The 136,770-nt window shown below is 39.0% G+C and overlaps 1 long non-coding RNA gene across 1 annotated transcript; it reads right to left on the minus strand.

The window, feature by feature from the left end:
• Nucleotides 1-49,927: 49,927 nt before the first annotated feature.
• On the minus strand, nt 49,928-105,850 carry LOC122813652. Its single transcript, XR_006366718.1, has 3 exons — nt 105,675-105,850; nt 94,492-94,565; nt 49,928-51,165 (listed from the first exon to the last, which is right to left on the minus strand). It is a non-coding gene; the product is annotated as an uncharacterized LOC122813652 (long non-coding RNA).
• Between the last annotated feature and the right edge of the window lie 30,920 nt (nt 105,851-136,770).

Genomic DNA, 136,770 nt, shown 5'->3' on the forward strand with positions numbered 1-136,770 from the left:
AGTTAAATAAAAGATGAAGTAGGACAGTGTCCAATATTGTCTGGGCTATCACATTTATTACATTTTTGTAGTTTCCAGACTATGATATGCAGTTGAGGTTTTTGGGGAAAAAACAAGCGTCAATGAGCGGAAAGGAAGGCAATGACTAATGAAGTATTCTTTGAGTCCGTAACAAAGAAGCACACCTGCTCTTTTCTTAGTGTGAGGAACAGCTTGAATAGAATTATTATGGACAGAGAAACTAATGTTGTCCAAAACTAAATTTGCGACCATTATTAATTATAACACTGTATACAAGTAATACTGAACAGTCAATGATGATCCTATCAGATAAAATATAAGGAAAGATATAAAATCATAGATATATTTTCAGTTATTTCCTGACAATCTTTTTGGTGAATTGTGATATAATGCTAATGAGAGTGATCGTACAAACTGCTTTTGCTCTCCAGAGTAAATAAAAAAATACTTACTGTTGACAAACCTTTTTCGGAGGCCTGTCTCTGTAGCCTATAACAGTATTAGATAACATTGAGCGAACTGATAAAATGCCACCAAAGATGATGTCCCCAGCCATAGTGTATGCTTGCATTGGTGAGGCTGAAAATGTACACTGAGGTCTGGGACTCCCACCAGCAGCAAATGTACAGACCAAGAATATCAAATAAATAATCTGCAGCAAATCCATGCCTGGATTCCTTTCTGCAAGCTTTTCTGCAGCTCACTCCTCATATATAGCTTAACAATAATTAAGTGATATGAGAACATATGCATTGTCCTGTTTTGCTTAATTATATGTTTTTGCATGATGTTTAAAGGTTTATTCTCAAAGGTTTGAGATGTATTTTTGACTCCTTGATTCACAGATACATTACCTCTACACCTGTCTTTTAAACAGTATATAATTTTCAGCAACACATTTTTGTTTAGATGGACTCCTGAATTGATTTCTGCTCCTGTAAATACATCTAGATTCCAGATTATGCAGTTTATTTCTGACAAAACTGTTTTATATCTGGTGTTTATCTGTCTCTAGGGAACTGGTTGATGCAACCCAAAATGCTATGATTCCAAGAAGAAGCTTAGCATTTCATAAGATACAGAAGAGTGTGTTGGACATTTGGTCAGTCTCCTTTGATCATTTTATATACCTTCAGCAAACTTTAATTAGTCCAGTTTATTTACAAGATTTCTCCTTCTTCTTTGCATTGCTTTTAATTTATCTGGTTGATTGAAATAACATCAGTTGTTCAGAATCAAGTGCATGAAATGTTATACTTCACAAAGGTATTTCAGATCGGAAATAGTGACAACGACATATTGTTTAATGGTTTCACATGTGTTTCTGCATGGCGTTTTAACATATTTTCTTAAAGGTCTGAGTGGTAATTATGTAATGGCAAAAATTCAGTATCTCAGAAGTTTCCATGCAGTAAAAAACAGTTGTGTTGTCAATGAATATACATTTATTGTGAAAGTGAATGGTAACATTTTCTTGTTACTGAACATTTTTTGACTTTGAATTACACAACTGCGTAAGTCCAGCTTCATGATGTATTAAAATGATACTGGTTACTGAAAACAAATTGCAAAGTAGAAGCAAAATGAGACTGTATGATCTAACATGCTGTGTGGTAGATGATTAACTGTACTGTTATATATGATATTTATATTTTCACAGGTTCGTAGAGTTCCTTCAGTGTATTTATTATATTTGCATGTGGTATGGTATTTAATGCCTTGGCAAGGTCAAGGTATGCTGTAGAAATAGCTTGCTCACAGTCTACACCTGAGTAAACCTTTCAAAGACATTCACAAGATTCATTAGACAGGATATTACTTTGAAAAAGACAAACTGCTGGGCAGCCAGCCTGATAAGACTTTTGATATCATAATTAATTAGATCAGCTGTGATACAGTCCATGGCTCCGCATACGAGAGTAGTTAGACTAATAAGTCTATAATTCACAGGGTCGGTAGTGGTGGCACCCTTGTGGACTGGCATTACAGCAGTCATGCACAGCACCGGAGAGATAAAGCCAGGTGCCAGGCTCATGTTAAAGATGTTGAGAAAATGATCTGTGAGAGCTTGTTTACTGCTTTTAATTAGACAACCAGGTATGTTGTCAGGCTCTGTCGACGAGGTGAACTTTGTTTTGGAGAGTACCTTAGGTATATGATTTTTCATGAGGGTTCATGTGTAGATTCCATCAGGGTAAGTGGACTTGGAATAGATGTCTCTGAGGTGAAATTGACATTAGCTTTATTTGTCAGCATGTTGCTTATAGCCACTGAATCATAGAATCTAGTACTGTTATAAATTAGCTCTAAGCACTAAGTGCTATTTCTTAATTTCTTAACATGACTGTAGAAGGAATTGAAGTTATCTTTGCTTTTTGCATCTACATTGAATTCATGAATTCACGAGATGTCTTCATTTTTCTTACGTTCTTTTTTAGATTCTTGCTTAGTCATTTGCCTCACCTCCTACTCCACCCAAACCCACATCACACATACCTACATATGTGGAGGTCCTCACCAGAAACATACCTAAACATCAGAGACCTCCAAAATCCAAACAGAAGCATAGTACACATAATACATCCTCTGCAGAACACAATACACATAATAGCTCATCCACCATTGTCTCACCTGTCAAGTCCTTAAGGCAAACCACAAAATCAAACATATTAGTCATCGGTGATTCCATCGTGAGCCACACAGATGGCCCTCTCACCAGGCTGGATAAGGAAAAGGTCACAGTCAGCTGTCTGTCAGGTTTCAGGATATGCCATATCAAACACTCACTCAAGTCTCTCAACAACAGGTATTGTTATGACTCTGTCATAGTCCATGTTGGTGTAAACAACTTGAGATGTACTTCTCTGGACTATATGAAGAGAGACTTGACTGAGCTCTCAGACTATGTGTCTCAGGCAGGTATGTCCCTAGCCTTAAGCAACATTTTACCTTCACCTTAGGATGATGCCTCAATACAAACAGAAAATGATTGACTTCAATAATTGGCTTAGCTTTTGGTGTCATTCTAAGTGGATCCAGTATCTGTCAGTCTGGGATGACATGATCGACAGACCTCGATGCGTTACCAGAGATGGTCTTCATCTGTCACCCCTGGAATTTTGGCTACTGGCTAAGGCTTTTGCCACCCCCATAGTGCATTTTTTTCTAGGTAGTGTCTCAAGGACAAAATTACAGATGTAAAAAATCCATTTAAAAACAACAACCTCATGGTTATGCTGCTAAATGCTAGGAGTCTTAACACGAAACGTGGATGTTGCAGACATTTGTGCAGTCATGGAGACCTGGCTCAAGGCTATGGAGAGCACCCCAACCATACTAGGTTATCCCTCCTTCCACACATTTAGACCACAAACTGAAGACATGAAAACTAAAGGAGGCAGTGTATCAGTATTCATTAAAAATAAATACACCTCCAGACTGGTTAAACAGCACCATTCCCTGGAGATACTTCAGGTGCAATTAACTGTTGATGGGACACCTATTCAAGTCATTGCCAGCTACAGCATCCCTCCATGAATCAGGACACCCACTCTGCCTATTTGATCTACTTGAGACTATCAAGATACATCCAAACACCATGGTTTTGGATGTATTTAACTACCCTTCCATTGACTGGGGGACTTACTCATGCTCAAAGTTACTTGCCCAAAGGTTCCTCGACTTTGTTAACTCCAGTGCCCTGGACCAGCTGGTTGACAACTCCACAAGGGGTGCCAATATTCTAGATCTTGTGCATACTAATATGGGGGACCACTGTAGCACCCCCACTGTGAGGTCTTCCCTGGTGAGATCTGACCACAAATCCGTTTCATTTGTAGTAACTATCACACCTGACCCCACAGCAGCAACTAAACTAAAAAACTTCTCCAAAGCAGATTAAAACCTCTTATGGGATGGTATAAATAGCTTCACTGGACCTCCCCCCTCAGATGGAACTGGCAATTATGGCGACTTCTACATGAATGTTTTATACAAATACCTGTATAACTGCACAAACTCGGTCATACGTGATAGGACCAAAACAAGCTCCTCAAGGAAGAACAAACCTGCCTGGTCGACAACTGCCTTTAACAGGCTTTACAATGAGAGGAAGAAATTACTATCAAAGACTAAGAGGGAGCAAGACCTAAACTGGAAACACTACCTCCTCAGCTTAAACAAGTGAATAAGACTTCTTGTGAAGTCCTCCAAAGCAAACTATGAATCCAAATTAGCTAAGGCATTCTTTAGTTACATCTCTAACCTAAAAGGAAAGGCCCAGATTTGTTCCAAACTGGTAGTTAATGATACCACATATACTGAGCCTGTGGACAAAGCTAACCTGTTGGCTGACAGGTTATATGAAAACTTCACTCTCCTGTTCCTGCCTTTACATAACCCATGACATCCCTGCCACCTGTACCCTACATCCCAGGTTGCATCCTACATGGGCTCCAATGAGAATTAGCAAACCTATTGGGTACTCTTTTCAATAATAGTCTATGCACCAGATTCAGTCCAGCTGAATGAAAAATGGCCACCATTATTCCCTTGCACAAATGCGGTGCTTCCACTGACCCTGGGAACTATAGACCTATTAGCTTGACTAGCCTTATCTGCAATGCCATGGAATGAAACACCATGGACCTTATCAACACAGATATAGGTAATCACCAAATCTCACTTGACCCTACACAGTCTGGATTTGTCAGAGGGAGAGCATGCCTGTTAAACCTGATGGACCTCTTCATTACAGTCATCGAGGCCCTGGATTAGGGAAATCTGTACATACAGCCTTCCTAGACTTAGACAAGGTGTTTGACACTATTCCCCACTCAGGCATCATCGACAAACTCACCCAGCTAGGTATTAACCCTTATATCATTAAATGGGTTGCTAATTGGCTCACTGATAAAGCCCATATAGTCAAAATAGAGGAATCCACCTCCAAAAGCAGACCTGTACTCTATGGTATCCCACATGGATCAGTTCTGGGACCTCTGCTGTTTGGAATCTATTTCTCCAAAGTAAAAGCAAAAACTAAAGGTCTGTGGCTGACAAAATGTACTGATGACTGCAAATTGGGAGCAGTCATAGAATCTCCAAATGATGTCAACATCCTACAAGAGAGTCATACACAAATAAATGACTAGTGCCAAAGTCATGACCTTAAACACAATACAAAAAAATGTATTATCATCCCTTATGGTAAGGGCAATGTTCCTGCTAACTACCACATCAATAGCAACACCTTAAGTATGCACTTAATGGTGAGAGACCTGGGCACACAGGTTGACAGCAGCTTTACCTTTGACCACCATGTCTCCACAGTAGTAAGAAGGGTAAGGGCATTGCCTCCAGAAAAAAAGAAGTTATAACCACCCTGTACTCTTTCCTCATCAGACCAATAATTGAGTACCACACCCCTTTTGGTATGTACCTTTCCAAGCACCTTCAGCAATTGGAGAACCTGCAAAGGTCCTCACATGGAAAATGTAAGGTCTTCAGCATCTGTCCTATGAAATCACTGTCACTTTATTCTGTTTTATATAGACTACTCAGAGATGATTTCTGCCTTGCATACAAGGCAATTTCCAGGGGTGGCTTGTGCTATTGGGCTGCATGACTGCAGGACTGCAGCCCCCCCAGCTGTATGAAAGAAAAGAAATGAATAAAAAACAACAAAAAAAAAACAAAAACAAAAGAAAAAATAAATAAAAACAAACATGAGTCCCCAAAACTCGTGCATGTATGGCATTTCCCGAGTCCATCCAGAGCATGCGCACTGATCCAGACTGCTCTCTCGTGGGGCTTTTGTGCATTTCCTGAGTCTGTCCGGAGCATGCACACAGATCTGGACTGTACATGGTAACACAAAGCCTTTTATTCTAGCAATTTTCTGTTTATAAGATCAATATTTGAAATTTGTCCCTATTTTTGGGGGTGTATTCCCCATTATTGGATTTGTCCAGGTTTTTAGTGCTAACAGGTTGAGAGCTATGGTGAGAAATAAATTCACTGAATATGTTTGGGGGCTGTATTCCCCATTATTGGCTTTGTCTAGGTGTTTTGTGCTAAGAAGTTGAGAGCTATGGTGAGAACTGAATTCACTAAATGATATCTATTTAAGATTCAGTCAACCTGTCTTTCAAGAAACTGCTAATTTGGCATAGTGGTATGTTGTTCTGATTGTAGTGCACAGAGTCCTGAATTCAAGACTTGGCAGTGAAATGCATGTTGGTAACACAGCATGTTATTCCAACAACTTTCCAAGATTATGCAAGAAATGTTTAAAATTTGTACCTAGTTTTTGGTCTTTTGTCCCCCCCTCCCAATAAATGTTGACTTTTTCCAGATTTCTTGTGCTTCAAAGTTGAGAAATACAGTTAAGTGTTGAGTGCATTTTACAAGGAGCTGAGAGCTTGAAGAGAAGTTTAGTGCTGCTTATGCTATGGCTGCATGCGTTGCTAATAACACAACAGATAGTGTACTTGCTTTTGATGCAGAAGACTGTGGGTTCTACTCCCACAGTATATAGATGCATTACTGATACTATACTGTGTTGCACTTTTAAAGGGGGTGGATGCTGCAGTTCTGAGAATGTCCTCTTTGGCGGAGATACCTAGTAACGATGAACCTGTTATCAGTTTGCCATCCATTCCCTATTGCAATATTACTAGCTTATCATTTTTTTAATGTAGCACAGGCAATTTATTCCTCAAGAGCAACAGGCACTTTATTTATAGATGAAACAATGAAATATAAAGTTGTGTGCTAGCAGCAACCTCTTTATTAGTTACAGATCTCTTTAATGTGGAATTATTTAGATGACGTTTACTTCTGCAGAGATAGTGCATATTTACTGATACTGGTGGACTGTAGAAGTTTGAGTAGACTTTTATGATGGAAATATTCTGAATTGGGCAGTTTTGTCATTATTGGTGCATGCATTTTGTTTCATTGTTTACTGGAAAAATGTTGAAACAATAAATGTAAAATGCCCTCTAACAACTGTACTGTATTATGCAAGGAATATAATTTAATACAATCAGGAAGGTGTATCAAAGAACACATGTATGTTTCCTGTGCAAGGGGCCTATGATTTGAAAACAGTCCAAGTTAATCTTTATCTGCCACTGGCCAGATGTATTTTCTTTGAATGTGGGTTTTGATGCTGTTTCAATGAATGTGAGTTTCAAGGGCAGAAAAGTTTTAACGCTAAGTCTATTTTCATTATGAAACTGCATTGCTTTGTTTACCAGATGACTATTAGTGTTTTTGCTGTAAAATGTAAAATAAAACTTTTAAATGAAATCTAAATCATCATAGAAGCAAAGCAGTATGCACATTACAATGTTTATGGTAAATGAGGTAAAACAGCCAAGTAATGGGACAGTGGAATAGCTGTGGGGGGGGGAGCCCCATTCGACCATGATTTTGTGAGGGGGGATGGGCGGCAAACTCAGCCCTGGCTGAACTATACCGCTCAACTGTCCAGATTTTTATAGAATGAATAGATTTTTGCTTCTTATGTTTGGTTTGTTCCTTATAACATTCGTGACATTCTGGCAAATCATTTAGGAATGAAGTCACTAAATAATGACAGACATTGATTTTCAGACTTCATACCCTTCAGAAAAATGCATAATAAAGCAAGACCTGTTATTCTATTAACTGTCTAAGTTTATACAAGAGCAATTTTTAGTACTGTTTGTGTGTTCCCCTAATATAGTTGGCCTTGTCCAGATTTTCTGCATTAAGAGGTTGAGAGGTATGAGAAAATACATTGCTTTATAGAATTAGGTATATCCAGACCTCTCAATTGTCCCCGATTTTGGCTCAAAATGTTACCCTCTCTCTAATAATCCCTCCCCAAAAATGACAAATTTGGAAGAAAATGTGGAGGGTTTACAATTGATAAATAATTGTAATGATCAGAGTTATAGATTACTTTTAATTTCAGAAATGCATGTAGATTCTCTTATTTTGTCAGATGCTCAAGTTAACAGTACTAATATTTAAAAATTGTCCCTTCATTGACAGGTTCCCAGCTGTATTGTGTGGCTATTTTATATTTTTGCATCACATTTTTGGTCTGTTTTTCATAAAATTGTGGTTTTCTGGCAAATTAGTGGCAAATCATTAAAGATTGAAGTTAGAAAATAATGACAGCCATTTGAGTTTCAGATTTCATACCCTTTAGAAAATGCATACTAATGCAAGACCTACTATTCTATTATCTTTCTAAGTTTATGAGAGCAATATTTAAAAATTGTCCTTATTTTGGGGCCTTTGTCCCAGTTCTATTTATGGCTTTGTCCAGATTTCTTGGTCTGAGGTTGAGAGGTTTGACAAATGTGCTAGGGCCATCACCATCAGCCAGAGACATTTCAAATTGTGACATACTTGTTGCACCCTACTCCCGCACGTAGTGACTCTGGATGTGTCCAAACAAGGTAAGGAGCAGTTGTGCAGTATGCAGAGTATCCTCCCATCCAAGGTAGACACGGTCTACACTAGCTTTTCATCTGTTCTTGATTTTGCAGAATGTTCTGGTTTTCTATCATATTTTTATATGGTTGATTTATGCTTCTTCTTATTCAGAAAATGCATGTTGTTGCACAGCCTATTACTTTGGTCAATATTAGATCACCGAACGCTTAAAAAAGCAAACGGTGATTAATCAACCCTATGTAAACAAAAACTTACAATTTTGAACTTTCAAAATAGTGATTTCTTTCCTAGGCAAAAAAATCCCTGTTCCAAAAAAAAAAAAAACACTTTAAACATTACATTAACTGGGGGGCTTCACACCCCACACCTCCCAATGTGAGGGACTGTGCCCCCACACAACCCTACTTAAATATACCAACTCCTAGACTGCACTACACTGTCAAAAATGGCAAAGTAATGAAGCGGCCAAGCAAATTCTTTCCCAGGGAAAGAATTCGCTTAAAAGCCACTTCGATCTTTTGCCATTTCCGTCTATTGAGTATTCAGTCTTCTAATAGGGACCCTATTAGTCTGTGTTTAAGGAGCAATGATTTAATGACCATCAGGTAAGCTTGTCTGAGATTGTAAGATGCAAGTAAGCTTTAATAAGCATACTGTTAAAGAATTACCAACATTGAAAGCCTTTTTGCCATGCAGAGAATATTTACATAACTAGATTGCGTATAAGCCTTAGGTATTGAAATGCATATGACAGCATTTGTAATAAAGAGAAGGATTACAGTATTTTCAGAAGCTCATTACATTTCTTAGAGACTTGCAGTCATCTTTGCAGTCTTTACCCGTAAACTAAACAGAATGCCAATCTATCATGTGTGGTCTATAACCTGTGCAGTAATCCTTTAAGCAATTTATCCTGAGCTTGTTTCTTGTTTGCTGTTCATTTTTTACTTTGATCATGTTTACCCCATGAAACAAGTAGATAGTTGTTGTCAGGTAGCAGGTCTTTTTTGGCTAAGAAACATTTTTACAAGTGGGGGTATCACAGAGATTGCTACTTTCAGCATGTTACTTGGTACTTTTATAAAGCTGAATATAAATTATAATTAGAACGGCAGTGCAAGGAGAAGTGATTTGAGTTGAGTGCTGCTTGTTTTTTTATACTTGATTTTGACTGGCATTCCAGTAATGTATTTAAAAAGTAATTTCTTTTTTCATGCTTCACAACCTTTTTGTTTCCATGTAGATATTAAGTAAGCTGTCATGTAACCAATGCATTGAAATATTTTTTCTTTTACACTTCATTTTGTCTTGATTGGACTCTTATAATGACGGTTTGGCACCCAGGGCAGTGTATTTAATTAAAGTCCCAGTTTTGTGGTTTTTAGCATAGCCCCACCCCTTTCTAGTTGGCCAAACCCCTTCCCATTGGCCCCACCCATCCAGCTGTCTCCTGCAGCCCCCCTTTGATTTGAAGCCACCATCCACCACTGGCAATTCCTGACCCTGTTTTATTGGAAATACTGCATCTCTGTAAGTCAAATGGTACACAGGTTACTCACTCTAAAGACTTTAACCTGGTATGTGACATTAATAGAACCTGCTAGAGGGACAGATTTGTTTCCAAGAGGTTACCACACCTTTGAAACAAACTCCCACTTCATGTCAAACAGAGCATCTCACTGGCCCTCTTCAAATGCAGTCTGGATGATTGACTGTTTAACTGTAAATTCACCCCAGTGGTTTCACCTGTGTCTCTCTTGGACAGGGGCAATAGCTGCTGATTGTGGAAATAATGGTAGAACTTGGCTAGGCTTGTAAGGGCTCGAGGGCCATTAGCCTAGTCACTTCCTATGATCTTATGATTCAAAGATCTTCTTAATTTGGGTGTCTTTTGTTGTGCTATAAAGGTTAAAGAGTTTCTTCCTTTTGTTATGTCATTAGCAATGCTTGTGGATCAACACACTGATTTGCTATTAAATTCTTCATTTGCTTTTATACAGTTGAGTCTGAAAAGGGCCTCATAGAAACAGACAACTGGTGCCAGAGCCGTGGCCTCAAGCTAAACGCCAAGAAGTGTATAGTCATCCCCTTTGGCAAAAACAAAGTGCCCACAAATTACCACATAGGTGGTAATCCATTAAGTACGGAAGAAGTAATTAGGGACCTGGGGACCCAAGTTGATAGCAATCTCTCATTTGACAACCACGTGGCCAAAGTGGTTAGAAAAACATTTTATATAGCCCACCTAATCATGAAGGGATTCATATCTAGATCAGGGGAGGTCATTGTGCCTCTTTGCTCATCCCTCATCAGGCCCATAATTGAGTACAATGCCCCTTTTGGGATGTACCTTACTAGACACCTGCAGCAACTGGAAAGACCCCAAAAGTACCTCACCAGGAGGATCAAAGGGCTCAAACAAATGCCATATGCTGCCCGGTTAAAGAAACTCCAGCTCTACTCAGTGGCATACCACCTGCTCAGAGGCGATCTGTGCCTGACGTATAAAGCCATGTCCAACCCGGAATTAATGGACATGCTGCACCTCAGAAAATCCAAATCCCATCGAGCTACATGCTCGAGAGACTTGAACCTCAGCACTGAAATAAATAGGACATGCTAGAGGGACAAATTCATAACCCAGAGGCTCCCTTCACTCTGGAATAAAATCCCAGTCCAGGTTAGGCAGAGTCCCTCATTGACCCTCTTCAAAAGGAATCTTGATGAATGGATGGGAGATAGTAGGTTTACCCCGGGTATCACTTCTGTGTCACTGTTAGACAGAGGCACAGTATACTAACCTCGAAAAAGGGCATAGCAAAATTAATTTAAAATGGGTGGCAAAAGCCAAACACACTCTGGCTAGGCTTATAAATGCCCTAGGGCAGATAGCCTAGTATGAACCTATGAACCTATGAACCTATGAATACATCTGTCCTGGAGAGTAAAGCGTGTCTGCATAACTCTTTGCAGTATCAGCATTATGGGCAAAATTGTTATAATTAAATTTAGATATTTCATCATAGAGTTGCTGGAGATTTGTGCATTTATAGTCCATGAATTTTCTGATACAGCTTCTGATAGCTTGGAAATGTTTGCAGGGAAGCTTACCGGTAAGTGATCTGACTTAACCATTGAGGGGGATACCTTGGGGATAGTACATATGCCCATTGTATTTCTTATGATCTGACCTTATGAATTCTGTCCTCTGGTGGGTTTCTTAGCAATCTGGTCCAGGGAGTTTTTGTTTACAAAACCTAAGACTTTTTGTGGCTATCCTTTGTTGGTGGTATAGGTCCTCATGTTTGTCATCGGATAGATACAATCACATAGAATAACAGTGTTCCTGCTTGCGTGCAGTTCATCAAGAATATTTAGGAATGTTATATGATTTTCTAGAGAAATAGAGTGGGTACAATAGTATACCGTGCTAATCCTGTATTGTGTAATTTGAATTTCTATAAGCCCTGCATGTAGGGCTGTATTATCTGTATCAAAGTAACCCAGTATTTAAAAATATGGATACACCATCATGGCTTCCATCAGGTCAAAATGATGGTAAGCACAAAATCTATATACTGATAGGGTCTTTTAAACCAGGTTTCTGCAACAACATATTCATTAATGTGCTGCAAATGCAAAAGGACCTCAAGGTCCAGCAGTTTGCTTCTAAGACTTCTAGCATTAAATAGAACCACCTTGATGTGGTCTTGTGGTTGGTTTGTTCTGGAAGTAAGCTTGAGAGATCCATCAGCTGGACCCTAACTAAAAAAGCACAATCAATGAGACAGCAAAAGATTTCACCAGTGTGTGAAATCCATGGAATGGGAAGTAAAAATTATCTTTGGCGAAATAAGTGCAGTTATCAAGCATCTCACTCCATGGTGACACGAACTGCATCCTCCTAGAATTACATAAAGTGTTCAACCAATAGTTAAAGCCAGTTATACTTTCTTTATACTGTTGCATTATTTTTGATAAATATTTTTTTTATTCTTCTATATTTTTTACATAGAATTTATAATATAACTCTCTGTTATAATTATAGCTGTTTAAACTGTTTTTGATGTCTTTATTATTGCTGCATATGACTGTCTCAATGCTTTTTCTTACATTGTATGTTATTTCCTGGAGCTTTTCTTCCCGGGCCTCTACTGAAAATGGACATATATCCAGTTAGACTAGCCCGGTCAACAAATGTAAAATAAAATAAATAAACAATGGAAAGATTTCACTCAATAACAGAATCTTGCTACATTTATGAAATGCATTGAGAGCTCTATCACGTTTCTCTCCACATCCCTCAGGGTTTTGCATACCAGGCTGTTTAGCTCACCGTGGACCACTACTATATCGTACTTATATTTTTATAGGTTCATGATTATAAGGGCCCTTGTAACACAAAGCTCATTGTCACCCTGCTTTTGTCCTGCCTCATGAGTGTGGAATCAGTGTGCATAACTAGGTAGTCACCAGTAACTAATGCATGTTTGTTTGTGTTTGAAGATTGCTTTGGTGTGATGGGCCTAGGATGTGCTGTTTCCTGGTACACTCTCATTGTGTTATCATTAATCAGTGTCGCAGTACTTAGTTTGTGCTCTGCTTTGCACCTACATGACCATTGCAGCTTGTGCATGGATTTTCTAGCTGCCTCACCATGTGATAATTTAGTATCAGTATGCATTGAGTGTGGTATGTGTAAGTGATGCTTATGGGCTTTGATTGTTTGTGAGAGTGTGGCCTTGAATGTGGCTAAGTACATTCATCTCTCACAAAGAGAAATAACATGTTAAGTAGGATATCAATTTCAGTGAGCATCAGGAAATTCATACATTGCCTGAATAAACTAATTTCTATGAGGTTGTTGACGGAGCATTGACTAGCTAGCTGACCTTCCAGTTTGGACTAAGGGTGCCAGGTGTGTTAATGAAGATAGATTCATGCTGAAAGTAGTTCCAGTGGATGTAAAAACTTAAAAAAATATTCATCAAAACCACTTTCACAAACATATGAGGAAAGTATTTTTCTTTTTCTTTTTGCAGGGGCCAAGCCAAGCTGCAGCACTTCCACCCAGAACTTACAAATACCCACTCTAAAGTCACACAACAGTAGAAAACAAGGCGGACTTCACAGCTGATGAATGCAGTTTCAGAGAAGGTGCCTTGATCGTTACACATACAACAGAACTGTCTTCTTAAACCTGACGTGTTAACAAACAATAAGAAGGTGGGATGCACAGTGTACCTGTGCCACAAACTGATAGTCAGAACACTGCAGTAGTGACAGTGAAGGCAAACTTGCGAAGAGAAAATAAAAAACAAATATTAAAAAGTTAAGCACTTTTATCCACCTCCTGATCATGGACTTTATTAGAACTAATTAAACGGTTTAAAATGCATTTATTAAATAGTCTCAGTCACTGTCAAATGACATGATGCAAGAAATAAAGCAACACTAATTAGGAAATTGTTAAACAAGGCCAAAACGTTATGATGTAAAAAACTGAAATGATTACACCTGTGTTTAAATAGCAATCACTGTGTATATTTTAAAAAAGATTGAGAAAAACTGTCCTAAATAATGGAATGAGATATGGAAGGTTAATACAGTGTCCTTAAAAATTATAACTTTGCAGATCGCAATCTCAGAACACTACTAATAGAAGCTGTATTATTCATACGCAGATAATTGCTAAAATTAAACTTGATTTGCCATAATAGTTCTCTGTATTCTAATTTAATTCCCAAAGGCCACTCCTTGGGTTAACAGGGAGTTTTTCCAACACACAATTTTTTTTTTTGTTTTCATGGCATATCAGCTTGTGCTTACATAATGCATCATTGATATTCTGGTTATTCAAATCATAATTGTGCTCACAAATTCTCTTTTTAAGAGCATGGTCAATTTTTCCAAGTAATATGCATGGCAGAGATCACAAAAAGCTAAATATACCACACCAGAAGTATTACAGCCATAATGTCCTTTAATTTTGAATTCATCATTGATGGTTTTAAGCTTAGCTTTCTGTCCTATGAAGATATATGCAGATTGTGTGCATGCCCTACATTTCTTCCTCCAAGTCTTGTTTATAATGACTTGGGTACTCTTATTGGCTAATTCTAACCTTTCTTTTAAATACAAATGTCTCTTGTAAATGTGGTTGGTCATCCAAAACTTCTTTGCATACTTCATCACTTGTTAAATACTTCCAATTATTAGAAAGTATATTTTTAATTTCACTAATAATAGAATTGTATTTAACAGCCATTGTTAACTCAAAATGTTCTGCATCGTGCTTGATGCTGTTATTAACACTTGGCTTACTGCCTTCAGGGTCACTTGATAAACCTGTGTCTAATAGCAAATAGAAAATCTTGTCCCTTATTTTCTGCACAACTTCAAATCTGATGTTAAGCATATCAGTGGGGTAACCCCTATCAATGAACATCTTAAGTAACTTCTCCACTTCAGTGTCAAAGTCTGCATCTCCAGAGGTTAGCCTAGAGGCACAAACTTATTAAAGCTTAACCAAACCCTTATTTTGAAACATGGGGTAGTTGCCACTGTAGTGTAAGAAACTATTGGAATGGGTATGTTTTCTATATACTGTGGAACAAAATCTGTTCAGGGATAAAGCCTTGGAAGTAGTTACATCTAAGTAGTTAATAGCTACATGAGAATGTGATGATGTAAATTTTAGAAATTTAGTAGTGTTGTTCAAATATTGTACTAATTCATTAAACTGCTGGACATTACCTTTCCATGTGGCAAATGTGCCATACAACAACCTTAAATATAATGTTAAGTACTGTTGGAAGTCTGATTAAAGTAGGTTGTTTTTCCTCCAACTACCATAACACTAGGTATGCATAAAGCGGAGCCCAGGCAGCATCCCTAGCTTCTCCTTTCACTTGTCTAAAGTATTTGCCATCGAAACAGATGTAGTTATTCTGCAGGATGACATCTATAAAGTCATTTGATGCATTAATATCATTGTTAGACAAGAATTTAACTGTGCTACAAGCCTCTCTAAACCAGATAGTCCCTATTTCATGGAGAATGCAAGAAAATAAATATACATTGATAGTACCCAATAAAACATTCTCATCAAAGAACTCATGTTTCATGCTTCTGAAAAAATCCCATGAGTTTCTTAAGATATGTGGGTAATCACCACAAAATTTTTTTAACATGCCATAAACATACAGTGCAAGAGGATGCATTTTAGAACCTGCAGGACTATAGGGCACATGGGAGGGATCCCAAAAGTCCTTGTGAGTTTTCAGGATGCCAAAAATTGTGGGAGGTCACCAGAAACTCAACTTTCAAAAACTTATATAACTTGTAAATGGTGCCTTGATCTAGCAGGTCCTGCAAAAGAACATCTATTTTGTATTAAGCTCTGTTGATTTCATTGAGGGACTCTCTAATGTATTGTTTGACATCATTTAAGATGTTGAACATTTTGAATGAGTAATCTATAGCATTCATGAGAACAATCCCACCTCCTTTATCAGACTTCATTATTCTAACATTTCTACCACTACTTAAATCATTTAATAATTTAAACTCATCCTTGGTAAAATTGTGAGCCATTTGAAATGTTTTATATTCAAATTTTTAATGTCTCTTTCACAAAGTCTCCCAAAAATCTTTAATGTTGGATATAAAGGTGGGTTGTATGTGCTTTTCCTGTAAAAGTCTGCTCTAGAACCAGTTCTTATTAAAGGTTCATGACACAACAATTTGAGGTTGAGTTTCCTCACATATAGTTTCAAATCAATTTTTTTACCTATATTGGTCCTGGTCTCAGGCACAAAAGTAAAGCCTTTTGAGAACAAATCATGATACGTAGTGTCGGAGTTCACATCACTGTACTCACAAACAATAAATACCTTATGTTTGCTTATAATGCAGTGACAATTATCTGGTGTGGTAGATCCATGGATCTGGCTGATAACCTCAACCATATCAATTTAATGTGGAAAGATAATAGGACCAGTATAGCCAAGTACAGACATGAACTGGGTGTCATCATCATCAGCATCAGCATTTAATAACAGTGCCGACCCTTTTTCCTGTTCCAAGGTTTCCTGACACAGCTTTGGCAAGTTAAAGGATGTCTGATGGGTTTGCAGCCATTGAACTTTTGGTCTGGTTCCTCTATGCTAACCTTTCAGAATATCATAATGGTGGAAAATGTTCCATTTCTAAAAAGATCCTCACCATCAAGTGAACCTGATATGTTTCCAAAGAAGACTAAGAAGATACAATAATGTTTTGGCTCCTGATTAGCATATCAGTTCAAAGAAAAGTAATAAATGGAAATTTAGTTAGGTTTGAGCACTGAGTTGATAGCACACAGTAAATATTCTACTGTAAAAGTTTATAAAGGACAAATAAAAGACGATAGTATTTTATTTATTTATTTATTTTACATTTGTTTACCGGATAGTCCGACTGAACTAGGTCCATTTACAGAGGAGGCCCGGGAAGAAAAGTTCCACATTTATTAACAGAAATACTAAAAATTAATACATAGTAGTAAAACAGAATAAAACACATTGAACAAAAAAAAATACCTAGCTGATAAGACAGATATGTAAAACACACAAGGTACATCTCAGCAGTAAAAAAAATATATAAAGACAGACAAGATACATTTCAGCACTGACAGAGGTTACATACATCATGTTAAAAAGAAGTAGTTATATATAAGAGATTTAACTGTTGGAAGTAAAAAACAGTACCATTTTACAGTAGCAGGTAGTAAGCCCTCCAGGGCAGGAAGATCAGAAAAGTAGAAAAGCAGTGATTTTATGTTATGCATGGGCATAGCCAGGTGTTTGTGAGATGTGATTTAAGAGAGTTTTTGAAGTGTGAGGTAGTGGGGATGCAGGTCAGTGGGGGGAGGGGGTGCTATTCCAGTTTCTAGCAACAGTGTGTGAGAATAGTGCTTTGCCAGCAGTATTGTTATCCTTAGAGATGCATAGGAGTGAGTTGTCACTAGAGCAGAGTGTGCGATTTGTTGCATAACAGGTGAGTAGTTGATTTAGTAATAGGATTTTGTCAGGATATTTCAGAATGTTATAGGCGATGATCAGTTGGTGGTAATTTAGTAGTTGTGGAAATTCTAGACAGTTTAGGTCCCTTAGAGCTAGACAGTGTTGGGATCTGAAGGTGTCATCGTTAGCAAATTTGGCAATATTATAGCATGACTCAAGTTTGTCAATAGCATTGAAGCTCCTTGTTTAAAGAACTGATTTGACAAAAAACAATAAACATAGATAAATTAGAGTCAAGCACCAAAAACAAAGTATGCAGTAAGTAAGTAATTTGTTCTGGACTGTCTATAAAATCAGCTTAGAGGTGCAGTGGTGTAACATTGCTTTACTTCCATGATTTGTACCATACCTCTCAACTGTCCAGATTTTCATCTCATGTTTTTGGGCTGTTTATCCAAAAACTGTGTTTTTTTTTGGCAAATCATTGAGTCAGAAAATAATGATAGTAATTTGAGTTTTAGACTTCATAACCTTTCAAAAAGTCATGCTAATGCAAAACTTTCGATTCTATTAACTGTCTAAGTTTGTAAGAGCAATATTTAAAAATCAACCCTATTTTTGGGCTTTTATGACTTTGTCCAGATTTCTTGCTCTAAGAGGGTGAGAGGTATGATTTGTACCACTCAGACAAGAAGCTGGAGGTTAACTATGGTTTGTAAGAGGGAATCAGTGACTGAATGTGCATTTTTCTTGTTGAATACAGCATTGCATAGCAGAAACCTGTAACACACGTAGACACTTACAACCTCTCATACAGATTAAAGCAAAAATTACAAAAATAAAATCTGAGGATAAGTCCAACCAAAGAATTAAGTGGTTTTGTCTATTAACATTTCAGACTTCATCACAATCTGAATCATAAAGAAACACTTCTGCTTAAAAAAAGAAAATAAAAAACAGTAAAGTACTCTTGTAATCTAACAGTATGGCAGCTGATCATACTGTGATTTACTTTTCAGATTGCTTTTTTATTAATTTATTTCTTTATTTTAAAGGATAAAAGTGTTTAATTTAATATATTATTTTCTGGCTGGACCTATGCTCAGATTTGTGTTTTCTTAATTAAAGAAATGTGTTTCCATTGCTATGATACCATTCCCTACATTCCAGGGTACCATGCCTAACATACATTGATATCCTAACAAATGAATCAAATGAAAAACAGACTAAGAACTGATAAGAAGAAGTAAAAAACCACAATGAGTCACGGAGAAATAAAGTAAGTGCTTTCGTTTACTTATAATCAGCAAACTTCATCAGACAAGTAATAAGCATAATGCAAAGCTTATATAAAAATACATTCAATGACATCACCACTCATTAATAAAGGCCGAGCCCCCATTTAAAGTACTATGACCTCTACACAACAGATACAACATCAAAATAAGAATTTAAATCAATTAAGATGAAACAAGAAATAAAAACACAATAAAAATCAAATATGCATGTGTGTATGAGAATAATAATAATAAACAAACATGTATGAACTTATTCAAAGCCCTCATTTTAAGAATACTTCTGATGGAAACAGAATCATTCAAGCCTGGGGCAACCAAGACATTCAATTTTAGTTGCCATACCAATTCCTTTTCATCCAATTTCAAATCCATTGGTCCACCCCTAACATTGTCAACAATTTTATCAATAACATCAACTCTAAAATAAATGCAAAACGTTGCTGTAGAAAACAAAGACAAGGACCCAACAATGGAAAAGCACTATCCTCAGCCTTAACAGGCAAATAAGACAACTTGTCAAATCCTCCAAGAGCTCTTTTGAGAGAAACCTTGCAAGTACTGCCAAGGATAACCATAAGCCCTTTTACAGCTACGTACATAACCTTAAGAGTAGGACCCAAGCATGTGCAGAACTGGTGGCCAATGGTATCACACACACTGACCCCACAGAGATAATGAACCTGCTAGCAGATAGGTTTGGCGAAAATTTCACTTCTTTTTTTCCCCATCTAACTTACAACAAATCCTCCTTCAGACATCCCCCCATACCTTACATATCTGTAGAGCAGGTCCTCAAAGCCTTGTCCAAGACAAAGAACATGGCCTCTATGGGACCAGATGACATCCCAGGCTGTCTACTAAACAGGCTAAAACATAAACTAAGTACCCTTTTCAATCATAGCCTAACTACAGTTTTTGTTCCAGCGGAATGGAAAACAATTACATTTGTTCCCCTCCACAAAGGTGGCCAAGAAACAAACAGACCAAGGAATTACAGACCTATAAATCTGATCAGCCTCATCTGTAAGGCCATGAAATGTATAATTATGGACCTCATAAAAAAAGACATAGGTGACCTCCAAATACTGGTTCCTACCCAATTCGGCTTCGTGAAGGGCAGATCCTGCCTGTTAAATCTGGTGGATTTCTTTGAAAGTGTGACCAAGGCCATTAATGAGGGCAGATTTGTGCACACAACATATCTCAACTTAGCAAAGGCTTTCCACACAATCCCATATTCAGGCTTTACCGATTGACTTAGCAAACCAAAGGTAAACCCCTCCATTGTAAGATGGGTTGGCAACTGGCTCACAAACCAGACACACACAATATCAAAATGGGTGACTCCACATCAACCAGCAGACCTGTTGCTAGCGGGGTGCCACAGGGGTCAGTGCTGGGCTCCCTACTGTTTGGTACATACTTTTCAGAAGTTCAGGTCAAAACTAAAGGGTTGAGGCTTGCCAAGTTTGCAGATGACTGCAAACTAGGTGCAATCACCAAATCCCCAAATGATGACAGTATACTCCAGGATGGTTGCACACAGACCAGCAATTGGTGTATTAGTCATGGTCTCAAACTGAATGCAAAAAAATGTATCATCATTCCCTTTGGCACAAACCATGTCCTTTCACACTATCCAATCAATAACAATACCCTAAGTATGCATGAAGTGGTAAGGGACCTGTGATCACAGGTTGACTGCTACCTTAACTTCGACCAGTACGTGTCTACCATTGGAAGGAAAGCTTTCCATATAATTCACTTGATTAGTAAAGGCATCGCCTTGAGAGCAAAAGAAGATATAACCCCTCTATTCTTGGCACTTATTCAGCACATAATTGAGTGTAACACCCCATTCAGTATGTATTGTACTAAGCACCTACAGCAATTAGAGAGAACTCAGAGGTTTCTAACAAGGAAGATTAAGGGCCTCCAGCATGTGCCTTACATGGACTGACTAAACTTCCTGTCACTATACTCCATATCATATAGACTTCTTAGGGGAAACTTATGCCTGGCCTACAGAGCAACCCAAGACCCAAACCTAATGAACTTACTGCATATCTGTAAATCAAATGGGTCTAGGGCAATCCATTCCAGGGACTTAAATATAGCCTGCAACTTAAATAGGACATGCTAGTGGGACAGACTTATCTCCCAGTGTCTGGCACATCTTTGGAACAGGCTACCAATTCATGTGAAAAAAGAGCACCTCTATGAGACTGTTCAAGAGGAACCTGGATGAGTGGATGGGGCACCATACATTTTTACCACTTACTAGGGATAGCACCCATGACGCTCCTGGACTTGGGCAGTCATCACTAAATGCAGTCTTAGGTATTGACTAGTACCTCTATGGTATTCCATTGAGTTGAAATGGCTAGGCTTAAAATTACCACTGGGTTGATAGCCTAGTAATCTCCTATGATCCTATGATTCTATAGCTCCCCAGCAAGCCATGTAGCTGAGACTGCTATCTGCTGTTCTGACTTTTATTCTCTGTCTCTCTCTCTCTGTCTTGAATAGATGCACAGAGGCATCAATACCAATAGGCATAAGTATAACAGTGAGTTTATTTTCGTGGAGCTGCCACAGAAATAAAACCTGTAATAAACTGGAAAAGCTCTAGGCCATCACTAAAAGATGTACACTTCATCATTATAATATAGATTTAAAGCTGGTGAGCAAATCTCTCAAAGTTACCATTAAGAAATATCAGGCCACCTATGAACTTCGTATTGCAACTGATTTGAGAGACAACCATAAAGCCTTCCTAAGCTGTATTAGGAAGCTTAAAAATAGCCTTCAGTTCTGTACTGAACTTCCCTCCAATGATACCTCTTTCTCGATCTCCAAGGATGTTCTCTAATATTCTTGCAGACAAATTGTGTTATAACTTTGTATATACAAACACCTTTGACCAAATAGTGAAAACACCCACTAGGGACTCCAACATACTGGACCTTGTGCTTACAAATATGGAAGAATGCTGCACCCTCCCAATGTCTCATCCTCCCTGGTAAGGTCCAACCATAATGTTGTTTCCTACGAAATCAAAACTAACCATTATTAAGTGATGGATTGTCAAAATTCAATGCCCCTCCAAACCCAGATAACACAGCTACCTATGCTGAATTGTTCTCAGAAACTCCGTACAACTATTCCATTGGTTGCATAGAGGCTGCTGTACCTATGAGAAGTAAGCCCAGGACTAGCCCTAGAAACAAACCGCCCTGGTGGCATCCTAAATTAAACAGGATATACAAAAACAGGAAAAAAATATAACAAAACTCAGGAAAGGCAATTCCCAAAAAAGGAGAGATTCTCTCATCAAAGTAATTAGGCAACTAAGAGGGCTAATTAGGTCAAGCAAAGCCAACTTTGAGGTTAAGATAGCCACCCAAGTTAAAGATAACCATATGACTTTCTACAGCTATGCCAGAAACCTCTAGGGCAGCACATAGCAATGTGCTGAACTGGTGGTTAATGGTGCCACATACATTGAGCCTGGAAATGTAGCAAATCTGTTAGTGCACAAACTCATTTCCAACTTTACCCCCAATCACCCCAACCATCCCCTCAAAAATACCTTCAAACATAACCCCTCCAGCTATAACTAAGGAGCATGTACAGGCTGCACTCACTAAAGCCAAGAACATGGCTTGAGTGTACCACAATAACATCCCATAATACCTCCTGTATAGTCTTTCTTAAATCAGACTTTGTGCCACATGAATGGAGGACTGCAATGGCCATCCCTCATCATAAGGGAGGACCTTCAACAGACCTGGAAAGAACACACCCATTAATATGACTAGCCTTATTTGCAAAGCCATGGAAAGAATTATCATGGAAATTAACAACAAGGACATGGGAACCCTCCAGATACTGGATCCATTCCAGTCTGGCTTTGTCAAAGGAAGCTCATGCTTACTGAATCTGGTGGACTTCTTTGAAAAGGTAACTAAGGCACTGGATGAGGGGAAATGGTGCATACTGCCTACCTAGATCTGGCTAAAACATTTGATACAATACCCCACTCAGGTTTTGTTAACAAATTTATGGAACTTGGTATAAACCCCTTCACAACACACTGGATATCTAACTAGCTCACTGATAGGATCCAGGGCATTAGAATTCATGAGCCCACCTCCAAAAGGAGGTTGATGACCAGTGGAGTCCCCAGGGATCTCTGCGGCTCTCACTCTCCTCTGGCATCTACTTCCTGGATGTCAAAGTTCTCTGGCTGACCAAGTTCACAAATGATTGCAAACTGGGATCAGTCATTGAATCCCCCCAAAAAAGATAACCCCCTTCAGAAGGTCTAATACAGGCAAAAGCTTGGTGCCAAAGCCATGGCGTAAAACTCAATACCAATAAATGCATTATAGTACCTTTGGGGAAGTAACTACATCATCATAAAAGCACACTTAAAAATTGATTTAATAGTCAGAGATCTGATTCCTCGTGTAGACAGTGACCTATCCTTTGACTAGCATGTGTCCAAGGAAGTATGACAATCCTTTTGTGTTGCTCAACAGATAAGCAAGGGCATGGCATCTAGGTCCAGAGAGACCAACGTACCACTGTACTCAGCCATCATCAGACCCATTATAGAGTATAATACCCCCTTAAGTATGTACCTGACCAGACAAATGCAGCAAATGGAATATTCACAAAGGTTCCTTACAAAAAAAAAATAGTGGGAGTAAACACAGTATCTTATGCTGATTCTTTCAAAGCCCATTTTATTTACTCAGTATCATACCAACTTCTGAGAAGTGATATTTGCCTAGCATGCAGGGAATCCCTGGACATTGCTTTGATGAACGTTTTGCACACTTTCAAAACAAACAACATCAGAACTACCAGAGTAATTAAGGCCTACATTTTGCTTGCAACATAACTAGGATATGTTGGAGGGATAGATATGTTTCTCAGAGAATTCCTATTCTCTGGAACAGGCTCCCATCCAAGTGGAGAATAGTGCCTCCTTATCCTTTTTTAAGTGCAACTTGGACCAATGGATGGGTAATTGGAAATTCACCCCTTGGTCTGGTTTCTCTGTCACTGCTGGACAGAGGCAGTCAGTAAAATACCACCTATATAAATCAAATTTGTGGGACATATTTGGGTTGCACAGCTAGGCTTATAAGGGCCCTAGTGGTCGTTAGTCTAGTGTACACCTGTGAACCTAAGAAAGTATGAACCTATGAACTTAATTCTACCAATTCACTCCTCTGTCCTGCCCATTCCTGCTCACAGTCCCATGCCTGAGATATATCGGAAACAATTCCTTCTTCACCCTTTCCAAAATTAAAAACACTGCTACTATCGATCCTACCAATATCATTGTATGTCTGCTGAGAAATGTAAAGTTCCACCAAGCAAACTCCTCCACAACCTCTTCAACTTGAGTTTCCACTGGTTACATCCCTGAGGTGTGAAGAATGACAGTTGCGGTGGCCTTACATAAGGGCAGTCCTTCTACTGACCCTGGGAACTACAGGCTTGTTAGTATCTCTATTATTATTTGTAAGGCCATGGAATGTATTATAGCTGAAATAATAAACAATGATATAGGTGATCTTAAGCTTTTACCGCCATGTCCCTGGTGGGGGTTAAAAAAAGTCTTCTACCTTTTACAGCTTATCCTGCATGGTATCTCATCAAGGTACAAAGAAGTTTTAGTTTCAATTTCTTTGTTTTATAGTAGGTCCCCCATTGATTATAATGCACCCTTTGGCACATATTTTGCTAAGCAGATAAATTACTTCAATAGAACTCAACATTTCATCACACGAAAGATTGGAGGTCTCAGTACTCTTAGCTACTCTAAAAGACTAACAGCAGCATATCTCTACTCTGTAATATACAGACTCCTGAGGGTTTCGCTCGGAAGAACCAGTATTGTTTTAACTTATTCACCTAAACAGATCCGGTGGTAAAGCAAACACTCATTCCAGAAAGCTAAACTTGTAATACCACATCAACAAAACTAAATGTCATGACATATACCACCCCAATGTATATCACATTTCTGCAATAGGCTGATATTATCTATCAAGCAGTGGTTTCCTCACAATCCCATAAATCCAGTCTGGATGACTCTTTGTGTGATCCCAAATTCTGACTAGTGATATGTAGAGGAAGTTTGCTTCATAGAGGAAATTGAACCTCCTGCATTCAATATGCAGATGACTCTACCTTAATCTGCACTGCTAAAAACATATCCTCCCTCCAGTCCCTCACCCAAACTGCTTTCCAAAATGTTGAAAACTGGTTCATGCAACACCACCTTCTCCTCAATCCTAAAAAAAACAAAACTACTGCTTTTTACCCCAACTCATAAGTCACCCACTCCAGTCTTAACTATAATCTCTAACAATGCTACTAACATTGCACCAGAAACTACCACCTGCCTACTAGGTGTCACAATTGATAATCATCTTAACTATGACAACCATATTAACTCCACCATAAAGTCGGTCAACAAAAAACTTGGTACTCTCTATAGAATTAAACCCTTCCTTACCCCCTCAGCCAGAAAAACTATTGCCCAAACCCACCTGATTTTCACCCTTTTCTATGCCTCTGCTATATTTACTAACCTATCTAAAATAACATCTCCAAACTTTCTACCTGCTACAATAGCATAGCTAGATTCGTCACATCCTCTCCCTTTAAAACTCACCACTGCCATAACCTTAAACAACTAGGATGGCTAGAAATACAGAACCATTTACTCTATCAACAGTTACTGATCTCCCAAAAGATCCTATACCACCCCAATGACACCCCCATCCTCACTAATCTTATTTCTCCATATAAAAATCTGGCTACACTACGTTCAGCAAATAAACTCCTTGTTGCCTCAATTAAATCTAACAACAAAGCTGGTGATTCACTTTTCTCAAACACTATAGGAAAAAACTGGAATCAGCTCCCTCCGGAACTATCTTCCCTAGCATCCACCTCTCAATTCAAAAAACACATTAAAGAACATCTGAAAACTCAGTGGCTCTGTCCTTGTGCTAACCCTGACTGAAACTTTTATTTCCCTCCAGCTTATACCCTTCCCCCCTCCCCCATCTTGTCCCTCCAATTCTAGTTACTTCTCTTTTGCTTTCCTCTTAGTAATACAATTTAAATTAAGGACTTTACTCTTTCTACCCCATACCCTTTTTGTTTCTTATATACCTGCTTATTTATATTTAGTTTAAATTTTAGCATAATGAGTATAGTCTTCATTTTTATAACTATATTTCCTTTTTTTGTTTATTTGACTTAGTTATACATTTTTTAAATATTAAAACAAATAATGGAGTCGCTTGGAGTAAATGCTCTGGTGCAACAAGCCAAATCCAAATAATGAAATAAAAAGTAATAGCACAAGAGCAAAACAATGAAGAGGTAAATCACGGCAACATAAAATCCCATAAACCAAGTGTCTCCGAAAACTCTCGGAATTCAAAGTAAACGACGTCAAAACTGATAAAAATATATGAGTTTATTGCAATAGCAGGTTAGCGCTTTCGCTGAATAGCTTCCTCAGACCTTAAAACAATAGATTATTACAAGAATTTAAATACTCTACTTGGCGGGAATAACATAAACTCTTCTTAAAGTAACATACATACATATAGCATTTACTTCAAAGAATGAACCAAGTAGTCATTTGATAGTTCATAAAAACAATAAAGTACAATATAAAAATGTATATATATATACTTATAATAAATCAATATTAATATCTATAAGATCTGTACACTATAAGATCTAATGTATAAACACAAAATAAAAACAATTCATATAAAGAGCTGAGGGTTAGATATGTATGTAACATATACATGTGTAAATATTCATATATACAAATAAAAAGCCCTCCAACACTATGAATATATCTGACTATACAATCTAAAGATAAACTAATGTCTTAACTTTCTCATCCTCAGTAATGGTTGTATCGGAACCTTCCCATTGAGTCCAGGTGGCATATCGGATCTAAACTTCATGATCCAATTTGTTTCCCTGGCTTCAGTATAGGTTTTGATATCTCCACCTCTACTGGTTCTATATATCCTCTCAACTATTTTAAACCTAAAGGAATGTCCATCACCTCTATCAAGGACATGCTTCGCTAGGGCATTATGGACGCTACCTATTCTAATATGATAAATGTGTTCACGCATCCTATCTCTAAGACTTCTATTGGTTTTACCAATATAGAATGCGGAACAACCTATACAAGAAGCCATATAAACAACATCAGTGGTCATACAGTTCCCATGAGCTCGGAAAGTAAAATTACCTAGGCCTGTTGGATGTATAAACATGGGGTCCATATCAATATAAAGGCAAAAATTGCAGTTATTACATGGTGTGGTACACAATGGACCTGTGTAACCATCCAGATACGTGTGCTTAGGATAGCACAATAGCCTCTTAAGGTTCATCTTGTTCTTATATATGAACCTTGGTCTTTCACCAATTACTTCTCTAACCATGGGGTCAACTAACAAAATATGCCAATGTGTAGTTATAACATCCTTTATAGACCCAATATCTTTTGTATAATATAGAGGAAAAACAGGCATATCACTAATTCTATTGGTCCCATCATTAGGACTAACTACATTGGTGGAATCAATATCACCAGTAGAAAAGTTGACGGAACCAACTGAAGAGAAATAGGGTGCAGCTATATTGGTCCTCGAACCAATAATGTCAGTCATTCCTATACTAAGATCAGATAAGCTATAACAACGTGTTCTCAACCTATCTTCAAGTTCCCCTAGTCCTATATTGCACTCAAGGTCAGATGGAGTATACCTCGAAACACGCAAGGCTTGTCCCCGAACTATATTCCGATATACATAGCCAGGGTGCATGCTATGGTGATGTAACAAGGTATTTTTATGACAGGGTTTCCGATACACCCCTGTACTGATCATCCCATTAGCCAATCTTTCCACAAAAATATCTAAAAATGGAATTTTGACTTCAGAGTAATCAACTGTAAAGCGAAGAAAATCAGTGGCAGTATTAATCTCATTCATGAAGATATTCAATTCAGCTGATGTACCTGTCCATAAAAGGAACAGGTCATCCACAAAACGTCTATAGAACGGGACATATCTGATGTAAAGATCATTATTGAACAAATAATTAACTTCCCATTCGGCCATAACTAGGTTGGCGTAGCTATTGGCACAAGATGTGCCCATAGCTACGCCATACCGGAGATTAATTAATTAGCGAATGCTGTTTTATGCGATTGGCTTTTGAAATTTGATTGTAATATATAAGTTTTTTACAAGGTGATCTCGCTGTTTTGTCTGATGAAGGCGGGTTAATTTAACTTGCCGAAAGCGCTTACTTTTATCTGGAATTTTATCTGGAATATTAAACCTGTGTTTTGAACAGTTTTCTCTTATAGTGTGCAGTCCGCTTTTTAGTAGTCTTTCGTTTATAGTTTCTCACTGTTGGTAGGGTATATAGAACCATTAGAGGTGGAGATATCAAAACCTATACTGAAGCCAGGGAAACAAATTGGATCATGAAGTTTAGATCCGATATGCCACCTGGACTCAATGGGAAGGTTTCGATACAACCATTCCTGAGGATGAGAAAGTTAAGACATTAGTTTATCTTTAGATTGTATAGTCAGATATATTCATAGTGTTGGAGGGCTTTTTATTTGTATATATGAATATTTACACATGTATATGTTACATACATATCTAACCCTCAGCTCTTTATATGAATTGTTTTTATTTTGTGTTTATACATTAGATCTTATAGTGTACAGAGCTTATAGATATTAATATTGATTTATTATAAGTATATATATATATATATATATATATGGTTCTACCTGACATAGCCGAAACCACACAACACCGACAACCACATCACCGACACCACATATTCGACAGTCCATAAACACGAAACCACACATAACCGACAGCGAAATAACCGACGGTACACAAACACGAAACCCCATACACTGCACACACCACAATAACAATTATTAAAAACAAAACACATCCCCATTCCACAAACCACACACACAACACAAGCACACCAAAATCCTTACAAGCCCACACTAAACCTTACCCTAACCCTAAGGTCCGTCACTATCGCACACTTACCTACCCGCTCCCTCACCTTACTCCACTTAACCCGCCCTATCGCTCCCTAACCCTAACTCACTTAACCCACCCCTATCGCTCCCTAACCCTAACTCACTTAACCCACCCCTATCGCTCCCTAACCCTAACTCACTTAACCCACCCTATCGCTCCCTAACCCTAACTCACTTAACCCACCCCTATCCCCACAGACCGTCAATCTCCACACTTACCTGCCTCGCACCCTAACGTCCGTCACTACCGCATACTCACACAGCCTTTCCCCATGTCGGCATCCTCGGCGTTGGTGTTGTCATCCGTCGTGTCGGTCTTCTGCATTGTCGATGTTCTGCCACTCGCGATTCGCGTCGGTCTTCTTCACTTTCGATCTTCTGGAGCTCCGGATTCCGATGTCGGTCTTCTGCGCTGTCGACGAAGTCAGGTAGAACCATATATATATATATATATATATATATATATATATATATAGATAGATATACATTTTTATATTGTACTTTATTGTTTTTATGAACTATCAAATGACTACTTGGTTCATTCTTTGAAGTAAATGCTATATGTATGTATGTTACTTTAAGAAGAGTTTATGTTATTCCTGCCAAGTAGAGTATTTAAATTCTTGTAATAATCTATTGTTTTAACGTCTGAGGAAGCTATTCAGCGAAAGTGCTAACCTGCTATTGCAATAAACTCATATATTTTTATCAGTTTTGACGTCGTTTACTTTGAATTCCGAGAGTTTTCGGAGACACTTGGTTTATGGGATTTTATGTTGCCGTGATTTACCTCTTCATTGTTTTGCTCTTGTGCTATTACTTTTTATTTCATACATTTTTTAAATGATGATTTTGTTTTTGCTTGGAGCTTTTCTCCCCGGGCCTCTACTGAAAATGGACATATATCCAGCTAGACTAGCCCGGTCAACAAATGTAAAATAAATAAAATAAATAAATTGTTAGTTTCTCACAGTATTGAGGTATCTGACAGAGCTACTCAATGGTCTATTTTGGCCATAGGCTTATTAAAAGCCTGTGATTACATGAGCCATGTTCACTCCCCCCCCAAATAACAACACTTTCAAAAGAAGTTCTAAATTCACTTATAAGCTACAAGTAATTAATATGTACATTTGGGTTACCCTGAACTTTCCTGTCACTTAACTTCCGTATAGTTACCATTTATCCCATCTTAAAAATTTAAATGTAATTATTGCACATTCCTTTTTACCTGCAGTGATATAAGTCACTTAGCTTTTATAATAGATGCACAAATGGTGACTTTTACATCTATTAACCCCCACTTTTTATTAGTGTTGTAAAATAAATTTTCTACATATGGAAATCTGTTTCATGTTACAAGAATTGACCAGTTTTCATCTTGTCACCCTCTAGCACATACAAACACACATCTTCAAGAATAGCCGGAGTCACTAACAGCAAGTGGTCCGTCTGTATCTCACAATCTATAAACCTCAAAAAGCAATTGGAAATAGCCTTTACTGCTTCTCTTTTGACAAAAAAATCTATTCCACAGTTTATTAGAACTGAAACTTATTATCTTTCCTTTAAGCATCTTCTGAAAGACCACCTATCAGACTCATGGCTCTACTCATATCAAACCCCCAGATGACCATTCTACTTTTCTCCACTCCTATCTGTACAGATTCTCTACCCATCTCCACTTCCTCATCTTCACCTGGCTATCCTACCCTCTCTACCACGTTACTCTTCCTACTACATCCTCCCCACTTATAATAATGTATCCTAATCTCTCTCCCCCTTTATAGCTACAATTAAACTAAATACATTATTTTACCTATTGCTACTAAGAATTATGAATTTTATAGAGTGTTTTATTTTGCTTTTTCTCATTGTTCTCTTTCTAAAATCTTTTTGGTATATCTTATGCCTAATAATAGTGTTGATTATTTTTGAATTGTATAGTTTTCAACTGCTTTTATGTAGTTTCTTTGAAAACAAAATGTTATTTTCTCTGTTAAATAGAGATTTTCTCCCTGTGCCTCAGCTGAAAATGGGCTTTTGTAGCCCAGTCAGAGTTTCCCAGTAAAGAGATGTCAATAAATAAATAAATAAATAATATCTTTAGTGGTGACTGGGTTGTTTGTCTGTTCGTATGTATATATGTATGTATGTATGTATGTCTGTCTATACGTGTCTCAGTATATATATTTGTTGTGTCAGTGGCACAACAAGTAGCACACTCACATTTGGTGCAGAAGGTTGTGGGTTGTATTCCCACATCAGACAGATGGATTGCTGCTGGTACAGTACGATGAGATATCAAATCATAAACTCATTTGTTTGAGTTGGGGGTAGCACCGGTGGATTTAAAAGATCACAAGGCAACTCCCCAGAAGAGTAAGGGATACTTGTGTGAGGCCAATTTTTCTTTAATAGAATAAATGCCACCTTGAGTCTCCCCTGAAAAGAGGCCAACTAGACCAGTTAACAAAGGATATTAAATATATGTATATATCTGTGTGTGTTTAATCATGGTTTATTTGATTTAAAAAGTGGCTCTTTTGATCGAAAGCTCATTTGATCTAAACCACAAATGATTGAATCATACCTGATTGCAAACTATGTTAGCTAGTAGAAAATGACTGCTTTTTTGGTTTTTGAAGATAAGTATTAACAGTGTAAATTAATGTTAGCTGTTACTAGTTCCTTGCTAATTCTCACTGTTAAGTTATACCTCTACATTTAGAAGTTTGTATATGTGTGCCGGTAAAGACTCAGTGGGTATTCAATTTTCTTCATGAGTGTGTAGCTTACGGTTAGTATATACATGATAGAGGGTGTTGTGGGTATAGGAGGCATACCCCCTGCAAAAAAAAAAAAAAAAAAAAAAAACTTTTAGTAACATATTAATGCAGGTGTCATTTTCAGTGAAATAAGTTTCTTTGTTTTTTGGGGGGGTTTAATGAAATGAGTTTTTGATCAAATGCACCACTGTTTTGTGTTTTAGATAATATCAGCTTTAGAGCAAATGAATCATAACTATATATATATATATATATATATATATATATATATATATATATATATATACATGTGTTATTATATAATAAATGGTCAAAATACTTAATAAGTGACACCAAAACTTCAGCCAAAACAAATCAACTATTCTTTAAAGCAACAACGCAGCAGAACAACATACAGTACCTCTAAATAGAAAATACATTTCTATTTCCAATGTACTAACCATAACTGTACCACACATACAGCTCAAGTTGTGTGAATAATAATAGTGTTATAGAAAAAGCTTTTTGTAAGTTAAGCTGCACATTAAGGTTAGGGAGAGGATTAGGGTTAGCACTCGCTAATAAGTTAAGTGAGGGGAAGCATGCTAACCCTAACCCTAACATTACACTTTGATGGAACCAGACAGTAGCAGTAGTTTGCTCAGTTTATACCAGGATAATTTTGAAAAGCATTAATTCTATGGCTGCCTGTAATGGCCAGCTTGGTACATGCAATTGCTGATATGGCAATGCTATGGAGGAAAGAAGCAATTATTGTACATATTTTCAAAGGTTCATAGGCGGTTACTAGGCTAATTGCCTAAGAGCCTTTACAAGCCTAGCCATATTTATCTCAGGTTACCCTAATTATCAATACTTAGTTGAGGGAAGTTCATAGGGTATGCATCTAATATTGACTACCTTTGTCCGTAGAGGACATGGGCAGCACCTAAGGAGTGAATCTATGATTACTCATCCATTGATTTAGGTTGTGCTTGAAAGGGTTTCATGTAAATGGAAAGCCTGTTCCAGAGAAAAGGCAGTCTCTGGGAGGCCAATATGTGTCTCCAGCATAACTTGCTCATATCTGAGTCTAGGTTAAGATCCCTGGAATGAGTGACCTTCCTGCGGTTTGATTTGCAAATGTGTAACACTTCCATCAGGGCAAGGTCAGAGACTGCACCATAATACAACTGTAGATCATCCATTAGTATCTTGTAGTTGACAGAAAACAGTGTTAGAGTCTTCAGTCTTTCTGTGTATGACATGTTTTGTGAACCCTGTATTTTCTTGGTGAGAAATATCTGTGACCTCTTCAGCTATTGCAGGTGCCTGGTGAGCTGCATGCAAAAGGGTGCATTGTACTCAATAACTAGTCTGATGACAGTTGGGTATAATGGAATTATAAAATCCTTTGATCTAGCTGCTATGCCTTTACTTATGAGATGTGCCACATAAAAGTACTTCCTCACCACTGTAAATAAGTGGTTACCAAAGTTTAAATTGCTATCAACCTGAGTATCCAGGTTTCATACCACTGGTTTTACTATTAGGAGCGGTGCTGTCTATTTTGTAATTTGCAGGGTGTTACCTTTCCCAAAGGGAATATTTATGCATTTTTTACCATTTAGCTTGAGTCCATGACTCTGGCACCAATCATTAGTCTGCGGTAATCCTTTCTGCAATACATTGGTATTGTTGGTGACTCAATGATTGCTATCAGTGAACTTTGTCAGCCACAAGACATCTTGTGACTGGCCTTTTGCTAAATGTGGATTCGCCCACTTTGACAGAATGTGTCTGTTGGTAAGTCATTTAACTAACCACCTGGTGACATAGAGATTACTTCCAAATTGAGTGAGTTTGTCTATAATACCAGAGTGGGTAATTGTGTCAAATACCTTGGCCAGATCAAGGTAGGTGGTATACATAGTCTTGCTCTCATCCATAGTCTTGGTGACCTTTTCAAAGAGGTCAACCAGGTTTAACATACATGATCTACTCTTAAAAAATCCAAATTGGGTTGGGTCCAGAGTCTGGAGAATACCACTTCCCTCTTGTTTTTGGACATTAGTTTCTTTCTTTTGTTGTATAACCTGTTTATACTGGGAGGTCTACCAGAGTGGCTTGTTTTTCTGGCAAGACCTGGTTTCAGTCCTGTCCATTATAGTAGATTCTATACACTGCTTAAGTAGTTATAAAGCATTTGTGTACACTTCTACATAGGAGTCCATGTTTTCCATGCTGGGGGGGGGGGGGTTGAGGTTTTTATATGCCATCACTTAGTAGGGAGTCATTTGTCTTGGTACAACTCTTGTGTGTTTGACCTTGCTGGGATATTTGGCCTTATAATTATTTAAAAACAGACTGCTTTCTGGTCAGATCTCACCAATGAGGACATCACATGGAAGGGGGGTGCAATGCTCCCTCATGTTAGTGAGTACTATGTCTAAGATATTTGAGCCTTCCATCGGTATGCTGACTAGTTTTATAGGGCTTTTGCATTGACAAAGTCCAAGAACCTCTAAGCCAGCACATTTGCTGTTGTGTATGTTCCCCAGTTGGTGGCAGGATAATTAAAATCACCCATAACTAAGTTATCGGGCTGTGTGGTAAATGACTCTAGTACATCCAATTATGCAGTGTGCTTTCCTGATTCATTGTGGGGAACCTACAACCAGTGAAAATGTGGTAGGGGATTTTGCCTGTGGTTAATTGGACTTGGAGTAGCTAGAGAAGTCATACTGTTTGACAAGTCTGGAGGTGTACTTATCCTTAATGATGATTGATACATCTCCTCATTTGGTTCTTTCCTGTTCAGTTTATGTTCTGAATATATGGAAGGCATTGAAGCCTAGCACAGCCTGGGTGCTTTCCATGGCTTGGAACCATGTGTCAATGACTGCACAGATGTCAGCATCTTCCAAGGCGAGGAATGCTTATAGGAAGTGCAGTTTCTGATTTCGACTCCTAGCATTTAGCAGCAGTACCTACAGTTTATCCTGAGAAGATTGTATTACATTGGGAGGCTAATTATTTTGAAATTACATAAAAAAGGCAGAATAGGGTGTGGCAAATCCTTTGACAGTATCCAAAACCCTAGAGGAGACAGGTACAGCCCATCTCTGGTAAAGCAACATGGTTGGTTGATCATGTCCTCCCAAACTGACAGATATTGCATCCCCACGAGCTGACACCAGAAGTTAGGCCAATTGTTAAAGTCAATCATTTTTTTTTTTGTTTGTATTATGGTATCATCCTTGGTGAAGGCAAAATGCTGCTCAAGGTTAGGCGCATACCTGCCTGTGACACATATTCTGAAAGCTCAGTCATGTCCCTCTTCATATGGTGCAGGGAGGTACATCTCAGGTCATTCACACCCACATGTACAGTGATGGAGTCATACTGGTACTCGGGGGGTTGAAAGACTTAAGTGCATGAGTGACCTGATGAATCCTGGCTCCTGACATGCAGCTAACCATAAACCTATCCTTATCCAGCCTGGTGAAAGGGACATCCATGTGTGTCACTTTGGAGTCTCCTATGACAAAAATGTTTGGTTTTGTGATATTACACCTTAAGGGTTTGTTTGTTGAGACACTGGTGTGAGTGTTGTTATGTGTCATGGTTGATGTTTGCTTTATTGAATGTGTTTTTTGAAGGCAGCATTTGGGAAGCCTCCGGGATTTTGGTAAGTTACTATTGAGTATCTCAGCATATTTGAATTTATGTGTCAAGTCCTGGTTAAGTGTGGGAAGTTATTTGTAGATGCTGATAACCTGTTTGGTGTTATATATGTAAGTATGCAAGGGTCTTGCTTCCAGTTTCATAGCATAGATACATCTCTTATATATAGCATTAGTTTTTCAGGAGCAGATGGTTGCAGTATACAGCAGCAATTTCTACATTGCCTCAGGATGCCCATGCCCATCAGTCTGGCCAGAGAGATGTTGGGAAACTGCCCATCCATGATAGCAGGTCCTTACTATGTGTTTTCTTAGGGAAATACTTGGGTTAATTTGACTGGATTTTTGAATGGACTATGCTGTTAACCCAGAGAATATATGTGGGAGCTATACCTTGTGTAGTCTGTGAAGTCTAAGGTAACCCAATAAAGCAATGCTGCCTTTAGTCCACTGTTGAGCAGTAGAGGGCCTGGGATAGTTTCACTGATAGTTATTTATGGAAAAAAACTTATCTACAAGGCACTGCTGACCACAGCTGCATGAAGAGCAGCTTTGTGTAAAAGTGTGGCTTAAATATCTGCACAAATAAACAAGGATAAAGGGATAGGGCTTTTAACCTATCTGTGTATGGAAGATTTTTGAGGCCCAGGATTCTCCTGGTGAGGAATCTCTGTGGTCTCTCCAGCTGCTGCATGTGGTTGCGAGGTACATGCTGAATGGGGCATTGTACTCAATAATGGGCCTTATAAAGGAAGAATACAGGGATGTTATGACCTCCTTGTCCCTGGATGAGATACCCTTACTTATGAGGTGGGCCATGTAGAAAGCTTTCTGTACAATGGAAGCAACGTGGTGGTCAAAAGTCAAGTTGCTATTAATCTGGGTGCCCAAATCACTCACAACTGACTGTGTGCTTAGGACGTTGCTTAAAAAATGCAGAAAGTTTAAAAAGTGCAGAAAAGTAGCAAAATGTCAGCAATGAAGCAATAAATAAATAAAACATAGTGAGCAAAGTTCAAATAAAGCTTAAATAATACTTATTTTTGTAGATTCAGCAGTGGATGGCTTTGGAAATAGTAGACTCTCAGTCACTCTGGTGCAGTCACCAAGCAAAGAGCAGCTCTGATTAAACAAGTGAGAGCCCATGCAAATGTGAGGTTTAAATATTAATACAAATAAGCAAGCATAAAGCTATCTACCAACCAGAAAAACACACAGTGAGTTTTCCTGCAGCAATCTCCAACTCAGATGTGTTTATAGCAGCACACCGTTGCCACGAGTACAAAAAAACCCCTCTTAATGTATGAAGGCTGGTTTTAGAGCCCAAGTGTAAACAAGTACATTGTCTAGATACAGAAGTCCTGAATCAGTTAGAAACAATGTAAATACTTATTTTAATAGGTGAGAGCCTCCTTTCTCCACAGATAAGGGCTAGTGAGAAAATGTGTCAGCAATATTCAGCGCTGTTGTCATGACCATAACAATGCACTAATACTGATCAATCTAGTCTGATGGTGAAATAAGAAGACCAGTATATTTTCATACTTATTTGAACCAATCTGTTTAGCACTTTCTGTTTACTTAAGATCACATAGCTGTTAATCTCCATACGTATATACATGATTCCCTTAGATGCATGTTTGGATAGTTACTGGTGGGGTCACCTATCATCCAGCCATGAAAAGCCTGGTAGAGCATGTATATTTTAAGTATACATCTTCGAGTAAGTTGTATCAAATTCTACTGTGTTCTGTGCTGAGCTGATTATAGTCTTTCAAGTTAATATCACAGTTTGATATACAGGACAAGAGATGGCCAGGACAAAAAAAAAGCAGGGATATAAGTTTCAGTGCAGTGAATACTTTTTGAGAGCTTGTGCATTAGGTTTTTCTTATACATTCGGTAGTTTTAAATTGCCTGTAGTGCTGATTATTGTCTTATCTAACCAGATCTTTGCTCTGAGACTTATTTCATCTTATAATATGAGGTGACATTTCTTGAAATCTCTTCTGTGCTAAGAACAAATCATTGCTATGTCACACCTTGGAACTTTCAAAATGAGACAGGCCTCAGCTGTTCCTTTAGGGATATTATTTGGCTATGGAAAGGGATGGTCTTAAGCCTGAGACACTACAGCAAAGTAAAAGGCATTTTCCTTCTGGAAATCTTGTTCCCTTAGTGGCTACAAGTCTTGTTAGTGAAATAGATCACATTACCCATCGTGCATTGCACTGGTGGCCAGTCCAGTATTATTACTAACTGCAGCTTCATGATTCTTATATGGCTCAAAATGTTAGCTACTCGCTCTCTCATAGTGGTCAGTTGTTACTCAGTCCTCAACAGAATTTTCAACACTAAACTGGTATAATTAACAGTTTGGTTCTATGTACTCCTCTAGTTACAGTCTCTGAAGATGGGTTCCTATTACGAGAGCAAAGATTCTTTTAGGCGAATACAAAGATGTCGACCCATATTGTGCGAAGTACGCAAACTGCGACAGTTCAAAACCGCGAAGTTCGAAATGTCGATTTGTTTTGGTTGGCCTGTCTGCGGTATAGCTCCGTAAGGTAAGTGTACGATAGATAGGAATTTAGTGTTAGGATTTAAGTTAAGGTAAGTGCATAGGTAGGTAATGTATGTAAGAGTTAGTGTAGTGTTAGAAGTAGGTGTTTTTTAAATGTATGCATGTGTTTTATTTATTTTGTTTGGGTGTATGTGTGCAGGGGAAGTGGGCGGTAGTTATGGATCTTAGGGTTAGGGAGGGGTTGTGTATGTGGGGTTTAGTATAGTGTTGGAGGTAGGGTTTTTTTTTTAAATGAATGTATGTATGTGTTTTATTTATTTTGTTTGGGTGTATGTGTTTAGAGAAAGTGTGCAGTAGTTACAGATCTTAGGGTTAGGGAGGAGTTAAGGAGAGTGCATAGATAGTTGTGTTTGTGGGGTTTAGTGTAGTGTTGGAGGTAGGGTTTTGGTGGTTTAGTTTATGTTAGAAGTAGGGCTTGGTTAGTGTATGTATGTGGTTTATTTATTTTGTTTGGGTAAGTAGTATGTAGTGGGTGGTGGGGTTGGACAACTATGACAGTTTGATATTTTTTTTCCGCGGGGTAGTGCATTCGGAATTTTCGTGGTTCGCAGTATAGGGGTCGATGTTTTGGTATTCGCGCATAAGATTTTTCGCTTTGGTAATACAGACCCTCTGAAGATAACATGACTGGGCTTAACTTGAAGACCGATACAGAGGCACTGTGTTTTCTGTGGCTTGACTTGCTCATATGAGGTTTATGATTGGATGCTTGCTAATGAATACAGTTACAAGAAATAACTATGGAAAAGTGACTTAAATACTCAGTGATTTGCCAGAAAACCAAGAATTTTATGAGGAACAGGTCAAAAGTATGAGGCAAAAGTCTGAACATTCTGAGAAAATCTGGACAGTTGAAAGATATGTACCAATATGTGCATTTACTGAGCATGGGATGTAAGAAATATTAATCATTGTTCATGTGACTCATATGGTTTTGCTGTTTGATTATTAAAAATAAGGAAGAAGCTGTGAATTATTGAAGTCAAAGGTGACCTACTGGTTGATATTACCTGTTTAGCAATTGGAAATTTGATTTTTGGAGGGATACACTTTAAAATTTGTAATTTTCTGTTCCCTGTGTAGAAAAGGCCCAGGATAGGGGGTGATGTCTCTAGCATTGTTTAGTTTAGCTCAGGTAAGGCAAACTAGAAAAACAGATTTAATGTTGTTCTTTGGAAATAGTTTTAAGGGAGTGTGCAGTAAGCAAGCAATAATGCCCAAGAGGATGTGTGTTATTGTTTAAAGAATGTCTGCTCTTGAGTGTTCAGGGAAGGCCTCTACACCCCTGGAAGATCATTATTTACACAATAACACACACACTGGAGGGCATTATTAGACTTTGAGAATGGGCTATCTGTTAAATTGTTTTGATCATAAGTTCATAGGTTGGTAATAGGCTATCGACCATAGGGCCTATATAAGCCTAGCCATAACAATTCCCTGGCTATTTCTTCCCACACTATTTACTTCCCTGGACCCCTGTTTAGCAGGGTGACTGACGTGATCCCCGGGGTGAATTTCCTTTCTCCCATCCAGTCTTCAAGGTTCCTTTTGAAGAGGGCCAAAGAGGCGCTCTGCTTGACATGTATGGGCAGTATATTCCAGAGTCTGGGAAGTCTCTGGGTCAGGAACCTATCCTTCCAGCATATTTTGTTTATCGTGATGACAAGGTTTAGATCCCTGGAGCATGTGGCTCTGAGGGATTGGGATTTCTTTAAGTGTAGCATGTCCAACAGCTCTGGGTTTGACATGGCCTTGTATGTTAAACAGAGATCGCCTCTGAGTAGATGATATGTGACAGAGTATAGCTGGAGTTTTACAAGGCGGTCAGCATAGGGCATCTGTGATTCCTTTAGTGAGGTATTTCTGTGGCCTTACAAGTTGTTGCAGATGTCTTGAGAGGTACACACTAAATGGGGCAATGTATTCTGTAATGGGTCTAATGAGGGATGAGTACAATGGGACAATGACCTCCTTTTTTCTGGATTAAAAGCCCTTAGTGATGACGTGTGCCACATAGAAGGATTTCCTGACTGTTGTGGTGATGTGGTTATTGAAGGTTAGATGACTGTCATCCTGTGTCCCTAAGTCTCTTGTCACACTTTCGGTGTTTAGTGCACTGCCACCTTTGTGGTAATTCACGGTTACATGTTTTTTCCCAAAGGGAATTGTGATGACCGTGCCCTGGCCCAGCAATCAAGGAGCCTCAATCCTCACCACTAACACCAGGGAAGTCATCTCATAAAAGAGGAAAGGATAACTAATACACACAGAAAGTACAATTTCCCTTAAGTGCACACAGAGATCACAGTCAGTTGAAAAATATGTGTAACTTCAACTCCTTCCCCACCTCCTAGACAAGAATCTTATAACTCCCACACAGCACGGTTTCAGACCTAATCATAGCACCATGACTGCCCTTCTCTCCTTCCTTGAAATCATTAATAAAGCCCACAACTCTGGACAAATTGTTTCCACCTTACTCCTTGATCTTTCCAAAGCCTTCGATACTATCTCACACAACCTGCTCTTAACTAAACTCTCCAAACTCTACCTATCCTCCTCCTCTTTGAACTGGTTCTCTAGTTATCTAACAGAAATCAAGCTGTAAAATGGAAAAAAGCCACTTCCTCCTTCCTTAGTACCCCTACCGGAGTTCCACAAGGCTCCATACTGGGTCCTCTTCTCTTCAATATCTTTATCAATGACTTCCACAAATCAATCCCTTTCTCTAGCATCATCCAATACGCGGATGATTCTACTATCATCTGCTCTGCCTCTTCTATCACTACACTACAAAAACTTACTCAAGATGCCTTCGCTTCCACAGAGCAATGGATGCTAAGCAATCATCTAGCTCTCAATGCTACCAAGACCAAACTAATGTTATTTACTCCCTCCAAAGTTACTCCTCCCGACATAAATTCATTCTTAATTACTAGTCAAAACAACACACCTCTCGAAACAGTGTCAGAGACCAAACTACTTGGGGTCCAAATCGACAACCAACTTAAATTTAACTCCCACCTACAAACAAACATCAAAAAAATGCATCAAAAACTTGGCATGCTTTATAGACAGAATACCTACCTCACATCCGCCACTAAAATCACTCTCTCTACTTCCTTCCTTATCCCCTCCCTTCTCTATGGTGCCCCACTACTTACTAATCTTCAGTCCTCATTAATAAAACAGCTTACCTCCTGCTATAACAAAATTGCAAAATTCGCCATCAGCCATAAGTCTTCCACTCACCACTGTCTCTCCCTCCATAAGCTAAAATGGCTAGAACTTCCCAATCAACTAACTTACACTCAACTAACTAGCCCATAAGCTTATTCTAAACCCTTCCCTCTGTCCCTCCCTTTCCTCTGCCTTTAAAATGCACCTACCTAACAGAGTTCTAAGGTCTAATAATCAAAATCTACTAGAAGTGCATAAACCTACTCATCCCCCAGGCAAAAAACTTCTTTCCTTCAGCCTCACTCACCTCTGGAACTCCTTACCACCAAACATCCGCACCACCTCTAACCACTCTACCTTCAAGAAGTCTCTTTTCTTACACCTATCATCACAGTGGGAATGCTCTTGCTCCCACCCCACATAACTAACTCTACTTAATGTCCTTTAATATCACATCCTACTTTTAGCTACTATGCTTGTTCTCTAATTTGTATTAATGTTTTGCATTTGTTCTATTGCTAGCATGTTTTTTTTCTCTCAATGTATTAATTGTTATGACTGCTATTATATATCTGATTAGTTTTACTTTATTATGCCTACATTGTATTAATAACTTTCTGTCCCTAGACTGTCTCTGTCAAATATTATATGTACTTTTGTTTTTTTTTTTTTTTTGGAGCTTTTCTCCCCAGGACTCCATTGAAAACGGGTTCTTTAAGGCCCAATGGACTATCCTGGTAAACCAACTGCAATAAATAAATAAATAAATAAATAAATAAAAAGTTTAAATATATTTTATAATAAATAATAAAACACATTAAAATATTAATTATTTATTTACAGTAATCACTAAAGTTTCAATCACAGGGAATATTAAAAATAACACAGACTGATACATTCAAACAGATGCAGATAAGCAATACTTAACTAATCTCGCTATATTTCCTTGACTGATCTAAAGAATTACTGTCCTCTAATTCACTTACTAGAGCAAAGCAAGATGATGTGGGTGAGTAGTCTTCCTTTTTGTCAGGTTTCACATACAGACTGCCCTGAGACTTCTGTCTCATCTAGTATTAGAACATCATTTCATTGATGGATTACACAATCACATCACATGCATCTGGTCATCTGACTTCTGGCTCCCAGACTACCCCCTTTACTAGAAACTGAACCAAAATCTAGCATATATTTGTTATAATACACCGACATTGAGCTTTGCTAAAATGTGCTATAGCATCTGGAAGCCATAAAACAATTTTAATACTTCTACTCTTCCTACAGAGTCACTAAGCCAGGCTTCTGACATACATTTCATTTTTGTTTGCAATCACAACTGTAAGATACAATCTTTATGGTCTAAACCAGGTAATTTAATTTCAAATTACTTTTCAAAGTTAGCTGGACTGAGACTAACCTCTTCTCTTCCAGTATACTCTGTTACAGTGCATTCATTTCAATAGTTATAGTATAGTCTGACATGCAGGTGTATTTCTTTTTCTCTCCAGCAGGACCCATTGTTGGTATATTTTTAACACAAGCACCTTTACAAATACATTTTCAACACAAACACCTGTACAAATCAGTTTGATAAACAAATTACATATAGTTCTTTGCAAAACTCCAGCTAGCTATGCTGGCATAAGTTACATATCCACTGCCCTACTTCTCCTAGCATAGCTGGCAATAACTCATATAATCACATATCCCATGATGATGTCATCCTCTATAAAATAGCCTGCAGTATCCTAGAAGTCAGATTTTTATTATTATGCTTGCATTAAGTACTGAGTTCTGTAGCTGTTGTATTTAGGTAGGGATTCTAATCTCAATGTGGTAAACTGATGTATGTTCACTTGGTAGACATTTGAGATAGCATTTTACACAACAGTGTGGGACACTGCTATTACCATCTTCTTCTCACCAGAGTCTAATGATGTCATCAGTTATAAAGTGTTGTCTGGTACTGTTAAATTCAGACTTGTGCTATGGCATTGATTTAAAAATTGGGTTCTGTAAATAGGTAGGGGTTTTGTTCTCACTGTGGTCAGTTGGAGTGTGTTTGTTCAGTTGATTAACATTCAAGAGACCATTTTACACCAGCATGTGGGACACTGCTACTACCATTTTCTTCTCACCAGACACTTCCGATGTCCTCAAGTTATAAAGCATTGTCCCACACCCTAAAAGGCAGAGTTGTGGTGTGGAGCTCGTGTTAAGTATTGTGCTTTGTAAATAGTTAAGTAGGTGTTCTGTTCTCACTACAGTCAATTTGTGTGTGTGTGTGTGTGTGTGTGTGTGTGTGTGTGTGTGTGTGTGTGTGTGTGTGTGTGTGTGTGTTGGTTGACACTCAAGACACAATTTTTCATCAGCATGTGGAACACTGCTACTACCATCTTCTTCTACCAGACATTGCTGATGTCATCAATCATAAAGTGTTGCCAACATTAAAAAGCCAGAGTTGTGTTGTGGAGCTTAAATCAAGTACTGAGCTTTGTAAATACTTAGGTAGGTGCTTTTGTTCTCAGTGTTGCCAATTGGTGTGTGTGTGTGTGTGTGTGTGTGTGTGTGTGTGTGTATGTGTGTGTGTGTGTGTGTGTGTGTGTGTGTGTATGTCTTTGGCTATCTGGCTGACATTCAAAAGACCATTTTACATCAGAATGTGGGACACTGTTATTACCATCTTCTTCTCACCAGGCATGGGTGATGTCATCATTTATAAAGTGCTGCCAACAACTATAAAAGGCAGACTTGTGCTGAGGTAGTTGTATTAAGTGTTGTGCTTTGTAAACAAGTAGGGGTGCTGGTGTTATTATAGTCAACTATGTGTGCATTCAACGATCACTGAGGTGACAATTTTAAATTGACATGTGAGTCCACAGCTATGTCAAACCCTCCTCTGAACATCTTGTTGTAGCATAAAATGATTATGTCATCCTGTATAACATGCACTCTGACATAATTCAAGACAAACCTGTGCTGTGGCAGTAATATTAACTACTGTGTTTGCAAGCAACTCTACCTACACATATAAGAGTTCTAATATGACAACAAGCAACTTGTGTGTCTATACATACAGCTATCACTTTTGAGACAATTTTACACAGGGATGTGACTCCACATCTGTGTACTAGACTCCTCCCAACATGTTCTCCTCAGCATACAGTGATGCTACCACACTCTATAAATTGCAAAATGACAGTGCTACAGTCAGATATATGTGGTGTTGCTACTGTGATATTGCCTGGCATTCATAATCTATACCCACACACGTGTACTGTTCAAATCAGGCCCAGTCTACTGGTGTGTGTGTGTGTGTGTGTGTGTGTGTGTGTGTGTGTGTGTGTGTGTGTGTGTGTGTGTGTGTGTGTTGGTACATTATGGTCATTGTATGTTTTTTGGAATTGTTCTTTATTACTACAACTTGGGGAATATTTCACATAGCCCCATGCACCTACCATCCTTAGTTTTCCTCTGGCCACATGACATCCTTCTTCCAGGAAACTGTAGAAGCTCTAACACAGTTAATATTGAGGAGTGATAGGCCAGTGAGTTCTCATATGACAGAGCAATGGATGGCACATGATGACATTGAAGAGAATGTGCCAGAGGAAGATGCAATAGAATGTTCTATAGCATGCCTGCAGGAAATGGAAAACAAAAAAATGTGCCCTCAGTTTAGAAGAAACCGAGTTAAGAGAAGAGTTGATTGACTTAATAGAGATATACATATTAAGATCAATGAAAGAAATAGTCTGCAGAAGGTCAATAAAATATAAAAGTCAGAAGGTTGATAAAACAAATGAACACAGTAATTATTTATGTCCACCAAGATTCATGCGATAAAGCAGAAGTAAACAGGATATATTACTATGCAGCTAAATTAATAAATGATAAAGTTCTACCACAAGAACGCAGGGTAGTGAGGGAGAGAAAGGGGCAAAATTGAACACCATCAAGGAAATATTGAATAGAGAAAACTATAAAGCAACTAAGACAAGACATTCTACTATTAGAAGAGTACAGAAGAGGGAACAAATCAACGGAAATACTCAGAAAGAAAGATGTGATAAAAGCAATGCACAGTATTAGAACAGCTAAAGATCTATCATGCACTATCGCAAATAATAAACTAAAAATCTTAGCACAGGCAGAAAAACTTAGAAGATACACATATAAATATAAAGGAAAAGTAGAAAATAAGCAATTTATTGATGACCCAAAAAAGTTTTATAGAGAATTGAGAAACAAGATAAAAGAAATTGAAAGACCACCAAAAAAAGAAGAAACAGATACCTTTTGGAGAAGTAGCTATGAAGATCCTGTGGAAAATAATAAAGATGCTAAATAGACAGAAGAAGCAAAAGAAAAAATAAGTTTACAGGTACAAGATATGAAATGGGCCGAAGTAACAACCAGAGAGATTGAAACAAAGTTAAGAAAAGCCTCTAATTGGAAAACCCCAGGCTCAGATGCAGAACCTAACTTCTGGTTAAAAGTATTAACATCTTTGCATGAAGGTTTAGCCATGAGTAAGAACTATTTATATGCTCACTCTGAAAAGACACCAACCTGGCTAACAACAGGAAAAACAATGCTCCTACCTAATAGTGAACTTACAAACTGCCCTAAAAATTATAGACTGATAACTTTCCTTCTGATGATGTATAAACTATATACTGGAATTGATGCCAACAGAGTTTATAGCCATTTAGAAGAAAACTCAATTATGGCAATAGAACAAAATGGCAATAAAAGAAAGTCATATGGAACAAAGGATCATTTGTTGTTAAATAAAGTCATAGTGGCGAACTGTAAAAAGGGGAAGAATCTAAGTATGGCATGGATTGACTACAAAAAAGCATTTGATAGTATCCCACATTCATGGATAAAAAAGTGCTTAAACATGTATAAGATACACTCTACACTACACTGATCTACTACATTACAGTGACCATGAAACAGTGGCAGACTACTGTGCATTTAAGCCATGATAAAAGACAACTAATTGTCCCAGGGATAAAAATCTAAAGGGGGATATTCTAGGGTGACTCTCTGTCACCACGACTATTCTGCCTTGCCCATAGTCCATTAAGCTGTCTATTTAAATGGCTCTGGCCATCAGCCAAAGTATACATGCAAACGTTACTCAGGTATTATTCTAAGGAGGGCAGCTTATCTGTGTTATCTATACAGTTAATAACACAGACTCAATGGGCCCAGACAGAATCACATGTTGCCTATAGTGTGATTCAAAACATGACTTACCACACACAGATGAATCCATACTTCAACACAACTTCCAGATAGCCAATGCTGCCATAGAAGGGTGTACATCAATATGCATCTATCTAACTGGATAACCATGAACTGATGTATGGAATTTCAGACCCATCCTGACTCTTATCATCTGTGTGGTAGACCAACGACTCACCATGGACGTTCTTTAAAAGGACACAGGTAATATCCCCACTGTGAACATATGTGTGATTTGTTCAGGTTACATCATGTCTGTTACATCTGTTCAATGCCCTCAAGAAGGTCACCAAGGGCATGCATGATGACAACACTATCATCCTGCATAACATGACCTGGCCGAGGCATCTGATGCAAATCCACACAGAGGTATTACTGAGAAACTGTCACAAGTGGCCATAAAAAACATATGTCACCAAGTGAGTAGACCACTGGATCATGTAGATGGCAGATAAATACAATGAAGTGTGTGACGTTACCTATATCTAGAGTCCAGAGATCTGGTGCATACCTCAGGGATCTGTGCTAGGCCATTTCATGTTCATTATTTAAGTCTCAGATGTCAAGAATGGTGCACACATCCTTTATCCAACCAGCTTTGTGGAGGACTGCAGTTTGTGGACAATCATTGAATCCAAGTGTGGTATTGGTAGAAAACAGACAGAATAAACACACACAATGAATTGCTGCCACAGCTGTGGATTCACAGTAAATGAACAAAAATTATGGGGTGATTAGTTCCATTATAAAAGCAAATACACAGCTAATTATAATGAAGCCAGCACACCCCTATGAGCAGAGCAAGTGGTATGTGACCTGTGTACTCAACCAGATAGTATATGGAATGTCCAACTGCATGTACCCACAGTGGTGACTACTCCCTTGTGTGTAACACAACTCCTGAGTATGTGCTGAACATCCACATCAAAGGGCATTATAGTTTCATAATTTTCAACCATCATCAGACCAATAACTAAGTACAATGCACCCTTCAATATGTACCTCACAACAGTGCACCACATTTGCCACAGTGAGCTAACACATATTATCTACCATACCTATGTGTTCTTTTTGTTGCATAAACATTAGTGTTTGATGGTGCTAAACCCTCATCAAGGTGTTATACAAGATGCATGTGTAGTACGTGTTCCTGTGATACACACAGTACATATGTAGCTGACTGACAACATTGACGGCATGGGTTACATTCCTGACAGTGTGGATTGTGCCATATATATGCCATGCACACTTGTCAGGTAATCAGGATTGACCATAATGTCACATACAAGTATAGCAGTGTCCCTTCTAACACCTCCAGCAGATGCTAATGTTTGAGGAAGGTGTTCTTGATTCCCCACTCATAGATTGCTCACAAATCATAAGAGTCGTACAAGTGTATTCTTACAGAACCATCTACGATCACTCACAATCACATATGTTATGACAAAGACATGGGATTAATGGGATTAACGGTGGTATTATTCTGATATTGTCCATGACTGTGTGGGCTTCTGTCTACTGTTACCCTTGAATCTGTTACTGTGTGTCCCATTTAGATGTAACCTATGTTGACATTACATTCATAGTCAGGCAAGTCATTTTGCACAGCTTCATAATATATACCTAACCACTATTGTATACACTGTCCCTGATATATATCCTTGCTATTGTTCATGTCAGGATGCTTATATCGCAAAGAATCCTCTCCACTGATATATCACCTTGTGTGGCAGTAACATAATATATAAGAACTGTACAGGATGTACTGTATCATGTAGATATGTGATTAATAGTCATGCTACCACTGTCTTCGTTGACATGCCCTCATCTGCTGTACATTACCATGTTTCACCTGTCCTTTTCCCTGTGTTCATTCCTACAATTCATCTGCATGTCACTTTTCAATACACACACAACCCCTGACTATTTATTTATAATGCAGTCTATGTACCCTTGCTGATTATGTACAAATATTTATTTAGTGTGCTTGAAACAGGTTTCTACAGTACTCTGCACTATACATACTTTTCATGTAATGTGTTGGTACTGTATACATTGTTTTATTAATGACCCTGGTAGTCGTTGTGGCTTTTTGCTCAATCCTGCAGACCTGGTTTGCTCATAGGTAAACAGGTGTACATTGTCTGCAGGTCTTCATGTTGCTGTACATGGTTTCCTGGCTGGCAACACTGTTGCTGGCTGCAAAACCATGCTTGTTTACATTTAAACATGGTATGCAGCACGCATATATAATTAGCACTGCTGCTCACCATGCAGACGCATAACCTCCATGTGGGCTTAGTGAGAAGCCTACAGTACACAGAGTTTATTGAATCCCCAGGAATATTTGTTACCAGAAAATTCATACTCTACACTGCGGTGGTGGTGCTGCGGTAGCGTTGTCGCCTCATAGCAAGACATTGTCCCATTCGATTCTCAGTTAGAGCATCTTCTGTGTGGAGGCATACGTGGATGGGGTGTGCCTTCGTTGAAGGTTGTGCATCACGGCTGGTAACCCGGTAAGTAAAAATCCACTACCAATCATTAGCGGACCGGAGTTACGCTGTGGCGACCCCCTAACCGGGAAAAGCCGAAAGACACAAACAAACACTTGCAAAATGCTGGCACACAGAACTGCCTGGATTAACCCTTCTATTTGTTAAGATCATAGAGGTAAGTAGACTTTCAACTTTTCCCATAACTTAATTTCAAAAGAAAAATATTCTGGTCACTTTTAAATTATTTAAAAGCCACAAAGCTAAATTTCACTAATTAGTTCTGTTAAAATAGAAATTCACTTAAAATCTGGAAAGGAGATATAAAACTCCATAGAAGGGGATAGCGCATTTCTTTAAGAATTATTTTATTGTTTCAGATCAAATTACATAGATTTTCTGTTCAACTAATGTATCCAGAAGGTAGAAAAAAGTTAAAGTATGTCCACAATGAAGAAATGTCATAGTGCAGAACATGAACAAGAGCTGACCATAGCTTATAAGTTTCAGACAAAACATATCATCACACATTCACCCTCCTTCTTCATAATATTTAATGGCTGCCCTGGCTCTTTCATAGACTGTTTCATAAAGTAATAAATTGCATGTAACTCTGTGCTAAACAGCAATTCTATGTCCAAAAAAGATCCTGTAATGATCATCACATTACTCTGACCAATAGACCACGAGTAACAATAAATAAAAATGATAAAGGAACACCATTTTAATCAAGAAATGAAAATTAGACTGCTTTATATGTCTGCAGTTGTTAAATGAATGTAATTATCGCTCATTGTTCATTCAAAGTTCAACTTGCTAAACATTTATTCTTTTATCTTGATGTTCTAATCTAATGAGTATTTAATATTGCTAGTTTACATGTGAAAATACATAGTTTTGAAAAAAATGGATGCAGCCTTATAACTGGGAATACTGATAAAATTTATGTATGTTTTATCTAATTACACTCAGCACGACAGTTTTGACTTGTAACTTTTCCTTGCTTGTCTCGGATAACATTTCTTAGTGTGATATTCCAAAATTTTCAGTCTGTGCAGTTTTTTTTTTGATAAAGTCTGCTTAAATTCATGCAGTTCAAACAGTTAAGAAATTAAATCAAGCTCTGTCTGAGGGCTTATAACTAAGCATTGCAGAAAATTAATAAATGACAAACAGTACAACATAAATGACCAGTGTAAAGTTGCTCAAATAACAAGTTAAATACAGAATCAGAAATCTGAAAAGTATGCTAGCATATATTAAAATATACAGTTATAATGTGAAAAAGAGTATTTATTTATTAATTTAATTACTGAGGTTGTTAACTCAGATTAAGCATTGATCAGTTCTGACCACTTTCAGACCAAGGTCAATAGCATGACGACTCATACAGAGTACATAAGATAACATAAACATGCGACAGTGAATGAAATACAACTAATATGTGCCAAGAATACAGAAGTACATAATATATGATATGTTCTGAAATAACAGTGGCGATATCATATAGCAATTAATTTATTTAAATCAATAGAATAGTTATTAACAATTTTGAGAATTACTCTCAGAAACGGAATGTAAAAAGTCAATCCATGACAGATGAACGTGGCAGTACCAATGTCATTAAAATAACTGAACAACAAACTTAGAAAGAGCTTTAATTGCAAATAAAGCATTCTTGAGTAATACAACAGAAGAGCAATTCAATTGATGGTAATAAAACACCTTTCTACATCCATCAGAATGAAATTGTCAGCAAATGAGTTAACAGAAAGTCCTCACAATAATGAATATGTGACTCAAACTGTCTCACTGCATAACAGATAAAATTCCTACAGAAGCACAAGAAAATAGTGCTAGAGAAAGAAATTCAGTGTTACTAGACTGCCCTGCTGAACATAAGCACAATCCTTTTTCCTTCCTTTACTGCCTCTGGAACAAACTTTACTAACAGAAAATGTGAAACATTGTATACTATGTCACTTCTGTGAAAATAATTTGGGAAAATGCACTGGTCAAAATGAAATGTAGTTTAACAGGCAATAGGAGTTAAGTAAATGAAAAAAAAAACAGCCTTATGTTATTCAGTAAACTTGTGAATGCTATTTTGACAACAAGAGTTAAGTCATGTCATTCAGTAAACAGATATAGCAATGTGAAATGATAAACTATTGCAAACCAAAACAGTTGAAATGCAGGATATGAGTCAAAGTGAAAGTATTCAAGTTGTTCTTAATTTGCATGATGTAAATTCCATCAGTGTAACTGTAAGAAACACAAGAGATGGATATTTTATTTTAGAATAATTTAAAAAAATGTAAGTGACAACATTTTGAACAGAAAAAAAGCATGCTTAAAAATGTTTGTAAGAGACAAAACAACACAGAAAGGTACTTGTTTTCATATTCACAGAAGCCACCTTTTCAGCTAACAAGTTCATGATGCCAGTTCATTTATATACATAATAATCACTTAATTTCTAAATAGCTGATGGGCACCATTGTGTCAGTTTTTAAATATATTTTGTATTTGAATCAATTACTGAAATTACCAAGTGCCCTTTACATCCATAATCCAGGCCTGTAAGAACAGATGCACAACAACATATTGCAATCATAGCCATATGTAAAATTATGTACAACTGATTATGTTAAGGAACACACTTTCAAATAGCAACATTGAAAACATTTGTGGGTGCTCATCATTCCAGACAAGAGACAGGAAATTGTATCACAATATAGTCTATGTATGCGTGAAACAGTGTAACAACTAGTAGCAAAACAGGTGTATTCATAAGCAATGCCTATAAATTAGACAGAGATGCTAAGAAAGATATCATACAAATAGCTAGATGAGGCAGGCTGGTTAGATTTCCAGCTACTGGGTGAGTTGTTTCCATTATCATAAAACAAAGGCACATATGTATTCTTTTACTTAAATGCTCTACTACATTCACTCCTACCAGATGCTTAATTTATTTCTACTATTCATAGGCAGGAAGTTTGAGGTAGCAGAAGTGATCTTAAAAAAAGCTCTCCCTCTTTCTGACAAAGTTACTGCCCACGATTATATGAATATAAGGGAGTGCTTGGTAATAGAAATGGGCTTTAATGGCCAGGGACAAGCACTGCTCCAACTTCCTTAACTTGAAGATATAGACTGATCTGAAAAGAATTGGACTTTACAGTGAATGTCAGATACGAGGCCTCTTGTAGTGTGGTACAATGAAATTCTATAACCTCCGCTAATAAACTTATCAATTCTGCAAAACGTACTTTACATATATATATATATATATATATATATATATATACATGCGTGTGTGCATGTGTGTGCGCGCATGTGTGCGTGTGTAAATAACACACACACACACACACACACACACACACACACACACACATATATATATATATATATATATATATATATATATATATATATATATATATATATATATATATATATATATATATATATATATATATATATATATATATATATATATGAATATGAGATGTGATTCATCATATGTTAAGTACATCGAACTTTTTGGAATCATTGTAGGATGCTGTCATTTGTGGGATCTGATGCTAAACAGTGAAGAGTGGGATTTTGCCCTCTTCCCACTGCTTAACAATGTCAGAGTTGATACATATAATTAGCATGGGGTGTGGGTGTGCAGGGGGCTTGCTCCATCTGCATAAAACATTGTTTCTTGTTTTCCAATTTATTTTGTTTTGACCATTTCTGGTTGCTTTAATGTATGCTCATGTAGTGGGCTAACAGTCTAGTGAAAAAAAAATATATATCTATATATATATATATATATATATATATATATATATATATATATATATATATATATATATATATGTATATATATATATATATATATATATATATATATATATATATATATATATATATATATATATATATATATATATATATATATATATATATATATATATATATATATATATATATATATATATATATATATATAGGTTCCGTTCAGAAGCTCGAAATACTGAAATCTCAAATTTCAGTATTTTGAGCCCAAGAAGCCGAATCTACATAATAGCAAAAGTTTAGAAGCGTTAAATTTAAAACCTTGAATACTGGAGGTTTTGAATTTCACGCTTCTAAAGTTCCGCTATAGTCATGTATTCAGGTAAGTGTGTGTGTGTGTGTGTGTTAAGGGGTTTGGGTAGGGGCTGTGGTGTGTATCAGTGTGTTTTGTTGCTGTGATATGTGTGTGCAAAGAGAAAGTAGCTTGTGTGGTGGTGTTTTGTGTGTGTTTGTATGTAGTGTGACCTCGGAGTGAGAATATTTAAGTAGGGGGGTGTAGTAGAGTGATTCTGTGTCTTTGTGTGGTGGATGGTGTGTGTGTGTGTGTGTGTGTGTGTGTGTGTGTGTGTGTGTGTGTGTGTGTGTGTGTGTGTGTGTGTGTGTGTGTGTGTGTAGTAAAACCATGAAATTCAAAACCTCCGGTATTCGAGGTTTTGAATTTCTCTGATTTTAGTTTTCGTTGTTTTATGGATTCTACTTCTTGGGCTCGAGATACTGAAATTCAAGATTTCAGTATTTCGAGCTTCTGAAGTGAATCCATATGGGTCGACTTGATATGGTCGACATTTCATAATGCCGACTTTCATATGGCCTACACCATATGATCGACATTTGAAATGTTGACCATATAAGTAGAAACTAAAAAACAAACAAAAAAAAATGTACCTTCACGCTGCTAGCAGGGCGGCTATGCCCCCAAAACCCCCTTGAACTTAAATATACCAACTCCAAGATCACACTACAGTGCCGAAATGGAACTCTTTCCATTCTGCACTGCACGGAGATGCCTGCATCCCATGGTCGACATTTCAAATGTCGATCATATGGTGTCATCCATATGACAGTCGGCATTATGAAATGTCGACCATGTCAAGGGGACTCATATATATATATATATATATATATATATATATATATATATATATATATGTGTATAAATATATATATATATATACATATATATATATATATATATATATATATATATATATACATATATATATATATATATATATATATATATATATATATATATATGGATTCCTATTACAAGAACGAAAGTTCACTACTTCGAACTTGTAATAGGAAGCCTCACTTCTGCAAAAGTTCACTTTAACGAAAATGAACTTTTGCGTAAGTGCACTTCACCGAAAACACCGCAGCACAGTAGAGGACATAAAAAACAAGCTATGTCATCCACTATGGTGCAATAGTCATGGACCTTAGGGTTAGGGCACGTGTTAGGGTAAGGGGATAGTTAGTAAAGCTATCCCCTTACCCTAACCCATGCCCTAACCCTAAGGTTCGTGACTATTGCACCATAGTGGAGGACATTGCTATGTTATCCCCTTACTATGACCCATGCCCTAACCCTAAGGTCCATGAGTACTGCATGGAAGTTCAGTACAACACCCGTTTGTTGTACTGAACTTCACGTAAGTGCACTTTCGATTGTGCACTTTCACTGCAGTGAGCATTTCATGCACTATTTTGAATTAGTGAAAATTCGATCTAATGTATGGAACCCATATATATATATATATATATATATATATATATATATATATATATATATATATGTACACACACACACACACACACACACACACACACACACACACACACACACACACACACACACACACACACACACACACACACACACACACACATACATACACACATATACATACATGTGCATAATTAGCAAAGGGTATGGGGGTGCAGGAGTGTGGCCCCCTGCATAAAATGCTGTTTTTCTTAATTATTTGAGTTTCCACCATTTCTGGTCGATGTAGTATATGCCAGTTTAGTGAAGTAGTGATGTAGTGTCATATAATTTTACACACACACATACACACACACACACCTGTGTCTGTAGTGGAATGTGAAGTAGAACATGATCAGTATTCTTCTGCTGTTTTTTAAAGGTTATGTACTTGCTGTAAACTCAGTGTTTGTGATTCTTTTATATTTTGTTTCTTCCTGGTAGGATTTGTATTAAGTAGTGAAAGTTAATAAAAAAGAATAAATATAAAAGAAAAAAAATGGTTCGCAGATAATTTCGCAACCAGATTTTGAATGAGCCATAATTATCACTGTTGTCGGGAAAGGAGTGTAAGTAACACTTAGAAGGTGTTTTTAAAGTATTAACTACTATTGAATCACTTTGGTCAGGCAGCAAGAACAGGAACAATAGAAAAATTCCTCTTCCTGCTTAGGGCGCATTGCCGATATGAGCTAATGTGAAATAAAATGAAGTCGGCTGCTAGCTAGCTGGGCAGCGCAGTGGTGCAGCAGTTAATGCTGTCACCTCACAGCAAGAGGTTCTCTGGTTTGATTCTTGGCTGGGGTGCCTTCTGTGTGGAGTTTGCATGTTCTCCTTGCGTTCACGTGGGTTTTCTCTGGGTACTCCGATTTCCTCCCACATTCTAAAAACATGCTTCTGGAGCATTTCTCCCCAGGCCTCTGCTGAAAACAGGATCTGTGGAACCTAGTCGGACTTTCCCGGTCAGCAAATGATAAATAAAATAAAAAAATTAGTACATCAACGTCTTTACTGATAGAACATAAAAAGTCCTCGTTCATCAAAATGACATATAACAAGACAACAGTACTCCTGGTTGTTGGACTGTGACTTTCAGGTCTGTTACAGTTCATAGTAGTCAGTTATCTAACTTTTGCCTTGATACTTTGCACAGCTCAGCATAACTTTGAGTGGTGATGGTGCATTTAGGCAGTTATTCTTCTGCCGCTGCTTGCTTGTATCATTGTAAAATCAAATCTGTGAAAAGGTAAGTTCCCCATGCTCCCATGTTTTACCTCTGCTGTCCCTCCAAAAAAGCTTTTAACCCTAAATCACCAAGCATTACAGTCACTAATTTAAATCAATCAACTAGCATTGCAGTCAGTCAGCAAAGACATGTGTCTGTGTTTCATACAATTTGAAAAGTGGTTGTGAAAAGGAAGGTTCCCCACGCTCCATGTTTTTACCTCCCCTGTCCCTCATACAATGTTTTTCCCTAAATCCATGACCATTGCAGTCATTCATTTAATTCAATGACCATTGTAGTCAGTTATCAAAGCCATGCATTAGTGTTTCATATGATTCAAAATCTGGTTGCAATAATACTAAGTACCAAAAAAACTTCTCTTTCTTACGCTTATATATTTTTTGGCCTCATTCAACCATAATACAAAAGTCATATACAAAATACAAAGGGTCATGCTAGGATCCTCATCTACTACAAAATTTAAAAACAGAGCATGATCTTTTGTAATAACTATGATTCAGCAGTATAATTAATGATCTTCTCACACATTGCAATCCTAAATACTGTGATGCACTTACAATTTCAACATGCTTCGTTCTACACAACATATTCTAACCATCTGTTGTTTAGGTATTTAGTAATATATGACTCTTTGTGACCTCTGAGGGACTGCAGCCCAGCAGTCTTTCGAGAACTATTTTTAAGTCCTTACAAGTTCATATTCATTACTTCAGTAATGATATTCATATACTACAGCTAATGCCTCCTGTCTTCTTTTGCATTCAATCTTTCCTAACATCTGTGTCTTCTCTAGTAAATTCTGTCTTCATATTGGGTAGCCAAACTATTTCTGCTTTAGCTTTATTATCAGGCTACAAATGAGCACTCTGGATTTATTTATTTAAGTACTGACTAATGTAATTGTCTTGCAGTCCACCAAACCATCAAGAATTTAATCCAGGCAGCACTACAGTTCAAAATCTTCAATTTTCTAGTACACAGCCTAACTTATAGTCCATCTCCCACAGCCATACATTATTACCATAAACACGTTTCTGAAAGTCCCTTGTCTTTTCCATTACCTGTTTGATGTTGACAGTTTGATTTACAATGGTATGCCCTTTTAAAACCAGCTTGTACCTCTGGCAGTTCTTTATCCATATATTCTTAGAGTATCCATTACCACTGCTCTGACAGCTGGTCTCATTATCACATGTCCTACACTAGATCTACCAGCACCCCCCAGCTCAATGTCCGCATTTATGCTGGGGACACACAGAAGCCTAAGTATGCACTGGTAGGTCCAATGTCCATCTTCTATTTAGTTTTTTTAATGCATGACCTACTTACTTCACCCATATCCCTCCTTGACATACTTTAAAGGGTGAATGCCCTCTTTGGTCCATTCTTCCTCTTAGGGAGCATTGCTGATGAATGCCTTCACCCCCAGTAAGGGTAAATGTATTCCCCCATTTCTCTAATTCAGTTGCAGAAGCCTCTAATCAAACCCAGGTAACCTGGCCTAAACCATGACTTTATCACTTTATGCCACAGCAATGGCTTTAGCTTGCCTGAGTATTACCTTGTCTGCATGTGAAACAAATACAAATGCCGAATAATTTGTAATCTTTAACACTGCACTTTTTTTGTACTGGAATATAAATCGATCTTTTCCAGTCTTGATTTTACAAATTTGTAGCAAATTCCTAGCACCACAGTAACAGTATCTTTTGCATGATTGTAAACAATTCAGCTGGAATTATATAATGTTTCATGGCCTTGTTGTTATCAAGACTTTTTCATGATCCATTTACCTTCACTATCCAATTGTAGGGCTATAGATCAGACAATGCACCCTCGTATGTAGCAGTGATATTATAGCAATACATAAAATATTCTTTCATTCAGATTTAGCTGATCTGCTGTTATATGACTTCCCCCTTCCATTCAGATATTGCCAAGTGAGAATATTAATTTTTTAAACCATTGTACCCAGGAGCAGAACAGAAAAATCATCATATTTCACTCAAATCTCCTTGATTTTCCATCTTCCACTACATTCAAATTTTCCTCAGTTTTAAAAACATCAACATAATATACAGCAGCATTTATATAAGACATATGTAGAAAGTTACATCCCTTCCTCTGTGTTTGAAAATGCTAAACTACCACTGCAAGACACCCTCAGAACTGTAGGAAAAGCTAACATGCATTTCAGTACACACCTTTGATTTTCACAAATATCCTCCACAAAATGCATTTATTATTAGAATTATGCCTCAGAGTAATAATGCCCAACATAAACAGATTTTCTAGTAACTCATTTTCCAAGTTATCATAACTGACACAACACCTGCTCTTTTTTGTAACATCATATTTTTAGCAGCTTTAGTCATGGTACTCACACCAATTTTTTCAGCCACTGAGTTTCTTATTTCTTATCTGTTTTATTTGATACTAACTGCAATACCCTTTCAAACCAAAATGAATATTTTCCTTAAGCCTATCTGTTACATTATCTGTTTTGCAGAGTTCATTAAACCCATACCGTCCTTTTTTATAGTTATTTCAGTGCTCATATTGTTTACTACAAACAGTATCCTTTATCGCAATTAAATATTTCACCAGCCAATCACATCATTTCCTTTGTTATGAATTTCAGTAACTTGCTATTTATCCAACATCATGGTGACTTATTGACCACAAAGAAACTCAATGCTCTCAGCTACAGTCTTCCCCAGTTGTTTAAAATATCCAGTCAAATGCCATAAATCATAGAAATCTCTTTAACACCCTCATCACTTATTCCACATTAAGTCAAGTTCACATCTTCATATCAGCATTACATCCCTTTGATTTGCATTTTTACCTCTCACTCGGTGTCAGCACTTATTTCTTCCTCAGAACTCATGTTTTCTAGGATAGTATAAATGGGTCTATGTTATATAATCACATGAGAACAATATCGAACGCGCTAATGAGTAAAAATACAGGAACTCGAAGACCTTACTGTGGGGGGCTGCACCCCTTCTGCTAAATATATATTCTAACTCCGAGATCACGCTACAATGAGGAAAGGGAAAATATCTCACTCTTCACTGTACTGCAATCTAAATAACGGAACTTCCAGTTCCGGCATTTTCATTCATTAGAGCGTTCGACATTGTTCTCATATGATTATTTAATATAGACCCAGTATAAATATTTCCCATTATTAATTATCAGACAACACCTTCATATGCTAATATCAGAAATTTCTCCTTCTCACATTACTTCCTGTAAGTCAGAAATGACTTATATTAAGAAACAACTCCTTTTATGAAGCACCGTGACACTTCCCTGATGCATCTTAACATGTTATGCATCCTGACTACAGCTTTCACAGATTCTTTAGTTTGTGGTTCATTCCTGCTCATAGTGCCCCAGTAAGGAATTTTTTGCTCAGCTGTTATTACACAGTCACTCTTAAATTGATATTATACTCTGGGATTATAAGTGTCCAGGTAAATATTTCACACTTCCCTATAATAAATATTAAAGTGATTTTCTGATGTTACGATATACATCATGGCATTTGAGGAGTCAAGTGACAGGATTCATTTTTACACTTGTCTATGGTTATGCATTTTGGTCATTTTTTTAATAAAAAGCTTTGTGAGCTTTTTATTAAACCTTGAGCCAAATAAATGTAATATTTACTACTGTGACATTACCCTGGGGTAATGAGTGCTGCATCTATAGACTTAAATGGAACACCTTCACGCATATGTGTTGGCAACCCTATTAAAGTCTTAGATTATAGATTAGAACTCGGCTAACTTCCCTTGTGGGCCATATTAAGCCTAGCCCATTACCCCATGTGAGAATCAAATCCTGCACCTTGTGTTTGTAAGGTAAACACCTTAACCATTATGGTCTTGGACACAATACACATTTTTGCTACACTGAGACTACTAAGGTTAAAATTTACTGTTTTTCTTCACTGATGTCAATGTATGAAAGTATATTTTTAAAGTATTTTCTTGTTGAAATACAATAAGAAAATGTTCCGTATTGGGCAAATGTGCTTTATGCTTTCTCTAGTCACCTTTCCTGATTTCACAAGTTCCCCTTGTTTAATATAGTCTGCCCTTCTGCTGCCACCACTTTGGTTTCATTTGTTTACTTGTTGTCCCATTTATCCAGGGATATCCAGACTGGTGTACGGTCACTAATAGCTAGGGATACTTTTTCTTCCAGGTCTCAACCCCCCATCATTGCTAAGTATAAAGGCTTGTATTTTACCCTTCCTTTTGTTTTTTGTAATAGATAATCAAATAAGGGTACTATAATTTCCTCTGATGTTTGCACACAACTTCTAGGTGTCTTGGATGATAACAGTCTTAAATTTAAAAAAACATGTCAACCAAACTATTAAAACCATCAATAAAATCTTGGTACATTATATAGAATTTAACCTTTTCTTACCCCACCTGCTAGAATAGCCATAGCCCGTTCTCATCTACTCTCTACCCATTTCTATGCCTCCCCTCTCCTTACCAGCTTAAACAAGAGTGATCTAAATAAACTCTCTTCCTGTTATAACCACATAGCTGGTAGTAGCTAGCTGTCACTGGTATGCCTTACAGAACACATCACTGTAAACACCTAAACTATCTTGGCTGGTTAGAATTGCTAAGCCTATTAAAGTACAACCAACTAATAATGGCTCATAAAGTACTTAACCAACCAGATAATATACCTGCTCTTAAAAATATTATCTACCTTCACTATACTTCTAGACCACTTTGCTCATCTAATAGACTGGTAGTCCAATATTAAATCCAAAAATTCTGCTGGTGACTCTCTATTTGCCAATTCTGTTGGTAAAACCTGGAACTCTTTGCCTGATGACATTACTCTAGAGACCTCTCTAACACAATTTAAGAAAAGTCTCAAACAGTATTGTAATACACATTGGCTATGTTCTTGCTCTAAACCTGACTAAATCTTTGGTAATACTTGTGTACTATTACTATTCAATGTTATTTTAAGTGAACTATATCATATTTTTTTCAGATTGTATAAGTCAAATGCCTCAACTGAATCTGTAACCTTTTTTAAATGTGTATTTTTGTCATATTTGCTTTTGTAACTACCATTGGAGGTTTTCTCCCCGGGCCTCCACTGAAAATGGACATGTATCCAGTTGGACTATCCCTGTCAACAAATGTAAAATAAAATAAATGACTGCCTTCTTTTTCTAGCAATACGTCTGTTTTAGTCCCTATTTTTGATATGGATTCAGGAATGAAACAGTCACCTGCTGGGAGGTTAGAGTCTCCCATCACAACAGTTTTCTTGTTTGATGTTATGCATTCCTTAATGATAATTGGAGTTATAAACCAAGACAATTTTGAGACAATTTATGCCTTACTAGTGCCCACACTTAGGCTTAGCTCCCACCTTTAGGAATTCAAAACAGGTCAGGCCAGATATGAATCTATGGATACTCATTCTATCATTAAGGCTTGTCTTGAAGGATGCAAGACTCTTGTTCTGTTTTACGTGCAAGGAAAATTTGTTCAAGGGATGGGGCAAAATAAGGTAATATCTATCTCTATAGCATGTTCTATTTATATGTAGGTGAAGACTTAAACCCTCAGTCCAAGTGTTTGTGGAGCTGTTTGCTTTGCAGAAGTGCAAAGAATTCAAGGAGGTTTGGGTGCATAATAACATAGAAAAGCAAGTCATAGATCCCCACCCTGCTATGTATAAAAGACAGAGTATATGGATAAGGCTTCAATCTTATCTTGCTATTTAAGGATTTCTGGACAGTAATGTTTTAGTCAATATTCTTAGGGGCCATTCTAGTTGTGTGATGTGTCTACATAAGTATATATCCAGGAGTATTGTGCTGATTGGTCTAGATAAGGTCAAATATAGAGGAATGATAACTAATTTGAATCTAGATGCTATGTGGTAGGTATCAGGCTAGATAAAAGTTTTTTTTTTTCCTCTACTGATGTTCCATCATGGTCGAAAAAGAGGGAATGGTCAATGAAGGTGCTAAGATCAATAACAACTGTGTCAGTTTTCAGTAGTGTATTGACTATACTATAAGCTGTATGCGAGAGCTGTGCCCAAAATGTCACAGTATTTTGTCTTTTTTCATTTACTTTTAGCCCTTCCTCTGTACAGCATGATTGACTGAACAATGGCAGCCAGGTTACAGTCCTTAGAAAACTTAATTAGCCATAAGTCAGTCTTTAGGGTTTGAAGGACAGAGAAATAAAGGCCAGCTAGAAGATGTCCCACTATTCATCCCAGTGACATAGCAATATTTATCTTCCTGCTTTCAGAACTGACAACTCCTATCCTAACTCTGTGTGTGTATGTGTGTGTGTGTGTGTGTGTGTGTGTGTGTGTGTGTGTGTGTGTGTGTGTGTGTGTGTGTGTGTGTGTGTTCTGTCTTTCAGCTAGTTTTATTCCCATCTTACCACGTAAGGGCCTATATTTAAGTCTTTAACCATATTTACAGTACCAGCATGAGAGATCATATTAAATGTCCTGACCAGATCCTGATATATCGTATGGAGTAAATGATCACAATCCGCTACCTGTATGAGTGTTTTGAGAAAGTTTACTAAGTTTTGCAGATATAACATAGACCTGACAAAAAAAAAAAAAAAAAAACTTTTGATGGTGTAGCTCGATATGAGTCCTCATTATCTTAGTTTTGGAAGTCACAGATGATGCATTTTTTGGCTATATAAATTAGCTAGTTAGGCTGCTGGACCTGGTTTTGGGGCGGGGGATCCCTTGGGATGGGGCATCACCATAGCCATTTCCGTAGTTCTAGGACATACCCTATGGCTAAAGTGTAATTAAACATGATCAGGAGGACTTCTCTGAGGGCATATTTTTCGTTAGTTATTAGGCATACAGGACATTTTCTGAGACCAGGGAAGTGGCATTCTTAGCCTTTTAAAGGTTAATTAGGCCACATTTCTTGAAGACACCTGGTCCCAAGGGCCCAAGGCCTCAGGGATTTGTGATATCTGGATGACTGATTCTGGGATAGAGTTAACATAGAGTTAACACTAAAGTTATCAGCAAGTATATTAGTAATGTGTTCAAGGTCAGAATGTGTGAAGCTGTTTTGAATTAGTGTTAAACATTGATGGGTGTTATATTTTAATTTTCTGGTATAACTAACTTTTTTATCATTGTCCTTGGCTTCATATGCTAGTTCCAGTTCTTGTTTGGTTTGATATTTCCAATGGCGGGTTTTAGTTCTTTGCTGATATTTTGATAAACTCCAATGTGGGTAGATTTAGATTTGTTATATGACTTCAAAATTGTTTTTTTTTTTTTTTGCTGTTTTGCTTATTTATTTTATTTATACTGGTGGATCATTAAGTTGGTTTGTTTTTAAAATTTACTTTTATGTTCGATTCTCAGCTGGAGTGCCTTCTGTGTGGAGTCTTTATGTCCTCCCCGCGGTCGAGTGGCATTTGAAAGACATGTGTGAATGGGCGTGCCTTCTTTGAAGGCTGGGTTTTGGGCTGGCACCTCAGCACCATAAACATCAACTGCCAATCATTAGTGGACCAGAGTTCTGCTGTGGCGACCCCTAAAAGCCGAAAGAAAAACAACAACAATTTGATTCTTGGGGGGCTGCCGGTGTTATCTACTTTGGGAGATAGGAGTAGAGCTAAGTTACATACTTAGATGAGTGGGAAGCAGTAACATTCTTATACATTTTGAGAGCTTATCACATTGTTTGAGTACATTTGGTGTATAAGAAGTGTTTAAATTCAGAACTGATCATTGTGCGAGTGTTTGAGAATTTAAAGGTGAAGGTTACTCATTTGTGATCAGATTTTACCAGTGATGGAGATACTACTACAGCAGAGATATTATGGGGGGCTATGCTGGCGAGGGCAAGGTCTGGAATATTCCTACTTCTTGTGGACTAGATCACAACTTGTACTTCTCTAGGAATTTTTTGAACATATCCAACTTTTTAAGTATAGGTGTTCTAGTTTATCAATGCAGATATTAAATCACCCATCATAAGAGTATGCTTGTTATGGATTGTTCTACAAGTACCACTCTATATATTTTTTTAGACATATATAGACATGGAAGGTATCCTGTCATACACTACTGCAACTAAAAAAATACAAAATATTAGAACAGGCAAAAATCTTAGAAGATATTCAGAAAAATATAAATGAAAAGTACAAAATAAACAATGAAATGGGATGAAGTAATGGCCAGAGAAATTGAGATACAATTAAGAAAAGCTCTTAACTGGAAGCCCTAGGGTCAGATGTATTATCCATTTCATTTTTGGTAAAAGTATTAATGACTTTGCACAAAGATTTAAGCTCGAATAAGAATTATTTATATGCATATCCTGAACTGGCACCAGCCTGGTTAATAACAGGAAAAATTATATTCCTCCTTAACAGTAACCTGCAAGTCATCCAAAAATTATAACCCAATAACTTATCTTCCAATGATATGCAAACCATATACCATAATTGATGCTGATGGAGTTTTATAATAATTTAAGAAAAAATGCAATTATAGAAATAGAAAAATAGGGTAACAAAAGAAAATTATATGGGACCAATGATCATGTGTTGCTAAATAAAACCCACTGGGCAACAGAATTGCTCCCCCAGGAGACACTCATATTAGGTGATTTCAATATCGACTGGATTTTAGTAAATTCATCCCCCCTTCTACTCACATAAACCTATATGGTTTCACTCAGATCATTCAACTAGAATTGATATACCTTCCAAAAAGGAATCCATATTAGACTAGATCCGCACTAACTGCCCGTCCAAGACACAAAACATGTATATTACCAACACCCTAAGTGACCACCTCAGTACTTTGCTGTTAAGACAACAAATCAAACCCACTAAAAGTAGCCCTTATAAACAAATATGCTACAAAAAAACTTTACAGCAGAAAACCTAATAAAAGCACTTAACCACTGTGACTGGTTCCCCCTACTTAGCCTCCCTCTAAACAAGGCAGTTGACTACTTTAACTTCACGTTTCTGAAAATACTTAACCAACTAGCCCCCCTAGAATAATTCAAACAAAGGCCAACTCTGCCAACTGGCTCATCAAAAGTACCCAACTCTTATTAAAACAAAGGGACAAAGCAATACTTGGCTTAAAACAAAACTAATACTAACTGGCAACAATACCATGAATTAAGAAATAAAGCAAAAAAAGAACTAAGATCAGATAAAAAAAACATTACTCCAATATACAAACTAAGCGTAAAGCTAACCCTCACAAATTTTGGGCTGCCATAAACAAAATTCTCCATCCAGGTAAAACTACTACTCCAACCCCAATAACTGACAAATCTAAAAGTAGCATTGCAACTCAATTCAACAAATACTTTACCAACTCCATTTTAAAACTCTCATCAAATTCTCCACCCACAACCCTCCCAAACATACCAAGCACCCTATCTGATCAAAACTATTTCTCCTTCCAACCAGTCCAGAACAATACAATCCTCAGATACCTGTCCAAACTAAGACCCACTACCTGCCTGCTGATAAACTCCCAGCAGAATATCTCCAAATCGCAGACAAAGCTATCTTATACCCTGTCTGTATAATCATAAATAGGTCAGTCTCTGAGATAAAAGTCCCAATACTCTGGAAAATCCCACATATAATACCCCTACACAAAGGTGTAAACTCAACCGAGTTATCGAACTATCACCCAATAGCCATATTATCCCCACTCTCAGAAATCCTAGAGAAATGCATACATTCCCAGTTACTGCAATACCTTCTCTCCAATAGTCTCCTAGCCAAAACTCAACATGGTTTTTGACTTGGTCATAGTACCACCACTGCACTCATTAGTTTCATCAATCAGGTTAATCAACAATGAAATGCAGGTAGACTGGTATCAACTGTCTTTTTAAACCTCTCAAAAGTATTTGATACAGTCTCCCATAGAAAACTACTGACTGTTTTCTCAGAACATAAACTAAATAAATCTGCACTTCTATGGTTTAAAGATTATCTTTTGACCAACAACAGGCCATTATGTGACAGGACAATCTAACCCTCTTCTCCTTGTCAACCTAGGTGTGCCCCAAGGATCTATACTCAGCCCCCCTGCTTTTCACAAGATTTACAAACAATCTCCATAAAACAATCTTTCATGCAAGCATAGTACAATTCACCAATGACTCTACTCTAATCTGCTCCAACCCCCACTCCAGCTTCTACAAAAAATAACCCATGAATCCTGTACTGCAGTTGAAACCTGGTTAGCAGACTCACAATTAATACTCACCCCCCCCAAAAAAAAAAAAACAACTTATGCTGTTTCATCCCTCTAAACCTATAGACCCCAATCCCCCTCTCACAATTATTGCTTCTGACAACACCCACATCACCCCAGTTGCACATACCAAGCTACTACGTGTTATAATTGACCAAAATAAGAAACTCTGACAAGCACATAGTTCAGACCATAACTAAGATACATAAAAACTAGGCACACTTTACAGATGTAAAAGCTACCTGGCCTCCAATAGTAAAATTACCATATTAAGAACCCACTTACTCTCCACATTACTCTATGCTTCTCCCATCCTAGTTAACCTAAATAAAAACAATCTAAATAAATTATCCACCTGTTATAACAAGATAGCTAAATTCACTACTGACTCTTCCTATAGATTTCACCATTGTCTAGCCTTTCAGAAATTGTCCTGAATGGAATTGCCTAACTTACTTACCTTAAATCAACTCACTCTAGCTCACCAAATTCTCTATTACCCCAACAATACCCCATCCCTGAATGACTAAATCAACCATTACACCAACAGCCATCAGCTAAGGTCCACCAACAAAGGACTGGTAGAAGTATACAAAAGTAAACATAACTCAAGTGATCCCTTATAGTCTTGTATGATTGCAAAAATTTGGAATTCCTTCCCACTCAAAGTCAGGACAGAGACAAACAAATTTAGTTTCAAAAATTAATTAAAATCCCATCTCACCAAATCCTGGATATGTACATACTCCAACCTGGGCTAACTCCTTAAGATTACCCCAGCCTCTTTACTTGTAATACAAACTGCACTATGCTACTGGAAACATTTATTAAGTATTGCAGCTTCCATTGCTGTATGTTTAACAATGTTGTGAATATTGTCATCTCTTCAATGTACTACAATACTCCTACAGGAATCTTTGACACAGTTGTTAGATTTTTTTTATAAATTGTTGTAAACTGTATCTCTGTGTTAACATTTTATATTGTTATATGCAATATTACATGTTTCATTAATTGTATTATTGTATGGAGCTTTTCTCCCCGGGTCTCTGCTAAAAACGGGCAACCCTGCCCAATTGGACTTCACTCGGTAAACAAATGTAAAATAAATAAATAAATAAATAACTGAAAATTCTATAAAGGGAAAGAATCTACATATGGCATAGGCAGATTAGAAAAAAGGAGCACTTACATATGCATGATGATAAAGCAGTCGTAAATATCCCACATAAATACTGATATCTTTCACACTGGGTCACTGATATGTAACACATACCTCTCGCTTACCTCTTTCATATTCATTTACTGATACTGGATTTATGCTTACAGGTAATTTCACAACTTTGTTTAGTATAATATCAGTAATCAGAGAATGAAAGATCATTTTTTTCCTCAATTTCCCTCCAGGCCAGCAGTACCTTTTGCGGGGCCCCCACACAATCAAGGATGATTGCCATGGCCTCACAACCATGACTATTGTGGACACCCAAAGCCAGCTACAATTTTAAATTTAGTGGAGAGAATGACCATTAGAAAGATTAACTAACTCAGGGCCACTATGTCAGTGGAAAACATTTAATGTAATTATGAAGCCTGCTACTTGACAAAACACTGTTACTACAATATCAGATATCTGTATTTTAATGTAGAAGTGGAGTCAAGGCTTAGAATCTTCACCCCAAGAGTTAGTATTACTGACCTGGTTTATTAAGTACACTAGATTGCTGCATGAGTTTTCATTGATTTGACAAACATGACATATCAATAATAAGATAACTTACTATTGTCTTGGACACCCCAAAGTATCTGGGGGATCTCAGCAACCACAAGGTTCACTGGGGCTTAAAACCAGCTATGATCACTGCCAGTAATAAAAGAGGACACATCAGCAGTGATTTGAGATGAGGAACAGCTACCTGCAAGTGCAGCATCAGGGAGGTGAACTCAGTGTGTATTAAAAAGTCATCTGCATCACACTTGCTGAGTAGTAAATAAACCTACCTTAAACCTACCTGTGTTATCACCTGGCAATTTCTGCCTATACAATCAATTTCTCTACTTTCAGAAAGAACTGCTATGTTTTGTTCACATTCACTCTTTCTTAACTACTTTTGATTTCCTGTTATCTGTTCAATCACTGGTTGTTGTGTACTACCCGTTTTCTTCATCTTCTCTTCTTATTCTACATTTGTCTAGGTCCCCCCCTCTCTGCGTTGTCTTCCTTTAACTGTTTGGCATAAACTCTGAGCTTCCTAATCATCATTTTTTTATAGATAAACTACCTTAGCTGGAAGCATTCTTGTCCTCCTTCAAGGGGTGCTTTCATTTCTGTCCAAGTTCCTAAACCCCAAAACCACATTACTCCAAGAGCAACTAATGCATCACGATTCCTCAATACTGTAACCTATCCTTTTTTTCATTTCTTGCTATTTTCTTTATTTTTTTTAACTTCTAGCTAATTGAATACTATTGCAGTGACTAACTCCAATTGACCGATTGCTAACCTTCTCCTGCTTGCACCTGATATCAACTGCTTCAGGCTATTTTCCCAGTTTGAAAACTGTCCTTTTCACTTGTTTGAGTTGATGTTTAATACTTGCCTATTTACCCTCTCCCTCTGTTCTCATTGTGAGATAACACATTTCATAGTTATATACATTGAAGAAGACATATATTTTGCCATATAATAACTCCTCTTTGATTTATAAGTTACTAAGTAGTCATTCCCTGACAGTTGCTTTACATGTATACCTACTCATACTCACACCTTTACTTCCTTTTTCAGCTTCAGGTAATAGACGCCTTCCTCATTAAAGAAATTCGACATTAATGTTAAAGAACCTCTCCCTGAATGTGCTGGATGGTCATTGCCAAGGAGACACAGGAACCTCTACTCTGGAGATTGTCAACTTCATTTAAATATATATATATATATATATATATATATATATATATATATATATATATATATATATATATATATATATATATATATTTGATTTCTTACAGAAATTGTGCCATACTGCTTGGTGTACATTGTTTTTCACCATGCCTTTGTCTTGCACATAATTTCTCCAAAGCCAGCTTCAAGCTTCTTAAGACAGAAGTGGCAAACTTCACAGCACCCATGCAGATGGACAATAGAGGTACGACTGCTGACTCCTGCACAAATACACTTTATAAGCACTTACACGATTGCATGTATTGTGCTATCCCTAACAGAACCAAGATGCTATCCTCCAAAAAACGGAAGCCAATCTGGTGGTCCCCTGCCATAAACAAACTCTACAACAGAATAAAGAAACTGTTGAAAAAAGAGTAAAATCCCATGATTGAAGAAACTCCCTGGTCAGCCTCAGTAAGAAGCTGAGATCCCTCATAAAATCCTCCAAAGCTAGTTATGAAAACAATATTGCCACTGATTCTAAAGACAACCACAAAGCATTCTATAGCTATGTCAACAATCTCAATGGCAACACTCAGACCTGCTCTGAGTTACAGCACAATGACACTAAATATACAGAAACAACTGATATTGCCCACATCCTGGCAGATAGGTTCAGTGCTAACTTTACCCCCCACCCCCCTAAAGGGCTCATCTCTATACCAGAAGAATGCAAAGTACCTGTAATCATGGATGCACAGGTAAAACCACACTCTCAAAAGCCATGAACAAAGCATCCATGGGACATGACAACATCCCAGGCTGTGTTCTACATGAACTACAGAATGAACTGGCACTCCACTTAAGCACCATGTTCAGTCATAGCCTCACTTCAGGCTTTGTGCCCACTGAATGGTGCACAGCAACAGTTATCCCACTCCACAAGGGGGGATCCACTATGGACCCCAGGAACTACCACCCCATTAGCCTGATGAACCTGGTCTGCAAGGCCATGGAACGTATCATCATGGAACTTATAAACTAAGACAATGGTAATCTCCAATCTCTGGACCCCACCCAGCTTAGGTTTGTAAAAGGTAGATCATGTCTCCTAAACCTGATAGACTTCTTTGAAGCAGTCACCAAAGCAGTAGATGAGGGTAAGGTGGTTCACACACCCTAACTAGATCTTGCCAAGGCTTTCAACACCATCCCCCACTCCAGAAGTATAGATAAACTCACTAAATTAGGTATACATTCCTATGTCACAAGATGGGTTGCCAGCTGGCTCACTGACAGAACCCACACTGTGAAAGTAGCAATCTGACTTCAGACCAGTGACAAGTGGTGTACCACAAGGTTCAGTCCTGGGTCCTTTCCTATTTGGCATCTACGTCTCTGAAGTACAGGGTAACACAGAAGTTCTTTGGCTAAAGAAGTTTGCAGATGACTGCAAACTAGGAGTCGTAATTGAAACTCATAACGATGTGGACATCCTACTAAAGGGCCTCACTGAGACGGATGGCTGGTGTTAAAGCCATGGCCTCAAGCTCAATGCCAAAAAGTGCATTGTCATCCCCTTTGGTAAAAACTCTGTATCCATCATCACAAAAGGTTTCTCATCTAGGAAAAAAGAGGTCATTGTTTCCCTCTACTTGTCACTCATTAGACCCATTATAGAGTACAATGCCCCTTTTGGTATGTACCTCACAAGACAGCTACAATAATTGGAAAGGCTGCAGAAATGCCTCACAAAGAGGATGACTGGCCTCAAAAGGATGCCCTATGCAGACCGTCTCAAAAACCTCCAGCTTTACTCCATCGCAAATCGCCTACTCAGAGGCGATCTCTGCCTAACATACAAAGCTATGTCAAACAAATCTCCTCATTAGCACTCTTCAAGAAAAATCTTGAAGATTGGATTGGAAATAGGAAATTCCCCCCAGGGATCACCTCTGTGGCTCTGATCGACAGGGGTACAGGAAAATAATTTTCTTGGGTGGGAAAAGCCAGGGTACCTTTTTGGCTAGGTTTATATAGGCCCTAGGGTCAATATCCTAGTACCTACCTATGAACCTATGACATCAGTAGCTAAGTCAATTGTTAAATTCAACAATTTTCTGTTGGTATTGTGGCATCATCCTTGGAGATGGTAGAATGCTGCACAATGCTAGGCTCATACCTGTCTGTGACACATATTCTGAGAGCTTAATCAGGTCTCTCTTTATATAGTGCAAGAGGTACATTTCAGGTCATTTATGCCAACATGGACTATGACTGAGTCATAATGGTACTTAAGGGTAAGTGACTGGAGCATTTGCATGATCTGATGGATCCTGACCACTGACAGACAACTAACTAGAGCCTTCTCCTTAACCAGCCTAGGAAGAGGGACATCAGTGTGTCTCACAATGGAGTCACCTATAATGAAAATATTGGGTTATGGCATGTTTCACTTTATGGGCTTGGTAGCTGAGACACAATGTCATGTAGCTTTATGTGATGTGATCACGATTGTCTTGTTTGTGTACATGCAGAGTTTCACAGGACAGCATCTGAGAGGCTTTTGAAGTTTGGGTAAGTTATGTGTGAGCACTTTTGCATATGCGGGTCTCTGTGTGGCCCTATTTGGGTGCAGTGAGTGATGTGTGTGAGTTGCTGACAGTCTGTTTTTTGCTATTTATGTCTGTATGTGAGAGTCTATCCATCAGTGTCTATGTCTATCACATACTGGGTTTGTCTTTTTGAGAATTAAGTGGTTGTCAGTGTACATAAGGCAACTGCTACACTTCCTCAGGATGTCCATGTCCACCAAGCTAGATGCAGAGAGAACTAGAAAGTGCTTATTCATGGTTGCAAGTCCAAATGTGTACTTTGCAGGCAATCAGCTACCCTAACCAGTGATGATGCCCAGTGCACGAACCAGATGCTCTTTGAGAAGCATTAGTATTGGGTGCTGTAATAAGGTAATGTAAACCTGCATAGTCCAAACTAAATGTGTAAATGCTGCACACTGCACAAATTAGTTGCCCAGTGAGTAGTGCAGGACTGAGGTGAAGTTCAGACATAGTTTTTATAGGGAAACCTCAACTTCTGGTGATTGCTTATATACAAGGTACCACTAATGACCGCTGTGAGAAGAACAGCTTTGGGCAATGCAAGGCTTATATACAATCAGGAAAAAAGAGGTTTTATACTAGCTGTGCCCTAATACCAATCAGATAAGCACACAATAAACATTCTAACAACAATTACCAGCTCATACAGGTGAAATCAGCACTCGCCTACCTCAGTAGTGTAGAGTTTGAACCTCTTAATGTAAAATGACTGGTTTGGAGCCCATGTGTTAAGGAACCACAAACAGATGCCTAATGCTAGCTAAAAATCACTAGATACAAAGAACGTATTATTGGTAGAGGTTATAATTACAGCATAGCACAAAGTTATTCAAGCACCCTGAAATCTCACAAGCTGACAGCAGCATTCATATAAATCAGATCTTGGACAAAGAAATTGTCAGCTTATGGAGAGCGCAGCTTTTCCTACTTCATTTAAGTTTTACACACTCATCTCCATAATTCAATATACATTATCAGCAGAATAGAGTTAACATCACAGAGTCTCTAATGCATTCACTACAGCAATACATTGCCTTTCAAAATATTACCACTAGTCACTAAGTGAAACTGCTTGTAATGTTATTCATGCCCTATAAAATGTGCACTGTGGGAACAATACTTAGTTCCATTAAACCTAGAACATGTGCAAGGAACTTGATACATTTATTATAGAATAAAAAGAAGCAGACCATTCACCCAGTGATTCTAGCAGGCCAAAATGCCATGTTGTCAATGAAATTTAACACACTCATATATTAAAAGTGAAATCTCTGATCTCAAATACTGCAAAACAATTTTTCTGAAATCCACTTCCAACAAACAGCAAAATGAGCTTCCCCCTGCAACCTTTGACTTTATACTCCAACTCCATGGTCATACAACAGCAAGGAAAGGCATAGATCATGGATTTCAACAAAATGGTTTTGCAATATTTTCAGTTGGAGAGGCATCAGCATCCAGGATACTCAATCAATTCCTGAATACTATACTCCAGCATATCAGTAAGTACATATATTTCCCCCGAACATCTGAGAACAGGGCCACAAATATGCAGGAGTCCTACCCTGTAGCACACTATCCTGAAATACTGGGTGTCATAGACTGTACACATATAGTGATCAAAGCACCACCCAGGGAATAGGTTATGGTGTACATAAATCAAAAGGGCTTCCACTCCATTAACTGCCAAGTTGTGTGCAGTGTTAAGGGAATCATCTTGAATGTGTGTGCTGGCAACACAGGCAGTTACTGCAACTCACATATCTGGCACAACTGCCAACTGTATGCCATGTTCATTAGGGGTGTTATCCCACAGGGTCATTTACTGGGGGATGCAGGGTATGCACTGGAACAATGGCCGATGATGCCCATCAGAAATGCACACACACCAAGTGAAAAACGTCATAATGTGGCACATGCTCAAACAAGAAATATGATAGAGTGTGTGTCTGGGCTACTGAAGTCATGGTTTTGGTGCCTAGATACATCTGGGGGAGCTCTGCAGTACAATCCCTTTGCATGTTCTGAAATCTTCACCATCTGTACCATGCTTCACAACATCATCCTGAGAAAACAGCTTCAGCAGTATTAACAAGAGGAAGAGACACACATCCCACCACCACTGGCAAGGTCACCACAGCCAAAAGCAGATGAGGAGTCAGAAGGGAAACCAACAGTTGTTGTGGGTGTAGGCAGATGCAGATATGCTCAATATTCTCTCAGTTTGGCTAAGAGGCAACACATAGCACACTTACTCACTACCTAAGGGGATAAAACCATCATCCTTTGCACATACATACAGTAACATTGATTCCAGGCAATGCCCACAACCTTTACCTACCCATGCAATGGCTGTGTACTCCTAACATCAGGCAGAAATCAGCCTGAACTAAAACAGTATCAACTGCCAGATTCACAAGGTAAGTGTTGAACCTGGAATGTTAAAAAATTGTGGTATAATGCATATGAAAGGCATATCCTTGGAGTGGAGCTGATATGAATTATATGTATGACTGAAGACTGAGGGTATACAGACTACTATGTTTTTATAATTATAATTGTGTTATCTGGCCTTTGTTAGCCTTCACACTTCAATAAGAATCATACACAAATGAATCTATAAACCAGGACCTTGTCAGGTCACACATACACAGTTAATCCCTCTATCTGTCATGTGTATTAATAAGTAATTCATTGATATGTCTGAGAAGCACTTTTTCTGTGGCAAAGATGAAAAATCATCACTGCTGAAGAATTTTTTTTCTCTTATGTTCGAATCCCACATAGCAAAACTTAATTTTATCAGTGTGCAAAGCCAGAAAAAATGTGTCAGATCATAAAATGTATGCCCTCAGTACATGTCTACAAAGTTAAATCGCCTAAGAGTTACTGCGGTAAACAACCCTCAGACTAATGCCAAGTGTCAGATTAACCTTCCAAATTCAAAAACTGGTTTCTCTCTGTTTGGCACTGTTACTCTCTTCTTAAAGTTGCTCAAATGCAGTTAACATTGTTGTTTGGTTTTGCACATTAGCAGTAAATGTGATAACACGCATTAGCAGGAAATCATTTTTAGCTACTGTAGTTCCATCTAGTTAGACATGTCTGTTGAAAGAATGAAAGGTGCCCAATTTAGGGCACAAGGTGAGGTGTTGAGGAGTCCAGGATCTTTACTGGACTCCTTGTAAAGCGTGACAGCCCGAAGGCTTTTGCAGGGGGAGTATATCAGCTCGCAGTAAAAGTCTAAGGCTGTGTCCAGTGTGACTGTCATTCCAAGAACTGGAAAACAGTGCAGGCAACACTTTAATGGTCTAAAGACACACAAGTGAAATACACTCAGCCAGTGGCTGGATGAGTTCAGGACTGAGAACATCCCACAGTTGTGAAAGCATACTAATATAGAAAATGTGTAGTAGATACCAAGCTACATATAGTAGGTCAGATGGGTATGTATAATGCTCTTCTGCTGTTCTCTTGGCTGTCTTCCACAGTTAAAGAGATCATTGCGAATACATAGGCAAATGCTGAGCATATGGAGAGACTGAGGGAAGCAAGGGGTATATGTATGCAGCACAACAGAAGTATTATTGTAGTTTTTGCAATTACATTTTTTGTTTTCTATACATTTGTAACAAAGTAAGCATGCATATACTAACTGTATAAGCAAGCATGTATGTTTCAGTCTGCAGCACAAACCAGCTGCAGCAGTCAAGTGTAAGACTGGAGTCAAATGTTGTTGGTTCAAATGCCACAAGTAGCAAATATAAAATAATACACAAATCCTTTAAAAATTAAATTGCATAAATTAATTTCTACTCACATAGAATAAATCCCCTGCTGTTAACCTAATCTCAATAAGTGGACCAAGCATATGTGCATTAACTGCACATTGCAAGGATTAGTTTGAGCAGACTTCAATTATAGTTAGTACTTATTAAGAAGTAAAGTTAAATGTAAAAGTTCAGAAAAATATTGTTAAAATTATTGTGATAATGTATTGTAAGTAACATATGATGATACTAATGTTATCTCTTTTTTTCTTTCACCCCAACTCTTATCTCTTTTTTTATTTTGCTATGTGTCATCAAAATGTTTCCATGTCATTTATGTCTGACAAATCACAAAATGCTGTACAGCTCAGGGAGATGGGCCAACCCCAGTAGGTCAGCCTGACCCTGCTCCTCTGGGTCTAGCACTGACATCCAGCACATCCGGGACCCAACCTGGCAGTACTGCCTCTGCTGTCCCTGCACTACTTGTGCCCACAGGTAGCATTGCCCTGGCAGCTGGTGCTGGGATACCCTCTAGGACTACTGGGGGAGGTGGGAATTTTATCACTCACCAGAAGATACTAGAGTTGTTGTGTGGGTTCATGCATAGCACCATTGGTGCATACCTACCCTGGATGGGGAGGCTGCTCTCCCTCATGGTTCATAAGAGGAAACATCAAGCACTCCAGCAGCCAGTCAAGTAAGGGGATGGTGATGACAGTCCTGTGGGTGAAGACTAGATTCTCACTCTCCACATGTTTGATGGGCATGGGCCTGTGCTTTCCCCTCTCTAACCCCAATTATGGTGTCTCACAACCTTTTGCGCCCATCACCATCCTTGTGTCATGTCTTGCTTGTCTTGTTTGTTTGCATCTGCTTCCTCGCCTACCCTGTTACCTGACCCAGAAATACGTACGTCCGTTGTCCAACATTCCTTTCTTAATGAATTAAAAAAAAGGGCATCGGTCCCACAAAAAAAAGTATCGTCCCATACATAGCTCTCCATTTCACACATGTTTTCTTGACACCATTGATTTGGTATAATTGGCTATTACAACACGATTGTGCTGTCACCCCTCTTTGTTGAGGTGACAGTCCAAATTCAGCTAATATTCTGTACGTATTTTCATTTCACAGTGTTGATGAAGTGGATAGCTATGGTTCTTTTCTACCCACTCCTGCACATTCCTGTATTGCTTTCCATTTTCTTTTCCCCCTGCTTGCCCCCATTTCACCACTTTCTTATCTACCCCATTTTAACACCTTTAATCTGGTCAAAAATAGAATCACGCACGACACACATAAATACAAAAAAAAAAAAAAAAACAATTAAACCTTTCGCTTTTTCACTTGTTTATTTGTGTGGAGTTTGGCATCACACATCAATGTCAAGTGATGGTGAATGTCTCATCCTTGGTGTGGTTACCTCCACGTAATCCCACTTAAACCTGCTTTGCTAAGGTAACACAGAGTGAATGTAGAATAAATAATTATTTCACTGCATTATCAATACATATTTAAAACTATTAGGTATACCTGGAATTGACCCCTATATCATCTGTGCTCCAAAATAAATGTGTCAATGTATGTATTCCTAGTGCTACAGAGTCAACTAAGCAGCAGGAGGGCTCTATACAATCAGTACTCAGAACTCACATAATTTTAGCAATGAGACTCACATTTACTCACCACTTAACTACATGCAAACAGGGAAAACACTAGAAATGTGCATCTCACATATGCAAACACTTTGCCATCAACTGCACAAACCAACTCCTCGGTGGCGTGCTATGGAAAGTGCAGAAAAGTATGTATTACTTTTGTGCTTTGTCTCCTATATGGTAGTGCCATCTTTACTAACCTTCACTCATCCCTCAGCAATAAACAATAGCTAAATTTGCCTCAAGAAAGCCTAACCTCTCACACCACTGTCAAGTAATTTCAGAAGCGTACTGACTCAAGTTTCCCAACTATTTCTGTTATACCCAATTAACTCTAGCCCACAAACTAATTTTTAAACATAACATCTGCCTAACACTCTGCTCAATCCTACACAAACACTTAGATCCTCCGGCAAACAGCTGTTAACAGTAAACAAATCCAACAAAAGAGCTGGACAATGTCTATACACCCATAACATTGCTAAACTTTGGAATTCCTTACCCTCCCACATAAATAAAACTGACTGCATAAAAACCTTTAAATCAGCACTAAAAACATATTACCTAAATAACCTGTCTTGCCCCTGCAAAACAATTCAGGCCACCTTAATACTGTCCCTAATTAAGTCTGTATCTCAAATGACAAATGTTATGTTTTAAATGTGTCTTTCTTGTTTACAGTTGTGCATTTTTTCTCTAAAACACACTATAATGGTACTGCTGCATAACTCTGCTTTTTATATTTGTAACTTTTCCATTGTATTTTGCAATGTCAGGACTTATTATTGTACCCTTGTACTGTACTGCATTTACATATTTCTGCTTATATATGTACTCGATTATCAATTTTGTTAAGTTTATATATTCTGTATTACTTGTGGAGCTTTTTGCCCCGGGCCTCCACTGAAAATGGGTTACTGACCCAGTGGACTTTCCCAGTCAACAAATGTCAATAAATAAATAAATAAATAAATAAATAAATAAATAAATAAATAAACAAATGTACTCTTCCTGCATCAAAATAAATGTAAAAAGAATAACAAGCGGTAGGCACTTTTTATAAAAAAAAAAAAATATTTAAACTGCAGCCTTCTCTTACCTCCCCCCATGCACTGCAAACTTAGTACTTTTTCACAATTATATCAAGTACAATACAGAAATAAATAACAAATAGTGTGTTATATACCATGCACATCTTTCTAAAGTATACATGCACATTGGAAACACAACAGAAAATACTGCACTTTGCACACACATCAATCTGGTGTACTGCAAAACTGTAATATCTTGACACTTGGACATGCCTACACAACCCTTTCAGACAGGTCTCCCAACTTCTTTTCTCCAACATCCAATGATGATGTCATCCACTATAAATTGTCTTGCAGCCTTACAAAAATCATGCTTGTGTCATGGCACTTGTGTTAAATATTGAGCTCTCTAGTCTGTGTACTTAGGTAGGGTTTTAATCTCACTGCAGTCAGTCAGTGTGCGTGCATGTGTATGTATGTGTGTTTGTGTCTGTCTGTCTATCTAGTCAGAAGAGCATAATTATGCATCTTGCAGTCATCACTTCAATCCCATGGAGTACCAGTATTTTGACAGTTGAACATGTCTGCACATCCCATTCAGAAAGACCTCTCAGCTTCTTCTCTCCAGCATCCAATGATGATGTCATCCACTATAAATTGACCTGCACCTTGTAAAAGTCAGATGTTTGTCATGTTGCTTACATTAAGTACTGAATTCTCTACTCCATGTACTTAGGTAGGGATTCTAATCTCATTGCAATCAACTGGTGTGCATGTGTGTGTATGTGTGTGTGTGGGGGGGGGTGACTGTTTAGTCAGAACAGCATAATTGTATATCCTGAAGACATCACTTCAATCACACAGAGTACCAATATTTTGGCAACTGGACATGCCTATGCATCCCTTTCAGACAGGCTTCCCATTGTCTTCTACTACTAGTACCATCTTCCTTTCTCCAGACTCTGCTGATGTCATCAGCTATAAAGTATTCTCTCCAACATCCAGTGACAATGTAATCCACTATAAAATGTCCTGCAGCCTTGTAAAACTCAAACTTGTGCCGTAGCACTTGCATTAAGTACTGAGTTCTGTAGTCTATGTATTTAGGTAAGAGTTCTAACCTCACTGCAGTCAACTGGTGTGTATCTGTCTAGACAGAAGAGCATGATTGTGTATCCTGCAGTCATCACTTCAATCCCATGGAGTGCTGATAATTTGGCAGTTGAATATATCTACACATCCCTTTCAGAAAGGCCTCTCAACTTCTTCTCTCCAGCATCCAGTAATGATGTCACCCACTATAACTTGTCCTGCAGCCTCATAAAAGTCAGACTTTTGTTGTGGGGCTTGCATTATGTGCTGAGTTCTCTATTCCATGTACTTAGGTGGGTATTCTAATCTCATTACAGTCAACTGGTGTATGTGTTTGTGTGTGTGTGTGTGTGTGTGTGTGTGTGTGTGTGTGTGTGTGTGTGTGTGTGTGTGTGTGTGTGTGTGTGTGTGTGTGTGTGTGTGTGTGTATGTGTACTTGCTTGACATTAGAGACAACATTTTACACCAGCATGAGGGATACTACTAGTACCATCTTCCTTTCTCCAGACTCTGCTGATGTCATCAGCTATAAAGTATTCTCCAACACTATAAAAGCTAGACATGTGCTCTGAAGCTTGTGTTAAGTGCTGCACTGTGTAGGTAGGTAGTTTTAGGATGATTTATGAGCCCACAGCTTTTTCCAACACTCCAAGAAACATCATGTTGTAGCATGCAATAACTATGTCATCCTGTGTAACATGCAGTCTGACGGTATTCAAGACAAACCTGTGCTGTGGCAGTAACATTAGCTACTGTATTTGCAAGGTAATTTAACTACACATATAAGCGTTCTACTCTGAAAGCAAGCTACTTGTGGGCTATACATACAGCTATCCCTTATGAGACATTTTTACACAGGGATGTGAATCCACATACATGCTCTACAGTGCTGGCAACACGTTTCAGCATACGATGATGCTATCATACTCCCTATATTGCAATATGACAGTGTTACAGTCAGACATATGTGGTGTTGCTATTGTGACATTGCATGGCATTCATATTCAATGTCTGCACAGGTGTAATGTTCATGCCAGGCCCAGTGTAGTGCTGTGTGTTTGGTTACTGGTATATTATGGTCATTGTGTAATATTTGGTATAGCTCTTCATTTCACTACCACTTTGGGTACCATTCGCATAGTCCCACACATCTTCCTTTGTTCTCTGGCCACATGACATCTTTCCTGATGAGGAGTGAAGCATGTCCTCATGTCAAATATGTATACATACCACAGGAAGCAAAGTTCTTCCATGAGCTTATGCAAGACATTCCCAGACACTGTATATGTGATTGCTAAGTCTGTCATGGTGTGGTGCACATGTCACTTATTGACAGGGGCAAAATGTAATGCAATCCAACAAATATACACATACACACAATAGTCTTGCTGTCTTCCATGATTTGCCTATAGGCATTGTTACTTTCATTTTATAATGATGGCTAGGATGTTATGTGATGCTGGCCATCAGGCTAATTGTGTCCTATGATCCTATGGTCACTTGACATGTCAATGTTGCTGTCACTTGACATATGCTATACTGAGGTGTGGATGCACAGTATGGCTGTAAGAGGACATTCCAATCCATGATGTGAGCTAATGTGGGTGGGAGGGTGGTTTAATGGTTAAGGTGTTTATCTTATAGACACAAGGTGCAGGGTTTGATTCTTATATGGGTCAATTTGCTATGCTTAAAATGGCCCACAAGGGAAGTTAGCCTAGTACTAATCTATGAACCTATGAACCTGTGTATTGATGGCCATTCCTGCCATTACATTACATGCTCTCTCTATAACAGCTGTAATAATATGCTCCCTGAGAATTGTTGACATAGGTTTGTAGTTTAATAGGAGGTTACTAGGCTATTGGTGCTACAGCCATTACAACCCTAGACTGATGAAGTTTACTTAATGCAGTAAACGAAAGCGCTCACTTTAATTTTTAAATTTGGTTTCAGTGTGGTTTTTTCTTCCTTTGTGTTTTTTACAACCCTAGATATGTTCATCACAAGTGCACCAATTGTCTTTACTAGGTGGATGTAATTTGCAGAGTGAGTGAAGCTGTGCTTCATGTGATTTCGAAGTTTAGATTAACATTGGATTTGCTGATGTGCAGCATTTCCATAAGTGCAGTGTCAGGGCCTGCCTTGTAGGCCAAGCACAAGTCACTTCTCAGAAGCCAAAATGATACAGAGTACAGTGACAGGGCTTTCAGTCTATCCACACACATCATGGCATGGTTTGGAAGCCCTGTCTATCATTGCTGATAATCCTCTATGGTTTCTCCAACCACTTCAGGTGTCTGGTGAGGTACATGCAAAAGGGAGTATTGTACTCTATTAATGTTCTGCTGAGGCTCGAGTACAATAGTGTCATAACATCTTCAGACCTGGATTGGATGCCCTTCCTTATTAGTTGCATGATGTAGACGGATTTTCTTACCACTGTGGAAACTTGGTGTTTGAAGTTCAGATTGCTGTGTTTCCAGGTCTTGCAACACTGGGTTGCAAGGAGAGGTGTTATCAATAGACTGCTTAATAAGCAACCTGGGTTGTTACCTGTGGATGGAGCAGTGGTGCAGCAGAAGTGTTGTCGCCTTACAGCAAGAGGTTCTCGGGTTTGATTCTCAGCTTGAGTGCCTTCTGTGCAGAGTCTGCATGTCCTCCCTGTGTTCATGTGGGTTTCCTCCCACATTACAAAGACATGTGTCTGCAGTGTTTTTCACCAAGCCTCCTCTGAAAATTGGCTTTGTTCCAAGTTGGGCTTTCCCGGTAAATAAATACATCGGGAACCAACCAATGTTGGGATCCGCCACATAACGCAAGCACTCAGGTCACTCCAAAGCAAATACAAATATGACTCAGTCATTGTACATGCTGGTGTGAATGACCTGAGATGTACCTCCCTGGACTACATGAAAAGAGACATAGAGGAGCTCTCTGATCATGTAGCCCAGGCTGGTATGACCCTGACCTTGAGCAGCATCTTACCCTCACCTAGAATGATGCCACAGTACAAAGACAAAATAATCGATTTTAACAATTGGCTAAAAGTTTGGTGTCATTCAAAGGGGATCCAGTGTCTGTCAGCCTGGGATGACATGCTCGAAGAGCCCCATTGCTTCGCTAGGGACGGCTTGCACCTGTCACCACTGGGCTTTCAGATATTGGCAAAGGCTCTTGCCACCCCCATAGTGCCTTTTTTAGGCAAGGCTCAAAACTCAAACCCACCCCCATAGACAGCACATGGAACAAGAAACTAAGGGTAATGCTGCTAAACGCCAGAAGTCTTAACCTCAAGATGCACGCACTCGAAACTCTCCTCAATGTGGAGAACACCGATATCTGTGCAGTGACAGAAACCTGGTTCAAGACTCCAGAGAGCACCCCAGCACTACCAGGCTATACCTCATATCATGCTTTTCGGCCCCAAAATCCGGACCGAACCACAAAAGTAGGGGGAGTTTCCATATTTATCAAGGATATCCACACCTCCAGGTTAGTGGCATTGCATGAAGTATCGGAGACCATCCATGTGCAACTAACAGTGGGCAAGACTGCTTTTCAGTTTATAGCATCCTACAGACCACCCTCTCAAAGTCAGGAATCCCACTCGGCTTTCCTGAAAACATTGGAGAACATGAAGATCTCTCCGAACACCATTATATTAGGCGACTTCAACTACCCAAACATTGACTGGGAGCACTACTCAAGCCCCAGCACCTTAGCCCAAAGGTTCCTGGAAATTATAAACTCAAATGCTATGGAACAACTAGTCACCACTCCCACAAGAGGGGACAACATACTAGGCCTGATCATTACCAACATGGGGACTCTATGCTCCACACCAGAAGTATATCCCTCATTGGTAAGATCACACCATAAATTAATTTCACTGGATGTCCACATCCCGACACCACCCCCAGCCCAGAAAACCACAGTGAAAAACTTCTCAAAAGCAAACTTCTCACTTCTCAAAACCGAAGTGGAATCCTTCAAGGCCCCAGGGCCAGTGGTAACTACGGTCCAAACTGCAGAATCCTATATAAACGCATTCTACGGACATCTCCAGGAATGCATGGATCATACTATCCCAAACAAAACCAAGACCCAATCATCCATAGGCAGGCATCCAGTCTGGTGGACCCCTGCCATAAATAAACTGTACAACAGAAGGAGGAAGCTACTGCATGATAGAGCAAAATCCCTAATAGGGAAGGCATCTCTGATCAGTACTAGCAAAAAATTATGATCCCTCATAAAATCATTCAAGGCCAGCTTCGAGAGAAAAATTGCACAGGACACCAAAGAAAATCATAAGGCTTTTTTCAGTTATGTTAGAAACCTGGGATGCAACTCCCAGACTTGTTCTGAATTGATTCTTAATGACAAAAAATACACTGAACCCACAGACATTGCCAATATCCTGGCAGACAGGTTCAGTGCAAACTTCTCCACCCCCCCCCCCCCTAAAAGAGCAAGCATCTATCCTGGCAGAGGGCTGCCTCCCAAACATCTCTGATGCTCAGGTGAAGGCTGCCCTCTCCAAAGCAAAAAACACTGCTTCCATGGGACCAGATGGCGTCCCAGGTTGCGTCCTACATGAACTCCAAGAGGAACTAATCCCTCAAATAAAACAGCTATACAATCTCAGCCTCACTACAGGATATGTGCCCACAGAATGGCATACAGCAACAGTGGTCCCACTCCAGAAAAGGTGGAACCTCTACGGACCCTGGAAAATATTGCCCCATAAGCCTGACTAGCTTAGTCTGCAAGACTATGGAGAGGATCATCATGGAGGTCATAAACAAAGACATTGGGGACCTACAGACACTAGATCCTACCCAGTTTGGCTTTGTCAAGGGCAGATCCTGCCTTTTGAACCTGGTTGACTTCTTCGAAACAGTCACCAAAGCTGTAGATGAAGGGAAGGTAGTCCACACAGCCTATCTGGACCTTGCAAAGGCATTTGACACAATACCCCACTCGGGCATCATAGATAAGCTATCCAGCTTAAATATAAACCCCTATGTCACAAGATGGGTCGCAAACTGGCTCAAAGACAGAACCCACAGAGTGAGAGTTGCTGGAGCCATGTCAGACTCGAAACTGGTCACAAGTGGCGTCCCACAAGGTTCTGTCCTGGGACCACTCTTATTCGGTATATACTTTTCCGAGGTACAGGCAAACGTGGGAGGACTATGGCTCACCAAGTTCGCAGACGCAGACGACTGCAAACTGGGCGCCATAAACAACTCTCCAGCTGACACAAACATCCTTCAAAAAGGTCTCACAGAGACAGATAACTGGTGCCAGTGCCATGGTTTAAAGCTAAATGCCAAAAAATGTATAGTCACACCCTTGCAAAAACAATGTGCCCACAAATTACCACATGGGCAGAAGCCCATTAAGTACAGAGAAAGTTATTAGGGACCTGGGGACCCAAGTTGATAGCAATCTCTCCTTTGAAAACCACATTGCCAAAGTGGTTAGAAAGACCTTCTACATAGCCCACCTCATCACGAAGGGTTTCACATCTAGATCAAGAGAGGTAATCGTGCCCCTTTATTCATCCCTCATCAGGCCCATCATAGAATACAATGCCCCTTTTGGGATGTACCTTACCCGACACCTGCAGCAATTAGAAAGACCCCAAAAGTATCTCACCAAGAGGATCAAGGGTCTCAAACAGATGCCATATGCTGCTCGGTTAAAAAAACTCCAGCTCTACTCAGTTGCATACCGCCTACTTCGAGGCGATCTATGCCTGACATATGTCAAATCCAGAATTAATGGACATGCTCCACCTCAGTAAATCGAAATCCCTTAGAACCACATGCTCAAGGGACTTGAACCTCAGCACAGAAATAAATAGAACTTGCTGGAGGGACAGGTTCATAACCCAGAGGCTCCCTTTGCTCTGGAATAGAATTCCAGTTCATGTAAGGCAGAGCACCTCACTGAATCTCTTCAAGAAGAATCTCGATAGGTGGATGGGGGATCATAGATTTGTCCCAGGGATTACTCCCGTGTCACTATTAGACAGAGGCACAGTAAACTAAACATTAAAAAGGGCACAGTAAACTCAAATCAAGGGGTGGCGGGCTAGGCTTATAATTGCCCCAGGGCAGATAGCCTAGTATGAACCTATGAATCTATGAACCTATGAAGCTGTGTTTTAGCCTTGGGCAGCACAGATACAACCTGATCTATAGAGATACTTGGCAGAGGACTATTGTCAGATATGCTTTGGGGTATGGCTTTTAGGTTCATGGGGTGAAGTTTTCACCATATCTGTCATCTATCAGGTTGGCAATTTTCTCCAATGCAGCTTCATGTTTAGACACCTAGCATTAAGCAGCAGAATACTGAGTTACCTCCAGTGGATTTCATTATGTCAGAATTAGTTTTGCTTTGACATTGTCTAAAAAAGGCACTATGGAGGAATCATATACCTTTGCCAATATCTGACAGCCTAGAGGACATAGGTACTGACCATCTCTGGCAAAGCAGTGTGGACTGACAGCCATCTTATTCCAGGCTTAGAGATATTGGTTCCCCCTGGATTGACACAAGAAGCTAAGCCAATTATTAATATCGATCATTTCTTGTTAATATTGTGGCATCTTCCTGGGTGTCAGTACATTCTACATATACATTCACTGTGCAGTCCATGTTGTATCATTTTAGTATGTGATCAGTGTTCATGCTACAACAGTCTTTATTGTCGTGTCCTTATCTGCTGCATATTACCATGTTTCATCTGTCCTTTTCCCTGCGTTCATTCCTACAATTACACATACACAAATACACAAATACACTAACTACCTTATTTATAGCAAGCTCAGATGCTCATAAGCCTAGTACTTATTATACAGCAGGAACTTCTTATTGTAACATTTGTTAATGTCTGTTATGTACTTCACAGATAAAGATTCTAGTTGTCTACTGATGTACTATGTTCTTCATCTGTAAATATGTTGTAAGTAATTGCTATGTAAATTGTTAATTGCTATGTAATCCAATGTAACTACTGTCTGTTTATTTTAACTGTGGAGCTTTTCTCCCCGGGCCTTCAGTGAAAATGGACCTACGTCCAGTCGGACACTCCCGGTCAACAAATATAAATAAATAAACAATTCATCTGGGTGTCCCTATTCAAGACGCACACACTTCCCCTGACTGTTTATTTATAATGCAGTCTATGTGCCCTTACTGATCATTTACACAACTTTTGTTCAGTATGCCTGATACCACAATACTCTGCACTGTGTACCCTTTCATGTAATGTATTGTAACTATATACAAGTCTTTATTAATATCCCTGGTGATCATTGTGGCATTTTGCACAAACTTCCAGACCTAGTTTGCACGTAGGTGAAGAGGATAACTAGTTTGCTGCTGTTCATGTTGCTTTACATGGTCTCCTGCTGGCAACACTGTTGATAGCCATGAAACTGCTCTTATTTAGTTTTAAACGTGGTGCATGGCATGAATATATAATTACTACTGCAGGTCACCATGGAAACATGTAAGCTTCATAGTAAGCCTACACAGAGTTTACTGAATCCCCAGGAGCATTTATACCAAAATGTAATCAACAAGTTACTGACAGAACTTAACCTCATTATATTAAATAAAAAAGCATCTTCTGCGTGGAGACATGCGTGAATGGGCATACCTTCGTTGAGGGTTGTGAGTCAGGGCTGGCAACTCGGCACGTAAAAATCAACTGCCAATCATTAGCGGACCGGAGTTCCGCTGTGGCGACCCCTAACCAGGAAAAGCCGAAAGACACAACAACAACATTAAATAAAAAAAAGTCAAGCTGCTGCAGTTAAGCCCCTAGCAATGGCAGAACTATGATATCAGCATACTCAAACTAAACAAGGCCCTAGGTACAGATGTGCTTCAACCTGGGATTTACAAAAAATGACCTCAAGAAACTATGACTAAACTAGTCACTTTATGTAATGAAATTCTACCTGGTAAATTCCCTGCTTATCTTATAAATCCTGAGTAAGAACTAGTTCATTTAAATAAAATTAAAATCATACTGATCTTTCCTTTTGTTGACTACTTAGTCTTAAAGTTGATTACAGAATAGTTACTGTCCTTAATTTCTATTGTTAAAACACTAAAACAAACATCCACATCGCTATATTTGTGGTTAGTGCTGTTTCATCCATCAATGCCAAATGCAAGAAGATGTTAAAAATGCATTCATAATGAATCAAGGCTATATAAAATGGCACTCAGCTACTCACTCTAGCATTACATCTAGATAAAGCTTTTAATACAGTATCATTCATGTTAAACTAAATGTCTGCTTTTGGGTGCATTCCTTGCATTTAACAACAGCTTACGGTTATATCATTGGACCAAGGAGAATGTGATTGCATTATACCCACACAATTTTAGATCCATCAACCCAAGCAGTATTCATTATAAAGTCAGAGAGAGAGACTCATAGTATATTCAAAATGTTTTAGGTAGTAGATATCCAGTTATATTCATTGAAGAGGTGGCAAATGAAATTGTGGTTAGAAGAGGGTTACATTTTGCTCTCATTTTACATAAATCATTGGTCAGTGGGAAACCTAATTCTACAGTATATTACAATCTTGCAGCAAGAGGTTTCACAATTTCATGGTTTGGGGAGTTTCTTTCTATCAAGAGTAATGATATCAGTGTGAGCAATGCCCCTCAGTTAATGTAAATTCTCACTGGAATAAAACATTGGTAGTGAGCCTTTAGTTGCATTAACAAGGGAAGAAACATCAATTCATACTGAATAGATCTGATGATTTTTTTCATTAATATTATTAAACGATAGGGAATGTTAAATGTGACAGAGGTAAGCAGTGCCAATACATTTTAGAGTGTCCCTACATTAGTATCTATGATTTTACCTGAACTGTTGGAATAAGGGGAGATTTTGTTGGTATGTATTAGACATGTTAAGTATTTTATGTGGGAAGGCTGAACACAAATTACAACAGCATATTTTTGAACATTTGTATTCTAAGAAAAATGTAAACAGTGCTTTATTTAAACATTCAATATACTGTACTAGGTTTCAGTTTTTCATACTTGAAAGAGTTCCCATTAGAAGATTGGGAGTACAAACTGCACTACAGAGAGTTGATATGGAATTTGCATTTAAACAGTAGCATACAACACACCCATATCTCAATGATTATATTTCAATTGCATGTGATTTTATAATGTGGCAAGTGGAGTTATGAGTCTGATTTATTTCTTTTTTACCAACTGATTTGTTTATTTTATTGAATGTGACATGAAGTTCATTTAAATGTGCAATGTATCTTTAATACTGTTTTTGGTAGTCACGTGACTTTTTGAATATATTTAAGCCAACATTTTTATTGTAATAATTTTACTGATAAAGTTTAGTTCAACTAATATCCATTATAAATAATACTGAATCATATTAAGTCATCAAAAAACTTTTGTATAAGTCTAAAGCAGTACATTTTAACCATTCTTTGAGCATACTATTTGAAGCTGTTAGTAAGTTGTTAGTAAATTGTTAGCAGGTGTTCCACACTTTGTTGATTTGCTCCACATTATTAGATGGAATGTTCTACATTCTGGAAATGGAAGGTTAAGAATTGTGACAAGTCAACAAATGAGTTTGAATTTATGAGTAGTGGGGTAGCATTCAAGCTTTATTACTGTCTACAGCACCAGCAACCAACATTCTTGGCAACGGTTTTGGTCAGTTTAGCGAGTGGTTGGCTAAAGAGAATTTAACCCAAAGGGTACAAAAAAGTTACACAGGCAAATCTACTCTATTATTGTATAATTCTAAGCGTCGAATTTATGCTGTTTCAATGTGTTTTATTTTAACATCTCACTTATTCTAATAGTCTCATTGTTGCACCACTTTGCCTCTTGTAATGTCTCTTTAGTGTTACTTGAGGTGTACTTCACTTCAGTACTGCTTTAGTCATGTCCTGTATGTGCTGTTTGATGTAAATTACTGATAAAAGGACCACAGATTGGTTGAATTATACTGTGCTGGCATGGAAGTCTATGGCAGCGGATTTTGATTTTCAGACTTTCTTTGTCTAATGCAGCAGGTTGGAGATAATAATCAGGATATAGTTCAACAGATGATGCCACAGAGGTGGAAACTTCAGAAATAAGAATATTCCTCTTAGGGATATGACCATACTTTGAAAATCAATAGGCAATGTAATGACCGACAGTTACGCTAACAAGGAGATCTATGGTGATAAACTGATATATTGGGGCAATGCTAAAAAAATCCAAACTTTTATGCTTCTTATAGGTTCATAGGTTCATAGATAGGTACTAGGCTATCAGCCCTAGGGCCTATACAAGCCCAGCCAAAAAGATACCCTGGCTTTTGCCACCCAAGAAAATTATTTCCTTGTGCCACTGTCGAACAGAGCCACAGAAGTGATCCCCAGGGTGAATTTCCTATTTCCCATCCAATCATCAAGATTTTTCTTGAAGAGTACTAATGAGTAGCTTGGTTTGATATATATAGGTAGTTTATTCCAGAGTATGGGAAGTCTCTGGAACAGGAATCTATCCCTCCGGCATGTTTATTGTGGTGACAAGGTTTAGGTCCCTAGACTGTGTAGCTCGGAGGGACTGGGACTTCTTTAACTGAAGCACGTGCAACAGCTCTGGGTTTGACATAGCTTTGTATGTTAGGCAGAGATCACCTCTGAGTAGGTGATATGTGATGGAGTAAAGCTGGAGTTTTTTGAGACGGCCTGCATAGGGCATCTGTTTGAGGCCGGTAATCCTCTTTGTGAGGTATTTCTGCGGCCTTTCCAGTTGTTGTAGATGTCTTGTGAGGTACATACCAAAAGGGGCATTGTACTCAATAATGGGTCTAATGAGTGATGAGTAGAGGGGAACAATGACCTCTTTTTCTCAGGTTGAGAAACCTTTTGTGATGAGGTATGCCACGTAGAAGGATTTCCTGACTACTGTGGCGATGTGATTATCAAAGGAGAGACTACTGTTCACCTGTGTCCCAAGGTCTCTTATCACACTTTCGGTGTTAAGTATACTACCACCTATGTTGCAGTTCATGGGTACAGAGTTTTTACCAAAGGGGATGACTGCACTTTTTGGCATTGAGCTTGAGGCCATGGCTTTGACACCAGGCATCTATCTCAGTGAAGCCCTTTTGTAGGATGTCCACATCATTAGGAGTTTCGATTATGGCTCCTAGTTTGCAGTCATCTGTGAACTTCATTAGCCAAAGACCTTCTGTGTTAGCCTGTACTTCAGAGAAGTAGAACCAAACAGGAGAGGACCCAGGACTGAACCCTGTGGTACTCCACCTGTCACTGGTCTGAAGTCAGATTTGTTGTCTGCTACTTTCACAGTGTGGGTTCTGTCAGTGAGCCAGTTGGCAACCCATCTTGTGACATAGGGATTTATACCTAGTTTTGTGAGTTTATCTATAATTCCAGAGTGGGGGATGGTGTTGAAAGCCTTGGAAAGATCTAGATAGACTGTTTGAACCACCTTACCCTCGTCTACGGTTTTGGTGACTGCTTCAAAGAAGTCTATCAGGTTTAGGAGACATGATCTGCCTTTTACAAACCTGAACTGGGTGGGGTCCAGAGTTTGGAGATTACCAATGTCTTTGCTTATATGTTCCATGATGATACATTCCATGGCCTTGCAGACTAGGCTTGTCAGGCTAATGGGGCGGTAGTTCCTGGGGTCCGTGGTTGCCCTCCCCCTTGTGGAGTGGGATAACCGCCGCTGTGCACCATTCAGCGGGCACAAAGCCTGAGGTGAGGCTATGATTGAACATGGTACTTAGGTGGGGTGCCAGTTCATTCTGTAGTTCATGTAGAACACAGCCTGGGATGTTGTCTGGTCCCATGGATGCTGTGTTCTTGGCTTTGGAGAGTGTGGTTTTTACCTGTGCTGCCATGATTACAGGAACTTTGCATTCTACCAGTATAAAGATGGGCTCTTTAGGGGGTGAGAGGCAGGTAAAGTTAGTACTGAACCTATCTGCCAGGATGTTGGCAATATCAGTTGGGTCTGTATATTTAGTGCCATTGGGCTGTAACTCAGAGCAGATCTGAGTGTTGCCATTGAGATTCTTGACATAGCTATAGAATGCTTTGTGGTTGTCTTTAGAATCAGTGGCGATTTTCTTTTCGTAACTAGCTTTGGAGGATTTTATCAGGGATTGCAACTTCTTACTGAGGCTGACCAGGGAGCTCCTCCACTCATGGGATTTTACTCTCTTTTGCAACAGTTTCTTCCTTCTATTGTACAGTTTGTTTATGGCAGGGGACCACCAGATTGGCTTCCTTTTTTTTGGAGGATAGTATCTTGATTCTGTTTGTGATAGCACGATCCATGCACTCGTGCAAGTGCTTATAAAGTGCAATTGTGTAGGACTCAGTAGTTGTAACTATATTGTCCATCTGCATGGGTGTCATGAAGTTCAGCACTTCTGTCTTAAGAAGCATGAAGTTGGCTTTGGAGAAATGTTTTACTGTGGTTTCCTTAATGGGGAGTGGGGGCAGGATGTGAATATCTAGGGTAATTAGCTCATGGTCAGATCGAACCAATGAGGCATTGACTTCAGGCGTGGAACACTGGTCACTCATGTTGGTAATGACTAGATCTAGGATATTGTTGCCCCTGGTGGGGGTGTGGATATGTTGATCCAGGGCACTGGAGTTTATGAATTCCAGAAAGCGTTGAGCAAAGGAGTTGTTACATGAGTAGTTTTCCCAGTTAATGGTAGGGAAGTTGAAATCGCCCATTATTAGGGTGTTTGATTGAACCTTAATATTTTCCAGTACATCAAGAAAAGAGAAGTGGGAATCCTGGGGCATGGTGGGGGATCTGTAGCAAGCTACAATTTGGATTGCAGTTTTGCCCAGAGTTAGTTGCACTTGGATAACCTTGGCTGCATTATGCTGAGCAACTAGCCTGGAGGTATGGATATTCTTAATGAATATGGACACACTTCCGCCTTTGGTGCTCCAGTCCAGGTTACATGGCCAAAAAGTGTGGTATGAGTTATAGCCTGGTAGTGCAAGGGTGCTCTCTGGAGCCTTGAAGCAGGTCTCAGTCACTGCACAGATATCAATGTTCTCCATTTTAAGGAGTACCTCGAGTGAGTGCATTTTGAGATTTAGACTTCTAGCATTGAGTAGCATCACTCTCAGTTTTTGTTTTCCTTTTCCTGTTACGGTGGTGAATTTGTCATTTGAACCTTGCCTAAAAAAGGCACTTTAGGGGCAGCAAGAACCTTAGGCAGTATCCGGATTACCAGGGGTGACAGGTACAGGCCATTTCTGGCAAAGCATCGTGGTCTGTTGACCATGTCATCCCAGGCAGACAGATACTGGATTCCTTTAGAATGACACCAGAAGCTTAGCCAATTGTTGAAGTCAATAATTTTGTCCTTGTACTGCAGTATCATTTTGGGTGATGGCAGAATGCTACTCAGCGTCATACCTGCCTGGGCTACAAGATCGGAGAACTCTTCCATGTCTTTTTTCATGTAGTTCAGGGTGGTACGTCTCAGGTCATTCACACCAACATGGACAATGACAGAGTTATATATGTACTTTTTGTGGAGTGACCTGAGTGCATGGGTTATGTGGCAGATACTGGCACCCAACAGGCAGCTGACAGTAACCTTCTTTTTGTTTAGCCTGGTGAGTGGGACATCAGTGTGCCTGAATATAGAGTCACCTATGACTAGTGTGTTGGGTACGTTATTTTGCCTTATTGGCTGTGGTTGAGTGGCACACTGAGTCTGCGGGCTATGTGTCATTTGGCTTGTGTTGGGGGGGTGGAGGTTGCTTGCATTTCTGCTTTGGAGGTCTCTGTTGCTTCAGCAGATTACTATTGAGAGCCTCTGCGAATGTTTTTGTGTTTCTATGTGTGGATTTTGGTGGTGTAGATTTAGTGTGACTATGTGAGTGTGGTGTGGTGCAAGTGTTTATCTTCTCCTCTTGACTGTCAAGTTCAGTCTTGGTTGGAGAGAGCTTTACCTCCAATTTCGCTAGATAAGTGCATCTCTCAGAGGTTGTAATGTTGGGTGGTAGGAGGAGAGGGTTGTCTGTGTACATGAGGCAATTTCTACATTGCCCCAAGATGCCCAGATTCATCAGATAGACAGGAGAGAACACTGGGAGCTGACCCTTGGACATGCCTGAATAAAAAAATATTTTCCTCTAGATAAGTGAGGAAAGTGAGTACAAGAGCTCTTTTTCTCTAAGCAAGTGAGGAAAGTAAGTACCAAAACTGTTTTCCTCTAGGTAATGAGGAAGGTTGAGTGCTGTAGTAATTAGTAGGTTATTTAGTGCTTACAACAAGTTCTGAACAAGTGCTGATCACAAATAAGCAAATTCAAGTGCTAAAATAAAGAATCTTTATCTGGACTAAACTTGTTACAGGAAAGGGGGGAAACAAGTGCAAATGCAGGCTTTTAAATCAGAAAGTTGGGAGAGATGGAAAAACTGCCCAGACAGCCAATAACTACAATTTCTTCTGCCATTATGAATGTATGGAAATTCTTGTACTCTACAGTGTTCCCAGACTGAGGCTGAATGGTGTCCTTTGAGCATCTATATCATATAATTGCCCAATGAAAAGAGCGAACGCTCTTTCACTGAGCCGATAATATCAAAAAAAAAAGTGAACACACGGAACAGTGAATTTTTTCCCAGGGAAAAAATAATTTGCTGTTCCACAAAAAAAAAAAAAAAAAAAAGGAATGTCTAAACACAAAATATAGTGGGGGGGGGTTCGCCCTCCACACCCCCATACATAAATATACCAACTCCAAGACTGCATCATAGTGGAGAAAATTGCAAGGATCCAAAGATGGCCCACCGATTTTTTTCCCTTGGAAAAAAATTGGTGTTCCCAGCTTCTCTTTTTTTCCGCTTTCGACATTATTGGAGCGATGAAAGAGCGTTTGCTCTTTTCATTATGCAATAATGTAATATAGATCCTCCTCTGACCAACACCTCTATCCAGTTAATAAAGTTAAACAAATAAATACTGAACTTAACAGGACACTATATAAATATATAGAAAGCAGAAATGACAACCACACTGATAGATTTTGAGAGGCTAGATGGTAGAAGCCGGAACACATTAAAAACAGGAACTAAGGGAGCAACATGAAACATTTTCTACTTATCCAGTAAGTAGGCAATAAGAATTGCATTATTTTCTGTCTATATTCCTTATGCACATAGTGGAAAGTAGTATTGGACTTTTTATGTTAAGAAACTTAGTAACTTTACATGCTCAGTAGTAAAGAAAAAAAATTTAAATACACAATGAAAAACAGAGAAACACATACCTGGCTTATATGTTGAAAATACCAAGCAGGTTGTATCCGCATACCATGAGCAACACTACTTGTTCTTGAAAATGCTGGTTCAGAAAGGCAGGAAACAAATAAAAAAATTAAACATTGCTAGCTTAAAAGTCACTTAAAATTGCAGCCATGCTATATCCAGTATGTACTGAGATTTTTGTTTATGTACATAATATATCCAATGACAATGACATGCAATGCTTAGAAAAGTGGAATCACTGATACTGCTGTATTTCAGTGCATCTCTTTAGAGGTTTATATATAAATAGTTATCTAATTGTCTTTGTGGGCTATATTAAACTTAGAAAATTTTGCTTCAAAGGTAAGAATTAAACCTTGCACTTTGTGTCTGTGAGGTAAACACTTTAACCATTATGCCATTCCCCAACCCACAACTGCGAACCCCTAACCCTTAGGTAAGTATTAGGCTAGATGGCCTTGTGAGTCATTTTAATCCTGGCCAATTTCCCTTAAAAGTGAGAATTAAACCTTGCACTTTGTGTCTGTGAGATAAACACCTTAATTATTTTGAGTTATGAATGTCCCCATTGCCATTCTTTCCTCCTAGCAAAAAATCTTAGAAAAATGCATCCACAAACAGCTACTTAACCATCTGCTCACTAACAATCTGTTATCCAATTCATAACACGGTTTCAGACCCAAACACAGTACTTCCACTGCTCTAATCTCTTTTACTAACACCATTCATCAGCTCCTAAATAAAGGCCAGGCAGTCTCCTCCATCTTTCTGGACATGTCAAAAGCCTTTGACACCATTTCCCATCAACTTCTACTCAATAAACTCTCTACCTACACAATCAGCTCCCCTTCCCCCTCTCCATCTTGGTTCCTCAGTTATCTTTCCAACTGGCAGAAGGCCACCAAATGGCAAAACACTCTCTCCCCCTACTCCCCATCTCTGTTGGTTTCCCCCAAGGTTCTGCACTTGGCCCTCTACTCTCTACTCTTCATCTTATTCACAAATTACCTCAGCTCTTCAACCAAACAAGCCATAACTGTCCAATATGCTGAGATGTTACCCTTATATGCTCTGTCCCCTCACCCCATGAATGTCAATTAAAAATGCAATCATCCTTCTAAAGCATAGAATACCTATGAGAACATCAACTAATTCTCAACCCAAGCAAATCCAAATTAATAATCTTCAAAAACAAAAACTCCACGCCTTGTCATGCCCCTCTGTCAATATACTCCTGAAATGGAACCAATATACAACCCATACCAAACTCCTAGGGGTCACTACTGACGAGAATCTAACTTTTGAAAAACATGTCTCTATGACAATCAAAAAAGTGCACAGCAAGCTTGGCACCTTATATAGGGCCACTCCATTTCTTACCCACAATGCTAGGCTAGCACTACCCATTCACACCTATTTTCCTCCCTCCTCTATGGATCTCACATTCTCACCAATCTTTGCAAATCTGGCCTAAATAACCTAGAATCTTGCTATCACAAAATCGCCAAGTTTGCCTTGAATGTCACACACAGGACTCATCATTGTACTGTACTCTCTCAACTAAAATGGCTAAAACTCCCCAACCTTCTAGCTCTCAACCAACTTTCGATGGTCCACAAGTTAATTCACCAACCCTCTAACTGTCCTGCCCTCTCCAATCTTGTCCTACCCAATCACAACCCCAGAACCCTCAGATTCTCCAACAAACTTATGCTAAAGGTCAGCCACTCCTCCTACTATGATGGGGAATGTCCAATAAAATTACCAAACTTTGGAATAGTCTCCCTCCTGCAATTATTAAAAATCCACACCATCAGATGTTCAAACTACTGCTACTAAACTACCGAGCTAATGACTGGCACTGCTCCTGTCTTACCCCAGGCGAAATCCTACTGTTCCACACCCCATCATGTCCTACACCATAAAAGGATTACATCCTACTACTATCTCTTCTCCCTGATCTTCTACTGCCTACATTTTCATTCTTATAATTCCTCCTTTCTTACAGTATTTTGGCACCACTGTTAGGTCACTATATGAAAATAGTAATCTTGGTTGAAACTCAAAGTTCTGGTCTAACAGTGCTTTTTCTGTGTAACATGCTATTTGTATATACCATATTTTTTCACCTACCCATACTTAAAGTGTTGTAGCAAAAGGTGTGTATTTAATTTCTTATAATTCTGTTAACTGTAATTACTGCTATTTACTCAAAAAATACATTGTGCATTGGACTATTTTTTTTAAGCTTTTCTTCCCAGGTCTCCACTGAAAACGGGCTCCTAGCCCAGTCAAACTTTCCTGATTAACAAATATAATACATAAAATAAATAAATAAATAAATAAATTAATTAATTAATTAATTATGCCATCCACCATTCCCCAACCCCAACCCCTAACCCTTACATAAGTATTAGGCTAGATAGCCTTGTGAGTCATTTTAGGCCTGGCCAATTTCCGTCAAAGTGAGACTCAAACCTTGTAATGTAAACACCTTAACCTTTATGCCATCCCCCAACCCCCAATACCTTACCCTTAGGTAAGTATTAGACTAGATGGCCTTGTGAGTCATTTTAAGCCTGGACAATATCCCTCAAAAGGGAGACTTAAACCCTGTAATGTAAACACCTTAACCTTTATGCCATCCCCCAACCCCTAACCCTTAGGTAAGTATTAGGCTAGATGGCCTTCCGAGTCATTTTAAGCCTGACAAATTCCCTCAAATATGAGACTCAAACCCTGTAATATAAACACCGTAACCATTACGCCATCCTGCAACACCCAACCCCTTACTCTTAGGTAAGTATTAGGCTAGATGGCGTTGTGAGTCATTTTAAGCCTGGCCAATTTCTCTCAAAAGTAAGACTCAAACCCTGTAATGTAAATACCTTAACCATTATTTCACCTCCCAACCCCCAACCCCTAACCCTTAGGTAATTATTACGCTAGAAGGCATTGTGAGTCATGCTAAGCCTGGCCAATTTAACTCAAAAGTGAGACTTAAACCCTGTAATATAAACACCTTAATCATTATGCCATCCTCCAACCCCCAACCCCTAACCCTTAGGTAAGTATTAGGCTAGATGGCTTTGTAAGCCATTTTAAGCCTGGCCAATTTCCCTCAAAAGTGAGACTTAAAGCCTGTAATATAAACACCTTAACCATTATGCCATCCCCCAACCCCCAAGCCAAAACCCTTAGGTAAGTATTAGGCTAGATGGCCTTATGAGTCATTTTAAGCCTGGCCAGTTTCTTTCAAAACGGAGACTCAAACCCTGTAATGTAAACATCTTAACCATTATGGCATCCCCCATCCCCCGACACCTATCCCTTAGGTAAATATTAAGCTAAATGGCCTTGTGAGTCATTTTAAGCCTGGCCAGTTTCCCCTCAAAAGTGGGACTCAAACCCTGTTATGTAAACACCTTAACCATTATGCCAGTCCCCAACCTCCAACTCATAACCCTTAGTTAAGTATTAGGTTAGACGGCCTTGTGAGTCATTTTAAGCCTGGCCAATTTACGTCAACGTGAGAAACAAACCTTGTAATGTAAACACCTTAATTATGCCAACCTTCTAGTGCTGCTTTCATTCATCTCAGGATAACACTGGCAAAACCTACCTAACAGGTAAACTGCACACAGCAGCCGTCGGACCTTGATGGTATGTCAATCCTTGATTAGGCACATACACTCTTACATATCTGTACATACACATATCAACGGTGGCATCAACTGACTTGTCAACTTGTCTGTGATTTATGGTAGGTAACTTGAGACATTAGTATGAATGCAGAAGAAGCAAGGAACTACATGCATTCCACGCAGACGTCAGCCATTTTAAGAAGTGAAGTAGGAGTCCAACTACTATCAGGCACCAACACCTACCACCATACTTGAATGCTGCCTCCTGTGCTTCTAATTAGGATAAGTATGATTCACATCTGTATGAAGACCATTTAAAGGGTAACAGTTTAGTACTTACAGTCAATATAAACATTTAAGCTTCACAACAGTATGCTGGTATGCAACTGAAGGTGCAGCAACTGACATTACATGTTTGAGCATAATCTTTTCAGCCATGCAGAGAAATGTATCAATATGGTATGGATCTTCTCAATTTGTGACTGATGTCAACATTATCATCATAGCCTCCGGCCATACACTTGGAACAAAGAGAAAGCCCTGACAAGAACCATCTACATGGACTCTATAGACCTATACTGAGACAATTTAGATGAGAAAAATAATGCCTGAGCTACATTATGACAGTTGTTGTCCTAATTCAGTGCTAGTATTTGAGAGTGTATGAAAATGTTGTATGGCATGTTCTAGTTCTAAGATGGCTGCATTTACTAAGAGTACCTCTTATGGGATCCTTACTATCTAAGGAACTATGAATAAAGGCAGACTGTTTCTGTTGAATTTTATAAAAAAGAAAAAAACTTAATTTCACCTTCAGAATGCATAATAAACCCAGTTGCTGTTTTTTTCAAACCTTGTATTTCTTTGTTGTTTTATATACCTTGATAATGTGCTGGCTTAATTAATTTTAAGATACCCAACAAGGGACAGAATTTATACTCTAAAATAAAACCTTTCATGTGAACATACTAGGAATACTAGCAAAGTATGGTTGATAACTTAAAATATTTAACATCTCATTCTGAAGCACTTGATAACATCTGAAAGTCAGTATGAAGAAATAGCAGCTAGGTTCAGCACAAACATCACTGCCTGTGCCCCCCAAAAGCCCATTCAACATCCCCAATACTTGATCCGCACCTCACATCTCTGTAGATCAAGTGTTAAAGGCCCTATGCAAAGCAAAGAACACAGCTTACATGGGTCCTGATAGTATCCCAGGCTGTATTCTGCACCAACTCCAGCAAGAACTAGCTTCCCCATTGGGCACCCTATTCAACCACAGTCACAGGCTTCATTCCAGCAGAGCGGAGAACTGCCATTGTCATCTATTACACAAAGGTGGTGTTACTACTGACCCTGGAAACTATCAACCCATTAGCTTGACAAGTCTGATCTGTAAAGCCATGGAGCATATTATTATGGATCACATAAACAAGGACATAGGCAATCTCCAAGCACTTGACACCACCCAGTTCGGATTTGTCAAGGCAGATCTTGCCTGTTGAACCTGGTTGACTTCTTTGAGACTGTCACCATGGTCTTGGATGAAGGAAAATCAGTACATACAGTTTAGCTTGACTTGGCCAAGGCCTTTGACACAAATCCCTATCTCATCAGGTGGGTGGCCAACTGGCTCATCGATAGGACCCACAAGATCAAATCAGGAACCTCCACCTATGATAGCAGACCTTCCAATAGTGAAGTTCCCCAGGGATCTGTCCTGGGACCCCTACTGTTTGGCATCTACTTCTCAGAGGTCTAGGCAAAGACAAAAGGCCTGTGGCTGAACAGGTTTGTGGACAACTGTAACTTGGGTGATGTCATTGACTCCCCAAATGATATTGACATACTACAAGAGGGTCTCACAGCAGCAAATGACTGGTGCCAAAGTCATGGCCTTAAGTTAAACTCAAAACATGTATTATCATACCATTTGGCAAAAACACAGGCCCTACTGATTACCACGTCAGTGACAAACCCCTAAACACATAACCTGTGGGGAGAGAACTGGGTACACAAGATGACAACAATCTCACTTTTGACCATCATGTACCGGCAATGGTCAGAAAAGCCTTTTACTTGGTTCATGTCATAAGTAAAGGGATTGCATCTAGAAAAAAGGAGGTTATTACCTCTCTGTACTCCTCCCTCATTAGGCCAATAATTGAATACAACATCCCGTTTGGTATGTACCTCTCCAAACACCTGCAGCAGCTGGAAAGGCCACAGAAATACATCACAAAGAGAATCCATGACCTCCAACACCTGTCCTCTGCAGACAGGCTCAAAACACTATCAGTATACTTGGTATTGTACAGATTCCTCAGAGGAGATCTGTGTATCGCGTACAAGGCAGTCATGGAGGCAGTCACGGACCTGCCCTACTAGAGATACTACATATCCATAAGTCTAACTCCTCACACATTACCCACTCGAAAGATCTAAATCTAATATGTGACATTAACAAAACCTGCTGGAGAGACAGATTTGTCTCCCAGAGGCTGCCCTGCATCTGGAACAGACTTCCCATACATGTCAAACAGAGTACCTCACTGACCCTCTTCAAGCATAAGTGGATGGAAAACCACAAATTTGTCCTGGGGGTTCCACCTGTGTCCACCTGTGTCCCTCATTGACAGCGACAACAGGTGCTGACTGAGGTTTCTTTTTTGGGGATAAACTCTTGGCTAGGCTTGTAAGGACCCCATGGCCTTAGCCTAGTAAGCTCCTATGATCCTATGGAACATTGTAGAAAAATAGAAGTACAAGCAGAACATGTTATATAACTGACTCTACTCTGACTGAAAGAAACACAAGGATTCTTGAAAGGAACTTTAGGTTCAGTTTACACTAGAGAAAAATTAAGCTGTTTTGCATTTACTGGAGGACTAGAAAAGGTGGAGATAAGAACAATATACAACTATGTGGTTTCAAAAGAAATAAGTTACAGCTATTCTATTGTTTTAGTGATTGCTACAATGTAAAATTGCTAAAGGTCGGAAGACAAGAATACCAAGGGCTACTACTTCTAACACCTGAATTTGTGCCCCCTGAACCCATGCTAGCACTTGCTCCTGTGTCCACGCAGCTTCAGGAATTCAATGTTTGACATTGTTTGAACAAGTAGTCCTTTGCATTCTCATCTTGAGACTTTTGGTCACATTATTTAGTGATTTGACATTGTAGCAATCTGTAAAATGATAGTAAAACAGTTTTACATAGTAGTTCAATAGTTAATGTTTCTGCCTTGTCTCCTTGGTCTTAACTAGGTTTGTTTTTAAATTATCTGCTTCTAATTATAGCAAAACAATCCACTTTTGCTCTACTGAGGAGCTCAAAAAAAAAAAAGTTTCAAGACGTGCATCTACAAATAATGGGGTTTGGCTTTACTGGTCTGAATTTACACTTAAAGGCTTAATGTTGTGGGCTTTCAGGAATCAAGCAAGGGATGGGGGGGTGGCCTAATGGTTAAGGTGTTTGCCTTACAAACACAAGGTGCAGGGTTTGAGTCTCACAAGGGATAAATGGCTAGGCTTACAATGGCTCGCAAGGGCAGTTAGCTTAGTACTAACCTATGAACCTATGAACCTATAAGCAGCTGAAATATTGTTATGTCCTTAAGGTTCCATTTGTATATATCCCAAAAGCACTTACAACAGGAGGTTTAAGGAATTACATAGTGAAGTTTCTAGCTTGACTGACTTTTTATTTTATTTTATTACTAATGGTTTGTCTGCTTGACCTCCTTACCCTTTGGTTTGACTCTTTCTAGAAAACCTAGTGCTGCAGTAACTTTCTGCATGCGATAAGTGCTCATTAATCTCACATACTAAGTTTCCTTTCTTATGAGGAATTGTTTCAAGTGAAGAGACTTGTTCAGAACAGGAGTTTTTTTTTTTTTTGTCAAGTAGCACATGATACTACTATTAGTAGGATGAAAGGTGGGAGGTACAAAGAATAGACATTATTATCCTCTTTGCATTTTTGAATTAAAGTGTTTTCCCACCCTAATATTTAAAGTATGGAGTATTTGTCAGTCAGGATGTGGAGGAGGGGGTGATGTCAGGATCGGTCAGTGGTAGGGAGTGGTGAGGGAGCTAAGCAAGAAACCTATGAACTTATGAAATATTGGACATTGTGGAAAATGACTCTGGCACTTGAATTTTGAATAGAAAGGATTTTGTGGCTTTGCTAAGGTGAGGAGGTTCTATAGATTTGCTAAGCTACTGAGCTTCATCCTGGACACGCCCAGTGTTTTTTTTTTTCTATGAGGGTTGAGTTTGTCAATAGGGAGGGCGGGTTTGGCATAATAGATTTGGAATAATAGTTAATGTCTTCACCTCATAGACACAAGGTTTGATTCTGACATCAGGTTATTGGCTAGGCTTATAATCGCTCTTTTGGGCAAGTAGCCTAGTATTCACCTATGACAGGGTGGACCATCATGGATGTTTCAGAAACTGTGTTTCAGCCACATGGCTTCTGAATGCCCAGAAAAGTTTACTTTTTAAGTCTTTATGGCTGCACTCAAGCCAACAATGCCAAACCCAACTAGCTATGGACATGCATGTTTCAGCCTTTTTATTTGATCTCTTCGGAACAATATAGTTTGGCTATACTTCAGAAACACAGGGACTTTAAACCCAGCTGATGTCTATAAACATTTAGGTACCTGAAAAATATCCCAATTAACATCCAAACCAAAGGGTAAAAAGGTCACACAGACAAACTATTCACTAAAAAAACAGCAAGAAAAATTCAGTTAGCTCAGGTCAATAAAAGGCCAAGAGATGCATATCTACAGCTAGTAGGATTTGGCTTTATTGGCCTGAATGTAGTCATAAGGTATCACACAGTAAAAACTCTAGCTTGGCTGGATTTTTCTTGCAGGTTTTGATGAATAGTTTGTGTGTGTGACCTTTTTACCCTTTGGTTTTTTTTTTTTATGTGTAGAGACACACACACACACACACACACACACACACACACACACACACACACACACACACACACACACACACACACAAACACACACATCAAACCAAAGGGTAAAAAAGGTCAAACATTCAGTAAACACTGTAAGAAGTGTGATGTATTCAAATGTTCCCTTACAGACATACCATTGTTTCAGCTTCATGACTTCTAAGTACCTATCACATGTTGCATCTTTTGTCCTTTTTTTATATATACACGTATGCATATATACTCACTCACACACACACTCACACACACACACACACACACATATATATATATATATATATATATATATTCACATATATATATATATATATATATATATATATATATATATATATATATATACAGAAACTAGAAAATATCAATATGGGTTACATCATTCAAGCTTCCTGAAAGCAAATAGGTCAGTATGCATTATATAAATCAAGCTTCTGGAAGGCCAGCAGGTTTCATGTTTACAGAGAAGCCTACGGAAGCTCTCAACAATGTAAAATGTCCTAACTGAATCTTATCAATAACTGTTCTTATATTAAATGCTATTTATTAGTGCCTTCATCCAAGTTATAAAAGTTTGTTTTAATATCTAGTCCTATTTCTTAAGTTCTTCACTAGAATCTAATTACGAAGCAAAACCATAACTCTGCATAAGTATAAGCTATGTTAAATATTTAATTAGAATGCAATTAAAAGTTTGCTTTATGATTTTAGAACTGTTTTGACAGTTAAAAGCAAATGAACTCCATCTTGAAACTTGCTTGCATCATTAGTGTGTCACTGAACTAGCACCCAGTGATGCTTCAATGATGCAAAGTTTTAAATTAACTATCCATTCATTGTCTAAACTGATTGGACAGATGAGGACCAAAGAACTTACTTGCTGAGAAGTCCAAACCAAACTTTTCTGTCCCTACCAAGATTTTCCATCCCATCCTATGGGATTATCAGACATTCCTGGTCAAGCTGAGGGATATTATCTCTCCACCATATAAAGGGTCTGTTCTTGGGCCTCTTTCTATGGACCATGTCTGTGCAAGTCCAACAGGAGGTAAATAATACCTCTCAACCCAAAACAGCAGTTATTGTACTCAGACATTCCAACTGCTGAGATTCTCACTTTATCATCAGTGCAAAATTCAGCAACTCTGAAAAGAAACAAAATTTCCATGAACTGTGTGAGAAAAACTGTAATAAACTGAAAAATCATTGCTGTTCTTTCCAAAGAAAACTGCAAAAAACTGAACCCAGCTGTCCCTATATTTTAGGTGTGAGAGTTTTGTCAGGTCTATATTATATGTTAGAAGTCTGAAAACTTTGAATCTCATATGATCGACTCCATATGAACAAAGTTTTCAAACATCGAACATACAATATAAAAAAATAAAAATGAAAAACCCTACCTGAATGCTCTATGCAGGGAGGAGCAAGCCCCCCTGCATCCCCCACACACCCCCGCTACTTAAATATACCAACTCAGAGATCACACTACATTGAAGTGAAGGGAAATATTCCCTATGGCGACCTCCATTGAAACCTTTGATGTTTGAAAACTTTGCTCATATAATGTCAATCCTATGAGATTCGAAGTTTTCAAACTTCGAACTTGTAATATAGACCCCTTTTCTCATTATTCTCAGTAAAAAGTCAAATGCATTCATGTTGGACATAAGACCACAGGAATGTTTCCCTACTTTTTCAGAATTTTCATGGGTAGGATATCAAAGTACACCTATGTTCTGGGAATTATCTAGTTTAAAGACCTTTGATATTTGCAGAGAATGTTGTTGTCTTGCTCTCAAATGTCTGAGGTCTCCAACATACAGAGGAGTGTCTCAGTGCTGATTGTGAAATGGCTGGGTGAATGTTTATGGGAATCATTTCACTGCATGCTGCATACTAGAGAATGCATTTCACTGCATGCTGCATACTAGAGAATGCCTTTCACTGCATGCTGCATACTAGAGAATGCATTTCACTGCATGTTGCATACTAGAGAATGTATTTCACTGCATGTTGCATGCTGGATAATGCATTTCATTGCATGCTGCGTACTAGAGAATGCATTTCACTGCATGCTGCATACTAGAGAATGCATTTCACTGCATGTTGCATACTAGAGAATGTATTTCACTGCATGCTGCATACTAGAGAATGTATTTCACTGCATGCTGCATACTAGAGAATGTATTTCATTGTATGTTGCATACTAGAGAATGCATTTCACTGCATGCTGCATACTAGAGAATGCATTTCACTGCATGCTGCATACTAGAGAATGAACACTGCTTCTTTTCAAAAGTTATGTGATCTGAAGAGATGAGACAGTCCACTCCGGGGGCCATGGCTGAGAGTCTTGGCTTACTTCCTTGTGGATGTATTGTAGTTTGGTGGCTATATTTATGAGAATTATATACTTCTTACATTTATTATCAAGTAAATGTTACTAGTTTGATATGGTAATGCATCAGACAAACCTCAGTAATTGCTAAGATTTTTGGTGTCTCCAACAAAGAAAAGAGAGAAACAGTACAATCAGTACCATAATTAGCATAAACACTTACGGTTCTGGTCACTGCAGCATTTGGATCATCCACAGACATTGCAAGTGTTGTTTTCTGTTGAATATCTGGCATATTTGCAGCCCAGGATACAATTATTTATATGTGAAAAAAACATAATATTAGACACACATATGCACAGATATAAGCTTTTTTCTATCCAAAATGGTTAACCCCCCATCCCTATTTACTTACAGTGGATATAAAAAGTTTACACACCCCTGTTAAAATACCAGGTTTTTGTGATATAAAAAAGTGAAATCACAATAAATCATTTCAAAACTTTTCCCACCTTTAATGTGACCTATAACCTGTACAATTCAATTGAAAAACAAACAAATCTTTTAGGGGACAAAAAATATAAAAAATAAAAAATGTACAATATGCTGATTACATGTGTGCGCACCCTTAAACTAATACTTTGTTGTGTGTGCACTGCCTTATACTAATACTTTGTTGAAGCACCTTTTGATTTAATTACAGCATTCAGTCTTCTTGAGTACATACCTGCCATCAATTAAAGAGACTCTAATTAACCTCAAATAAAATTCAGCTGTCCTAGTAGGATTGTTCTGACATTTACTCAGTAGCCTGCTACAGCACAAGCCATGGTTTTCAGAGAGCTTACAAAGCATCAAAGGGATTTCATTGTTGAAGGTATCGGTCAGGAGAAGGGTACAAAAAATTTACACAGCATTGGATATACCATGGAACAGAGGGAAGACAGTCATCAAAAAGTGGAGAAAATATGGGATAACAGTGACGCTGAAAGGAACTTGATGTCCCTCCAAAACGGATGGAAAGACAAGACAAAAAGTGGTCAGGGAAGATGCCAAGAGACCTACATCAACACTGAAGGAGCTGCAGGAATTTCTGGCAAGTACTGGTTGTGTATTACATGTGAAAACAATCTCACATATTCTCCATATGTCTGGACTTCAGGAGTAGGGTTGCAAGACAGAAGCCTTTTCTTACAAAGAGAAACATCCAGGCCCAGCTGAAATTTGCAAAACAATACATTGTCTCCCAAAAGCATGTGGGAAAATGTATTATGGTCTGATGAGATCAAGGTTGTACTTTCTGGCCACAATTCCAAAAGGTATGTTTGATGCAAAAACAACACTTTGCATCAGCAAAAGAACACCATCCCCACAGTGAAGCATGGTGGTGGCAGTATAATGCTTTGGGATTGCTTTTCTTCAGCTGGAACTGGGGCTTTAGTTAAGGTGGAGGGAATTATAAACAGTTTCATATACCAGTCACTTTTGACCAAAAACCTTCAGGAGTCTGCTAGAAAGCTGAAGATGAAGAGGTATTTCACCTTTCAACACAAAAATGACCCCAAGCATACATACAAATCATCTAAAGAATGGCTTCAGCAGAAGAAAATTAAAGCTTTGGAATGACCCAGTCAGAGCCCAGACCTATATCCAATAGAAAAGCAGTGGGGTGACCTGAAAAGGGCTGTGCACAAGAGATGCCATCACAATCTGACAGATTTGGAGTGTTTTTGCAAAGAAGAGTGGACAAATATTGCCAAGTCAAGATGTGCCAAGCTGATAGACACCTATCCAAGAAGACTGAATGCTGTAATTAAATCAAAAGGTGCTCCAACAAAGTATTAGTTTAAGGTTGTGCACACACAACAAAGTTTTAGTTTAAGGGTGTGCACACATGCCACCAGTGTATTGTACTTTTCAATTTTTTTTATATTTTTCCCCTAACAGATTTGTTTGTTTTTCAGTTGAATTGTACAGGTTATAGGTCACATTAAAGGTGGAAAAAATTTTGACATCATTTATTGTGGTCTCGTTTTTTTATATCACAAAAACTTGACATTTTAACAGGGGTGTGTACACTTTTTATATCCACTGTAGATGACAGAATGATTGTAACAGCAGCAAGGCTGTTTTATTATCATCTTTCATGATACCATGGATGTCCATTCGGTACATTGCATTTTGCAGTATTTACAGAAATATATGAATGCTTTCCAACTGTCATTCTGATGTATTACAAACAATGCACATTGCATGCCAGGTATGAGGAGGACTTTTATCCTTAACATGTGAGGTCTTCAATGACATCCTGCAGTACAGTCTATCAAATTCCGTTAAGGCAGAATTCTTGTTATAAGTATAAACAATTAACAATTATTAATATCTCATGCTTCCTTATGTCCACACCAGTATGGTGTCATTTTTGTCCCTTCAGGCACCTGCGAGTTAAAAATAATCTAAAACAAAACCACTAAAAACAAAAATAACTATGTAACAAAAAAACAGAAGCTGGTAATAAAAAGAATGTCTTTATTTAGCATCCAATACAAAGCTTTTCTATCCCAGCAACTAGATGTTCACCACATTAGATGCTGCATTATATGCATGTACTGTTATGGTTATGAAAATGTAGCTTATGTTCCATTAGCCATTTGCAACAACTGACACACAGCAGAGTCACACCATCTCTATAGTTTTGTATAACCCATATTACAACTCCATGGCAGACAGAGGCACATAAAATTATATTTATTAAAATTTTGAAACACACAGGGCTAAGATTTTAAACTGAAATATGCCTGATAACTTTGGTTCCCGGATGATCTCAGCAAACGTACCCTTCGTACAGGGTCTTGTATAAATTTCAAACACCAAACGTTCTCTTTTGAGCCTCCATGTACACACTAAAGTTCAAAGTATAACATAATATTTGGATTTCAGAGGGATGGATATTCTGTTAATAAAATCCGTGCTAATACAAAGTTTAGTACTGCCTTAACCACCCTTAAATAAGCTATGCTACCACTCTGTTATACTAGCAAGGGTCATGGAAAACATGTAGTTAGATTGTCAGGGAGCAGTTACCTCACATTGTCAAACTGTATATCAATTTGTGATTTACAGCAATATTGCCTGGCTAAAAATTTCAGGCAAACTAAAAAGTAGGTCATGGTGATGTGACGCCAAAAGCTGACCTTGGTAATTCTCTAATGCATGGACAACAGGTACCGATCTACTTTCGGACAACCTCCCATATGGGAGTCATCTGTGGTGCAGGAAGGGAGTGAGACCATAGCCTCCCATCTCTGAGTTGTCTGTGGTATGGGAGGGAGTGGGAAGATCAGATACAGTAGAAGAATAGGGGTGGTTCCAGTTGCTTGGCTAACAGGCAGTTGTCTGGTGGTGAAAAAGTTTCAGTAAGAAAAAGAAAAAAAATTCTTCCATCTCATACAGTAAATATACTTTCACTACCCCAGCAGCTATGTGCTGAGAACAGTAGAGTAGATAATTGTCGGGTGAAGAGGGCAGGTGCTCAGGGGTGAAAAATAATGGAGGGGTGTGATCGGCAGATGCTGATGGGTTTTTAGTGCAGTGCAGTGCATTATGGGAGAGAAATTACTCTGTTAGTGCTTAATGTGTGGCATAAACTGTATATTGCAGCAAGCAATAAATGACTTTTAAAAGGAAAAACTTTTTTTTTAATCTAAAGTGTTTTAGTGCTCCCTGATATGGCATAAACTGTAGCAAACAGTTTGCTACAGTTTAAAAGGAATAAAGAGCTTTTTTAAAAAAAAAAATAAAACTGAAGCATTTAGCTGAATACTCTGACATTTTTTCCTTCAACGTAAGAGTTGGACGGGGGGCAGATCAGGAGATGGCATCAGTTAGCTTTGGCTGAGAACCATTTGCCAAACAGTGCAGAATTAATTACATCACTTTTGACATATTGACATACTGGGAACATAAAGTAAAGGCAGTTTTCAAATGAAAACTGTTATAAAGACATGCATCTAGAGCATTTTACCCCGGGGCCTCCTCTGAAAATTGGCTTTGTTCCAAGTTGGACTTTCCTGATTAACAAATGTTAAATAAATAAATAAAATAAAAATACAATAAATATTTATTACTATTGTAATAGGCATCGCGACACAGCAGCACACCAGGGCACATGCCCCAGCTATGAGATACTATGAGGGTTGGGAGGGTGGCCTAATGGTTAAGGTGTTTTCCTTACAAACACAAGGTGCAGGGTTTGAGTCTCACAAGGGATAATTGGCTAGGCTTACAATGGCCCGCAAGGGCAGTTAGCTTAGTACTAATCTATGAATCTATGAATCTATGCCCAGTAAAAAAAAAGATTGAATATATTTTTAATTTTCTGATCAAAGTATGCAGCCTAAGTGCTAGTGGTTGGTTGCTCTTAAGAACTGCTCAGGGCGATTTCTCATTTTAGACTCTCTAATTACTTATCAATATTGACTAGAGCCTGCCAGCATGCTTTGGTCTAACCACTTATGATAATTTGCTAAGGGCAAGTGAAAGTGCTTTCCCAGTAAGAGCTAGTCAATTAGTCATATGACTAGCGACTGCTGGGAAATTTAGATCTCTACTGAGCATTTTTTCTTTGCCAGATAAGCACATGCTTCTTACATATCACATTAAACACAGTCTGGAAGGCACCTATCTGAAACTGTGGACAGGGGTAAAAGTATAACAAAATATTTTACAGTGAAGTGTGTGCATGATGGGGTCACTGTACACCTCTCAAAGTTTTTCTTCAAAAATTCTGGGAAGATACAAAAAGAATGGATGAACAAAATCAGGTGCAATTTGCAAATATTACTCTAATTCACTTAAAAGTTTATAGAAAACATTTTTTTCCTGAACATGAAGTTTGACTTGTTCTCTGCCTGATTATTGCTGATCTCCGTCTGCATTTGATTTTGGATTGAAGTTATTCATTTAGGGTTTGGTTACTTCTATTTTTTTTAATATTTTTTCTTATATTGCATAATGTTTTCTTTTGGAGTTTTAAGAGGTCTTGGCCAGGATCGGTCAGAAGAGTTAGAAAACAATTCTTTGCAGACAGTGAATAACATCCAGCTAATCAGTGGGAGGAGCTGAGAAGCAGCATTCCTAATTCATCTGGAAATATTTACAATCATAGGTACATAGGTTCATACTAGGCTATCTGCCCTAGGGCATTTATAAGCCTAGCCAGAGTGTGTTTGGCTTTCGCCACCCATTTTAAATTTATTTTGCTATGCCTTTTTTTGAGGTTAGTATACTGTGCCTCTGTCTAACAGTGACACAGAAGTGATACCCGGAGTAAATCTACGATCTCACATCCACTCATCAAGATTCCTCTTGAAGAGAGTCAATGAGGGACTCTGCCTAACCTGGACTGGGATTTTATTCCAGAGTGAAGGGAACCTCTGGGTTATGAATCTGTCCCTCCAGCATGTCCTATTTATTTCAGTGCTGAGGTTCAAGTCTCTCGAGCGCATAGCTCGAGGGGATTTGGATTTTCTGAGGTGCAGCATGTCCATTAATTCCGGGTTGGACATGGCTTTATACGTCAGGCACAGATGGCCTCTGAGCAGGCGGTATGCCACTGAGTAGAGCTGGAGTTTCTTTAACCGGGTAGCATATGGCATCTGTTTGAGCCCTTTGATCCTCTTGGTGAGGTACTTTTGAGGTCTTTCCAGTTGCTGCAGGTGTCTGGTAAGGTACATCCCAAAAGGGGCATTGTACTCAATTATGGGCCTGATGAGGGATGAGTAAAGAGGCACGATGACCTCCCCTGATCTAGATGTGAATCCCTTCATGATTAGGTGGACTATATAAAATGTTTTTCTAACCACTTTGGCCATGTGGTTGTCAAATGAGAGGATTGCTATCAACTTGGGTCCCCAGGTCCCTAATGACTTCTTCTGTACTTAATGGATTACCACCTATGTGGTAATTTGTGGGCACTTTGTTTTTGCCAAAGGGGATGACTATACACTTTTTGGCATTTAGCTTGAGGCCATGGCTCTGGCACCAGTTGTCTGTTTCTATGAGGCCCTTTAGGATGATGCTTGTGTCGGGTGGAGAGTTGATTATGGCACCCAGTTTTCAGTCATCTGCGAACTTGGTCAGCCACAGTCCTTCCGTGTTGGCCTGTACCGCTGAGAAATATATACCGAACAAGAGAGGTCCCAGGACTGAGCCTTGTGGGACGCCACTTGTAACTGGTTTGGAGTCTGACATGGCTCCAGCAATTCTAACCATGTGGGTTCTGTTCTTGAGCCAGTTTGCAACCCATCTAGTGACATAGGGGTTTATATTTAAGCTGGTGAGCTTATCTATAATGCCCGAGTGGGGTATTGTATCGAAGGCTTTTGCGAGGTCTAGGTAGGCTGTGTGGACCACCTTCCCCTCGTCAATGGCCTTGGTGACTGTTTCAAAGAAATCGTCCAGGTTTAAGAGGCAGGATCTGCCCTTAACAAAGCCAAACTGGGTAGGATCCAGTATCTGTAGGTCCCCAATATCTTTATTTATGAGGTCCATGATGATCCTTTCCATAGCTTTGCAGACCAAGCTAGTCAGGCTTATGGGGCGATAGTTTCCAGGATCCGTTGAGGCACCACCTTTGTGGAGAGGGACCACTGTTGCTGTACGCCACTCTTTGGGTACATATCCTGTAGTAAGGCTAAGATTGAACAGTAGTTTTATGTTTGGGTTTAGCATTTCTTGGAGTTCATGTAGGACGCAGCCCGGGACACCATCTGGTCCCATTGATGCTGTGTTTTTTGCTTTGGAGAGGCGGCTCTTACCTGAGCATCTGAGATGTCAGGGGGGCAGCACTCTGTTGGGATAGATATTTGCCCTTTTGGTGGGGGAGAAGTTTGCACTGAACCTGTCAGCTAGGATGTTGGCAATGTCTGTGGGCTCAGTGTATTTTTTGTCATTTTGGACTAATTCTGAGCATATCTGGGAATTCCCACCCAGGTTCCTAACAAAACTAAAGAAAGCCTTGTAATTATCCTTAGTGTCCTGTGCAATTTTTCTCTCAAAGCTGGCCTTAGACGATTTTATGAGTGCCCGTAGTTTTTTGCTAATACTGATCAGAGATGCCCTCCCTTTTTGGGATTTTGCTCTATCATGTAGTTGCTTCCTCCTTCTATTGTATAGTTTGTTTATGGCTGGGGTCCACCAGACAGGACGTCTGCCTTTGGAGGATTGGGTCTTGGTTTTATTTGGAATTGCATGATCCATGCATTCCTGAAGGTGTTCATAGAATGTGTTTATAAAGGATTCTGCGGACTGGGCCGTATTTTCCACAGGCCCGGGGGCTTTGAAGGATTTCACCTTGGTTTTGAGGCGTGTGAAATTTGCTTTAGAGAAGTTTTTCACTGTGGTTTTCTGGGCAGGGGATGGGGTCAGGATGTGCATATCCAGTGAGATTAGTTTATGGTCTGATCTTACCAGTGAGGGATACACTTCTGGTCTGGAGCATAGTGTCCCCATGTTGGTGGTGATCAGGTCCAGTATGTTTTCCCCTCTTGTGGGAGTGGTAACAAGTTGTTCCATAGCATTTGAGTTTATAAATTCTAGGAACCTTTGGGCTAGGGTGTTGGAGCTAGAGTATTTAGCTGTAGTGCTTGATTGACTTGCTTTTCTCTGTCTGATTTTTGCTGATCTCTATCTGCATTTGATTTTTCCCATTAACCTGCCCTACTGCTGTCGTACTTTTAAACTTGGTGGCTTTTAGGGTTGCCACCTTTTCAAATGCACAAAGTGGGACTTTTTTGCAGAAATGTGAGATTTTGCAGGACAAAACTTACCCATGGCCAGTCCAAAGGACAGAACTTCACTCTTTTGCCAAAATAAAAGCCAAAATAAAAGCTTATTTTATAGCATTTGAGTGGCTTATGCTATTTCCTATAATATTTATTTATTTTATTTATTTATTTTACATTTGTTAACCGGGCTAGTCCAACTGGATACATGTCCATTTTCAGTGGAGGCCCGAGGAGAAAAGCTCCGCTATCTAATACATGGTAAAAAATATAAACACAATATATAAGTTATTACAAGCACAATAAGCATATTACACAATACATGGGGTATTTCAAGCACAAAAAAATACTTAAGACATTAAACCGCAATATGAGAAAGTAAGGTAATAGGAGATATAGCTGATACAGAAATACTGGAATGTGTAGTATGATACAGCCGAGATTAAGGAGTTTGTTTAAAAGTTTTCAATAGTATGTAGAGAAGAGTATAGTTGATAGATAAGTGACAAGAAAGTTAGTAATAGAATGTAGATAAGAGTATAGTTGATAGATAAGAGTCAGCATGAACACTGAAAAAGAAAGAAAAATCTACCTGAGAGAAGTGTAAGGATGCAGTTTGTGTGAGGAGTTGCAAAGATCAGCTCGGGTTGTTGCATGAGCATAGCCAGTGATTGGTTAGATAGTGTTTTAGTTTAGTTTTAAACAGTGTGATGGATGTTTGGGATATTAGGTCAGGGGGAAGTTGATTCCATATCTTACCAACTGAGTTAGAAAATATAGATTCACCAGCTGTGTTCTTTGATAGAGAAGTTTGAATCAGCGTTTTGTTAGATGAGCGAAGGTTTTTTAGGTTGTTGTAGGGTTTTATAAGGGTGGAGAGCATAGGTGTATTTTCAGGGTGGTGAAGGGCTTTTTGGGCTATGGAGAGCTGATAGTATTTAATTAGGTGGGGTAGTTCTAGCCATCCTAGGTGGCGGAGATTCTGGCAGTGATGTGTTTTATATGGGGAGGCAGTGGCAAATCTGGCAATGTTATTATAGGCTGCTGTAAGCTTATTGGTATTGTATTTAGAAAGGTTAGTATATATTGGGGAAGCATATAGGAGTGTCGATATGAGATGGGTTCTAGCTATGGTAGTTCTTGCTTCAGGAGTTAGAAATGGTTTGATTCTGTAGAGAGAACTTAATTTTCTATTAGTTGCTTTTATGATTGAGTTGATATGAAAGTCAAATTTAAGTAGGTTGTCGATAGTTATGCCAAGAAGTTTGGCTGTTTGGTCAGGAGAGATAAGGGTGCCATTGTTAGAGGTGAGAGAGAAGTTGATAGAGGGGGATTGGTGTGTGGGTAGGAAGAGGAGAAGTTTAGTTTTCTTAGGATTTAGGAGGAGACAGTGATTAGAGAACCATTGCTCTAAGGTGGTGAAAGTATTTTGGGTAAGTGAGTGTAGGCCAGTTTGGGTGGTGGCTGAGCAAATGATGGTGGTATCGTCAGCGTATTGGATACAAGTAGTTAGAGGGGTGACAAGATGTAGGTCATTGATAAAGATGGAAAATAGATGAGGACCCAAGATGGAGCCCTGAGGGACTCCCAGAGTGGTGGGCAGAAGTTCGGAGAGATTAGTATTCCATAACACTGCTTGTTTCGGATTTTGAAGATAGGAGGAAAACCAGTTTAAGGCAACGCTGTCAAGAGAAAGAGATTTTAAGCGATGTAGGAGTAGTTGGTGGTTCACCATATCAAAGGCTTTTGACAGGTCAACAAAAAATGCTGATGAGAGTAGGTTATTATTTCGGTTTGTATTAATGGAGTCAATAAAGGATAATAAGGCTGTGGTGGTGCTATGGTAGGGACGAAATCCATGTTGGCAGTTTGCGAGGAGGTTATTGTTTAGGAGGTGACTAAGTAATTGTTTGTGGATACATTTCTCCATTATTTTAGCAAGAGGAGATAGCAGTGCTATGGGGCGGTAGTTGGAATATTCAAAAGAATCACCCCTTTGAAGAGAGGGATGATGTGGGAGATTTTCCAGAGTGAAGGTATTGTACTTTCTTTTATGGTTCTATTGATGAGTATAGAGATCGGGTAGGCAATAGCTTTAGCTCCTAGCTGGAGATATTCAGCTGGTATTTTGTCGGCTGAGGGTGTAGAAGGTTTCAGTTTTTGAAGTAGGTTTAGAATATGGGAGGTGGGTATGGGTTGCAGTTGGAATGGTGGTAGGTTACAGTTTGGGTTTCCTAGTAGATCAGGGTCAGGGCTTTGTTGGTTGGCTAGTTTAAGTATTGTAGAGGTAAAGAAGTTGTTAAATTCATTTTCTGTTTGTAGGGGAGAGTCAGGGCTGGAGCCTAGAGGATTGGGAGTTTCAACTTTGCCAGGGGATAATAGTGTGTTAATAGATCTCCAGAATTTTTGTGGTTGGTGTTGGGAGGATTGCTGTAACTGGGTATAGAAGTTTTTTTTATCTTGTATGATAGCTAATTTAGTCCTGTTTCTTACTTGTTTGAAGTTAAGGTGATCAAAGGAGTCTTTAGTGGCTCGCCATTTAGTCCAGGCTTTGTTCCTAGTAAGGATAAGTTTTTTTGTATTGCTTGTAAGCCATTGTGCTGTCTTAGATTTTATGCGTATAGAGCGCATGGGGGCATGATGATCTAGAATAGTGAGAAAGGTATGATTAAAATGGTTGACAGCGTCATCTATTGGGAGGGTTTGTAAAGGTAACCAGTTAACTAGGCTAAGTTCATATTGAAATTGATGGGGATTGAAATTTTTTTTGCTGCGAGATAAGCGGATAAGGGGAGGTATTGATAGTTGTATTTTATGCCTAATAATGTAAGTTAGAGAGTGGTCACTAAGGTCATCTGGGAGGGTTCCTGTAGAATACTTTTGTTGGGGCTATTAGTTAAGATCCAATCTAGTATGGTCTCTTTATTATTGCTTTTATTTGTTCTAGTTGTTGAATTAATGGTTTGATGGAATCCATGGAGGTTGATGTAGGTAGATGGATTAAGTTGTTTGCATACGTTCCAATCGATATTAAAGTCACCTAATAATATAGTTTCTTGAGGGAGATTGATCGAGAACCAGTTAAGTAGGTTCTCTAATATAGGGGGATTGTTACCTGGGGGAAGATAAGCGCAGATAATATTAATGGTTTTGTGTGGATTGAGGGAGAATTTGGAGATAATAATTTCAGTATTAGTGTCAATTGGAGGGGTATGAATTGCTTTACATACTTCAAGTCCAGTTTTGTATAGTATAGCTACTCCACCACCTTTTTTATTGGGGCGGTCATGTCTTAGAATGTTATAGCCCGGGGGGATAATTTCATTGTCTTTTATAGTGGGTTTGAGCCAGGTTTCGGTAAGGCAGAGAATGTCAAATTGTTGAACTTCTAGTAGGGCATGAAGAGCAGTAACTTTATTACAAATGCTACGGATATTAAGATGAGCTATATATAGAGATCTGGGAGGGTTAGGATGTGGTTTAGACATATTTTTCATATGTTGGGTGATAGGGGGAAGTAGTAAGGTGTCTGGGCCTGGGTTAGGGTGTATATCTCCGTCTATTAATGACAGAACTTGTGTAAGGTAAGTTAATTGTGAGGGCTTGAAGCAGTGGATGTGTTTTGAGAGTGTATGAAGAAGGTATTTGATGTGTGAGAGACGATGGTATTTAGGTTCCAGATATGAGTTGTTGTATATGGGACTGAGATATGTAGTAAGTGTTGATGGGGGGGTAGTTAGGGTGTGTTTATGTGGGATGCTAACATTAGGACTGAGTCGCTGTTCGTAGTTGGTTATGATGTAGGTAGAGGATAGAGAAGTTAGCAGAGTTATTAGTAGGAGAGGGAGGTATGTGTGGGACATTGTTACGTTGAGTTAAAGACACTATATAGTAGAAATATATTCAGAGAGGTAATGGGTGGGTATGGGGGTGGATTGTTGTGGATTGGGTGGAGAGAGGAAGTTCTGATTGGTGAAGAATGTGTAGGGTGTGGCTATGTGGGAATAAATGTAGAGGTCCCAGGGGCGGGTGGGATTAGGGGGCAGGGAGGGGAGCGGAGTGAGCCCGCAGGGCGAATGGAGTGGGATGAGCCAAAAGAGTAGAAGAGAGCTGAGAGGAGACAATCAGCCAGGTAGGAAAACAGCAGGTAAGTGAATGCTGTTAGTAGGACTAGTAAGATGTAATAGAGTATAGTATAAGCAGATGCACAGTACACAGATCCCAAAGGGAGGTAGTTAGGCCAGTGGAAGGAAAATTCCCTAGCAGGGCAACTTAGAGGACAAGGAGAACTAGTGAAGAAAGACAAAAGAAGTAGGTAGGCTGTTGTATTTCCTGGTAGGGGAGCTTACTGAACACCTAGTCGGCCTCTGGGAAATTATCTAGTACAGAGGTTTAGCAGCCTAAATACATACTTTCACAACCTTCTGGGAAGGGATTAATTCTATTCTTGTACAAGGGTTGAAGCAGCCTGAGTTTGTTGGAAAAAGTTTTGGGTGTAGGTATTCAGGCCAGGCAGAGCCACAGAGGGTACTGTTGATAAAAGCTGGAGAAGATAAGACAAGCAGAAAAAGAAATTACACTAAGTAAGTAGTATAGTAGCACAATGACATTCAGTAACTATATACTGTTAGGCAGGAGGTAAAAAACACACAACTTCTCAAGCAATAAACTATGCATTAATTTACATAAACAAATTAAAAGCAGTGTTATCTAAGAATATATGTATATATGTATGTGTATGTGTATGTATGTGTAATATATATATGTATGTGTTTCAGATACAAAATAACTGTTTTTTGCAACTATTAAAGAAAACTTAAGAAATATATTTTATCTTAAAATCTCAGGACATTTGCCATTTTTTAGGTTTTTTCTCAGGACACAACTGCCCGAAGTGGGACTGTCCCTCGCAAAGAGGGACAGCTGATAGCCCTAGTGGCTTTTGAGTTGCCCATTCCTACTGTAAATCTAACTTTGGACACTCCTCCCAATCCTCTTTCATCATCTCATTCTACTGATGACTAAGAGATCAATGGGAAGGCCCTCCCCTTTAGTATTTTAAACTTGAATTATCATCTGTTACCTCCCTTCCCACTTACCCTCCCTAAAAATGCTCTTTATTTAGCTGATATTATTGTATTTCTGCTTCTTCCTACTTTGTTACTTTATTTTGCTTTTTGCTGCATGCTCTTAAAGTGTTCAGCTGCATTTACTCTGCTGTATTTATTACTGCTTGTTAGCAGCCTGATTAAATTGTAACTGTTATTCTAAGCATCTTACTTTTGATTTAATCACTTGGGCTTCAAGCTAGTTATCTTACATAAAGAAGATTTGTGTTCTACACTCTTGTGGGAGGAGAGGATAGTCTACACTCTTCTGAGCTAGAAATTGCTGGTGAAGCCTTATTGTGCCTGTTATTCTAAAAATGTCTTAGTTCTGACTTAAGCATTTGGGTCCAGGCCAATTATTTTACATTAAGAAGGTTTGTGGTCTACAATCCTGTGGGAGGAGAAGGTAGCATCTGCCCTTCTGAGCTGGAAATTGCTGGAAAAAGTTTATTGAGCCTGTTTTTCTCAAAGTGTCTTGGTTATGGTTTAAGTACTTGAGCCCAAGCCAGTTATTTTAAATTAGGAAGATTTGTGGTCTAGAGTCTTATGGCAAGAGAGGACAGCCTACATCCTTATGAGCTGGGAATTGTTGGTGAAGGCTTATTGTGGCTGTTATTCCAAATGTCCTTGTTCTGATTTAAGTACTTGGGCTTTAAACCAGTTATTGTGCATTAAGAAGATATGTGATCTACACTCCTGGGGCAGGAGAAAATAGCCTACACCCTCCTGAGCTGGGACTTGCTCCTGAAGGCTTATTGTGGCTGTTATTCTAAAAAGTGTCTTAGTTCTGGTTTAAGCACTTGAGCTCCAAACCAGTTGTTTTACATCAGGAAGGTTTGTGGTCTACACTCGTGCAGCAGAAAAGGATAACCTATGCCCTTCTTACTTGGGAATTGCTCTTTGAAGGCTTACTATATTACTTAATCTAAAAATGTCCTAGTTCTGGTTTAAGTCTTTGAGTTCCAAGCCAGTTATTTTACATTAAGAAAGTTTGCTGTCTAAACTCTTGTAGGAAGAGAGGGTAGCCTCCACCCTTCTGAGCTGGGAATTGCCGGTGAATGCTTATTATGCCTTTTATTCTGTGTCCTTGTTGTGATTTAAGCACTTGGGCTCCAAACCAGTTATTTTAAATTAGGAAGGTTTGTGGTCTACACTCTTGTGGCATTACTGCATAACTTCTAGACCATCTAGTTGGTTCATACCTGAGTGTTGCTCATCAAGTTGCTTGTCTTACTGACTTGTTCAATATTTAAGTTTTTCTCATTCATCCCTAATAGATCAGTAGTCACAGATATACACTTCAGAGCTATCTATGTGTTCAGTTTGATAGAGGTGGGTATTCTGAAGCATTGTAGCAGTTAACTAATGTACACTGACAACCTACTTATTCTTACTACAACCGATACAGTATGTGAGAGGTATAAATACACTAACACCGGGGAAAACTCTCTCATACAACCAAAACTAATCTTATAGAGGTTGTTAGTGGCACTTGCACCACACCTACTGCACAGGGTAAAGACCCTACAAATAAAACTACTTATGCTGAGGCACTTAGCGGTAACCCTTCTAAACCACAAATACCTTTTGCACAGTACAGTGAAAGAAAGGGTCCTCTGCCATCACATAAATAATCCATTAAAACACCACCCAGGGCAACACATAGTAACACTGTATCCAATCCCTTCACTGCTAAGACCTTATGGTAAACCAGCACATGGCAACATTTCTGGGTCTTTGGTGATTCTGTGGTGAGGCACACCAATGTCCCCCTCAGCAGGCTGAGTAAGGAGACAGTCATGGTTAGCTGTTGTTCCAAGTCTAGGATCTTTCAAGTCACACAGGTGCTCAGGTCACTGAAACAAAGATACCAGTATGACTCTCTCATAGTCCATGTGAGTGTTAATGACCTGAGACATAGCTCCCTTGACTATATGAAGTGAGATATGATTGAGCTCACTAATTATGTCTATCAGGCAGTATTGAGCCTAGCACTTGAGCAGCATACTACCTCCTCCAAGGATGATGCCATGCTAACTCCAGAAAATGATTGATTTTAACAATTGGCTTAGCTTTTGGTGCCAATCTGGGGTGGGTGGGGGTAAAATATTTGACGGCTTGGGAGGAGATGGCTGACAGACCAAGCTGCTTTGCCAGGGATGGTCTGCAATTATCCTTCCAGGCTTCCTGATATTGGCAAGGACATTTTCCTCCTCCATAGTACCTTTTTAGGCAATGTCAAACTGATAAACCTACTGATTTAACTGAGCCTGTGAAGGAATATCTGAAAGTGGTACTGCTCAATGCTAGAAGTCTTAACAGGAACCTCCACTCCTCACAAGCCTTTCACTCCCTGGAGATTGTGGACATCTGTGTAGTAATGGAAACATGGTTTAAAGTCACTGAGAGTAGACCAGCAGCACAAAGTTATAATTCCTTTCACACCTTTAGACCAGATATTGTATAGAAGGGAACTAAAGGTGGAGGAGTCTCAGTCTATATTTAAAACAATCTCACATTGAGACTAATTAAAGTCTATGATGAACTTGAACTCTGACTGGAGCCTTCAGTCAGGTTTTGTGCCCAAGGAATGGAAGATGGCTATAGGCATTCCCCTGCACAGAGAAGTCCAACCACTGACCTGGGGTAACTACAGGCCCATAAGTCTTACCGGTTTCATATGTAAGACCATGGAAAAAATCATCATGGATATGATAAATAAAGACACAGGTAAACTGCACATTCTGTAACTATCAGAGTTCTGCTTTGTTAAGGAAGGTCATATCTATTAAATTTAATGGACTTTTTTGAGAGGGTCACCAAAGCATTGGATGACAGTAAGAATGTGCACACAGCTTACCTCAACCTGGCCAGGGCTTTTAATACAATATTCCATTCAAGCAATATATACAAGCTCACTAATTCATATATAAATCCTTTTATCAATTGCTGGATATCCAACTGGCTCATTGATACGATCCAGGAGGTCAAAATAGGTGAGGCCAACAACTCCAAGAGGCCAGTCACTACTGGAGTCCCCCATAGCTTGGTATTGGCCCGCTCTTTTTTGGCATCTATTTCTCTGAAATGGAATCAAATGCTGAAGGTTTATGGCTGACTAAGTTTGCAGATGATTGCAAGCTTGGGGTTATCATCATGATTCAAGGCCTATCTCTGGCAAAGAAATGGTGCCAAAGCCATGGTCTTAATCTCAATGCTAATAAATGCATAATTGTATCCTGTGGGATGTCAATCATCCTGGCTAATTATCATGTTGATAATACACCCCTAAGAGTTGACCTAGAGGTCATGGATCTGGGTGCAGACATAGACAGTAACCTTACCTTCAACCACAACAAGGCAAATCTGGTGAGGAAATCCTTTTATGTTGCACAACTTACAAGTTATTAATGCCTGGCCCTCACTGTTTTTTTTGGATACAGGACATCATTATTCTTTTGGGAAAATGTGGCTAGGCTTAGAAAGACGCCTTCCCACAGGGTGTTAGCCTAGTAACATTCTATGAATCTGTGAATCTATACAAAGTATAAAACTTTAATGTCTAGCATTATTGTCTTGTCTGTAATACTCAGCAATTTACAAGAAATCAGGGATTGGGCAAAAACATGAAGCAACTGTTTGTGCAATATCCGGTACTATTAAGAGTTGTGAGTTCATAATGTATACCTCTCAACTTTTTTCTCAATTATTCTAGATTTAGCCCAAAGCAGTGCAGGGGTGACAATTTTTAAATGTTATGCTAAGGCACTTAAAAACAATAATATAACGCGTTCTGCATCAACATGCATTTTTTGAGCAATTTGAAGTATGAAACTCTAATATCTGGCAATTATTTACTTCTCCGCATTTGTTCAGTCATTTACCAGAAAATAATAGTGCAGGGAAAAATAGCAATGTCTTTTCCTGGTTAGGGTTCGCCACAGCGGAACTCTGGTCCGCTAATGATTGGCAGTAGATTTTTACAGTGCCAAGATGCCAGCCCGATGCCCAACCTTCAAGGAAGGCACACCCCATTCATGCACATACCTACCTGCATGTCTTTACATCACTCGACCGTGGGGAGGACATGCAGACTCCACACAGAAGGTGCTTCAGCTGAGAATCGAACATGCGAACCTCTTGCTGTGAGGCAACAACGCTAACTGCTGCACCACCACGGCCGAATAGAGAAGGGAAAAATATGAGACAAAATTAGAGATATCATGCTATAACAGGGTAGTTAAGAGGTTTGGTTCCGTGCATACCCCTAATCTTTTTTGGACAAGATTCTGGACATAGCAAAATATAGTGAGGAGACAAAGACCCAAAATTAGAGAAATGTTTAAATATTTCCCTAAGTCACCTAGAAAGTTAATAAAACAATAGGATGTGCATCAACATGCATTTTTTGAACAATAAGGATGAAACTGTAACGTTTGACATTATTGACTCATCTGTGATATTCTATTAGTTATGTTTCATTCAACAGGCTATTATGAAAAGTTCTTTAAAACCTGTTTGGAATGAGATGGCACAAGGTAGGATTTCTAAACATTGCATATTCTTCAAAAGGGTTCTACTCCTATGAAGTTAAAAACAATCATTGTAAAGATAAGTGTGATGTAAGTTTTGACAAGGCTGGGATATTGACATAATAGCAATGTTAATGGCAAGAATAAAAAACATATTATTAAAAAGCATTGCAAAATATTCACCAATGCAGGAAACATCTTTGATGCACTAGGTAACACTCCCTTATTTATATTCAAAAGAGCTCAGAATCTGAAAGAAGGTTTTGAGAAGGTGGGTCCATCTGGACAGAACATTCCATCATGGTTTAAGTGTACTACAAAATGTGGTATGTGTAAGAAATATTTTTTTATTAATGACCAGTTTCTATTTTGACTACAGTTTTGCTATTAATTAAATGCTATAGAGCTAGTTGATTTATGTTGCTTGCTACACGTTAAGTGAATCTTCCTATATAGTGAGGAGGGAGAGAATTTTGAGAAAAGAAATTACAAATATTTGTACAGTATTAAACGTAAGGAATTACAAAATGTAATGATCATTAAAACAGTCAACAAAAAGCTAGGATCCCTGCATAGGATTAAGGCATTTCTAACCCCAACTGCTAAGACAGTTATTGCCCGAACACATTTACTTTCAACCCTTCTTTATGCCTCCCCAATCTATACAAACCTGAGTAAATTTGACCTCAATAAACTCAATAGCTGCTACAATGGCATAGCCAGATTTGCTACAGGCTCAGCATATAGAACCCACCGCTGTATTAACCTGTGATCTCTAGGCTGGCTAGAATTTCCCTCTCAAATCCAGTATTATCAATTAATAGTAGCCCACAAAGTCCTCCATCAGCCCGAAAGGACGCCCATCCTCAAAAATATAATTACCCCATACAGTAACCTAAAAACTCTCCGCTCTTCTGACAAAATGCTGGCACAAACTGTTAAATCTAAAAACTGAGCAGGTGAGTCATTATTCTGCAACTCTGTTGGTACAATCTGGAACCGACTCCCTGCCAAATTTACATCAATCTAGTCGATAAACCAATTTAAAACATCTCTCAAAAAATACCTGAAAAGTCACTGGCTGTGCCCCTGTACCAACCATGACTAACCAGCTCACCACTTTCGTCACTACCTGGCTACCTGTAAAGCAGTCTCAAAAGTCTGTAACATTTGACTATCATTCTTATATATATTGTACTACTGAATGATATGCTACCTTATTCAGCCTTGTACCACTAAAATGTCTAAGTTTGAACAAGAAAACTAATGCTGTTAAGTTTTAAGTATGAATGATTCCAAGTTTTTAAGTATGCATGTAATCCTATAATTCTGTAGTGGTATCTATATCTAACTGTATCAAACGATTGTTCTTAAGTAACTACCCACATGTGGAGCTTTTCTCCCCGGGCCTCCACTGAAAATGGACCTGTGTCCAGTCGGAATATCCCGGTTATCAAATGTAAAATAAAAAATAAAAACAAATAAAAAAATGGTTTGGGAAAACATCTCCCAGGTGTTCTGCAGAGTCCTACAGCACCAGAGAGAGAAAAGAGAGACTTTGGAGTGTTTAAGCACCATTTTCTGCTTTTTCTTGCTATTTATTGTTAATTACACCTAAATGCTCAGTTTCTGGTGTTTACTGATACTCAAAAAGCTCATTTTAACTGCATTTGTACTTATTTACTGCCAGCACTTTAAAAAAGTAATTTTTGTCTTAAATTGCATTATTTAACTGTTATTGGCTTCACACTAAAGTTCGACAGCTGTTTCTGTACTTTAAAAGTGTTTTTTCTGCTGTATCTGTTTTAATTTTGAAAAAAAAAAAACCTTCCTATTTCCTGCCTTTCTAAGCTAGAAAAGTCTAGTTTTCAGATATTTGCTGATACCTGGGCTGTGTTTAAGTTTCTGTGTTGCCTATACCTTACTTGGATAGAATAAAGTTTCTCTGTTCACCAGTGAGAGTTAGGATCTTTGAACAGCTTACCTGCCCTTGGGGGAGTGGTTTCAGCCTAGAATTTGTAGTTTTATTGGCCATTTTTGGCTAATTTCTATCTCTTTCAGCTTTCAAATATAAAAAATGCATTTGCGCATTTTTTTGCACTTGTATCAGTTCAGCAAGATCCTGCCCAGGTGTTCTGCAGAGTCCTACAGCACCAGAGAGAGAATAAAGAGACTTTGGAATGTTTAAGTACCATTTTTCTGCTTTTTCTTGCTGTTTATTGTTAATTCTGCCTAAATGCTCAGTTTCTGGCATTTACTTATACTCAAAAATTAATTTTAACTGCATTTGTACTTATTTACTGCCTGCACTTTAAAAAAGTCGTTTTTGTCTTAAATTGCATTTAACTGTTATTGGCTTCACACTCACGTGTGACAGCCGTTTCTGTACTTTAAAAGTGTTTTTTTCTGCTGTATCTGTTTTAATTTTGGAAAAAACAAACAAAAAATAATCTTCCTATTTCCTGCCTTTCTAAGCTAGAAAAGTCAGTTTTTCAGATATTTGCTGATACCTGGACTGTGTTTAAGCTTCTGTGTTGCCTATACCTTACTTGGATAGAATAAAGTTTCTCTGTTCACCAGTGAGAGTTAGGATCTTTGAACAGCTTACCTGCCCTTGGGGGAGTGGTTTCAGCCTAGAATTTGTAGTTTTATTGGCCATTTTGGGCTAATTTCTCTCTCTTTTATCTTTCTGATATAAAAACCACATTTGCACGGTTTTGCGCATAGTGCAGCGGCGGTTAGCTATGGTTAAACTATCCCCAGCTCTACAGAGTCTGCTCTTCAGTTTTTCCCTTAATACTAACCAGTTCTTTCAGTTTTTAGCACTCAAATCAGCGCTTTCGGACTAGCACTTGATCCAAAAAGTGACAGAAGCACTAATAAACTATAGTACTCGATCCCCAACATTTGTTTGTAGGGAACAGTCAAATTACTCTCCTCCACCAGTTTAACAAGAAAAAGTTCCTCAACCCATTCAGGCATGTCCAAGGGCCAGTTCCCAGTGTATTCTCCTGTTCACTTGATGAATCTGGGTATTTTGAGGCAATGTCACAACTGCCTCATATACACAGACAACCCTCTCCTCCTGCCACATGACACAAAAATCTGTGAGAGATGCACTTACACAGCCAAACTTGAGGCAATGCTCTATCCAGCCATGACTGGAATAGACAGTCAAGAGGAGAAAGCAACAGCCTGCAACACCCCGCTTACTACATATAGAACCACCATAGCTGCAACTGCAAATCCCCACATAGATACATAAATACATACTGAGAGGCTTTAAGTAAAAATCTGCAGAAACAACAGAGACCTCCAAAGTAGACAACCAAGCAACCTCCACCCACAAACACATCGCAACCAACACAAAACCTCCAAAGCCAGTGTGCCAGACAATCACAGCTCATAAGGCATAACACCATATCTAACACACTTGTAATAGGAGACTCCATAGTCACACACATTGATGTCCCACTCACCAGGCTGGACAAAGAGAAGGTTACTGCCAGCTGCATGTTGGGTGCCAGAATCCGCCACATCACGCAGGAACTCAGGTCACTCCATAACAAGTACAAATATGACTCTGTCATTGTCCATGTTGGTGTGAATGTCCTGAGATGTACCTCCCTGGACTACATGAAAAGAGACATACAGGAGCTCTCTGATCATGTAACTAAGGCGAGTATGACCCTAGCCCTGAGTAGCATCTTACCTTCACCAAGAATGATACCTCAGTACAAGGAAAAAATGATAAATTTCAACAGTTGGCTAAGTTTCTGGTGTCATACAAAGGGGATCCAGTATCTGTCTGCCTGGGATGGTATATTCGACAAGCCATGTTGCTTCAGCAGAGATGGCTTGCACCTGTCACCCCTGAGATTCAGGATACTGGCCAAGGCTCTTGCCATCCCCATAGTGCCTTTTTAAGCAAAGCTCAAAAGACAAACCCACCACCGTAATAAGTGCCAGTGACAAAAAACTGAGGGTAATACTGCTCAACGCTAGGAGTTTAAACCTCAAAATGCACTCACTCGAGGCTCTTCTCAAAATGGAGAACATCGATATTTGTGCAGTAACTGAGACCTGGTTCAAGGTTCAAGACAGCCCCCCAGTGATTACAGGCTACAGTTCATGCCACACATTTCGGTCATAAAATCCAGACCGAAACACCATGGGAGGAGGCATATCCATATTTATCAAGGATAACCACACCCCCAGACTAGTTACAAAGTATGATGCCTGAGAGATCATTCAAGTGCAACTGACAATGGGCAAAACTGCAGTTCAGATTGTAGCTTGCTACAGATCACCATCCCTGCCCCAAGACCCCCACTCCTCATTCCTTGAGGTACTGGAAAACATGAGGGTCCAACCAAACACCCTAATACTGGGTGATTTCAATTACCCAAACATCAACTGGGAAAACTACTCAAGTACTAATACCTTTACCCAATGCTTCCTGGAATATATTGACTCAAATGCCCTGGACCAGCTTATCAACACCCCCACAAGGGGCAACAATTTATTGGACCAGGTCATCACCAACATGGGGGACAAGTGCTCCATACCTGAGGAAATTCATCATTGGTTAGATCAGAACATAAACTCATCACCCTCGATATCCACATACCACCCTCACCCCCCACAAGGAAACCACAATGAAAAGCTTCTCCAAAGCAAACTTTATGCTACTTAAGAAGGGGATGGCAAACGTCGTTACTCCCATGCAGAATGACAATATGGTTGAATCTGCTGTAGCCTACACAAAAGCACTCTACAAGCCCTTACATGAGTGCATGCACCTTACTATCCTGAACAAAACCAAGACCTATTCCTCCAAAAAAAGGAAACCAGTCGGACCCCGACCATAAACCAGCTCTATAATAGAAGGAAGAAATTATTACAAAAAAGACTAAAAACCCAGGAATGGAGGAGATCCCTGACCAACCTTAGCAAAAAGCTACGATCCCTTATAAAATCCTCTAAGGCGAGCTTTGAAAGAAAATTGCAACAGACACCAAAGGCAACCACAAAGCATTTTTTAGCTATGTCAAGAACCTAAATAGCAGCTCTCAGATCTGCTCTGAGCTACAGCATAATGGTTCAAAATTCATGGAACCAGCTGATATCGCCAATATATTGGCAGATAGGCTCAGTGCAAACTTTACCCCACCCTCACCCCCTAAAGGGTCCATATCTATAACAGAAGTTTGCACTGCCTCTGTAATCACAGACACCCAGGTGAAAATGGCACTTTCCAAAGCAAAAAAAACAGCATCCATGGGACCAGACAGAATCCCAGGTTGCATGTTACATGAAATCCAAAACTAACTAATCCTTCACCTAAATACCATGTTCAACCACAGCCTCACCTCAGGCTATGTGCCCACTGAGTGGCACATGGCAATGGTTGTCCCACTCCACAAGGGAGGAGCCACCACTGACCCCAGGAACTATCGCGCCATCAGCCTGACGAGCCTTGTCTGCAAGGCCACGGTGCACATCATCATGGAGCTCATAAACAACGACATTGAGAACCTACAAACCCTAGATACTACCCAATTTGGTTTCATAAAGGGCAGGTCATGTCTCTTAAACCTGGTTGACTTTTTCGAGATGGTCACCAAAGTAATCAATGAGGGAAAGGTGGTCTACATGGCATACCTCAACCTTGCAAAAGCCTTTGATACCATTCCCTACTCGGGAATTATAGACAAACTTACTAACCTAAATATAAACCCCCACGTTACAAGATGGGTTGATAACTGGCTCACGGACAGAACCCATACAGTGAAAATAAGAAATGCTAGGTCCGACTCCAAACCTGTGACAAGTGGAGTGCCCCAGGGCTCAGTCTTGGGACCTCTCTTGTTCAGTATTTACTTCTCTGAGGTACAATCAAACACGGAGGGACTATGGCTAACAAAGTTTGCAGATGGCTGCAAACTGGGTGCCATAATTGAGACTCCTACTGATGTAGATATCCTTCAAAAGGGTCTCACTGAAACAGATACATGGTGCCAAAATCATGGCCTCAAGCTAAATGCAAAACAGTGTATTGTCATCCCCTTCAGGAAAAAATAATTACACACGAATTACCACATAGGTGGCAACTCACTTAACACAGAGTGTGATAAGAGACCTAGGGTCCCAGGTGGATAGTAACCTCTCCTTCAATAACCACATTGCTAAAGTGGTTAGAAAATCCTTCTACATGGCCCACCTTATCACAAAGGGGTTTGCATCTAGAAAAAAGGAAGTTATTGTCCACCTCTACTCATCACTCATTAGACCCATTATTGAGTATAATGCCCCATTCAGGATGTACCTTACAAGATGCCTGCAACAACTGGAGAGGCCTCAAAAATACCTCACCAAGAGGATAATGGGTTTAAAACAGATGTCCTATGCCACCAGGCTAAAAAAACTTCATCTGTACTCGGTTGCATACCGGCTACTTAGAGGTTATCTCTGTCTGACATACAAAGCTATGCCAAACCCCAAATTGCTGGAAATGCTCCACCTAAGGAAAACCCAAACTACCCGAGCTACACGCTCTAGGGATCTAAACCTGACCTCAACAATAAACAGGACTTGGAGGGACAGATTTGTGTCCCAGAGACTTCCCTTGCTCTGGAATAAGGTCCCCATATACGTGAGGCAGACGTCCCCATTAGTGCTCTTCAAGAAGAATCTTGATGAGTGGATGGGGAACAGGAAATTCACCCCGGAAATCACTTTTGTGGGCTTGCTTGACAAAGGCACAGGTAACTAAACCACATGGGAGGTGCAAGCTAGGCTTAATTATGCCCTAGGGCCAATAGCCTAGTACCTACCTATGACCCTATGAACCTATGTAGTTCACCAGAAAAAAATATGTTTTTTCATTGGTATCATACCATGGATACAGTACCATGCCATCACGTGGCTAAAGCTCTAGAGTCATATTCAGAGGTATGCTGCCCTGGAAGCTGTAAGGTATGCATTGCAGTTTTAGGTCTGCTTTGTTACTAAATGCCCTGCTGTTGTAATGTAAAAACTTGTGATGTCTGAAACTGTGACAAAGACAGCCTTTCAAACACATGACCCTGTGACATTAGTTTATGCTCCTTTATGGACAGTCTGAAATTTTGCATTATTTTTATTTTTCTGCTGTGTATTCTGATGTAAACATCTGCTGAGTATGCTGAGTATTATAATGGAAACAGTCAAGAAAAATCAAAGTGTATCTGGTGTCAAAACAAACAAATAAACACGATTCAAAAAGATGCACCAGACCAACAGAAACTCTGGACTCTGTGAACTTATAATAAAACCAAATGTTTTAATAACAAATTTAAAAACAAAAAATTAAGCACTTTCGTCCATTAAACTGGACTTCCTCAGAATTAAAATAATGCAATGTTTTTATAAGTTTGTCATGCAACTTTAAGGCTTGAATGACAATTATAGTTTAATTTAAAGGGTTAATTGGTAGTTCATCAGTGTTCTTTTATGCATAAAAAGAGATCATGCGGTTGCATTATTTTAATTCTGAGTAAGTCCAGTTTAATGGACGAAAGTGCTTAATTTTTTTTTATTTTTAAATGTGTTATTAAAACATTTACTTACTATAATGGCTTATATTACTTTTTTACTGAAGCTTCCTGCTAACCTTACAAAGGAAACTTCGCTACCCCTATTTAAAAAAGGCCTCAAAAATTATTTCAAATCACACTGGCTCTGCTCTTGCTCAAATCCTGATTAACAATTCCACTAAAATAAGTATTCCTTCCCAATTTGCTGTTTAGCAATCTACCCATGCCATACTACATATGTATGTCGGAACATACTGAAAGATGTTGGGCCAGATTCACGAAACCTCCGTGTAAGACTTAATATGTCTTACTCGGAGGCTGCAATTGAATGGTATGACGTCAGCGTGCCATGAATATTCATGAGGGCATGCTGACTCATCTGTAACTCTTACATGGACTGAGTAGGCAAGCAGGGGGCGTGTCCGACTGCCGAGCAGTCAAAGTCCACATCCCTGCAAGGTTTTAAAAAGCATAATGTCAACAGACAAGAGCGAGTCCGCTCAAATGTACTTGCACCCAACACCACACTCCCTGACACTGTAAACCCCCATCAGAGTTATAAAACGGAAAAAATATATTTTTTTTTAAATCCACAATATAGCTGCCCGTATTTGCGCTTGTTTGTGCGGGTGTGCCCATTGCTTAACCACAGTTAGCAATTGTGACATTGAAGAGCATATAAGAACTACTTATGCAAATTATTCCAAATAGCAATAGCATAATGGTAGAGCGTATGCACAAAGAGAAGGCATTCACAGTTCGAGTCCCGCCACTCCCCTTCTTATGTTTTAAATCAGTATTTGAAATAATACCAGACAAATATGATTAAAATTTTATTAAAAGCAGTGACATGGCCAATGTATCAGCGAACAAAATATATATTTTTAAAAGACCCAGATATATAATAGCCTGCCATTAAGCAACGTTTTACACAGCTAAACACAGGTGCCCATAGTTTAATAGCACTATACCCATCTAAACAGAGTTGCCCATAGTATAATAGCGCTTTACCCAGCGCAATAGAGTTGCCCAACATTTAAAAATGCTTTACCCAGCACAATGTGTTTGCGCGGACGTGCGCGCTGCGCCAACCAGGGCACCATAGGGCACAGGGGAGCAACGTAGAGCTAAGTTGCTTAAACACAGCCACACCCCCTAGCCTGTCTAGACAGTATTAAAATAAAAGAATGACAAGGTTTGAATTCAGGACCCTTTGCATCATAATCAAAGTACAGAACCACTAAGCCATGACAACATAAGGGAACCAGCCACTATTAACATACATAAACTTAGGAATGGTAGTTTAACCATTACTAAGCAGGTCTGCAGTCAGCCGAGAATTTTACAAAATGGCCAATCACAAAAAAGTGTGGGAAATGCGGCATATTTAAGCCTCACAGGCGGGAATACACACCATAACTGATTATAGCTCACATCTGCGGTCAGAATGTCTGGTGTTGGAGAGGGAGTGCGCTTTTGAGCACAGAGATGGGGCACCGAGGAGTCCAAATACATGGTTTGGCTCCTAGTCCACCGTCACGAGGCAAGACTCCTGCAGGACCAGTTCCAAGGGACGGAGTACAAGGCAGAGGCTTGGAACCGGTTAGCTCGTGACCTCACCAGTGCCACAGGCATTCCCCAGACTGGTGAGCAGGTCTGTCACCACCATGCAGACCTGAAGATATGAAAGGAGGACCTCCTGAACCAGTGGATACAGGAGGCCCGTGGGATGCAGGATGCCCTACAACTGAGTATGTAGCCATGGAATGCAGTATGTAAGGATTTAAAATGGAATATGTATAACGGATAGGAATGTCTCAATATCCCTTCATTTACTTTACAGCTGCAGGTGACCGTGTTACGAATCAGCAAGCCTATGAAGATTGGTTGCTAAGCTTGCATCGCCAGGCAGGTTAGTGATTATTCTGCATGTATTGTTATATAACATATGGGAGAGAGCATGAAAGAAAGTGTTGTAGTCCAATAATGCAGCCATAAAATGGACTGAATAAGTCCTCTGCATGTACTGTCAGATAAAAACGTTAGAGAGGCAGAAAAAGAGTGTAGTAACCCATTAAGAAAGGTAACAAATGTCTGGAATAGTATCTCTGCAGGCACTGTCATATAAAATAATATGTGAGTGAGCCTGAAAAAAGAGTGTGCTAACCTATTAATAAAGGTATAATATGCCGTGAACATGTCTGCCATATATACCGTTAAAACAAATAAAGGAGTGAGCCTGTGGAAAAGAGTGTAATGTCATTAATAAAGGTTTAAAACCCAGAGTGTCTGTTTCACTTAGTATGAAATGTTGTTGCACCCTTGCATTATACAAATAGTAATGTGTTAGAAAGTGCTGGCAGAGTTTTGCAGTCCCATCTAAAGTGGGTGATGGAAGTGCTAGTAGCTGTGAAGTAAATATACAGTCCTCAACAGTCAGTTACTGGCTGGCATGCATAAGTAAATCTGGCACATGAGTAGCATGTGAATATGTTCCCCAGAAATGTAAGTGTGCTTCAATAAATGCAGGGTTCTGTACAATTAGAAGTGAAAATGTCATGTGAAAACATCCAGATATGTAGATAAAGAAATATAAATGCAACCATGAAATATGTTGTAGTAACATCTGCATCCTGGACAGTTAGTATGTGAGATATAGGTCAAGTATAGATTGAACTAGCCAAACCCATTACACAACCTAATGCATGGTGGCAAGTGTAATAATACATGTAGGGAATATAAACCTGCAGTCACTAGGAATGTAGTGTAGAGTAAAAGTGTTTATAAGATGTTAATGGAGGGTTTTTCTACACCCTACTGTTTGTGCATAAACCATGCAATTCTGCACCTCAATGGGTATGTGCAATCTTAAATATTTGTCGGGATATATGTTCTATTGTTCCATAAATATTTGCACTCATGTTGATGCATGTGCCCTGCTCAAACACCATGTTCATGGTGGCCTGTTGCTACCAATCATCCCTGCATGTGGTTGGAATAACCACTGTTGTTCAATATATGCATGTGTTATGTCTGCTGTTCAGCTGTTGGAACTGTGGTGTATTGGGTTAATGGGAATATTACTGCATGCTGTTACAACTAATCTGGAATACTGTTGTTTATGTTGTAATGAAACACACCGAATCACAGAATGTATGGGAAGGCCGGTTCCCAGCGGACCCACCTGTCCCTCCTCAGTTGGCGAGCGCACCTGGCATCAGTGGCTGTGGTGCCAGCCCGGACTCCCCTCCTCCATTGGTCCTGTGCCACCTTTGGGTGGAAGCACTGCAGGGGATGGGGCTCGCCCCCCGTGCAAGCATGGGCGGAGAAGGGCCACCTGTCACCCTTCCAAGGGTCTGGGCTGTGGTGTGTAGGGAGATCCAGCGTTCAGTCGCTGATACCCTACGCCAGCTTGAGGCGAGAGTGGCATGTCTCACAGATGAGCCTGCCCGTCCTACTCAGCCCCCAGCACAGCCACCCCTGGGGCTGTGAAGGTGCAGTGGTGACTGCCCATGGGTGGGGATCTCAGTTCCACTGTTACCATCTGTGGGCTCATGGGCTTGCGATTTCCAGACAACCTTCCCCGTCAATTGTGTTCACCCACCCCATGTGTCAAATTCCGCCCCTGTATGCGTCTTGTTTGTCTTGTCTGTTTACCTCCCCAACCTACCTCCCCAAATATATCTATTTCCCCTACCTCACTTACCACTCTCACCTGAATGAAAAAAAAAAAAAAAAAGGGCAATCTGTACCCGAAAAAAAATTATGCCCCATACATAGCTTCCCATTTTGCACACATGTCCATAGGACATGTACACCGATAATTCTAATTGCCAGTGCAACAAACTATGTTGCCCTCACCCGTATCTCAGGGGTGGAAGGTCTCAAAACTCACTCCAAATTTTCAACATATGCACAGCTGTTGCTGTTAAAGAAATGGGCAGCTATGGGCCTTTCCTACACCCTTCCTGCACATCCTGTGCTTGTTTTCCTACTGTCTATCCCTCTCTGTGCCCCCTTTTTTCACCACTTTCCTATCTCCCCATTTTCATTTCTTTAAAAGAAATTAGCGCAGGGGTTAGTGGAAGTAAGCACTTTAGCAGGGGTGCGCGAGTGTGAGCTTGTGTGCGCTTAGCTAAGCATTGCTAAGCGTCACGCAAACCCGTGCCAACCCACTTACAACTGCTTAAAAGTGCCTTAGTCACTCTGTATGACAAGGCCCTTGTATTGCTCAGCAGCAAAATAAAAATACCCTTGTCAGTCTTAAACCTGGGACCTTTGACTCACCAGTCTGCATGAAGTACCACTAAACCACAGCAGATATTTAATAACTTAGTGCTGAAAGCAATTTATCATGCATTACCATGAGTGAATGTAAAGGGAAAATAGGAATGGCATAACACAAATCTTGTTCTGTGGGCCTTAACCAACAGGTGTTGTTGAATTGCATGACATGACTGTGAAAAGAGAATCAGACATGCTAGTAGGGAATAAGGTTACAGTAGCAGCTTACAAACCCCACACAGTATCAGAGCAGGATACACACTGGCATATTAGCATAGGTCACAGGCCAGACCTCCCAACGGTGACTGATCTACAGTGATGACCCTGATTAGTAAACAAAAGTTAGCTGGGCCCCTCTGACTCCCTGTGAAATGTACTAACAGTAGGCAGAAAGGTGTTGAATCTCACTTAATAACAAATGTCAATAAGTGAGAGTAGACACTGCTTGCACATCAGAAAAGGTGTAGTAATAGAAATGGTCTGAATCACCCAAAGTCTGAACTGAAAAATGTCAGAACTATATCACAGGTGTATCCCAGTTATATGTACCTTTCCCTGGGGCTGTTCAAATATATACGTGAGGGTATCTGAGGCCTGGAAGAGTCAGAAACACACAGGCATATCAGACTGTCGGCTGTTACACACTCTGCAAATAGCTGTAGAATGAATCCCACAAGCATGCCTTTATGTAGAAGTACAACACAGAAATAGCAAAAGATGTAGCCATGTACTGCTAGCAACCACCTGTGACAATGCCATTGTTCAGGTGCTGAAAAGACTGCTGTTGTGCACATTCAAAGAATACTAGGCTGACCTCTGTCTACCATCTGGATATGTCCACAGGTGGGAGCTACTCAGACAGACTACAAGCCTTCATAGACTTACAGGTACACAGCAACTCTGCATGTTCAACAAAGATAAACATCACACGATAATAAATAATGCACACTGCAGTTCTGCACCCCTACCCAAAGGTACTATATACTTGTGTAGTCAGGCACAACCAAGGGTGTAGGTAGGCATACACAGTACAGAAATATGTCCAGTTTTCCTGAGCAGACTGTGCTAATGCCAACACAAACCACAAACTGTTCAGATGTGAGTAACGTACTAATGACAGTATAGCTGTTTACAAACAGTGCATGTGAATGATATTCATAATTGGTAGTAAAACATACTTAGATGTCCTCACCACTTTCTCAGGAGTGGAAGGTTTCAAATATCCCACCTAATGTATTGCATATGCACAGCTGTTGCTGGTAAAGAAATGAGCAGCTATGGACCTTCTCCACACCCATCGTGTACATCCCAAGCTAGTTTCCCTACTGTCTTCCCCTCTTTGAGCACCCTTTATCACCACAGTCCTATCTCCCCATTTACTTTTCTGTTAAAGACATGAGTGTGGGGGATAGTGGGAGTGAGCACATGTAAACAGTAGGCAGCGGGTTTGCCCCAGTGTGCGCATGTGTGCGCCTAGCTTAGCATTGCTAAGCTATGATAAGCTCCGCCAAGCTTAGCTTACTATTGCTAACATAAAATAAGCTAAGCTAAGCTTAGCTTAGTATTGCTAAAATACAATAAGCTAAGCTAAGCATTGCTTAGCATCGCTAAGCATCACGCAAACCCGCGCCAACTCACACAACTGCTTAACATTGCCTTTGTCACTCTGTATGACAAGGCCCTTGTATTGCTCAGCAGCAAAATAAAATACCCTTGTCAGTCTCAAACCCCACACCTTGGACTCACCAGTCTGCATGATGTACCACTAAGCCACAGCAGATACACAATAACTTGGTGCTGAAAGAAATATAACATGCATTACAAGGAGTGCATTAAAGGGAAAATAGGAAAGCCATAGGAATACATTGCAATAAAAAATATGACATGCATTACAAGGACTGAATGCAAAGGGAAAATAGGAAAGCCATAGGAATACATTGCAATAAAGAAATATAACATGCATTACAAGGACTGAATGTAAAGGGAAAATAGGAAAGCCATAGGAATACATTGCGATAACTACTGTTGTATGCC

The sequence above is a fragment of the Protopterus annectens genome, chromosome 1.part1 (genome assembly GCF_019279795.1).
Source record: "Protopterus annectens isolate FY-2018-M chromosome 1.part1, PAN1.0, whole genome shotgun sequence".
NCBI classification, from domain to species: domain Eukaryota; kingdom Metazoa; phylum Chordata; order Ceratodontiformes; family Protopteridae; genus Protopterus; species Protopterus annectens.